This window comes from Accipiter gentilis, chromosome 25, assembly GCF_929443795.1.
Source record: "Accipiter gentilis chromosome 25, bAccGen1.1, whole genome shotgun sequence".
Taxonomy (NCBI): Eukaryota; Metazoa; Chordata; class Aves; order Accipitriformes; family Accipitridae; genus Astur; species Astur gentilis.
The window spans coordinates 3264321-3395578 of NC_064904.1; the positions used below are offsets into that span (position 1 = coordinate 3264321).

At 40.9% G+C, this 131258-nt stretch overlaps 1 protein-coding gene across 1 annotated transcript; it reads right to left on the reverse strand.

The window, feature by feature from the left end:
* Positions 1–55515: 55515 nt before the first annotated feature.
* Positions 55516–121411, reverse strand: KCNK10 (potassium two pore domain channel subfamily K member 10). The gene is made up of 7 exons (XM_049828507.1): positions 121352–121411; positions 95927–96255; positions 85667–85784; positions 82053–82213; positions 61429–61615; positions 58132–58274; positions 55516–56145 (listed from the first exon to the last, which is right to left on the reverse strand). Exons 1-7 carry the CDS (start codon positions 121401–121403, stop codon positions 55516–55518), a joined length of 1620 nt encoding a protein of 539 aa, XP_049684464.1. The 5' UTR covers positions 121404–121411.
* Between the last annotated feature and the right edge of the window lie 9847 nt (positions 121412–131258).

The window sequence follows — 131258 nt, forward strand, 5'->3', positions numbered from 1 at the left end:
TATTTTGGTAATCATTGGTGATTGCTCTGAGTGCCACACTGCAGGCTGTTCCTGCTGGCAAGAAATTAGCCCCGGTGCTCTGCCCCAGTGTAAATCAGTGTGTGCGACATGAACCACATCCAGATCCATCTGCTCCGATCCATCTTTTTCCATCTGCCATCATGCTCTATATTATCCACAGGACATTGCCTCAGAATTATGAATCATCCTCTCTAGGCTCTCCATATCCTACTGTAACATAAGGGCATAGCATATATTCCATAATAACCATTCTGCATATAGCTGCCCTTTGTTATATTAAGTAGTTAATAAGAAAAGAGCCAAGTAGCTGACATGACTAAATTACTGACCTTTCAGGTAAAAAAGGCTAAAGTCTAATTCTCCATTAGTAACACAAGAGAAGGCATACTTGTGAAATAATTCATTTCCTCTTGGTTTGACTGGAAATCGATATATGAGGTATAATCCAAATCTTTGTTAGTACCACTAACTATGGCAGTGAGCCACACTAAGGCTAACTAAATGGGATGTTCAACAGCTATGACATTTTAGCAATACAGCAGTGAATAGGGAGATTTTAATTTAGTATAATAATAAATAATGAAGTTAGTAGCGAAGCACAGATGAGCCCACAATAGCAGAGAAGCATCTCTCTGCTGCTTGTTTTGTATGATAAAATCTTAACTGCGTGTCAAGTTTTAAAAGATGTGAATTGCTTTCTGCTGTACAGTCTAAATTTCACAAAAATTATCCAGGAGCTAGAAAACCATATTGCATGTCATGAAGATTCAATATATTTGATGACCCAAAAAGAAAGCTGAGGAGTAATTTGAGCAGTTCCTTACGCATTCAGACATTGAAAAGGTTTGCGTGACAGGAGGCAGCTTTTCTGCCTGGCTAGCCAGAAAGGCATCACAGGACCAAGTGGCTTACGACATGCGGTTTGACAGTCACATATGAAAAAGGCCAAGTTTCCTTGTGGCAGAGGTGTTTAAACATCGGTAAGTTCCCTAGGCAGCAGCACGGTCACTTGGAGTCTCTAAAATGATGCAAGACAGTTTCAAAAAATCTATAATCCATTTTTTCCAGTAAATATTCTGTGTACAGGCTGCAAACTAGATAAGCAGGATAGGCTGTGCTGGCCCATGAGTCAGTGAATGCAAACAGAGATTTTCTAGGGTAGGTAGGAGCTAAAGCTGTCCCTTCTGCACAGCTAGCACAGGAGTGCACTTCATCTGCTCTGTGCAACATGAAGGGGAGAATGGGCTGTGCCTTGGAGAATTTTCATTCCTGCTGCTCCCTCAGTACCACACCTACAGCCACTACAGCTGAAATTCAGTAACTCAATACCAAGGACAGGAAAAAAAAAAAGAAAAAGAAAATGAGGCTCAGTATGTGCAATGAGTGATCTATAACTAGGACTATTTATAATAGGAGATAGCAGGAGAAACAAATTATTTTAGAGCCATGGGGATGGGGCGGGGTGTGTGTGTGTGTAGTATACTATAGGCTAACATCCAGGGGGGCTGAGGCATTTCAGAATCAAAGAGCACAAGGGGTCTCCAGGCCTCTCACTCATTCTCTGAGTTCTCATTCGTCCCGCAGTACTGGCAGCTGCTGGTTCCCCTTGGGCTATCAGGTTTTCTCTTAGACTGGTTGTTTCCACAGGATGTGAGGAGTGAGGCATGTGCTGGTATCCAGATAGGTACCCTGAATATAGCACATGGTTTCCAGTTCTGTTAAGGATGAACATTTCTTCAGTGACTTTGCTGATGTCTTCATTGCTGATGGGATTTTTCCCATCAACACCCCAAAACTTTCAAAGCAACCAGTTACTGTATATTTACTTGGGGGTGTATATAACAGTTTAGTGCTGAAAGTGGCAAAGCCGGTCTGCATTTTACATAAGCAAATGATTTTTGAGGACACTTGCCCCTCTAACTTCAGAGGACGTAGGAAATTGCCAAAGCCACAGCTTCCTTACCTTATATATATTGATTGCATCTCCATAAGAATTTACATTCTTAGGTCCTTGCTTCCATGCGAATACAAAGCCAACTTGCCCTGAATACTGAAAACCAGGACTAAAATATGCTTTTGTACTATGGCTGTGGTAAGACCTAAAGTCAATTAATTTATCATTCTTGATAAGTGACAGAATTAATTCTCGTAATTTAACAGATTTTATCTAAGCCTTTTATTTTGTTTTCTGCAATCTCTTATTTGCTTTCAATTCCACAGTGGCCAATTAAGGTTTATAAGCAAATCCAGAAATGAGACAAATTCAGCAGAATTAACTGATATAACAATCATAATGCATATTTTCATAATGCCACTTTCTAGTTATGAATATCCCTTGGACTGTGTAATTCCAGGCTATAAAAAAAAGTGCTTGCCCTGCATTTATGTAAGATTTGTACTAGTGGCTCTAGGCACTGTATCATCATTAATAACAATAATAATTAGATCCATGAATCATTAAAGGAATCACTTCTGCAGCAGTTCACGCGGTTCCTTCACCTGTAAAAATCTTTTCTTCTCTTACAATGCTGAAAGGAGGGGTCTGAATCTCCCCATGCTTTGCCATTGCTGGCAATTAGCAGTGCTTGCTGATTAAGCAAATCCAAGACAGTTTTTGGCTGAGCCATCAGAGAAAGTCTGCTCTGTGGTAGGAACGTAGCTAGTAAGGGGCCTTCTTTGCTTTGAGAGTGCTCTCGATGGCACACTGGCACAGAGAAAGACCTACCTTTTGTAAGGATACTTTGACATCGTATGGCAAAGGGACATACGCTGGCAAGACAACATCTCTCCTTGTATTCAAAGCATTTTCTCCTTGTAATTCATCTGTTAGGACACAGAAAGGAGTCGCTGATTACTATGACTGATATACTGAAGGACAAAAAACCCTATCTTTGCCACTATTTCCATTACATGCAGTTGCCATTCTTTAAACATATTGCACATGTGCAGGTGGCAGGAGATAATTGATCTTCATTGAGTTTCTAGGTAATAGCTTTCAAAGTTTCCCTGGAGACAGCACTATCATGATGGATTCATTCATTGAACAGCCATGAGTCACCTAATATGTTTCAATTAAAAAAAATTCCTCCCTCAACCTGCAGTTCTTCATTCCTCTTGAAAAATCCAGCGAAAGATCTTTTGATAGAAAAAATGTAGTTTCAGACACATACACTTGTATGCACACATCCATCCAACATTTCATTCAAGACCACCACTAGTTAAACTATGTTGGACATCAAAGAAGTGTAAGAGCCAGTTTCAGACATGCTGCAGTAAGATGTGAATCCAGATCCTGTTTATTCATGCTCTGAATTTGTCTTAAGTACTTCAAGATTTAGTACTAGTTATTTGTAGGATTAATTTGGAGATAACCCACTAACGGGAAAGTGTGTTAATAATTGTTATATCTTACTATGTTCGTAGAAGGAAAAAATATAGTTGATATTAACCTTAAAATGTACAAAGGGACAGAGTTGTTTTAAAGTTGTGATGTGGAGGCCAAAAAAGTATTAGCAGAGAAGTATGTAGTTCTAAGGGAGCTGAGGATAAAGACACCCCAGTAGCATGTGTGAAATTCAGCTGCAGTTTGAAGACAACTGTCATAGCAACAGACATTACAAGATACTGTTACGAGTTTAAAAAGGAACTTCAGTCTAACAAGAAATGATGTTACTATTTCCATACATCCACATTGACAGACATGAGCCACGTTCAGCTTTTTTTGCCCTATAGTCTCCAACATGAATGGATCAAAATGCTTTATGAAAAACAGTTAAACTATCACTTCCACAAAGTAGATCTTATGCACTATAGACAGACAGATTAAGATTTCAGAACTGGAAGGACTGAGAACCAGAGTCACTTGGGATACCTCATTCATTATCCATATTCAGACATTTGATCTGTGATAGACTTGGCCTGATGCTCTCAGACAGTGGCAAGGAATGGAGACCCCAGCTCCAGGCACAATGCTGCTGTAGCCTCCACAGTTGCAGAGCTGTCTCCCTATACCCTCGAAGAGGCAGTGAATTGGTGGCGTGGTTATGGGTCTGTTGCAATGTTTGTACAAAATCTGTAAACAAAATCAAAGCTGACTATTCCGAAAAGGGAATAATAGCCAGACTGAATTGGAAAACAGATTGTGATAATTAATTCACTTGGATGACACTTCTGTCTCTATGAGCATGACACAATGACTTTTCATTCAGGGACACAGATTTGACTGTGTCTTCCAATTCTTTATCTATTCCACCATAATTGAGCATGAATAATGTGCACTGAAAGCCAAGTGTCATCCAAACTAATGCCATTAAGAATGTGTAGCTGAAGTATTGCTGAACCTGCAGACTTATGCAATTCTTGTCACTAAGAAGCCCATCAGCATTGTATGACATGCAAATGAGTAAGAATTGTTCGGAATGAAAAATAGTAGACAAAAAAAACCCCACTACATATCAAAATATATATCTGGAAAGCTCCTCTATTTCTGGTGGGGGTTCTCAGCCAGATCATTATGCAAGTCACTTCACATACCTCTCTCCTTACTCCCTTCTTTTTCTGTTTAGGCAAATAATTCTCACCTGTAACTTCACAAAATATATATACTTAGCTTATGTTTTGATATTGATTAGATAATAATACCTACTAAAGGTGAACAAGACTAACTTAACAATGATAGACTTGGTCAAAATGAATCTTTACATTTTTATATCAACAGAAGAAAATAATAGACCTCAAAATGCTCCACAGAATGAATTTATCATTTCCATTTTGAAGGAGGAACTTAAGACACGCTAGACAGTTCATGTAAAGTCATATGGTCATATGGTCAATCATATATTTCAATAATTTTTTTCAAGCATGATATGCTTTTTAATTTCTAACTCTCAGCCCTGTACATAGCCCTATGGCTTACATTGCCTTTTAATCCACAATGATGCTTGTACACATTACACTACCTTTTGCATCCACTCATATCCACACACAAAAGTATATTTATACTTCATTTTTTTACTCTGCCATATGTACATACAGATAATGTTAGGATTGGCCAGAAAACTACAATTTCATCATGTGAAACATTTTGAACTTTCAAATATATAGACAGAAAATTATTCATAACCCTAAAAGCTCCTGACCATTTTTAACTAAATATTGAAATGTAGAGTTACAGTAATGTTACTATATAACCTAGGCAACAAAAACAACTATGAAAAATCCTTCCAAACCCTTTTAAACCTTTACTACTTACCCTCCTTATCAGTAGGTGTTGATTATTAATTTTAACTAAAGCAGTGAAAGGGAAAGTGCAGAGCCAAGGCAGCCTGCTATCAAGCCTCTTTACACTAATGGCTTGGAAGACACTGTTGGTATGCTCATACCCCTTCACTGAAGAATCAAATTATTTCAGCTTTCACACAGACAGCATTCAAGTAAATTACTGGAGGTGCCCTTTACCACTTGGTGCATTGCCAATTACCAAATGCCATTACTTTCAAATACAATGAAATGTTTTGGTACCACAAGGTTAAAGAGAAAACCTATTTGGAATGACTGAAAGGGCAGGAAATGTCACATACAGAAACAGAAAGACAGATTGAATAGTAACAGCAAAAGTCAGAGGTCCAACACCGCAGATGAGCTGGTTTCCCCAGTAAGAATGCTGGCTCTGAGTTAAATGGGATGTTCACCTGAGATTCAGGAGAATCTGCACAGTAAAGGATTTTTAATTATATGCTAAATGCTTTATGCAGGCTCCTGTGAAGGAGACAAAAGGTAAGTATTTACTCTTATGTGGCATTGTGTTTAAAACATGTCAGAGAAAAAAAACTTTTATTAGAAGGTGCTGTGCTGTGTCAGGTCAGCCTTTCCATATCTAAACCATGCCCTTTAAACTTATGGATATTGCTGGTTTAGGGATTTGGGTGTTTTTTGGTGAAACAACTACAGCATGTAGTCTATAGGTAAGAATTATCTTCAAGGAGAAGTTTGTCTTCTGTTACTTCGTGTTTCCTTATCACAAAAGGCATGTTGCAATCTAAACTGAAATCATTTCAGATTAAAAGCAGTCAAAAAGTCTGGAATCCAGTTTCCATGATAAAGAGTCCCAGCTTGAAGCACAGATTTAGTCTGGAGTACACAACAATTGAATCTACTACAAAATGGCCACAGGCTTCAAGAGAATTATTACACGTATAAAAAATACTGGTTGTTATGCAGGTATACACATTGCCTATCAAATCCAGGAAACTCCATCAGAAGTGGCTTTCCAAATATGTCTGTGACTGTGAGTAACCACTAGCAAAATAAAAGTAGCAAGCGTGTAGTCAGAAATCAACTGTGCAAATTATTAAAAATAAGTAAACCAGGATATCTTATTTCTCTCCACCCACAAAACTTGGCTCTATAGACCAGCTATAGATTTTATCTTTTGTTGTTGTTGTCATTTTAGCTGTACGAGTGCCTATTCCCCAGCACTCCCATCCATTTGTCATTTCATTTTCCTCCAGCTAGTGATTTATGCTTTCCCTTCTGGCTAATAGTGTCTGATTTCAATTACTTCACTTCCTTGGAAGTCCAGTTCCTACAATGAATTGAGAAATTGCTGTTTTCTTTATTGCCCTGGGCACTTTATTTTAACACAAGCATCCCCTGTATCATGGCATCTCAGAAAGGCTTGTGCCTGCTATCTAAAATTGCCTTAGCTCTGTATTTTGCCATTTTTCTGTTTGTTTTCTCCCTTTCAGACTCCTGAAAACACTTTAAAACCTCTAATTTCGAAAACAGCTTTCTGTGACACGTAAACCTTTCCATGTCAATCAAAAAGATACTGGGTAATGTAAGACCAGAAGACAACACATGAAGCACAGACTGGCCAGCTGCTGCCACTCTGAGCTGAAGAAAACTTCCCACCAAGTTCCAGCCACAACAAGAATTTTTCAATCAGTTTCTTTTTCAGGTTCACATTGTATTTCTAATTGTGTGTATGAAATGTACTCATTAGAAAACTTCATCAGCTTATGTACAGTATATATAAAGCCTAATTACCCTGCAGGTAGTGCTGAGCATTATTTATCCCTGTCAGCACTTGAAGGTGTATTTTATTAATATACAGTTAAATAGGAATCTCCCCTGGAATAAACTTTAATCCCTTGGCATATATCTGGAAAACCCATAGCCATGTTGAATCTGTATTCAGGCTAATTTAGTTGACTGAAGGAGTATGTTCAAGCAATGTCACTGTGCTACTTACCTACAACGCAAACAATTCACAAGGCTACTTTAATTCAGAACTGGTTCAGTTTGCAGAAATGGTGAAGGTAAGATGACTTTAAATGGTTGAAATCCTTCACTGTCCATCCCTCAGTTTCTCCCTGAATGACAGCTTTTCCACCAAGTGCCACAACTGGCTATAAGAGAATATTTCAGCATGGAGAAGCAGATAGGAATATGGAGACATGGTAACTGAGGGATCTGCAATGGGCATATTAAAAAAAAAAAAATGACATGAGACCAGTCCAACCTTTCTCTCCAGTTAAACATGTAATGAGGTTATATCTTATCAAGTAAATCCTGCTTACTAATACATCATTTAACACAGCAACCTAAGAACTTATTTTTTAAGCCTTGTACCCATGACAGTAGCTCTCACAGCTGAAGAGAGGGTCAAGGAAAGTATTCAGTGGCATGAGTGAGTAAATTAGTGGAAAAAGGTTAATACGTGAAAGGTCTAGGATGGGTCTCAGTTTCAAACATACTAGCAAGTCTGCCATATGTGCCGTCATCTGAGCTGACTGACAGCTCGCTCAGTGGCCAGTCTGTCAAGCTGTGAAGAAACTGAAACGAAAGTACTGCCTGTATAAAACCATCACATATATAGGTAAAAAGGGTTAAAACAAGAGACAAACATTTCAAAAGCCCAATTATTTGTGCTCCTAAATCCTTTATATGCTTTCGACAATTTCCCCTAAAAGACATTTCACATTTCTAGGAGCAGATTTATGTACGTTTATAGTTTGATAAAGCTTTTAAGGGTGTAGGAGCAGCTAATATTTTGAAAGTGGAACTGAAGAAAAAATAAAATTAAAAAGAAAATTATTAACATATCCCTGCCTTTCTAGAAGGAAGAAGAGAGAAAGCCAGTGCAATGCAAACTGTGCATTTCAGATTTTCTCCCCGTGTACTGTAACCAAAGCTACTTGTGCAGAAGGCTGGGCTTCGTCCCAGTCATACAGAAGTTGGTGCTTATTTTTGTTAATTATCTACTCACTAAGAATAGGCTCTACGTGATTAGGACTGAAGTCCAGAATCAAGCAGAAAGCGAAGGCTGTCAGTGAGATGCAGAGCTGTTATTAAGAGCTGCTGAGCTGCCCACCATACCTCTACCCCCCTGCTGTCATTTCCAGCCACTCCTCCTTCCCCAGTGATGTAAATCAGGAATACTCTCCTGAAATCAGGGAAACAGCAGGAGAGTTAAGGCTAGAGTAAGGGCATGGAGAATCAGACCTGTCTTTCAAAGAGCTGTTCTGGAGAGACAGCAACCCTGAACTGCAGCAGGTAAAGTGATGAAGTACAAAACCTTCAGCAACAGTAGAGGGAACAAAGGAAACCACAGACAAAGCACATTTCTCCCTCTGTAAAACTACCAATTTTTTAAACTTGCTCTTATATGAAAAAGATCTTCTGAAGTCTGATTTAAAAAAAAAAAAAAAAAAAGGTTAAAAAGATAGCAGCATTTTTTGCTTTTTACCAAAGCCAGTTATTTGCTCCAACTGGATTTTAGCTTGTTTCAAAGTTTCCTCTACAAAATGATTGAAAAGGATGAGGCAAGCTCCTGTAAGTGAACCAGAGCTTTGAACCAAAAATCAAAACGAGAAGATATAACAGTTTCCTTAGATATACAGCAATCATTAAAGGGAAAAGAGAGTTTGATTACAGGAAGACAGCCGATTCTGGTTTTACTCAGAGTTAATTTTTTCAAACAAGAACTTGTCTTGTTTCCTAGATCAAAAAAGAGACATCCTATAATACAACTTTTCTGTAGCTATTCAAAACCTGAAATCCACTGGAAGCAGTGAGAATTCAGGAAGAAAGCAGTTCAGTATAAATCTCTGAGTCTTCTTTCCATACTCCCTGTTGATATTGCTGGTCATTATATATAATAATTCTCTCTAAACTTTGCATAGTTTTTAAACAATTTGAGAGGGCTATCTCTGCCTGTATTTTTAATAGGGGAGAGAGATCATCGTGCATGAGGAAAAATCTCTTGAAGTAACCAGGAAAACAAATGCACCTAGCTAGCCATCAGTTAATCGATGGGAATATAATCAGTAATTGTTGCACAGAAATTCTAATAATTTCCCTTGTTTCTTTCCATCCTTTATAAGAAAGCAGCTGAACAATCTGACAAGCCCTGAGCGTATTAACTGATGTCCTTGGAAGCCCAAGGATCCAATGACTGTGGTGTAGAGAGCTGGGACCGTTAGGCCTTATTTTTGTACTATGTCACTACAGCAGTCCTATTGCCAGATCACTTCAGCTCCCTGTGCATTTATTTATACAATAATTATGGGAGCAAAATGGGAGTAAAATATGTCACAAGGGTGCACTGAAACTTAATTCATTGGTGTTTATAAAACCATTTGAGACATGCAGATGAAAGTTTATACATTAAGTGTATAAATAGTTATTATTTTCATAACCATTTGCAAGGACTGACTTCCCACTGCCTCTTCTATTACACTTGTATTTCAGCTGCTTTGCTAATGGTCCTCAGCAGATGCAGTCTCAGCCTGGTTGCCTGGTTCCCATGTGTGCCAGGAGAGACACTTAAATATTGGACATTTTTCCATGGCCACTAGGAGCAGTCCTTTTCTTGATGCATCATATTACTGCCATGGAGCTAGATGCTTAATGTTATTATTGTAGTCTTTCTGCCAACCCCTGATTGACAGCAACAAGGGTTGGATTCCAATTTAAAGGGATCACTAATAAAATGCCAGCTGGAGGATCTGCTTGGAAACCCAGGGAAAACAAAACTCAATTTTCTGCCTTTACTTTCTCTTAGGCAAGAAAATCAATTGGCTTAACAACATTATCTTTAAGGGAGGAAAAAAAAAAATAAAGGAGATAAAAAGAGCAATGCACGACACCTAATTCCTGAAGTACAACAACATCAGGCAACTCTTCCTGCCAAGGCAGGCATTTGCCCAGGCCAGTGCGTTCCCCCTGTAGCAGCACTGCAAGTCCAGACGGCTCTGTTCACAGCTCTTTTCTTTCTGCAGCTCTTATAGGTGTGGAGAGCTCAGGGTAAAGGCATTTTTGGGTGCCCAGGTTAGGACTGTATTCTGGTCTGCCCATCTCCCAGGACAAGTACAAGCTCAGGGCAGCTTTAACACTATGGCAGAGAGTCCACTCTCCATGTCCTACTATTTTCACAGCCTTTCTGCTAAAACAGCTGATAAAAACACCTGGATCTGTTCTCACTCAGTAAAATGTCATAATTTGCAGGGTGGGGGGAGATCTTGGTATATATTTGTCTGATGGTGAGTTTCATATCACCTCACGCCCCAGCATGTTAATACATTCAGTTAAAAAAACAGGAGACAGCAAATAATGGACAGAGATAGGTATCCATAATCCTTCCTCAGATTATTTTATCTACCTTACTTGATTTTGAACCTGTCCTGAGGTTGCTGGCTCTTTTCTCATTCTTCCACACTTTCTCATAAAGTGCCACAACAGCAAAAATAATATGACCAAGCTTATTCCATATGGTACGCCAAGAATTAGTTGGGCCCGATTTCTGGTCCATCATAGCTCAAGCTGCATTTGAGCCAGTGAACTGGAAGTCAAAGGCTTGTTTTCTAGGCATTACTAGTCTTCTGAGTCATCCACCTCCTGGTTTATCATGGAAAATAATTATTCATTGTCAGTATAATTGTTCTGATACATAATCAAGGAAAAGCAATCCTGGCAGATGGTCTGGGTCTGTCTAGGTACAGCTAAACACCACATAAGATTATGAAACTCCTTGTGCTGTAACCTTTAGTATTATGAAATGATTATTCAAACTGTATAATACTCCAATAAATTAGAAAATGACAGTCACCTAAGCATTTGCTGCCAAAAGAATATGCTGAAGGTATTGAAGAGCTCCAAACATTCTGAAATTACTGAGAAATACTATGCCTTTCTGGACCAGTATTCAGAATAAAAAGGCTAAGGGATCATTTCTTAACACAGAAAAAACTCATCAAGAAAAAGGTAGTGTTTGAACAAAGGCTACCTGGTGCTAGTAGGAGCCTTTTTGGAGTTTAGAATTGTGTTTTGTACACGTGCTAATAATTTTAGGGGTCTTATTTGCCTTTCTAGAAAGTAGCCAGAAGACATCTAGTCACACTTAACTACAATCATCCTTAATTTAGGTCTGAAGCAGAAAATTACCCACAAAAATTACTGAAGACCAGGATTCCGTCAAAAGAAAAATCTCATTCATGAGTTCTTGAAATTCCAGCCTATTTTTTTTCATTTCTCCACAAAGTGGCATTGTGCTTATTATGTCTGGGTTTGTTTTGTGGTTGATCTTTAGGCATAAAAAGCCTGATTTTCATGAGTGTCCACAACTCCAGCTGGGCTCCAACAGAGGTGCAGTATTCATCCTTCTGAGAAAACAAGCACTTATTTGAATGAACTGTGTGTCATTGCTACTGTAATTTTTGCATTCTAAATAACCCAACCTTTGTGGTTAAACCCTGATGCCCTGAAGGTTGCATCCATATGTTATTGGAAAGGTAATTTACCCCAGATTAGGAAAAAGAGGTCTCCTATTTCACCTGTGACCCTTCCATCACAACATGTTATGCTGGCTGTGTGGGGCTGGGGGCTGAGCAGGTGACTCGCAGCTGCTCCAGACCCCAGCCCATGCTGGCAGGCAGGGACATGCCTTATTTTGCGTAAGCAAAGAAGCCTCAGCATATTTAGTGTTTTAGGTTTCTCCCTGCCATTGTGCTGAAAATCTGTATCCTTAATTTTCTGTTTCTGTTAAACAATTATAAAACAGGCGGGTGAAAGAGACAGGAAACCAGATGCCCTTTTAACACACTCTAGTGGAAACTCGCAGGCTAGTGTTTCACATCTGAATTATAGAATGAAATTAAACAGTGAGAACAAAATAGCAGCCTTAAATACAGAAAAACACAAAGAAAGTTATGTTTATGCGACTGTTTCTTTTCTCCACAATGCTACCACTGGCATCTGACTGGGAGGTGACTACGTGGTCAAATATTTCAGTGGCAAACATGAGGGAAAAGCTATAAAGGATGGAAAAAAATTAACCGTAGTGCTCCCCAAAAATGCACATGCAACTCCTGCCTAGTGCAATAGAAGGTTTTACGGACTATGAGAGATGGGTGATGGGATCTCAGTCCACCTTCTAGGAGACCAAATATCCTCATGACACAGCCCATGACATCATTCAGAACTATTAGGACTGAGATGAAAGAACAAAATTTCATTACTGCAAGTATTTCTTCTGCTTCAAGAGTAAGGCCAGTGGAAGAAAGCAGGCGTCTGTGCTGTTTACAATGTTTACCTGTATCTGTGCTGCCTGTTCTACAGGTAGCCAGTAGCAGAACTAGTATTTGGTCTCAGGTCTGTTGACTTCTGTGTCACCTCCTAAGAAATCCATCTCAAAAGTTTTCCAGATATAAGTGTTCACACAGGTCTCCTTGCTCACTTCCCAAGGGCTGAATACTGGCAGCTCTCACTGAAACCAAGCCTTCACCTGTCAAGTTTCTATTTGGATGAATTTTAGCCTTAATCTAATTGCATGTCACTTCCCAGTTTTGCATTTCAAAGATGTTGTACTTTGCAAAATAGAGACCCTGAGGAACATTCAACTTTTAAAAGGCACATGCTTTCAGTTGTAAGAAATATAGAACAATTGAAAGAACTTGAGCTACATTGATTTAACGTACCTGGTTAGGCCAAACAATAAAATTCACTCTTCAGTTTCACCCGTGCCTGAGGACTGTTTTCATGAGAATTCAATAAACATGAAATTGATACTATTTTGCAGAAGCATTATGAAGTGGGGAGATGGAAATTTCATCCAAAAGCTACTTTCATGGTAAATGGTTCACCCAGCTCTCCTTTCAGAAAACCAATGCATTGCTAAAAAGGTGTGTAAGGGGACCCAGGAAAGTGGTGGATTTTATTCCTCTTAAAAATAGGGGGGGAAACCCTCTATAAAATGTTGATACCTTTGCATTCAAGCATTTTTGACAGAATCATTCTTATTGCTTCTTAGCCCAGTGGATTAAGTGACTTCCCATACCCCTTCTATTTATTTTCATCTTATGCAATTTGTGAATAATAATGCTGTGGTTACTAATAATGCCATGAAAACAATTACTAGTTCAGTAATCTATATAAGAATCTGCAAATCTGATTATCTAACAAATTAAATTAATTAGCAAAGTCATCTGATTTATAGGTTCTTCAAACTTTAACCTAAAACCCCATCTTTTCCTCTCTTACAGAAAGAGAACTATAAACATTTTTCCTCTTTTATTCTGAAGTGACATCTTCAAGTTACCTAGCTCATGTCATGTACCATTGAAGTCTTGATCTCAGGCCTGTTAAAGTTAATACACATCTTACTACTGATTTAAATGAGATTTACTTCGGACTATCAATCCACAATGATTGTTACTAGCTGATTTTTTACCAGTTCATTTAAAATCATAAACCATAAAGTAGTATGTTGCTAAAAATACCATTAAATGCAAAATAAACTTGATTTCCCTACTACTGTCACCAAAAAAGCCCCCTGTAAACTAGAAGTCATTACAAACAAATCATTCAGATACTCCATTTATCTCCATATATCGCATTCATTGCCCTTAAACAGAGACAGAGAGGAGAGACAAGGTGATGTCTATGGTGATCTTTAAGCTTTCTGCAAATTCCCTGCTTCCAACACCTATCATTGAGCTCTGTGTCCCAGACCTTGTGAAAAATCTCCTATTAAAGTCCATTGGATATTTTGCCATGGACATGAAATACCATCTGGAACTACACAGCTGTAGGTGAGGATGTTGTTGTTCATTAGTCTTTGACCTAGCCCAGAGGCACTGAAGTCGCTGGGAAATTTGCTATCAAATTCAAGCGGGCAGCTTCACGCCAATGGTTTCATAAAGCTCCTTGGAAAAGTAGGGCCTATAACAGCTTAACAAGAGCAATTTACATGCAACTAATTTGTAATCATATGGCAAACTATCTTCTAGTCTATCAGACACTTCCTCCCTTAACAGGATTTCCCCCTCGATTTAAATAGAGGCAAATTGAATATTTCATTAACTTTTTTTTTTTTAATGCCTGCTATTTTTAGGCAAAGAAAACTGCATTTTAGTCTATGGAGCCCAGACAATTGAGTCATCTGACAATTTCAGGAGAAAAAAATGCTGAACTAATGCTATGCTGCAGATTATTCAGCTGAGTGCTTATGTATTTGCAGGTGCCAGGACCACAGAATGTATAGTGCAACATTCAGATTTAAGGATTATTCTTCTCTTTAAAACATTGCTACTAGAGGGCCTATTGTTTGTTTACTACCAGGAATCTGCCTATGAGTAGCACCCGTTTCCATCTTCTTTTAAACCTGTCTTGCTGGCTCCTTGTGTTGACAGAAGACAAATATATTCAGAACTTGATTGAAGATAAGAAGAGGGCAGCAAAAACACTGAGCAGTGACAGGAATTTTCATACGAAAAATAATTACTTGCATGTATCTACCAAAAATATATTTCTGCTCTTGCTTACACGACTCAGTTCCCTGTCATCTGAGCTTTAAATTAAAAACTTTTCAGCTTTGCCTGATATATTTTACCATAAACAAACACTCAGTCACCATGACAACCATGTTACTTGTTGTAATGCTTTTAACTTCTGATGATGGGCAGGGAAAGCTCCATTTACCTTCTACAATTTATTTAATCCTTCTGCTATTCAGTTTTGCATCCAGTGAATCAAATCTTTGAGGCCATTTTCATTTTAGTTCAATTCCACTGCAACGACCCTGGTTCTACCAGAAATTGAATTCCATTCTTTGTTTTCAATGTGCAAAGACAAAGCAAAAATATTACAAAGTGAGAGACATACAGTAAGTACATTTAGCTAGTGGATACCTCTTTTGTTATTCTATATGAACAGCCTTGATGCTCCACCGTTAAGCAGTACTCTGGTGCCGTGGCTGTGATTCAGAGGCAGTTCACATGGTGAGCAGCATCCGGATGGGTCACTCTTTGATGGAGCTCCAAGAAACACCTACACACTGCGGGAAATGGTGAGTCAGATGTCAGCAGCCTTTCCTCTAAAACACCACAAAACAAATGCCTTAGTATGGTGCAGCAGTGATGGATTAAAAATTAAGTTAAAACTTGAGCTAGATCATTTCAGATGACATAGCTGTTATAGCCTTTGCAGCCTGAGGTTATAACCTGCCTTTACGGTAAGCTGCTTGTCGTGGTTAACCCCAGCCAGCAGCTCAGCCCCACACAACCGCTCGCTCAGTCCCTCCTGGTAGGATGGGGGAGAGAACTGGAAGAGTAAAAGTGAGAAAACTCGTGGGCTGAGGTAAAGGTAGTTTAATAGAGAAAGCAAAAGCTGTGCATGCAAGCAAAGCAGAACAAGGAATTCATTCACCGCTTCCCATGGGCAGGCAGGTGTTCAGCCATCTCCAGGAAAGCAGGGCTCCAGCACGCGTAACGCTTACTTCAGAAGACAAAACGCCATTACTCTGAACGTCCCCCCCTTCCTTCTTCTCCCCCCAGCTTTATATGCTCAGCATGACGTCATATGGTCTGGAATATCCCTTTAGTCAGCTGGGGTCAGCTGTCCCGGCCGTGTCCCCTGCCAGCACTGTTTTCCTCACAAATGCAAAACATAGCCCCATACTAGCTACTCTGAAGAAAATGAACTCTATCCCAGCCCAAACCAGCACACTGTTACACAGCTTTTGGCTCAGTAAGAGGTTACTTCTAGCCAGTGATGACTCTAAAGCCTTTTGGCTGATGGTGATCCCCGCTGCAGGTACTGTGCAGGCACAGTGTGCTGGGGGTCTTGGTGTGATGTGGTTAGGTACTATCCTGTGTGTCAGCACCACATAGCATAGGAGGGAAACAAGACTTCAGGATTTTAAACTTGAGGTTTATGAAGCCCTGGTGGTGGTGGACCCCACCATTCCCAAGGTATAAGGTGATACTGAGGTATGAGGGCCTTGGTTTTGACCAAAGATTGTTTCGCCTAATACCTTTTGCATTTTTTCACACAAACATGGGTGTATGCACGGATGTGCCTGTCCCCTGCATAAGCAGGAATAACAAGATCAACACCTAGAACAAGCTCCCACTCTAATGACTATCTTATTCCTTAGATTCCCCCTCGCAGTCTCAAACAGTTTTCTCCTTGCTCAGAGCCTGCCTGGTGTTGGGCCATGTGGCTGTTCATCCTAACTCCAAATCATCTAAAAATGGGTCCAGCATGAAACTCAGTCACAGAGTTTTGAGAGACCACATTTTGCTGCATCCCCTGCCATTACAGATCTGGAAGATCCATCCAGCCTGATTTCTGGCATGACCTTCACAGACTCCAAAAGTGAGGGTGGCAAGAAATACTATTCATCCATCTGAGAGAAATGGAGGACCTGATTTCAAGGGTCTTTGACACTGAGGGTCTAGGAGGTTCTGGGCCCCCTCCTTCACCTGTTTCTGGTCACATAGATAGCATGCACACTGCAGCTGTGTTTGCTGTAATGTTTTTCTTGTGATCACTGAGGCAAAACATTTCCCCGCTCTACTGTAGGTAGGATGAGAGACAGGAAGAGAAAAGATCACGTTTAAGTGTTTGCGTCAAATAATCCACCTCTGTTTTAATTTGATGGTTTACATATACCTACTATTAGCTAGAGACTTTTTGGTGATGAACACTCCTTTGGACAGGCTGCAGTCTTGACCTCTAGTAACATTTGTAATGTGTGAAAAGATCACTATTATTAGCCCAAGTATTCTCCAAGGAAATAATTTCATATATTGCTGCTTTTGCTTGCACTTTGTGGCAAGCTACACTATAAATCTCATGTTACATATGTAAGGACAGAACATGACTCCTGTAACTAACTTCACATAGTCAGCTGCTTATTTGTTGAATTACACATAAATTGCAGCATGAGAATTATCCAGTAAGGGAACTCAAAAATCTAATAATTAACAGGTCCAAGACTTTGCAATCTGTCAGTCAACAGTTCAGGAAAGTGAAACTCCTCAAATTATTATTCAGTGAAATACCTGTTCCCTCCATCACATACAGGAATTTTTTAGCATCACACAGCTTGTATGGAGCAGTAGCTGGTTTTAGCCTGGTCCCCTTGTACAGATTCTTCTCATGTACTAATTTACAAGGTATCTCTGTAAGCCGATCTCAAAATGGCTGCAGGGAAAATGTTTCTTCGATATCAATGTTTTTGCTCTAAGACTGTACAAAATTAATTTGGAGGTGACAGTGGGAGGGGTAGATTGGAGCTAAAACAGAAAAAGCAGCACAGAAAAAAATATGTAAGTGTTTAATCTTTGTAAATAGAAATTATCCAAAGTAATTATTATTCTACCGGTCTCTTCCATCAAGAAAAGAGGTTTAATAAAAAGACCTATAATCAAAAGAAAAGCTTTTACAGGATCAGCCAGTCACTGGCTGTGCTTTGTTTTCTGTGGTGAGAACAGGCATGAACAGTTTAACGTGCCTGTCACAGACTATTTGTGTTTAATGTACCCTTGAAACATACTGCAACGTTCATTCACAAAGTCAACACATTCATGTCGACTATCTTCTGGGTCTTTCATTACCTGAATCCTGTACATCTTGTCTAAACACAAATGTTGTGTGACATTTCCATTTAGAACTGAAGGTGAAACAGCTCTTTGCTTTGCCAGACTCACCTTGCATTTCTGCCTTAAAATAAACATAGCTTTCAGTTCACTGCATTCTGACTTCAGGCAAGTATACTTCATGATTTCAAGATACTACACTTTATGGAGTCAAGACATTGGTTTTGATTGTGCTCACCATGGAATGTCTGTCTATATCCAATTATGCAGTAGCAACCAGTAAAGGGATTTCCTGCATGCACACTGTTTTGTAGTGATCTTTAATTCTCTTAAAATGAATTGCCATCAGAATACTGCCCTGCCTCATGGACCATGCCATTAGGACTGTTCACCTCAACCGTTCTGTCCACAGTTCAGTCTCTGAACAGCAAGATAGCACCAAGTCTGCAAAGTGTCATACAAAAATGGAGAATGACAAAAGCATCTCACACTCTCATCAAGGAAAAAAAGAAATTATGGAAGCCAGAACTCAGGTTTGATGAAGTGAGCAAGGGAAAATACTGCTTTTTCAATATACCCATTTGTAGATCAAAAAGACTCTGTTTCCCTTGGATAGATTCTCGAGTTCTCCATTTGCCCAGCACACAGGAGATTCTCAAGTGTCTACCTTCAAGCTGGCAGAAGCAGGCATGTTCAGGCTGTTGCCACAGTGGTCTTCTGTAAAAGAAATTCTCACAATAAGCTTCCTATTAATCAAGATTTCGTTATCTCGGAAGTCATGCAGAATTATCATCATTCTAGACACCAGATGGCTTACTGATGACAGGGGATGCGAGTGGGCAGGATGGGGACAAAACACCTAGAATAAAACAGAATGAACTTTGCAAGCCAGACATATTTGGCAACTGTATATTTGTGCTTTTAATATTTGTTAGGAACACAGTTCAGCCTTCTACTAGATGTTGGCAGTTTGGTATATGGAATCTCATAACAGCTTTAGTCATGACCCAACTGCTTTAGTCATGCAACAAGTTTAGATTCATGACTTCTGTTGCTCATTTTGTTTTCCTTTGACAGCAATGTAAAGAATGTATATAGCCCCAAAGATATCCTTCTCCTCTCACTGCCTCTGTACTTTCCTTTGTCAGGAAAGCCCAAGAGCTGTTGTGATTCATCAGGTGTTGAGTACTTTTTGTGTATGTGTCCTTCAAATCATTGTCACATTTAAACTTGACAGGGAATTAGGTGGTACGACATTGGCTATCAGTTATAGGTCCTCTTATGTTACAGGAATCCTCACCTGCTAAAATCCCTATTGACCAGCATCATTACCACTAGTAGTTCTTTTCCCCTGTACAAGTTAAATAACTGTACATTGTCTGCCATATATTTTTGCACCTTAGGAAGTCATCAACATGATTCCAATTGTTTCTCTGAGAGTACAAGCAAGAAACCAGTTTGGATGGGCAATGGAAGCCAGACAAGCATTCCGCTAAATCAAAGATGCCACCACTGCATGATGTTGAAAAGTAGAAACAGGTTAACTATGATCATAGTTCCCCTATTGTGCAGAAGAATTACAATAATTCAAGTAGAGAATTTCAGGACAGAGCTTACTTTTATGTCAGTATTTTAGAGAAGGGAAGTGAAGGGAAGCCAAGGAAGGAAAAGGAAGGGAAGAAAAAAGAAAAATAAGAGAAAAGCTTTGGTCTTATGTTATTCATTGAAAGTAGGTGAATAAGTGTCTCACAGTATAAGGCTGGATATTGCAAAACTGTATTATTCAAAACAAAACCCAAGCTCTTCATGGGAACAGTTCATGGAGGGAGTATTTGATTTTATTAAAAAGGCATTAATGATAATGACTTCAGGCATCACACAGCCTTCAGACCAGAATAAAGTAGTAAAATAGGCACCTAGGAAACTAAGAGGTAGCTGGATTTAGTAATAATGTATCAATACAATACATAATTGACAGTGAAGTCTGCAGACAAGATAGACAGTCAGTTGATTTTGAGAAAAGATGACCTTCCAAACTCAAGCCAGTCAGCAAATGTCAACAAACTCTGGACTTCATGCCTCTCGCCCCTCAGCCCCACCACCATTTTCAGACTGAATCCAGCTGCGCAAAGTGTGCTTAGACCAGTAAAGTTGTTTTTTTGGAATCTGATCGCCCCTCTTACCAATTGTTTTGGATCCATTCTTTTTGTGGGAAACCTACAATTGAGGCAATTGTGACAGACATGCAAAATGCTGCATCTGCAGGGCAGGTACCTGGCACTGAGCATGACCTACAGCATCCAGAAGTTTTCTCTCTGTGTCACTGCATGCTAGAGTGGAAAAGAGGGTCCTTTCAGTGGATGCTGACAGACTGTCTCCAAAAACAATATGTTCTAGAGGAGAGACTGGACTCGGTCAAAGTTCAGGCAGCTGCTGATGGATGAAAGAAATGGGTTCCCAGGAAGATATCTGCCATACCTCCTAGAAGGAAAGGTGAGGTAGAAGTTGAGGAGTTGCTCAGCATGGGGCTTCCTGGTTCACACGGGCCCTGGAGATGGAACCCCCCATCCTGGTGAGAGGCTGTACCCATCTGCCAGCAGTGGCTGCAGTGCAGCAGGGAGACAACCTCGGAGTGGACATGGTTGACAGCCCATTTTATCAGGTCTGTTGGAGAGAGACAGACAGCAACCAGCTTCATTCAAAGCAGGCAAACGAGGCATGACCAAGTCCCAAGGAGGGCACACGATTAGAAATGCAAGGTCGAGTGGAACAAGTAGCACTAGAATGAATGATGGATACAAACAACACTTCTGCATGGCTTGCAAACTCAAGTCCAGACGCAGGCAGCATTTGCTAAGTGTAGTGTAGATTGAGCTTCCAACACCATCTAGACTTCAGAGAGTACCCAACCCAAGTTATTTTTATTCTACATCAATATCATTCTACATTGGCATTACAGTTTTTCAAAGCTGCAATTTTATGATTCATCTACATTGAATGTTATAATAGCAAATCTTTTAAATTAGTGCAGTTTGTTTGCACTAAAGAAGTGGGAACAGTCGTTTGAAGGAACCTACCAGCACAGTATGGGATTTTTCCTACATTCATGCCAATTCGAACAGATGTATCAGTCCTGTGCTACCCATTAACATTCTAATGTTAAGAGAGAAGATATCATTTGCTGACATACAGAGAATATATAATTAAACAGCTGGCGACTAAAAGAAACAGCTCACTGAAGAACACGTTGAAAATAAACTGCTAATAAATACATTTGGACACATACAGTAGTATATTAACTCATTTACGTGATCCAGGGGGAACTATGATTTGCCATAATGAGATACCTTTGGGATTTTTTGTTTGTTTTAAATTACCTGACACACTACTGCAATCAAATGGCATTAAGGAGGACTTCAGAATATGAATTCCTCACCAATTAAATGTTGTTTAAATCTTGAACTTAACCACACACTTATTAAAGTTCTGTCTGCAGTGCCCCAGCACTGCAAGCTGGCAAGAAAAAACTATATTCCCTCTCATATGGTTTCTGCTGGGAGACTTTGAATATGATTATTAGGGGTTGGGGGGAGGCATGGGAATCGATGCTATAATGAAATCCACCAATTTATTATGAGCAGAGAAATGAAGATCATTCATTAAATTTTTTACACTGAGGAATAACTTCGTGGAAACAGCTATTCCATTTGCAGTGTTTTCCATTAGAAAGTCAGCATTTACCCTCAGATGTTTCACTACACCTAAAGGAGCTGCTGTCAGATATTGTAAGGGCAGAGGAGCATATGATATAGGTAAGCATATTTTTATATTCTAGATAGCTGGAAAAAGTTGCTGTAGTAGTTAATTCTGCAAAATATTAAGAACGTATGCTTACATTTAAAATTTGTAAACATGCAAAAACCCCTACGGATCCTTAATTACTGTTGAAAGACTTTCACACATATAGTTGCTTTCCTTCTTTGAACACTACAGGTATTCTCCAGCAGTAAGCCAGGACCCTCCATACTGAAAGAGCAGAGGCACCCTGTCAATACAAACCAGCTTTGGTACTGATGAGGAAAGTCCTCAATGGACAATCAAAATTAAACATTATTTCCTGCTACAAATGCAGAATACTCATTAAAATCATGGCTAAGTATTGCTGTAATTCACAGGCAGCCAGAGCAGAACAGCACGATGTACCTGAAGTAGCCTCTGACACCGGAAACACTTATCATTTCTCAGTGATCTTTCACCCAAAAACGGTAAGAGCGAGACTGTGGGCATGTCCCATTTCCCATATTTACGTATCACGGAAACACCTGCAATTTAAATAAAAATTTTACTAATACATTTTTCCTGTGTTCGGTCTATGTTTAAGAATCTGCCCATGTCAGCTGCTATTTCTAAATCTTAGTGATGTTTTCTAACACAGTTCCATTCATAAGGATTAACTGCAAAGCATCTTACAAGCATGTTACAGACATGAACAGTAAGTTACCAGTTAGAGATAGGTATTTAGAAAGAATTACAAACAACAGTAAGCAATGATGTGTTGGATTTCATAAGCTATCTCAATATGAACTGTCACTGAAATCTCCTCGATCTTTTCTTTTTCCGCTAGCTATAGATATTTAGGAATATTCTCCTGTCTTTCCTTAATTTTCTTCTGGTTGTCACAGAATTAAATCCTTCGAACAAAAGCAGCATGACTTGTAAAACAATGATAATTATTCACAAGAAAATTGTCCCCTCACACAGTATGTATCCATTTTTTTATGTGTATATGGGGAGCTTTCGAGGTTTGAACATCACTGTAGAAAGACAGGAACCTAAGTATCTCTCAACTTGCTGTCAGTGTATCCAAATTCTCTGCAACTTGGCCCTTGCAGAAGTATTTGCACACATTCAAACCAACAACAAACCTATCAAATGAGGCTTGCCCAGTGCCCTCAAGGCAGAGCTCTGAAGGGTGAGGTAGTGAATAACCATGCTGTACACATCTGCCACGCCAATATTGTGGCCTGCTGAAATAGCCATCTTTTGATGGGGTTAGAACAAGCTGGAAAAGGTGAAACGTAGGAGAAAATGTCAGAAGCCTTCACTGAAAAGCTAAATGCAGAGAAGACTGCATGTAAAAATGGCACTAAGAAAAAAACGAGATTCATATATGTTCAGCATCAGAGGACATTTGCAATCACTGCTGTGCTCCAAAATACATGGCTTAGGTTCATCTCGCTTTGAAACGCAGCTTCTCTTTTGTTTCCTGCTGTTGCTGCAAATTCTATCGCTCACACAGCAGATTGTGTTGATCTGAAGAAAGCGTCTTGGAATAAGTGGTCATAGCAAAAGAAAGCTGTCACATGGAAGCAGTTATCAGAAAAAAGATTTTAAGATACATTTTCTTTTCTCCTTTCCTGTACAGTCTCAGCTAACGTTACAACCATGAAAAGAAAGCAGAGGGGTGACATAGCAGTATATGTTTTCAGAAAAAGCTGTTGGCTGCAAATCTGGAATCCTTTGTTCAGAGAAAGAGAAAATTTAGGAACAATCTAAGCATCACTGCAGTATTTATTAGCAAACCATCCATCTGAAAAATGGAGCTCTATTATAAAGTACTGCAGAGAAATGGGGTTACTGAGAGAACAACAGTGGCCAGACTGTCACTGTTCAGTGATGAATGGGGAATGCAGCTCAAGAAACTGTCAAAGAGCTAGCTATTGCCATAGATAACTACTTACTTCTTTTACCTGACAGATGAATTCTTTTTCAAAAAGAAATTAGGGCTAAAAGGAACCTTGAAATACATACCATGCATTTTTTTAAGTGGTTAGTTTTACCTAATTCTAGAATTATTTTTATCAACACATCAAACTGTTGGTTTAGGATTGCAGCTGAAACAGCCTGGTAAAATCTCTCTCCACAATCCACAAAAATCAATGGTTAATAGGGCTGAGAAACTTCATTTTTCATCTGCTGCTTCTGGCTAGGAGAAAAGAAAAACCAGGCAAGAAACATCATAACCTTCCCCTATATCAAACTTCTATTAAAGTCACTGTTACCTGCCAGCAGATATTCAAGACTATTACATTGACATTTATCTTTAATGTTTTCTACATTTCTGACCTTGTTCCAGTCCTTTTGTTGTTCATATTTTTTCAGTTGTAGTCAGATGCTCCTTCTCAGCTAGAGCTCTGTGTTGAAAACTGCTGATTACATATGTGAGCAACATCAGATGAGAATGTAGTTCTAAATAAATTTGTATCTGATGGTGTGCATACAAATTATAAGACCCATGCCCATTTTAGGATTGATGTATATGGGCATAAATAAGCAGACAACCCAGTGAGTACTGCACTTTGGAGAGTGGAAGATCCTTTATTTCCAGTCTTATGGAGAGTGAGAATTCTCAGTTTCTGCTTCCAATCCAGATGAAAAAGGCAGCTCACAGAAGGCTGTTTAAAATTTGGCCATCTGAATTGTTTGTCAGAAAACCTGAGCTTTGGGAAAATGTAGCATGTTTGTCCTGTATTTACCTTTTAACTTCATGGCATTTTAAAATATTTGCCATAAGACGGTAGCATTACTTATTGATCTTAAGGGGGACTTTTTAGCCTCTTTAGATGTTAACTTAGGTGCATCTGAAACAGTTTCTAAAGGATAAAAATTAGCAGGGCTTGTTAAACAGTCGCCGATCACTCAGACTTGTTTGAACAACCTTGACTTCTACACTTGTGCTCAATTTGGGACCTTGGTGACAAAAAGCCAGCAAGTAATGGTGGGTGGAGAAATAAGATAAGTAACCTGCTCCTTTACGCGGTGAAGTCATTGCACTAGACAGCCTATCCTTCCCTGCGACTAAATGCAAAAAATCTTAGGACAGGAAGAAACAGACCATGTTCTCAGAAATAAAGCAATTTGTGACCTAAGCAGGTCAATACTAGAGGGGATTTCACTACTCTCTGTCATAGTTTTTGGCTATCTCCTTCTCTGCTTCCTGTTCAAATAAAAAATATCTATAGTTGCTGTATTGCCCTTTTAAATTAACCTTGGGATTAATCTTTCTTCTCTGTTCTGCAATGATATCCCTCTGTTCCACAGGGGGGGATGCACAAGCCATTTTTTCTGGGTTGTGAACAGCATAGCATCATATGAGAAGTGGAGAAGAAAGGAGCTTATGTAAAGAGCAATGGGGTATGATCTCCACTCCTTTCTTTTTTGTGAAAAAAACCCAACCAACCAACCAAACAAAAACAACCCAAAACCAAAAAACAAACCTGTACAAGCAACAAAGTTTTTGAAGAAGGGAGAAAGAATCAGCATCCTACTTCTAGAAATTTTCCTTTCAAAGGTGAGAAAAATAGGCTTTATTGAAAAAAAAAAGACATGTATCCATAAAAACTACACAAATTTCAGAGGCAGTTTTCAGGAACTGTTATGTAACATCCACCACTGAAGACAGAGACTCCTTTACCATATCACCTCAAAGTATAAATCTAATATAGTGCTTTTGATACCGCTAAAAAGCCATCCATGACACAGAGGAGTATTAGCAAGGTCATTGCAGGAGTGTCTATACAATGCAGTTCCTGTTGGTTGAGTTAAACAAGCGTAACCTGTATTTGAGCTCTTACTTCATACCAATACTGGCTGCACCTGTTTGCCCTAAGGTTGTGAATTTATGAAAATGTCAGCCACAATAGCAAATTTGTGGCTTTGCGGGTATGCCAGGAACACGTGCTCATAACAGGATTTTTCAAATTAATCTTTAGAATGCAGTTCAGCTGGACTTGAGCTAAGGGTAGCATATTGCCACAGTCACTCATGTTGAATTGAGTTTCCCAAAGTAATTTTAATTTAAATTTTATATGACTACTGTTTAAGTACTATGGATCCACTTCCTGGGAATTAACTACCAGCTTAGATGAATGAATGAATCATTATCGCCACAAAATAATTAATTCCCCCACAAATATTCTTTTCCTGATCATTATTAAAAGCAGAATACATGCTCATCAAAGTAAATATAGAAATGAATCACCATTCAGGAAAGCCTTGGGGAGTGGGGTTTTTTGTTTGTTGACTGTGGTCTTTCAAGCATTTGTTTCATAAGAATTTGGTCAAAATTGTTAGTTGTGCAATGTAAAGGTGATCTACACAACCACTTGATGAAACTGGGGGGAAATTATACCAAGGCCTGACCTCGGACACTTCTACATACACGTTAATCCACAAAAATATCATATATTGGGTTTAATGTAATTTATCACATACTTAAGAAATATTAGTTCCGCCTATATCTATTCCTGCTGTCAGTCCAATCCCTATTTGGATCTGAGGAATAGGTTGGAAAAAGGATGGGCAGGAGTAGGCTGCTCATCAAGAAAATATATTTCTGCCCACTTCCCCAGGGGCTCCTAAGAACTGGTTTATACATTAGAATTTTTACCGAGAGCACAGGACTAGGAATCACACCCAGATAGATGCCCTCTTAGGCTACCATGTGCTACATAAAAATCTACTTGAAGAGCATCAAGGGGAAGTCTACAACATATTCCACCAAGCAGCTCAAGCCACTTCCCAACACCTTCAGCAAAATTAAGATCTGTGGTAAAGACCAAAAAAATCACAGCTATGATGTGCAACAGGAAATTATAAGGAGACATCAATGCGCTAGCTGATGCCACAGGTCTCTAATTAAATTGTTGCTATTAGAAAACTAGCTGTATCTTGAGGTCCTTAAGCACCAAAAGACACAAAGAACACATGGCTGTCCGGTCAGAAAGGTTAGTGCTCTGGGAGAAGTTCATACAAGGGAACTGAGTCTAGAAAATAACAATAACTTCTATCGCTTATTTTTTCGCTCAGTCAGATTCATCATCTATGGCACAACTTAAATGCATTTCCTTCTTTAAACTTTATTCTCCTTCCATCACCTCACCTTGTCTCTGAAATATACTTACAACAACTCATTCTAACCCTCTTTCTGGCTAGTTAGGCTAAGCAAACCAGGGTTTTCTTCAAATATCAGGTTCCCCAAATCATCCTAGTGGACTTAGCTGCATCTATTCTAAATTAAATCCCTTTTTTTGACAACAGTATGCAATATTCCAAATCAAAGCTTACTGAATGGTAAAAGCAGGCTCACATCAGCTAAAATTCCTTTTCAGAGATGAACCAACTGAATATTTCTTAATCATCATCCAGTCAAACAATCCACCCAGACTTCCTCCTATTCTTCAAATTAGCAAGTCCACATTTTAGAGCAAAAATTGTTCTTAGTGTAGTAAGTGCACGATCTGGCATTTTATGCAAGTAAGCTCCAGTTAGAACTCCATCTAATTCTGCTTATACAGGAACTTGGTCCTTCTTTTGAGGCCAAAACTTCCCTACTTTTTTTCTTCCTTCCATTGACCAGCGTGGTTCTAGACAAATCATATACTTACCAAAATTTATCATTCTTGGTCCACTTTTTTTTTCTTTAAGAAATAATTCTGTAAGTCTAAGAATCTCTTTTATAAGAACTTTGTCCACTTGGCTCTGGAAAGCCAAAGACTATTAGGATGTAGTCTTTCATTCTGGGGAGATAGACTCGAGTTCAAGGCTTCCCAGGGAAAAGTGATGGGTAATGGGTTTCAGAAAGTTCAGTATTCCCTCCAAAGAGGAAGCACTGAGGGTATCTTGCTCTGTGTTAATTCCCTTCAAGAAGCATAACAAGAAAGCCTAGCATGAGTCAATCCTTACTCTCCCTACCCCTTTGGCTAACCACTGTAGTGTAGGCTGGCAGTTTGCATGCATTATTATGAAGTAGTATTTGCTGCTCCGTAGCTGAGACTGAAGCTGGATAAATTTCATCTGCACTTCTACCCCATTAGTTCTCCAATCAGGAGAATAATGAGGTTGAACTTGCCACAGAAAGGCTCTCAGGTGAATGCAACAAACAACAGTGTAAATTAGAAGTGATACCACAGCAGTGAGCTTGGGAGGGTCCTTAGCTTCCTGCTTCTTGCTTTTTAAACCTATTCAGGTTAGAGAGTAGCATGGAAGGGGTGTTATTTTCTTCACCTCCACCTTCCAACTGAAGGACCCTTGATGGTGGGAGAAGAAATGAAAAGCAAGGGATGGGCAAATACTGCTAGACTTTGCAGATTAATAAAATGTAGAATGGCCTCTCATTCTACAAAATCTCCAGGGTAATGTTCAGACTTGGGAAATCCAAAAGACATTTGGTTGATCTCAGTAAATTTTTTAGTTTCATTACCAAATATTAGTTTGGTAATTTTTAGGTGACAGACAAAAAAAAAAAAAAATAAAAAAAATAAAAAAAAAAATCCTTGCACTGGAAGGGCTCAACATCAAAACATGGAGAAAAACAGCCAAAATGTCCTATCTGCCTTCCAGTAATTGAAGAAGACTTCAGGGCTATTATGAACAAACTGTTATGGGAAGACTTGTGTTGGTCTGTTTGATTTTCTTGCGTAATGACATAGATTTACAGTTCTCACAACCTATGAAATTTATGTTTCCCAGCATAGACCCAGCTTGGTGTAGATCAGGTACTTTCTTGCCTAAACAGACTATGCCTGTAATGTGAAGAGATGCCCTGAATAGTATTAGCAGAAAACAAAGCTCTAGGGTCGGCACTTATTCTCCCCCTGCTCTACACTTTTGGTGGAAAGTAGGAGTCCAGGTCACAGACTAGTGCTTTGTGAAGCACTTACCTAGCAGACTGCCGCTTTTAATACAAATAATAGGTAGGAAATGCTACAGGGTATGTAGCACCGACAGACCTTTTAAAGTCTCTTTTTTTAGGCTGCTTTATAAATTAAGTCTTAATAAGACTCTTAGTTTAAGCTCTATCATCTCCTTTTGACCTGAGAGGAAGGGAAATGTTCACAAGCAAAAGGAAGCACTAGAAGAGAACTTTTCATCTACCCGTTAGAGAGGATCCCAGAATGAGTTGTGACTAGCTTAGGTAACCACAGACAGAAAAATAAGCCAGAAGGTTAGAACTAGTTTGCTTATCAACACTGATAATTTAGTTACACCCTTAAACCTGTAATGATGAAACTCTCTGTTAGTGGTCAGGTAATAAAGATGGGCTGTGCCCAGGCACAACATTCTGGTGGCCCTGGATTCATGGTCAGTCATGCTGAGGCTCCTGCCCTCGTTACCTCTCAACTTAGCAAGCCCAATAGCTTGGGTGAAGTTCAGCACTAGTGGCCTGGATGCATATTAGCATTTCTCAATGTTGTAAAGCTTGTAAGGATTCCAGCTGAAGATGATTATCTTCATGTGTTAAGTGTGTACACGATACTACATTGAGCATTTCTTTAATGCAATATTGGCTTTAGAGTATTTCAATTCACCATTTTCAATGTCTAACATTTTCCATAGATTTCTCATAAAATCAGTTTTATGGGCTACTTTAGAGGAAAAGGGACATTGATTCCTTTTGGTTTGGAGCTCATATCTGGGATCAGCACAGTATTTCAACTTTGACAAACAGAAGATGTTTGGAAGTGGGTTAATAACTGCCTGGAGACTAGGAAAATGAAGTCAAGATGTTTAAAGAAGTTGTTTAGCAGTTATGAGACAAAAAAAACTCCTTGAATGTCACAGCTGCGAACATGAATCTGAAGCTATAGGCCCATAAATTCTTTTGGGCAGGTTATTTGAAGAAAATGTGTGATAAGTAGGTAACTTCAGATGTAAAAGGTTTTTTCTTAATTGGTTTAAACTAAAACCAAATACAAATAGCATTTCCTTGCCTGCAATGATCGTATTCAAGCAGAAATCATCTGCCCTTGATTGAATTTTTAAGAAAGGTTGTTTCAGCACACAAATTTCCTCCATAATGCTTCCCTCTGCCAATAAAGCAAGAGTTTATCACATTTCCACAATTCTCTTAGGATGAGTTTGGAGGGGTTTTTTTTCTTTCATAATACAGCTGTACCTACTTCTAATAACTTGCAAAACAGCTAAACTCTAGCTACACTGGAGTTACGTGAGTTTCTCCAAATTACATCACTGGCTCCCCTGGGGGAAGTCTCAAATCGGTCTATCCAAAATAATTACTCTTTACAGTGAGTTTATATATTTCATAAAAAATGAAATCTTAATTTCTGTTTATGCAAAAATCTCACTTGCATGAAAAAGGTGGAGATAAACAGTGTTCAGCAATCACAGGATTAACGGTTTTCCTTAACAGCATCTACATTCCTAACTGTATTTTGAATCATAGAAAATATTATGGGAGTTTTCCCTCCCAAATCCAAATATTCATCATGCTTTCAAAAGTCCATTTATTATATAATGGGAGTTTTTGCATTTCAGCCATCACACCTGTCTAGAGTCCAGTTGTAACGATATCTCAGTTTTCAAAACAGGCACTCATGACTTTCCTCCACCACCTCTACATCCAGGGAGGATGAACATACCAGTATTTATCATTTCAAAGAGACCCAGCCTTTTATCTTTGCTCACAGCATTAGAACTTGAATCCCTCCTAACTTCTAATCTCTTGTGCATGGGTCATTGCAGAACACAGTTATGAAATCACCATCCCCTCTGGAAAAAAACACTCAACCAAAACCACCCACACCCTACAGTATGAGTCCTTTGTGCTGTAATATCTTCTCAGATGTCATCTTTTCATTCAGACAAAGTATCACTGTCTCGCAGCCTTACCGGCTTTGTCCCTCCTCACTTATCTCACGTAGCAGCATGCTAACCCACCTACGGGCGCCCTTCCTTCCTTCCTGCCGCTGCTGCCAGCTCACAGGTCTACCTGACTTTCCCACACCCATATGCCCTTTGTACTCCACACCACCCATACACAGAAAACACTTGGGGAGGGACTCTACTAAAAAAGCCCCTGAATGTTTTGAGGAGGGAAAAAACCAGTGAAAAGAATGCAGGGGAACAAATTACCTTTAATTCACACAAGGGGAGCAAAGAAGCGATGAGGTGATCCTGCCCTTGACCTTTTTCCTTCCCGGGACCAGCAGGTAGCCCTGTGCACCTTTGCAGGGGAGGAGAGGAGGGCAGCTAGCGCCTTCAGAGCTGAATGCTGTGTAAGCAAACGGAGGTGTCCTCCTGCCTGCCCCAGAGGAAGCGCCGGCGCGGCGCGCTTGCAGCGAGCCGGCCGGTGCGCGGGCTGCGGACGAAGCGTGGAGACAGCCCTGTCCTCCCCAGCCCTGCGTAAGTGCAGCGAGCCTTGCTCCTGGAGGGCAGGCAGCCCTGCCCGTCCTCCTCCGACTGCACGTGTGAGCAGCATCGTGGGGCTGCAAAGGGCTGCTCGGGCTGTCCTGGTTTCAGCTGGGATAGAGTTCACTGTCTTCCTAGTAGCTGGTACAGTGCTGTGTTTTGAGCTCAGCGTGCGAAGAATGCTGATAACACACTGATGTTTTCAGTTGGTGCTCAGTAGTGTTTAGACTAAAGTCAAGGATTTTTCAGCTTCTCATGCCCAGCCAGCGAGAAAGCTGGAGGGGCACAAGAAGTTGGCACAGGACACAACCAAGGCACCTGACCCAAACTGGCCAACAGGGTATTCCATACCATGGGACGTCCCATCTAGTTTAGGAACTGGGAAGCGGGGGGGGGCAGGGAATCGCCGCTCGGGGACTGGCGGGGTGTCGGTCGGCGGGTGGTGAGCAATTGCCCTGCGCATCATTTGTACATTCCAATCCTTTTATTACTACTGTTGTCATTTTATTAGTGTTATCATTATCATTATTAGTTTCTTCTTTTCCGTTCTACTAAACCGTTCTTATCTCAACCCAGGAGTTTTACTTTTTTTTTCCCAATTTCCTCCCCCATCCAGTGGGATGGGGGGGAGTGAGTGAGCGGCTGCATGGTGCTTAGTTGCTGGCTGGGGTTAAACCACGACACGGGCCTACTGCAGCCATCCCTCGGTGAGCGAAGGCCTGGCCGCACCACCTGGTTTTGGAGAGCACGCTGAGTTGCTGCCTGGGATGAAATTTCACCACAGCTGGTGAGGAGCAGCCTGCCAAGCCAGCCTTGATGGGATGTGACATCTCAGGCAGCGGGTCCTGCTTGGGACACCTACCTTTAGGTGTCTACTGGAACACTAAGCACGTTATGGCCATTGGATACCCAGCAAGCACAAGCAACAGAGCAATTCATATCACCGAGACCTAAGTAGTCACCTACTGACTTCTCACCTCAGTACTCCCCATAGCATGGAGCATGAGCTGGGTGTCTAAACTCTTACCTGATGAAGGCTTCTAATCACAGATGTCCCAAACTCAGAATGAATCCTTCACCTCATTTCCACACCTTTCAGCCATCTTATGCTCTTCTAGCATCCCTCTCCTTGTAGTACCTTGCTATTCATAACAGCCCGAGGGAAGTCTGAGGCACGAAAAAGTAAAGCAAACAAAGTTGTGGCAAGGCAAGGAATTGCACCTGGATTTACCCAGTGCCACAGTTAATGCACGGCTCTGAGGACTGTCATTTGGCCACTGCAGGTTTTCCAGGCTGGAGTCTGTTCAGACCAGGCAGCTCCTTCAGAGCAAGTTTGGGCAAGAATTAACACAAACAATAAAACCAGAAATTTCAGGAATTTATGACAGTCCAGAGTGACGGAGGCTGACATTTAGTTACATTTTACAGTTTTGACATTATCTGGCCTCAGATGGGGTCACAAGCAGAGAGAGCTTCCCACAGGGAAGACGGTATCCACAGAGCAGCGTTTTTATTTGCTCTCCTTATCTGTTTCACTTCCCAAGGAACAAGTTATAACTAACCTTCATAAAATTTTGGCTGAGGAAAAAGAAATGTATGTACTAAACTTAATCCCATAGGTCATTATAAAAGAGAATAAAGGAATGTACCTTCATAACAAGCTAGTGCAAGACACATGGAAATTTAGGCCTCCCTGAGCATGTCTACACACACGGCTGCAGGTGCACGGCAGCAGGGATATGTATCCTGCTGCTCTCAACTTGTAGCACAGGTAACAACAGCAGGGATAATGCAGCCACATGCACTCCCACACAGCTTTGCAAGCCAAGCAGAGAGCAGATTTCCAGGGCTGGAGTTACTCTTCCTAGCACCAATCAGTTGGTGTATATACTTACTGGTCTGGATCTGTAACAGCCCCCTCACCCCCAATTTCTAGGTCTGCTCCTATTTACTTGTGCTAGCTATTATGAAGCTGCTACAGGGATGTCTAGCTGACCTGAAATTGCTTCGGCTGTATTTTTTTAGCACTAAAAGGTTCACCATCATTGTGTTACCTTCCAAAGTTCCAGCTCCTGCTATTTGTGGCATCAATGTCAAAATGTTTCTTTGTTAAATCTAGCAAGGAACTAACTTATTTTAAATTGTTTTCTATTATATTTTACACTACTGCCTTGAGCCATCTGGATGATAAGTAGTAATATAAATGATTGCTTCAATTATTAACACTTATGACCTTTGCTAAAATGCAGCAAGGAGGAGAAAAGTATAGTCAGGCTGCTTTGCTAATAGTAATAATCAGCCAGGAGGTCTCAGTGGGAAAGGGAAAACATGGAGCTATATTGTCTGGTAGTTTGAACAGGGAGGTGGAGGAAAAGCAGCAAGCAGGAGGAGAAGGATTTGGTGCGTGTTCCACTCCTACCTCTGTATCTCATGGTACTGTCATGTAAAATGTAACAGGGACTTTAGTGAGCCATAAAGGCAAGATAGACACTTGATCTGGCCCAGCACAACAGTATACTTACTTGGTATGGAGAGATAAAGCACATTTCTAAAATGCTGTATGATCCTCAAATAGACAACTAGATTCTCAGTAGTGTTCTGCAGTATTTATTTTCCTTGGATTGAACCTCTGAGGACTGCACACTGTTACTAACCACTTGGGTCTTGCCAAGCTTATTTCAACTGTTTGGATATATCACGATGCTCAGGCAAGGGACTGAATAGGTAAGTGATCTTCTGTCCCTGGGGTGATGGCCTTAGTTTGTGCAATGTGCAGTGCTCGGTCTTTTCTTCTTTTGATTGCAAACTCTGTGCTGAGTGGCAGGTGAGGGAGCTAGTGCAGAGGAGAGAACAGCAGGTTTCCCTCCCATACCCACCTACATTCACTCCACTTGGGGGGTGAATGCTGTAGCTCTGTCTTAATCTCAGTCAGAGAACAGCCTGAAAAACACCAGAGAGGGAAGATTAGCAAAATAAGAGCCCATTATGGGAGGCTGCTCAGGCAGAGAAGCTGCTCAGCTCCCTGGAGAACTTTATAATTTACCATCCGGTTGCTCTCCAGTTCTCAGTCAACTTCAGCCACATGGTTTCCCCAGGGGCCATCACAGTGTTTAATGATGATTTTCTCAAGTGGAGACAACACTGTGGTGTTATAACTCGGTGGATGAACTCCTGAGTGCTGGCGAGAGCAGGAGTGACTTGGGTAGGCTCCATGCACTCGCCCCGAGCAGTAGGGTGAAGGCACAGCTTTGTTTCCCTGTGCACGGAGCCCTGGAGCCCTGGAAACTCAAACACAGAGCAATGTGAGACCGCTGGGATTTTCAACCTAACTCCAAAGTCTTCTGGTACAGAAGATAGGTGCCAGACTAGCAGCGTACTGGGTGCAATACAGTAAAGAGGTTAATTAGCTTTTTTACTGAAGTGTGAAAAATCTCTCTTCTCCTGTTGAGATGCATTGGTTTTGTTGCTACCAGTGACATCAATGCTGTAAATAGCTGTGCTGGAAATGGTTAAGTCCAGGACACTTGAACCTCTTACCAGCCACAGCTAGAGCCATCTCACATGCTCAGTTCATTCCCCTGGCTCACCTGCTTCCCTAGCACACAGCTCTTCCTAACCCAGAGCATGGGGAGAACCACTTCATGGCCACTCTCCCCTTCATCTCCAAACCAAACGAGGAGCACCCTGACCATCCTGGAGCATATCAGATCGACCATCCAAGCTGACCCACGCCCAGTGGCTTTGGGGAGAGCAAATACAACAGCACACCCACAGCTGGCTGGATGCTCTGTGCTGCTGCAGTGGGTCTGAGACACTTGGCAGTATTTGGATCTGATCAGCTGAAAATTGTGGGTCAGATTTCCCAGATGAGTTTTTATTAATTCAGTCATCATAGTTTTTAGCAGGCAAAGCATGCAACTTGATTTGAAGTGCTAACCCTGCTCCCTGGTATTAGCTATCTTCTTTGGCGGCACAGCTTAAACTGCACCAGTCCCTTTGACTGTGGGGCAAATACTTGATATGTGCTCACCATTTGCAAGTCAGTTTGCTCTCTGAAGGATTCCACTAAATGCCTGAGAAAGACTTTCACTCCTCAAATAGAAAACCTTGTCAATATTGCCTTGTGATACTTAGGCTCTCCCTCTCCCAGGGGCTTGTGAATTAAAGGGGTGATGACTGCCAGCAGCACAACGGGGTTTACCCACAATGATGCCCACAAGCGTGCCCTGGCTGTACTCCCTCCCCTTTTAACCCCAGCAGGGTCTCTGTCCACACAAGTCTGGTGATCAGTGACCTTCCCTGGCAGCAGGTGGCAGCTCTCCCCAGCTGCACTTAATGCAGCACCAGGCACTGCAATTAGCTGTGATGTAATTAGGAGTGAGGAGCAGAACATACTTTGCAGAGATGGTTTGGGAGCCTGAGGCGAAAGGCTTTTGTCCATCAGCTGGTGGGCTAAGTAATTTAGAAATTCTTAAATAAGTGATGCTGAGCTCTAGCAAGGCTTCAGATGATCAGAGAAGGAATTTAATCTCTGTCTCATCAGAGAAAACAAACAATAAAGAGAGGTAATAAGAAGTTCCCCATGGCTTCTTTTAAAAGAAGGATATCATGAACAACATGAAATAACATCAAAAGCTTGTGTACAAAATTCCACACAATCTGACATGTGTTGACTAGAGACTTTCCTCCAATAACAGGATAGTGGAAAAGCTATATTAAAAGGACATAAGTACTCTAAAAGGTAAGACCCAAGGAACAATGGCTTTGCTGCTGTGCTTCTGACAAGTCCAGGCAATGGCTGCAGTTTTCCCCCACTGAAAAAAGAGGTGTTTTTCAGTGACTCAAAGAGCATCTGATATCCTCGCCCTCCTCATCGTGGGAGTCATGAGGGCATAACATGGAAAGGGCAGGTGGGGAGGAGCTGGCCCCCCCCCCCCCAAGAAGGGGCAGAGAAGGAACACCGAGCAGGCACCACATGGCATGGCGCTGCAGTCACCCAGGACCGCTCTCACCAAGGGTTGGCAATAAAGCCCAGAACCACACCAGCACATGCAAGGGCACATTCATGCCAAAATGATCATCTCATCTTGGTGAGTAGATTCTGCTTTCCTACCATCTGCTAGTTGTGTATTTACTGTACAGTGAAGACTGAATTGTATTAGAATAGGTAACCAAAAGACCAAGCCATATGGTTTCCAATAGTCCTTTGAATTATCTGCAGGCTCATCAGGAATCACTCAACCATCCAGCTGCATACTGAGACCTCAAGGAGCCAGTGACACTTCTGCAGAGACAATTTCATCTCTCTCTCCCTTTCCTGTGGGTCCCTTGAGCTTAGAAGGAAGCCAGCATTTATTTCTTCAGCACTGGGGAATCTCACACTTCGGAGCCACAGCTAATCACTGCTGTGAAGCAGAGAGTGTACCAGCCAGCCACGTACAGCACTAAGCAATGGAGGGCAGAGCAGGTTTGTCATCTCCTTGTTTACCTAAAACCACTTTATCACAAAGCATTTGGCATGTGCAATAGCATTGCCACAAGGACAACTGGTCCTAGGTGGTATGCTGGAGTCCACATTCAAATGGGAGAGCTCATCTCTCTCCTGGCTTCTTACTACCTTCAGACCTCACTTTCTGGATACTTTGGTCCCCATGACAGACAGTCAGCATCTGCCAGGCACAGTGACAGTACATCTCTCTGGATGAAACAGCACAAGCCCTTTTTGAAGTTAATCTTCAGTAAAAATTTATGAAGTCCCAAGACAGGGAGGAAGACGGGCAGCTGTGTGAATCTGGTTGAAAGAGGCAGACAAGAACACCTCTAAATGACATATTTGAATTTGGCTCCTTTCATTAACCAAAGGCCTTTGTTGCCTTTATACCTGCTTAGGAGACAACAGAAAGGAGGTATTGTTGTCAAGCCACCTTGCAGCAGGCAGGAATCCACATTAATCACTCCATACTGGCTGCTGACGCTGTCAGAAAAAAAAGGGCGCAGCCCACTTTGAACTAGCGTGACAGTTAGAAGCTACTTGTAAATTGATGCAGATAACCTCAGAAGACTATGGCTGGCTAACACAAATGTGGTGAGTGACTCACAAAATGAAAAAAGAAAAGAAAAACGTAATCAATAATTCAGAAGATTTCCTGAATGAGATTATATGATGCAGTGTGCTCCAAACCCTCAGCTATCACATATTCTCTTTCTGCTTACAGCTCACTGAAGCAAATTAAACATTTTTTGCTCCCCTTTGATGCATATATAAACAGATAATCCAACTGAAGTGGCATGGCATGATAACATGTATTGATGATACTGGACATGCGCAACCCTATTTCATTTATCTATTACCATTAGCAAGGGTCCTCAGAGATATATTGCCATATTGAAATGAAGTCTCCACCCTTATCCAAAACACAACAGTGTATATTTATACTGGTATGTAAATCCAGCAGTGTCATTTTGGATTTACACACCTAAGAGTACAGAAGCTAGTCTTTACACAGTACTCCAGGACCTCACTTCTTGAAAAGAAGAAAATTTGTTTCAAATATTTCATTCTATAGGCTATTCAGAGGCTATCAACTGTTTTGCTTTCCCCTCAGTCCTTATCCATTAACCCCACAGGAATATTTTTCTGAAACTTAATTTAAAAAACATATTTAAATTTCTTATATTGAAATATGTGTTTTCCTATCACTCTTCCTACTTCTAAACTCTTCAGTGAAAGGAGTACAGTGCTGTCAGCAGAAGGAATGAGAAAGACTTGTGAACACTGGGCCGTGGAAAGAGCTACCTCGATGGTAGGATTTTTCCCCAGTGACCGCAGGACCTGTCCTAGCCCATGCTATGTAAGAATGTGCCTTCTTCCCAATTTAAATTAATCTGACTCCTGACATAACCCTGCAGGTAAGCGAAGCTGCTGTGGTTCTCCTTTGGCCTTAATACCTGTCTTCATCTCTGCATGTTTCAGTTCATTGGCAGTAAAAGGTGTTGAGTCAAAAGACACTGCAGCTGGAGTCCTATCAAAAGAAGCAAAGAGAAAATGCACAGATACTAGTGGTCCCAACTTCATTGCCAAATCCCTGAAGATTTGGTGAATCATTAAGTCACACCGAGGACAAGGATGTGTCTGAAAAATCCTGCCTCTTCAGATGTTTAGATATCCTGCTTTGGGTCCTAGAGAGACCTCACTGCTCTAGGGGAAAAAGTAGAGATGAAGAGTCATCTGGAAGTAGATGTCTCTGCCAATTTTTTCCCCACAAAACACAAGGAGGATGCATGTATATTCAGGGCTTCACTGCTTACAGAACTAGCTATGAGATATACCTGGAAGAAATTTTATCACTCATCCCCCCCATTTTCAAGAAAAGTAATATCCTGGCCACTCAGTTTTCTAGAATGGGGCTCTTTCAACTGCTGTTTTTCTATAGTATAAATTAAATATTGTCTGGGTCAGCAAATGGGACTGTAACTCTTTGATCTAAGCGTAAGACCCACATGAGGCAGCAAGGAGATACAGGTCGCCACTCCTGACCAGTCCCCATCCCTGACAAGTGTCACACTGGGTCTGCCATGCTCAGTCATCAGCTAAACATGAAAATGCAGAACATAAAGAGGTCTTTGAAAATGCTGCTTCAATGTCTTTCCAATTTATGGCTGTAAATCAGAATATTTCCTGGTGGGACTGAAGGGTGAAGTTCCATTTCTCCCTTCCTCTTTGCTCACAGAGGTCCCCAAATCCCTACATTAAACTTAAGTGACTTGTATAAGAAGTAAATTCCAAAAAGATTTACTCCCCTGCTTCCTCTGCGTTGCACATAAATGATTGAAATGTCCTTTGATAATACTATGCCCAAGCCATTTCCTCAGTTTGAAATTGAACCTAACATTTACTGTATAGAAATTTAACTGGAATGTAAATCAGAAATGTAAATCCTTGGCAAAGCCTTCTGTTCCATGATTAATATTCTACTGGATTCAGAAATAAAGGTTTTCAAAACACAGTCTGTTGGAGCTGGGCAAAAATGCAATTCTTCTTTGATTTCAAATCCTTTAAGTTACAATACCTGCAATAGACCTTGAAAAGTCATGGGATGAGCCTTAATTTTTTCTCCTTGCAATTTTACAGGTGATGTGTGACATGTTCTACCCTCTTCATTTTAGAGAATAAGATTTTTGCACCTAGAAAGGACTAAATCGATGCATAAGTGACTCAATCTCAAAAGCAGCCGATAAACATTAGGCTGATAGTGTGGTTCTACTCTGACAAGTTGCTCTATAAAACTGATAATTGAACTTGACCACTCTGTGATGTGTATTCAAAGCCATAGCAAAGCAGTGCCAAAACTAAATGCCTTCTGCTTCTTATTCCTGTTAGCCCAGCACAATTAACGCAGCCAAGTGAGAGGGAACTGGACTCAGGTTTTTTCTGTATTTTACTTGAGCATCACTGAGACCAATGGAGTGGCTCAGCCATCACAGGAGTTTTGGCTGGAAGGGGTAACAGCTTCTTAAGGCTGAGAGCTTTAAAAAACAGACCTTCACTATGGCTATTGAAGTAAAGAAGTGACTCTGCAAGATGCTCCAGATCAAAGACTTCAAGACCCCAGTCTGCAACAGCCATGTAAAAAGCAATATTTTCCACAGGGTCACCAGAGGATGAAGTGGGGCATTTTTACGGTAATTTAAAAAAAAAAAAAAAGAAGAAAAAAACCCACAAAACATACAACAAAAGCAGAACTAATCACAGCCCACAAAAGAAGAGAAGCACCAAACAAAAAAACACAAATTGTCACTATATTTAGAAAGAATTATGTATTAATAGAAGGAAATAGGATGAAGTATAAGCAAGAGTGGCCAAGCAGTAGATTTCCAGTTTCAAAGCAAAATGTTGCTGTACTACTTAAAGTTTTTACTGCAGATTACAGAAGTGCAAACCAAATCCAGTTCTCACTGGGATCTGTGATTGGAATTGATTTGGAAGAGAAAGATACCTTCCACAGGACCTCAATGCAATTTTTTTCTTCCTTAGTAGAATGAAACAGCAGAAAAGCTATTAGGTTCAGTCTGTCTGAGCTTATCAAATAACTACAATAAAGGGAGAAAAAGAAAAGGAGGCTGCTGCTCAATGTAAAGCTGTTGCCGTAAGGGTGTTTGGTCATAAAGGACTTCTCTGGGAAGGATGAAGACGGCTAGGTCTAGCGGATAGGAGGGGCTTTCAGGAGAGCTTTGAATATCAAGCTTAGAGGGAGGTGTACCACCCAGGAAGCTCTAAACTGTGTATAAAAGGACAGCATGGGAGACAAACATGAGAGTCCCCACTTCCTGCAGGATTGTTCCATAAGCTTTTGCTCAGGGCAGGAGAGCAGCAGGAGGAGAGATACTGGAGCGCACTGAACAGCCCACTCCCCAGCTTTACAGTGACTAGCTGGATTGACATGGGAGGGCACTTCTCACAACCTGCTGTAATCCTGTCTTCGGCCAGAAGCTCATGTCTTTCCCACTTGCCAGGGCAACTGACCATGAGAAATCAAGGTCTTATATCAAAACCAATAGAACCCTCAACTTCTAAGTGTCATGTTCACCAGATGGCACAAGTTGAAAGGAGTATTTTAACTTTGCATTGGTAACATCTGATATTTGCAAAGACTTAGGAAAAAAAACAACAAAAGAAAAACAAAAAACAAAGAAAGGGTACTGAAAAAAACATTGCATTTGGCAGAACAAAAGAGAAAAAGTGTTGGGAAAAAGAGGCTGGACACTTGTGCAGTAGGGCTCTCTGGATAAGGGTCCTATTTCAGGACCTGTCTTGCTAACTACTTGCTTGCTTCGCAGTTACTTCATCGGTTCTACTAGTCTTTGCAGGACACAAAGAGGTAGTCATGAAAAGATGGAAGTGGTAACAGAAGTGGAGACAGAATGTTAGGAAATGTGAGGGCTCAGTGCATTGACCATGTGAAAGGGAGTTCAACAGGCAGTTCCAAAACTGAGCCATCATTTCCACCTTCGATCAAAGAGTAACTCAAAATCCATGAGCAACTTGTGAAACATTGCGGGGGGGGGGGGGGGGGGGGGGGGGGAAGGGGAGGGGAATCATGCTGCTTTCTAGTTGCAAAGCCAAAAATAAAGTTCTGCTTGAAAAGATTGAGAGCGAGAGATAGAGAGAGGAGTGCAAACTGTGCCATATCTGAAGCTGGTCTTCACGGCCACATGTCGATGCTCACTTTAAAGTCCTTTTAGAAATCTGAAACCCCATGAGTTCCTGAATACTTCAACTGGAAAGTTGACTTTTTTTTTTTTTAGTTTAGCTTTTGATTAACTAGCAAAAATGATAGGTTTGTGGAGCTTTAACATTCCATTAGTAATACATTACCTACTACAAATTTAAGATATTATACAAGGATTTAAATTGAACTGCACACACGAAGTATTTTCTGAGACATCCATGTTTTTATCTGTTTATGTGTCACTTTTCCTTCCAGCTTTAAAACAAAGCAGGAGTCAATACAGCCAGGGCACAAAAAGGCTGGATATTCATAATACATCACCAGAAGTTCACTCTCATTCCAGGGGAATATTTGCATCATGCTACTGTTTTCAAGTAAGAGAGCAAAGCATTTTTTTTGTAAACTCTCTATGCTGTATTTCCTTCTTATAGATGGGTTAGTATCTTCAGGCACTGAAATTGCTCTTGTCCCGTTGCTCTGACATGGCTCAAGATGCTCAGGCCTTTTTATCTAAGGTTCTTCTTGGAACTTGGAAAGAATTACAGGACAAATCCAGTAACTCTCTTTGGTGTCTAAAATGTCGGTGCTATAATATCTAACATTTTTGATGCCTAACCTAAAACTAGCTTCTGTGTAGAATGAAGGAAAGGGTAAGCCTCAAATCTCATTCCTCAAGCATTTTGCTCAGAATTTCATTAAAACACTTGTGTCCTTTCAGGATGTGATATGGAGACCTTTCTCCTTCCTTCCATATGAAAAGTGCACTGTTTTAAAGGACTGAAGAAAGCTTACTCTTAAAGCAGGAAAAGATTGTATTGGAAGTATTGCTCCTCACCCTTAAAGAAGAGAAGGAGCCACTATAAGGAGATGGTGGACTTGAGAAAATTAGAAATGGAAAAGAAAGGAACATGGCACAATCTCCTCCAAAGTTACAAGAAAGGTGCATCTTATTTGGGCCACACGATAGCTCTATGGATGAATCAGCACCATGCAGTGAAGAGGAGTGTTGTCTTCAAAATCGCTGATGCAGAAGCCACAAGAGGCCTCTTAGTTTAGGAAATTAAATCCCATGATAGAAAACTGGATTCTTTCTTTTATTTCTGCTTGGAAATGCTGAACAAGTCACATAACCAGAATTTTCTAAGGTGACCAGAATCTGTTTCATCCTTATTTTCTGGACACTTACCTCTGGGGCTGATTTGCTAAACAGCTGGATCCTTATGTCCCAAGGTCTGAAGTGCTACATAATACTAGGTTCCCAACTCCTCAGACTGAACCCATAGCATTAATGGAAAGACACTTTTTGGCTTCAGCCTCCCCTCTGTTAGAATGGAGGAATACCACTGCCTTACCTCCCTGTAGCACCACAAAAGAGCAGTTAATGCTTGTGAATCATTCCAGTTACACTAGTGATTAATGCTACCAAGAAGCCCATGAGGAAATACCAATCTACAGAGCATGGGTGGAACAGTTTGTAATGAATAAGTACAGGGTTTATAAAGAGAACAAGAAGGAAAAGGTAAAATACTTGATAACTGAGCACAACACAGAACACAGGGCATGAGTCAGAAAGCCCATGACAAATATGTGACAACATAGATCAAATATTGTCTCATAAAGCAGACATAAGAGGAATTAAGGTACATAGACAATCTTAATTCTGGCATCTTCTAGTTTTGGGATTCGTGAGAGCCTGACTACAAATTTAACAATGAATTTAAAAAAAAAAAAAAAAAAAAAAAAAAACCCACAAAAAAACCCCAAGAATAGTACATGGAATAGTATCAAAGTTTAATCTAGCAGTTTATTTATAGGGAAAGTTGTGCCTTTGAGAAAGTCATGCTATAATCAAGAGAAGAAGGCTGGCCTGCTACTAGACAACATAGTAGCAAGTCAGAGTTAAAACCCTGGCTCGAACATAGGTTTCTGTGTAACCTCAGATAGTTCATTTCCTATGCTATAAAGTAGGAATAATGATATTTCCTAGGGAATTGTGACAAGAATTAATTTTTACTTCCTGGCATGTGAGATCTGGCAAGAAAGTGTTCCACTGAAAAAAATATTTAAAAACCAAAATGTAAATAAATATGAATCATAATGTCACTAACAACACTATAATTTGTCCTACACTTCCCATTTTCACATCTTCTTAATGCTTCATGGAAATTCTGTGACTATTAAGAAACAATGTAGTACATTAAATATGAAGTTGAAACAAGTATGTCAAGGAAGAAAACATCCTCTGCCCAGAGCTGAAGTTAATAATCAGGTAGAATTTACTATGCTACTAAAATAATTTAAATTATTAAGATTTCATATGTGCCCTTACCTTAGTATTGGCTGCTCACATGAAGTTTGGATCGTTAAATATTAACTCCTATTGGGAAAAGGCTAGGTTTTGCAAATACTAGCTTGTCTTTTCTAGTGATTTTGTTAAATGCATACTGGTGAGAACAGGCTTCAGCACTGCTCAGAGATTGGGTGTACAACAGGAAAGCAGCCATCTCCTACTTGAACCATGTATGCCTCCTGCTGGCTAACCCGTTTGACTCTTCTCATTTGTGTTGACAAACCAAATTCAGTTGAATTGAATGATTTAGTTCATCTGGGAAAAAAAGGAGAAAAAAAAAGAAAAAAAAAGAAAAAGTGTTTTTTCACTTTGTAAGCCAATTTTTTTTTCATTTGAAGTACTAGATGGTTCCTTCAACTTACAGGGAAAAGTTAATTTTAAATAGAAATGTGACGTTCTGGTTCCACTTGAAAAGATATTTAATGCAGATTGAATTTGGCTGGAAATTTTTACTGCTTTTGTATTTCACTGAAAAGATAATGTTTCATTTTGGTTTGACCCCCAAATTACTTCTTTGTCTTCAAGAGTTTACCTTTGAACTGAAAGATCAGTAATTCTGAGCTCCAGTTTTACAAAGATTTCATCTCTTTTCCAGTCTGTTCTTAGCCCAGGGACTGAGGTTTTTCCATAGTATTTTGCTAGCCTTGTGCAATTTTGCACCTAATGCTTGATCAAACCCCTGTTTAAAGTCTGATCCAAATATAGCATCCCTTAATCAAATCCACTCCCATTTTCCTTTCCCAAAATTGGGGGGGTGAGGTGGGGTGGGGGTGGGGGGGAACAACCAACTTATTCTTTAGCAGAATTTGCCTCTCTGGAAAACTATTCCTAGTACCTGTCAAGATACAACAGAATTTTTGTTACAATGATAAAAACCAGTAAGACTTTGGTCATTAAAATACTCAGAAACAAAGTGGGTATTTCTGCTCTCTAAATGTACCAGAGGTGCCAAAGAAGATCCTCCAACACAGTAGAAGAAACCCCACATCTGTCTACTCTGCACTATTTCTCATTTAATGTTGGCACTGCAGTGTCCTAACATCTGCCTGTTTCATAGCTGATAACATGTTCAAATCTTTGCCTGACCAAGGGACACTAATGTATCTGAGTTTACTGCTTAACGGGTTGGCATTTCAACCAATGTTTTCTGACCTTCTGCACTCCAGATACATATTGATTGCAACACAAGCTATTAATGATCACATTAATGGATATGAAAACCTCCTCCAGAGTCTGCAGGTTCTCTCTCCAAGCCTGTTTTCCTTTCCAAAGCTCGCAGGGCTGTTAAACAAAGCTCTTTTTCTGGATCCATAAGCAACTGTAGATGTCCTTTTAATTTTTAGTACAAACTGATCGGTAAACTGACTAAATAACTAAGCAACGCTAGAGCACACAGAGAGGAAAAGACTTAAGTATTTCCTCTTATTGAGCTACATTTTTGCACATACAGCACTATGCTTCTTTGACACTTTTTTCAGCACCTGAGGGCATCCCCAGTGTACCCATTTTCCCGTAATCTGGATGCCTGATGGGAATTTACTATACATGTTAATTACAGATAAGTCTGTCTAGACCAATACATAGAGATCCACACAGCAGCTGAGATGGTGGTTGCTTAAAACAGCCTCAGGACCACGAATATGATGGTCACCGTCATATTTATAGAAAGTACCTCAGTGTTTGTGGCCTTCCCAGCTTCACCTCACACACAGAAAAACATACATCGGTAACTACCTCACAGAGAGCTTGGGTCAAACTGACCATAGGTGGGCCTTTTGCTAGAGGTGTTAAGGAGGAGCAGATGAGCAAGAATAGGAAACCCAGGGAAGGATGTGTGACTGATGATGGACAAGAGAAATTGCAAAACACAGCCTGAACCTGTTTTGCTGTTGCATTAAATTGGCTTGTTTGGGAACTGCCAAATAAGAGCTAATGAGATCAGATTGCATCATGCAGAATTTCAAGTGGGCATGGCTAATTTATTAGTGCTCAGCCTGAGTGAGGGAGGTCCAGTCTATGGAGAGGAAACCACCTATTTTAATAGATTAGAGCAGATTTACCAAGGCAGGAAACTTAAGCGATGAAACACAGAAATGAAAGTGTTCATTTAAAGCTCTTTTGAAGCTGTGAAAGATACAATAACTTCCTGCTAAAAAAAGAATTGGTATTTGCAGGGTGAGATAGTAAAAAATTTTGTTTTCCAGTTAATCTTAAGATAAGCCTAGGCTTCAGGGGGATTCCTCCTCTTTTCCTTCCCATGAAAAATCCAGTCATATACCTTCCCTCAAACAGCAAGGCTGTGCTGTTCATTAGAAATCATTCTCAGCAGGCAGCTGTGCAGAAGGGATTCAAGAGGAAAAGGTGACAATTGCAGCCTATAAGGTGTTTTTTGCTGGGTTTTGTTTGGGTTTGGTTTGTTGTTTTTTTTTAACCTGACAAACTATGTTTAGTTTATCAAATTGAGCTACATCAGAAAAAGAAATGGAAATAAAACAATATAATTGGCTTCACAGCACAGCATGCCTTCCCCTCAAGGTGGACCTGCTCTAGGAAAGAGTCTGAGCTGAAGAGTTGAGTAGGGCTGTTGTCATTGAGACCCCCGCAGCTGGAGGATTAAACACTTCAGTGTAAATCTGACAGCACAGCTTGCATCTTTCTGCACCTAAGGCTCACTGGAAATCTTGTTGTTACTCAGGTAGTGTTTATTTCCCTTGTAACAAAACACGCGGTCATTGTTTGTTTGTGCTTAATCCCTCAAAAGCCTGCTGCTGTATTCACACGGTGGAGGAGGAGTATCGCTTAGCCTGGCTCCAGGCTCTCAACGCACTTTACCAGATGTGACAATAATTGCCAGAGCTCTTGGTTTTCCTACTGCAACATCTTAAAGTCATGCCCAGGTCTCTAACATGACATCATAAAAATGACCTCATGAGGTTCCTGTCTGTCTTTAATGACTCTTTGCAAAACAGCCTCAGTTTACATGCTGTTCCATTTCTTTTTCAATCTTTCCTTTCCCAGCCTGTGCTCTGAAACATGCTGAGTACTTTCTTTCCCACAAACCCTCATAGGAAGAAGAGATTTGCAGGCTGAACTCTGTCCTTTGTGGAATTTTCTGTGTCTCTTTTTCTGTCCAGATATTCATGCAAGGGGAAGCAATAAACTGCAATTGTTAGATCTGTACGTAGTACACACAAGACTTTAATAGTCAGCTGACACTCTCTTTGCTGGATTAGCTCTGAAAGGTTAACAGAGCAAAATGCAGTGTGGCTGTCTATTTTCATCGATGCCACCTGCAAAAGCATGAAATGCACAGAAGTCCAGATATGTTCTGTGAGAAAGAAGGGAAGAGATTTTGGTCTGGGGTTTTTTTGTTGGTTGTTTGTTTGTTTGTTTTTCTTTTTTTCCCCAGGTATTACAATATTTATGTTTTTCCTGCTTTTCATTGAACATGGAACTCAATTGTCCACCTCAAGAAATATTCAGTTTTCTGCTAAAAAAGTAGGACTATTTTGCTTATTTTGCACGCTTCTTTTTTTAAATTGATTCTCATGGTTCTATATGAGAGAAGGACTGCAGCTTTGGACCCCCACCAATAACCTATTTGGCACACTGCAGTGCAGTTTAATAAAGCGGGTATTATAAACAAGTTCTTCATGTGCACGACCAAGACTCACAGTCCCAACATGCTCTGGAACATAATGCAACCTTATTTTAGTGCTTTATTCTTCCTAGTCATATGACAATACTTAGAAGGAAAGAGTGTCGCAGGTCCATTTAGCTAACTGCTTCAAGTCAAGCCTATGGTGTCCATCCATCCTGTTTAAATTTGGTTCAGTAATGACATTTTCCAAAAAGAGAGCTGGGGACTCTGCCCATTGGGAGAGTGGCAGAATGGCACCATTAAGAGAGCACCATCAAGAAAAATATCAGCACCTTGTGCCAGAAGGAAAGAAGGGATGACCCAGAGGCAGCCTCCTACAGTGTGGAAAGTGTCCAGTGTCCTCCATGGAAAAGATCTAAAGCTTTCCCGGAAAGCAGCTTGACACCTGCCAGCCCAAGCAATGTGCTGTGAAATCTGTGTGGGATCCTTCTTCCTGCGCTATTCAGTTTTAGTATGTGAGTTCTAAATTTATTATATTTTAATGCAACTTTAATCTTTTTGCCACCATGTAACAATTCGTTTAAAAAATAGTTGGTGTTATGCAAAACCGCAGACTGTACTGAAAAAAATCATGTTTCAGCAAGAATCTTAGTGCAACCCTTAGCATTCTGCATCCAGATTTTGGAGTGGAAAAAAAAGTATTTCACAACTTGTCACACATCCACCCTCTTGGGGTTTTTTCATTGTCTTTCGCAATCACATCTAGGAACAATTATTTGGGTCAGCTGGCTAGATAGATCAGTTTGCTGGAGGACTCTAAAAACAAAGTAGCCTTCAGTATATCCCAAGCAATAGGTCACAAAGAGCAAACAGGTGTAGCTAGATAAGGTCATGCCCTGGAAATGGCAATTAAGTAGACAAGCAGAATGAGAACGTGCATAAACTAGAAAATGCAAATAACCATTTTTGCAAGAAAAAACAAGAGTGATACAGAGGAGCTAAAGTAGGTCCTATCAAGAGACACATGCTCATAGGGGAAGACAGATAATTTGGAAACCGGGGGGGGGGGGGGGGGGGAGGGGAGAGGAGTGCACTTTGGGGAAATATGTCTTGACTTACACAATTAACACACAAGTAGCAAGAACCAGTGTGGACTATGTGGCATAAACAGCATATAAAGAGTAGCACAAAAACAAGGGAGCTTTTTTGCTCAGTCCAGGGAAGGCTTTTTTCTTTTCTTTTTTTTTGTTTTTTCCTCAGAGTCACGGGGAGGCTCAGCCATGAAAGGTCTCTATATAGATTATACAAAAGTATCAACCATGCTTGCAGGAATTTTTTGCCTCCCCCATTTGCTGACAAAGGAACCGTAGTACATGAGTTTTCACCCTCTGTGAGCGTACTATGACTGGCCTGTATTGCAGTTTCTCAGGTTGATGGATAAACAAGGCACCAGGGGAAACTGAGGCCTCACGTAGAAGACAGTCAACATGAAGATACCAAAAAAGCTGCAAAGAGACAAAAGAATTCACAGTACAAGACAACCCCAACCTTGTCTGTGCTTCCCAAGGTCAAGAAGTTTCCCTCCTCTCTGCATTAGTAAATTTTTCCAGACATCCTGGCAAATAAATTCTATGGACAGAGACTAGGAAAGAGAGACAGAGCCTCCTCAAAGCTTTGCTTTTTGCCTCCCTACTGACTGGTCACCAGGTGTAGAAACATGGTCAGTATGAGTAGAGGTATGGGTGGAATTTTATGCCTCTCTTTTGAAACCAGCCCAGCACCACCAATTCCCAAATTAGAAATCCAGAAAACACTGCAGTCTGGACTGTCAACCAAAAAGAAAAGGTAGGAGGCGCAAAAATGAACACAAAGATCTAGCAACAGTTAGATTCCCAGCAATACACTGTTTTCCACAGGGATACACAAAAGGGAAGATTAATTACAGCTACTCTGCCCTTGCTGGATGATAAGACAACAGAGAGAGAGAGAAAAAAAAACAGGAAAAGTGTTTTCATCATCCAGAAGGTCTTTGTTGCAATTTTTTTTTCCATGTTTGTAAAACATTACATCGTAAAATAAAGACAATAGCAGCAAAACTTATCTAGATGGTACAAGCACATTCTGCTCTGTACCATGGTAATGACATTTATGAAATTGTCCCTTTTCTGAAAATGCCTTTCTAAAGCACCATAAGATCTTACAGAGAGAGAGAGAGAGAAGGACAGAGACAAGAGAGTAGATAGAACATCCTCGCAAGTGGATTTACTGATTGCTTATATTATAATTCAAAGTTAATCAGTAAAAAATAGATCAGCAGCCCACTGAAATGTTTCCCCAAATTTTAAGAAAGTTTTTTCAAATGCCAGGCTCAAAATGACTAATCATGGTTTCTCAGCCCTGTCCACAAGGTCCAGATCAAATTCTATCAGCACCTGAAAAAATTCAGTCTAAACTGACATTGGAACACTGGCCTGAATAATTTCAAATTTTGGGGAAGCTGTGATCCAGATAGAAATCCTGCCTTTTTCTAATTATATCTACTACATGACTCCAGGATCTGAGAATCTGCTAAATGGTAGGCTGAAAGCTGGTATATTTGGCTTACATCTCACAATAGGCACCGTAAGCTTTCCTCTTTAAGCACCCAGCTCTCACAAGGAAAAAAGAGTGTGTGGGTGGAATATATTTGGGAGGCTAAAATATTCTCTCTCACATGCCAAATACCACCTGCCTGTGATTTGCTCTCAAGGAGTTCAGCCAAGGAAAGCAAATCCTGTTTGCCTCAAAAGGCCATCTGCTAGAGAAATGTCCGCTTTCCCCCGAAAGCAGCAGCACTGGTATTTCCCAGTGATAAGACTCAGCTCAGACACAACCTGTAACCAGAGATGAGGGAGCACAGAAGTGCACATCTAGCTCCACGGTGGGCCAGGCTTCACCACTAAATCTGTATGCAAGAACCGACTACATGTGCCATGTGAAGGGTGCACATGTGCACATATTTGCATGGGCTCCTTTTTCAACTGGTTCCTGAGAACTCACCAGTGTTGTGTTAAGACTCGCCTTTAGAGTGACCTGCTCAACCCAGCATGAGCTAGCTCGCTGAGCATGTGCTGGCTACATCAGGACACCCCCAAATTAGCTTTCGGAACTGGTTGCTCAGTGTTTGATTTCAACAGCATGAGTCAACAGAGTCCAACATCATTATGTACTTCAGTTGCACTGGCAGAAGGAAAAAAAATACGGTCCAGATCAGCAATGGTGTTAAGGAGGGTAACTGTTAGTGGTAGCAAAGGAGATGGGGACCTCAGGAGGAATTAGGCAACCTAAAGGAATTTTCAGATCTGCATATTTTTTTTTTATGATATATTTCAGGCAACTAGTTTCATACGTTAACCTACAAGCCTTTACTTGAATTTCACAGATTTGTGTAGATTTGCATTTGTGTTTTCATTGATATTTAATTGCCTAGGGAACTGTTTCTGAAGCCGGGCTTATTTGTATTTAGTATTGATATAATGCCATCCCAGTAAGTGTAAACGGCGCGGTAGAGATGAGTTAAAACAGCAGGTCTTTGCTCTGAACAGCTTGAAAATAACAAGCTAGCTCTACTTTACTGCACTGACTTGATGGGGGCAGATTTTGGCCTTAGATTAGACAAAACATAGTTCAGAACAAATAGGTGTACTGGAAGGACTGAAGCAGTTCCAGTCACCTTTTAAATCCATATCTGTTAAGTAGAAGACTTCTTGTTCTAGGTTAGTATGCAACATAACATAAAGCTTGGTCTTTACCTGTTATTTATTTATCGTGGATGATGGGAAAAGTGAGACTAGCAGACATCTTGCAACCTGACAACACAAATAAGCCCCTGAGAAAACCAAAACTGGCAAACAAACAGCCCATGTACAGCATAAACACAAATTCTTCAGGAAAATGCAGGGGTCTTAAGGGCAGGGTTTTTAACACCCTGAACACATAGATACACTTTCATTCATTGTGGGTTAGAGAATTTTGCAGAAAGTCTCTGGCATAGCCCATTAATGGCTTTGGAATAAACAGGCTTGTACTAGAGACATCATAAAGCCAGACAGCAGAAACTCTCATGATGTATAATTTCACAGCAACAACCAAAATTAGATTTCATGAATATAAATTGCTGGGGGTTTTATTTAGTATTATTTCTAATAACATTTATTAGAAATAATGTTCCCTATTAAAGAATAATGAAATTCACAGACTGCCACATGGATGAAGTTACAAACCTTTTCAAAACCACTCATGCAAAATCTGCACAAGTTCAGTGACGGTTAATGGTTCAGGAGAAATCCCAAAGGAGCATGCCAGAATTCTCCTGCACAAGACAGTAGAAAGTGGGACTGCAGAACTGAAAGCTGTACGAAACCAGAAGCTGAGTCGTCCTCTATGTGTGAGGGCTGTGGCTACAGAAGATCCATGTTTCCTTTGTTCTTTCAGGTCCCAATTCCCATGTCAAGTCATGTTGTGCTCAGGGCAGGATCTGAGAGTTAAAGTCACTAAGTCACCCTTTTGTTTGCCTTTTTATTTTCAGGCTTCTGTGAAAGTCTGTAATTTAGAGCAAGGAGTTTGGGGTATGGTTCAGACTACCTTTTGCTAAAACTTTCAATAATGGTGGAACAGCCTCACTAGAAATAACACCACAAGTTCTTTGTAAGTATTATTAAATGCCAAAGGATGAGAATGTTAGCCCTAAAAACACTTGATGTTTGAACTGAGAGTGTCTCCCAAGCTGTTGCATACAACTAAAACCAAGGGATGTCCTTTACAAGGGGAGAAGCAATTTAGGACATTAAAATGTCATTTTGGTTGTCAGACATTTCTGTCTGGTCCCCTAAGCAGTACACTGTTTGCACTTCCCATATTATAATAAAAATGATGCATATTGAAGTATTTAATAGGCAATCATATAGGAGAAAATATTTACTTCAGCAGCAGACTGGCAGCTTTCTCAGCAAGTTGCACAGACACAGCAATGTGTGGGCATGAAAGAGAGCATCTTGCTTTCATGTAAAAGGTCATCAAATGCTCTGTTCCGTATCTCACTGGGAGTTTATTCAGCATCACTCTTTGTCCCTGAAACTATCCTAACCCAAACCAGGAGCTCCTGAAGACACAGTTAATAAAATGTCAGCCAGGGACTCCTGCATGGCATGGAGAGAAACTAGAGTGAGACACACACCCCGTCAGTTAGAATCTGGTCAGGGGAGAGACGGAGAACTCAGAAAGTTTAAAGATGATGCATATGCCAAGATTGCATTGTCCTTCTATCCCATCAGAGCAACCAGTTCTGAATTTGGCCAGCAAACTTTGCCTCCTCAGTCACTTTGTCCATGTTGACTTGTTTTCCATGATTTGCCCACTGTCCAACTCCTTGCTCATACAGACAAGTCCTACAAGACAGACTTTTGCTTTCCCTGACGCTAATCAGCAGAAATGCTCAGGCTATGACTGAGCCTTATATTTCATATCCAGGACATGCATCTCCCATACCCTTACAGCTGCCTGTGCATCTGCACAGGACTTTTCCATTACAGGCGAGCATTTCTTACAAGAAGAACTCAGTTGAGGGAAAAATAAGACTGCATGCATGGTGTTGGTTTTGGCATTTGGTCACCAAGGAGAATTGTTAGCACAATCTGGATGTACTGCATGCTTTTGTGTACCTGATCCTTCATACAAGCAAAGTGCAGGAGACGGTGTAACCAGGCAGTACTTTAATGCCCAGGACCCAAATCACATATCTGAGCTCTTCTGAACTTTGTTTGGAATTCAAAAGTGAATCTAAATTGCAGCTTTATCTCCTAACTTCCCACTAGGCCACAGGAAAACCCCAGATCTGAACAACATAAAATCTCAGTACATCCAAGTATGCTTCATCTATCCTGGCACTCCAGAATGAGCACAATGTGATTCACTGTACGTCTCAGCGAGACTTCCAACAATTTGCTCACGTGTGGCGCGGAAGGCTGGACCTCATCCCAGGCCTGCCCAAAACCAGGCGCAACAGGAGGGCTAGAGGACTCCCATGCTCAAACAGACCTGCTCCCTGCCAGGGTCTGCCTGCAGCTTGGGGAGTACAGGATCTGAGGATGGCCACAAGCTGCTGGCTGCGTTATTGTGAAGCAGAGCACAGGGCTGCGTGGCACAAAAGCCTCCAGAGCCACAGCAGCTCTTGAGTCAGACGAAACCTTCCCCGGGGACTGAGCTTACTGCCCTGTCTCCAGTAAGCTAAAGCCAGAGCGCAGCCCTGCTCCTTAAGAGATTCATTGGTGAACTAAGCAGAATTCAATTTCTGTTGGGTCTTATTGAGTTAAAGCAATCCCAAATGACTTGAAATTTTTCAAACATTATTTTTTCATCCTTAATTTTCAGACAGGTAATGAAATTAGAAAGACGTGATATTTCAAGTGAAGTAAACCAACAGACAGAACATACTAAGAACTTCTTTCCTCCTCTGCACTAGTGGTATTTGGCTCACTCCTGCAAATTGTGCAGTCAATTAGATATGCAAATATGCATACTCAAAATTTGCATTTGCATTGCCATGCTTCTATTCATAGCCATGGCAATCATGTATTTCAGTGACCAGTTAGATTTTGAGTTGGCTCACTGTGCATAAAAATCTCAGAAACCATCACAGAAAACGAAGCATGCATTTTTGTGTGTGCAGACATGGGCATGCTGCAATGACAAACACAGTAGCCCACAGGCTGAGGCTACCAAAATTTAGTGTGTTTTGCAATTCCCATTAATTATTTTGCAGCCTTTTCTTTGAATATTTACTGTGAAGTCTAGGGACATTTGTATTTCTTATATCCATATGTCCAGACACAACAAAAGATTTTTTTAAAATGCCCACAGTTTGGTTACATTTCAATTTAGTCTAAAAATGCAGAGAGCTCATGTTTAGATTTTATCAAGAAGAAAGATAGCAAATGTCAAACAAAGACAGTACCTGAAAGGAAATAAAACAAATAATGCAAAAGACTTGTTTAAAAAGTTACAAAATATGACAGCATTAATGGCACTTAAAGCTATAAGCACTTAAAAGATTACCACCATATTTTTCTCAACTTCTTTTCATAAATTTCTTTTTTCTTTTTTTTTTCTGAGATTATGACTGCAGCTTATGTCTAAACCCAAACCCAGCAAAAGGGGTAGAGAGCCCTGAGATTCTGTGGTTGCCCTGGCCCTCCTCTAAATAGTGTATATGCTCTTATGACTATTTTTAAAAGTTCAGATTCAGCTACAGAGAACAGCAGTTTGCTGACATGCAAAAGCTATAGCTTTCCTTCTGTCGTCATAGTCTTACAGCAATAAACTGAAGGGTTTTTTCAGTGGTAGAAAGTGTGAATCAGAAATTCTTTTTAAAAAAAAGTTGGCCCACTGTTTTATACACCTAACCGAATATCATTAAATTAATGTTTCTCTTCTTTTAAACAACATAGCACGAGATGTTGCACTTTCTTCATATGCACTTTCTTGCTGTGAGCTTACATTGAATATTTCCTACATGAGAAAAAAAATCCATTTTTTCTTTCCTTTTTTTTTTTTTGACACTGGTTAAGATAAATACCCACAGAGTTGTTTGTTTGTTTGTTTGTTTTAATGAAAAGAGCAAGCCGAGCCTTAAATATGTCTATATTGATTTTCCAAACCAGCACCCAGCTGGCGGCTGTGTCCATGGACATTCTTTTGGAGTTTAGAAAGATAATGCATCTGATTCAAAAATGGAAAAAAAAAAAAAATCTAGCTTGGATCACGTGCCAAAACGTAAACTAAGCCTTACTGAAAGTTTCTAGTTCAATCCAAACATTTCTCCTCTTTTTAATCACCAGGGGAAGGCTTTATGGATGCATACTCCATTACAAAGATACACTCTTTTTCATCCCTTTCAAACGCTCTTCTTCCATAGCTGCCATTGCCATGGTTCAGTCTCTTCCTTTGCGTCTTTCCCTGGTAATCTTATACAGGCTGAAATTTCCATGTGCGTAGCTTTCTGTTGCCATTCTGCAGTGCTGTGTTCCTGAATTGTTTTGGCAGAGCAAGCTTGAGTCTTTATGGCACAGTGAAATATTCTTCGATGCTATATAATTCAGACTGAATAAGGAGTCTGTATAAGGCACGTGTCTCAATATATATATGTATATAAAAACACTAACTTTGTTAATTCAAGTCAGGCATCTTTTACATTAAATTTCTGTCTTCAAGTAACGCTTTGTTTTCATGTTCCCTTTCTTTGGTTTCATTGGGGATCACTCCATTCTCCAGGTCCGAGTGCTGCTGGATGCAGTCGGTCAGTACTGCAGTGCTAGAAGAGTTATCAGAATTACACATCTTCTCTGACTCCTCTTCCTTTTTTTCTTCATCCAAGGAGTAGTTTCGGAAGGTCTCATAAATTTTACGCACATCCTCAGGGATGGTCTTTTTGAGGTCTTTGTTTTTCCTTTTGGTCATCTTAGCAGATGATCCAAACTTGTTAATGATGTTGTCTTCGGATGCGCCCTGCCCGTGCTTGTTGAGCTGATCTGACCCTTTAAGACGCAGGTTGTTAGGCCTGTTGTTGATGCTTTCCTGAGATGAGGCCTTGAAGCGTCCTGTTTCCAAGGCAGTAAAGACAGAGCGCTTCTCTGGGGAGAGCATGTCTAAGGAATGGGCTCGCTGGTCCAGGCCCAGGCGCCTGCGCTCCATGCTCCGGATGGTGGCTGCACGCTGAAGTTTGTCATGGATCTCCACACTGAGCCGCCTCCTTGTCTCTCTGAACTCAGCTGTCACATTTGCTTTCCACTCAGCTGCGTGGGCCTTTATTTCTCCAACCTTTACAACAATAAGAAAGAGAAATGAATATAAAAAGAGCAAAAGCACAGAAGGGTAGCACAAGCGCTTTCTTGTCTAGCATAGAATCAGAGACCAGTCCCAGCTCCAGTGCATCCATCTAGACCCAAACTTCAGCAGCAAAGTGGCTATACTGGGCAATCTCTAAACACACCAACTAGTGACTAGCTAATGTCTTGTGTGTCATATAACTTGTCTGCCTGTTTCACATTTTGCCACCCCCCACATTTTATAGCTGTGTTACATGATAGCAGGTATTTATGCCAATCCCTCCTTGGTTAAGAACAAAATTCCTGACTTATAATGTCAGTGGTAAATGATGAGGACTGAGTAAAATTAATCACATATAGTTACACCAATATACTTCAGAACAGCACAACAACCAGTGTAGCAATACAATAATGTATTTTCCCATATTGCTTATGGATGGAGCTGTTCAGTCCCGCTGAAGATTCTGTTCAGTGCTACAAGGCCACAGAGCAATTAACAGAAATACCTATTAGATAATTCCAAGTGGACCTCTGACTGATCCAGTCATTCTCAGGGACAAATATAGCTGTTTTTAATGGAGGTTTCCACTGCATAACTGTCCAAACACCGCCCTCTCAAGGCAGCTGGAGGAGGTGTCGACACATACTGTGTGGGCACCATAAGCATGTCCTTAAATGTCTCACTGCTTTGCTTTGTTTTAGTCCTTGGCACCTGAGAGCAGAATAATGGCTAAGAATAAAGCACCTACACGGCTGCTGTGTTAAATAAATATTTCTTCCAAAATGAGAGAAAAAGAAGGTAAATGACCAAGCAATATCTCAGTCAACACAGGCCTTTTCCGAAGTTCAGCTAAAGGAGAACAGATTCAGGAGTATGATGTCTGCAAGAGCCCACCAAGGTCAATGGTTTGCTTGGGCTGCTGTAGCCAGAACTCAGTTTCTGCCTTCAGTGATCCACAAGGAAGTCATCTTTGGTTCCTCAGGCCAGATGAGCAGGTGTCCATTAGAACTGCATTACTTGTGGGAGCAGGCATCTCACACTCACCATAAGAGATCAGATTCCCACATGTAGGTGCCTGATGTTCAACCTGACTGCCAAACTCTCTGTGAAGCCCCTTTTTTCACGGATGTGTGCAGGGGACACATCTGAGGCAGCGCAGATATTTTCATAAATGATAAACAGAAATACCCCTCTGCCAAACTTTGTCTATGCCTGGTCTTTGGCTAACCCTGCCAGGTTAGCTTTGCCAGTAATGAAGAAGGAGATTGCCTTAAAAATTGAAATTATATTATTAACGTCCTCCACAGTAGGCTTCGGCTCTAGAGTCATGGCAATTGCCTTCTATTTTCCACTTTTATTTGAGTGACACATTAGCAATACTGTCTTTGAATCATGGAGGGCATGTTCTGAGTGAATTTAATCATGTTCTCCCTGACGCTGATTACTCAGTTTCTTCAATTTTTAATAATATGGTAGTCAGTAAAGGGCCTGAATCTGAACTCTTATTCAGAGCCATATTCCGTGACATAGGGAAAGGTGGGAAAACTCAATATAAACCCCTGGTTTAAAGGCAGGTTCTTGTCCCGTAAGGAAGAGAGCCAACTAATGTCTTCAAAACCTATGCATGTCTAATTTTTAAAGAGAAAACACTGAATTTTTTATCACAACTTTGTAGCTAGTTTCAGAGCGAAGGCTGGCCTTTTTTATTCCGTAATTGCAATCCTACTGATGTGTTCTGCGTATTTGGTAGTACTGATAGAGGTGTAACAGCCTAGGCTGCTTCAGTTGCTTTTTTTCCTTCCTTTGTGAAGGAGCTAGAGATCAGAGCTAACTGGATACCAAAGGCAGCCGGTGGAGTAAACCACAGGGAATACTGAGCATTTGTCATGCAGAGGAGTATCCTTCTTTAGACAAGCAGGAATCGGGCACTTAAAGCTCTCATAAAATGACAAACCACTGAGAAATTACTAGTCATACCTCTTCTTTTGTCTTCTTGGACAGGACTCTTAACCAGTCTCCAATCATACTCAGGACAGCAGCAAAATAGGCAAGGCCAACAAGGATCCAGAACCACACTAAGGGTTTATACCACTCCCGGTAATGGATGTCAGCATTTCCTCCTGAAATAAGCATATACTTATGCTTAGGAATCATGAGATGCCAAAATTATGACAAAATAGCTACAATTCTGAGAAATTCCTGAAAGTATTTCTTGACTCTTGCCAACACTACTGTAGTTCTAATAATAGATGAGAGGACTGTCAGATGGGAGGAACACAGTCTGTTCTTAATTTATAACTCTTTAAAATTATGTACTATTCTGCTGCTATGTGACCTACCACAGCACCTAGTAAACACTTTTCTTTATATTGCTCATACTTTGAAGCAAGTCTGAAATTCCTGCTTTGGTAGTACTTGCAACAGCATGAACACATTTCCAAGAAAAAGTTTGATACAGCTAGTCTTCCTTATTCTGAACTGCCTGCAGCCTGCTAGTTGCGAAACTTTACAGTTCAATGCCCTCAGGTTATAGTTTCCAGATTTTTTTGGTTTTACCTACAGGATTCAGAGACCTACATGCAGAAGAAAGAAAAGTAGCTTTGTCTTCCCCTCCAAATTAGGATATCTGACAGGAAGCCAACCCTGCATCAGCCCTGATAATGACATACTGTCTGCTTCGGTATCAGTTATAGAAATGCATTCTCTGGCCAGTGACTTGAGAGGAGGTATGGATCAAATGAAGCAACAAATGTCCTATATTGTTTTCATGCAAGTTTTAGGATGAGCTGGTAAAAAAAGTATGTGAGACATTTGGCAACTCTGCTGGACTATGAAGAGCCTAAAATATATGCAGTATCAGCCAGGCTGCTACCTACCACAAAACAGAATAAACTTTTCCAAAAGAAAGCAACCACAACCTCACTTTTGAGACTCCCAGTCCTATCACGGTGGTAAGTGCACTGCAATAATGAGACAGTGAGAGGCAGGCACAGCCCTGAGCTGAAGAGAGAGTGGCAGAGGTGGCACAGCCACATCCCTCAGTGCAGGTGAAGAAACACCACCTTTGGTGGTACCTGTGTAAATCTCTGCCTGAAGACCAAGTCTGCCAGGGGACTTGGGCAGAGGATTGCATATTTTCTGGACTCTAGTCTTGGTTAGACAAGAGCTAGACAGCAGTCTGTACCTCTGTATGACTGCAGAGAGCTTTGGGGATTTTCCCCCATTAAAATCACTGGACAACAGAGATCAGTGTTTGCCCCTGAGCTTTTTGCAATCTGAGACATTCCTACAACTCTTTAATTTTACCCAGACTCAGTAGGAGCGTATGTACAGTGATCCAACATCCCTGTGGAAGCTCAGACATTTGAGAATTGGCAGGGACCCAAATATTGGTTTTGATATTAATCTCTCCCCATACACAGCATGAATCACTCTCTTTTTTCCAGTGTTTAAGAGTGGGAAACAATGGGAGGTGGGGGCTGCTGTTGCTATGGTACAACGAGGCTCTTCTGATAATACGTGTCCCTGAGGAAGCTCGCTATGAAGCAGATTGTCTAGGTCTGTCTTACGGAGTAATCAGGCAACTGAGAAAGTATGAGACCACTTTTTTCAGCCTATCAGATATTCTGTTTTTTCAGGCTCCATCCACAATTGTATTGCCAACAGTAGTACAAAAACTCCCAAAAGCTGGGACACGTTCTAAGTGGAATAAATCAGCATAGCTCCATTGATGTGGTTTTACCCAATGCAATGTAGCATTTTCCCTTTGATGTCAAAGGGACAGAGAAATGGAGAGTTTAAAGTAAAAGAAAATAAAAGTGACAGAAAATCTGTCCCAAAACCAGCAATGAAACCCAAATCTCCTGGTGATCACCTGCCTTAAAATCTTATCATGAGATTACCTCTGAAGTTTTCTCATTCAGGGTCCTCCATTTGATTTTTGAAAAATCCTGGTTGTTAGTAGCCAGCCAGCTGTGGATTATATTCTCCTAATCATGTTGGATTTAGAACAATTTAATTTCATGTTCAGGGCTTTTTTACTATTATGTAATTACAGAAAACAATACCAAAGTGTGTTATGCTTAAGAAAAATATTGTGAAATATTTGTATTTCACACTGTGATACCACAAAGACAGAATATCAATGACCTTCTCTTCACTTTTAAGTGGTTAAAATGAACCAAGCTCATACAATCACTTCTGTATCTGAATGCTCATAAAATGCTTCTTTTTCATATCTGGGGCTCTCTTTGTTTGGTGCCTTTTTTTCCTCAGTAATTCATGTCTTCTATACCACTACAACATAAAAAAAGGAAGATCACAGCCTTGTCTACAAAAAAGACTTGTCTACAGCTCTTCAGCAAAGAAAATTGTATATATTCCTGCACTTGTATTTAATGTTTTCTAACTCATTCATATTTCACTGATTTATGGAAAGTAACAAAACAGTGGCTGTTTGTAACACAGGCATCTTAATGCCTTTAATTAGGACCGCTAATAGGAATGAGGTGTAAGGGTCATGCACTAATGGGAAAAAAAATTCAACTTATTTTAACCACCTTTTTGTTAGCAAGGCAGTAGAGTGAAAAAAAAATATCTCTCATCTCTCCAGCCAACAATCTTGACTCACTCTTTGGAAATTGGTAAGGATAGATATTTATAGTTCCTGCTAGTACTGTATTAATCTTGGAGAGTATCCCCCTAGCACTGAGATGCATACCCCATTAGTCCTTCTCTTCCTATATCAGTTTTCCTTAACAGGGCAACTGCAATGTCAAAATTTCTGCCAAGGTTAGAGAACAAAATGCAGCTTCTGAAATGCTGCAGCTCCTGTAGTAGAGGGCCACTACTGCATCCGACCAGAGATTTCTCCAGTCTTATGGCTAAGCCCTACTTTCTAAAAGCTTCATTCATTCATCATTTTGGCTACTTGCTTCAGCAATCAGCCTCAGATTGAGACCTAATGGTCTAATACAAATCTTGAATTCAATGGGAAAGTCATTTGACTTGTACATAATTCATTGCACAATAAAGAAAAATCAGGACTTCCCAGGCTTGCGTTATCTACACTGCTGAAAGCTTGCAGTCTCCAGATGGCAAGGCACCTGGATCTTAAATCAACCTGGTGTCCTATTGCACAGTAACCCCAACAGAAACACCTGGCATCATTTCACTGGAATATAACACATTGTGAAAAACGTCCTCTCTACACCAGAAAACAAATTCTAAGAGCCAAGGCTCTCATGAACAGCATCTAGGCTCAAAGCTGCTCACCTGCTACAAAGTCACCGAAGCCAACGGTAGTCAGAGTGACAACCACAAAGTAGATGGACTCCAAGGCTGTCCATCCCTCGATGTGTTTGAAGATAACTGCAGGAATGGTCACAAAGACAATGCAGCCTGCCAGGATGAAGAGGATGGTGGAGATCACCCGAATCTTTGTTTGACTCACTTGCTTTTTCTAGAAAGAAAAAAAAATATATTTGAGTGGATTTCTGGGACTGTATACCTTGTGAATGGCAGACTGATCATGCTGGTGTGACCTGGTATTTCTCTTTCTGCCTTTTGTGAGCTTATTAGGTAGAAAAGAACCCTCCCTCCCCATTAGTGAGAGCCCTCCCTGGGCAATAGTGCACCTCTACATTTGGCCCCAGAAAAACGGTGATTCCCATTTTCCATGCACTAGGCAGTCACTAACCTACCAGAAATAGCCTGGAAAAACAGTCCTGAGCTTCAGAAAGGCTCCAGTACCCTCCAGTTCAGGTTCGATGTGTAAGAAAAAGTGCACATTCACACCTCCATACATACATATGTACACCCACATTGCCTCACCAGCCCCAAGCATTCAACAAGCAAGACCAAGACTGAAATGAAAATAAACCCTGTTTTTCTTCTAAAGCCCTGAGATTTTTTGTAGAAATAATACGTGCTTCAGGTTTTCTAGACTTTCCTTGACTCAGGATTTCCATATTTCATTCACAAACATGAAGATTAAATCTCCTTTTCAAAAATAGATAGCTATATTATCGGTTTACTCCAGAAATAAAGGACTTATGTCAAATACCAAACAACCTGAGATAAAATTACCTATGCAAATCCACACTGGAAAGCTCTTGAACAAAGAGTATTTGTGTTACTGGCTGCTACAAACCGAATACTAATATGAGCAGTGTAATTGCAACATTTTACACTCCTAGATCATATAAACTCTCACTTTATTTAATGTAAACCCTAGATTTTGTTTCCAGTAATACTGATGCAAGCCTAGATTAACACAACTGATGGATTTATTTCAGATTTTCTGTGCTGTAAGTAAACTCAAAATTCAATAGAGTTTCAAAAGAAACCTAGAAATTACTAACAATCTTACTGTGGATTAATTACAGTGGCAGTGTAAATTCTGCATTTATCCTGGAAAACAAATGTGGAGGTCACTGTAAGTGACTTATTTCCAAATTAGTTTTCCAAATCAAGTATCTCCCTTAACCCAGAAGTGAGATCTCATTTCAGATTAGGACATTGACTAGGCAGGAAATAATGTCTCAAGTTATCTTTATAATATACAGGGGCAATATTGCCTGAACTAGTTAATATCTAACCAATTTGTGAGCAGTACTACTGCTTCCACTAAAGCAGTGGAATAAACACATAAGTGTTTATTTTAGAGGTGCAATGTCTGGCCATCATTAGGCACTCATGTGACCTGGGATACTCTGCATTTAGAATGCAGGTAGCAGAATAAATATACAATATTTCATAAATAGTTTTAGTTCTGAAACTGTTTGACATTATTATCTCTATGCTTAATTTTTTTCTTTTTGTGTGTGTGCATTGTTTTCTGTGTCTGGCTGAACAAAACCGGTTAAATAGGATTAGTAATACAATGCCATAAATAAGATTAATCAAATACAAGACATGGAAAAAACTGCCACTGAAGAACCAAGGCGAAAAACAACACAAGAATGTAAACCCTGACTTGACTTCTTATTTCCTTTTTTCCTGGGGAGCCATTTTGAGCAGTTTGCTAAAATACTAAAGGCTGATCTAGCTTCTTTAAGAGTTACGGACACACATTCACAATGGCAGGATTTCACTTACTTATGTGTAGTGAAGGGAAAGCAACTGATCACATGGATGCTACATGGTGTCTTAGACTGGCACGCTTGCTTTTGGTCATGGAGGACCAAGATTTAACCAAGTTCTTGTTTATTTACTGGTTTGGTCAACGTGACTTATTCACTTCCACTAAATGATTCAGTTTCCTGGCACGTAAAAATGAAATGGCAGACACCTCACTAGAGTGGAAGTTATGAGGCACATGCAGTGCTGTATAGTACTGGGAATCCTTGGACAAAGTACTTTGGGGTTGCCAAGCACTACTAGCAAAGCAAAGTTATGCACAGTAAACCTTCCTCCAGTCCCCACACAGCAAAATTAAAATGCATTTCAATATGTATCAGGATTGTCTTGTCTCATGGTAAAAACAGGAGTGGAAAGAATGGCCTACCAATCTGTACCAAATGGTCAGGACATCGACTTGTTCATGAGTGATAAATTCAGCCAAAGTTTGTTGGGTGTTTTTAAGTAAAAACACTAACAATGTTAATGAGAGGCTCTGCAGAAAGGCCTGACTCATGGTTATTGTGCATCTCAGTTACTCCCACAACAGTGGAGCAGCTGAGGCTCTATTTTTTCCCTATTCTTCCACTGGTACAAATGAAGTCAAAAAGCAATGGTGAATCAAGCACAGCATTTTTAGAGCTACTGAAAAGAGCACAAAAGCAATACTCAGAAGCAGAATTACTTAATGGACAGTGACACATGAAATTCAACGTACAGGTGCAAAGGGAGTCTTTTTGCAGTTAGATATGCATTCTGGGGATATTCACAGTAGAGTATAACTGCTATAGACCCAAAAAAATGCTAAGGCATAAACGTCATTATTCATGGAATATGTACATTGTAGTAATCATATGTTACAAAAAGGTTGGCTTGCATGTTTTCCTTGTGGAGGGAGCTGGCCTTGCTATTTTCCTACAAAGAACATTATTTTGTGCTGCCCAGGTTCTCAGGAATAAGGAATACAGCCTTTACATTCCAGTTTTGGCACAGTTGTATTAAGATGAGACTAGATTAGCCTAAACCACTGCAGTATTAGACTGTACCAAGTCATTATTAAAAAATAAATAAATATATATGTACTAATGGCTGAGAAATCTTGAAAGGTTCATACCTCAGGCCTTTGACTTTGACTGAGTCTGAAAAATTAGGCTGGTATTTTCGCAAGAACAGAAAAAAAAAATCCCCTAAGTTCTGCAAAGGAAGTTTTTTCCTCAGGACAGTATATTTCAGAGGAACAGCGATCTTATGCCTTTTTGATACTTCTGCTCTCTTTTTCCAGCCTAATGCCCTGGTCACCATGGTACAGAATTGGTTTCCCACTTGCTTGCTTTTCTTGCCACCTCTCCCTCCTCCTACCTGGCCTTGTTTTACCATGCAGGACTCTGTAGTAAGACTCCAAATAAACTCATCAAGTACTGCAGGTCATTGCAGTGTAATAGATCTGCCTGTCAAAGAAACTTAGGTATACCCAGTGTTCCCACAGTATATGAACTTTTAACAGCCTTGTGGAAAATGCTCTCCAGCTGTACGCTGGCTTTACTAACACACAAGAATTGCATTTAGGATTCTAACACTGAAAGAACTTTTTGTTTTAAATAGTATTTGCAACCTGAAGCCAAACACTGGCAAATAGCTGAGTAACTCCAGCCAGGCTAACAAATCCTCTGAACCCATTTTTTGGCATAAATGCAGAATTTTCTCTGTCAAAATGAAACAGTAAGAGACACATTTTTCCTGCAATAGTAGTTCATCTCATAGTGGTTTAAGTAAAATGAAAACACTTTTGAAAGAGCTGTTTTCTACTTTTTTTTCCCCAGTTTTGTTTTACCAACAAGTACTCTCCACATTGACGGAGCAGATAATTTGTGAGACATTCACCAAATATAAATAAATTAGTGCCTGCTAATGAGAAAGGCCTCAATTTAAATCCACCTTGAGATAATCTGGAAAAGATTAAAGTAGGAATCTAAGAAGAAAAGATGGAGAGTTTTCAATCATATAACAACCTAAGAGGGGTCATTTCCATTTACTAATGAAGTTGCTGATTTTACTCTTAAGGTGGTTAATCATAGAATAGAATCATAGAATCATTTAGGTTGGAAAAGACCTTCAAGATCATAAGAGTCCAACCATCATCCATGCCCACTAAACCATGTTCTGGAGTACCTTGTCTATGTGCTTTTTGAACACCTCCAGGGATGGTGACTCAACCACTTCCCTGGGCAGCCTATTCCAATGCCTGACAACCCTCCCAGTAAAGAAATTTTTCCTAATATCCAACCTAAATCTCCCTTGCCGCAACTTGAGGCCATTTCCTCTCGTCCTATCTCCAGCCACCTGACAGAAGAGACCGGCACCCACCTCGCTACAGCCTCCTTTCAGGTAGTTGTAGAGAGCGATAAGGTCTCCCCCCAGCCTCCTTTTCTGCAGACTAAACAGCCCCAGCTCAGTCAGCCGCTCCTCACAAGACTTGTGCTCCAGGCCCCTCACCAGCTTGGTCGCCCTTCTCTGGACACGCTCCAGCACCTCCATGTCTTTCCTGCAGTGAGGAGCCCAAAACTGAACACAGGACTCGAGGTGCGGCCTCACCAGTACAGGGGACGATCACCTCCCTGCTCCTGCTGGCCACGCTGTTTCTGATACAGGCCAGGATGCCGTTGGCCGCCTTGCCCACCTGGGCACATACTGGCTCACATTCAGCCGGCTGTCGACCAGCACCCCCAGGCCCTTTTCCACTGGGCAGTTTTCCAGCCACCCTTCCCCAGGCCTGTAGCGCTGCGTGGGGCTGTTGTGAGCCAAGTGCAGGACCCGGCACTTGGCCTTGTTGAACCTCACACCTTGTTGAACCTTGTTGAATTGGCCTCGGCCCATCGATCCAGCCTGTCCAGATCCCTCTGCAGAGCCTTCCTACCCTCAAGCAGTTAAGTGCTAAACAGGCAAAATCACTGCATATAACATCATCTTGTTCCTATTAATTCAAACAACCTAATGTCAATCTGCTCCAGTGACAAGAGGGGTGAGGACAGACATTCTTATGGAGACATCCTTACCAGTGGAATTTACTTCTTATGCATCTTTTCCATCAATGAGTGTGACCTTGCTCTTTCCTTGTTTTCTATTACATACACTGGGGTCTTATAGGTTTTGGTCTTATCCAATAATTTCAGGAGTTAAAAGAAATCACTTTTTCTTTCTCCTTTTATTTCTCTCTCTCTGGTCATTAATTCAGGCACAGTTTTTCTGACCTAAATGTTGACAACAACAGGACCAGACGAGGTTCTTAAGTTCGCAAGCTGAGGCCACAGGCATGATACATAATCCTTCCAAAATGGAGTAGATACTGGTTTTTTCCAAGTAGAAGACATTAAGCACAGGATAAAAAGATGCTATAGCCACTTTTCAGACTAGGCTAAGTGCTAAATATATGGAACATATATTATTTCCATGAATTTCAAATATGCATATTCCAAGCTTTTGTAGTGTCACCTCCCATTTCACAGAAACTCCACCAATATACAGTACTACTCAACCAAAAATAGCACTGGAACATTTGCTGCTTCACAGTGAGCTCAGATGGTTCTTCTGTCTTCCAAACTTTTTCTTTTCTGAATTCCTGACAAATATCCCCAAGACTCCAAGCAAGTTGTTTACCTTTTTGGCTAGATGACCAATGACATATTTTTAATGCTGGTATACTATGCCTTCATGGAACATGCTGTCCTCATCTCTCCACAAGGCTCTGCATTTTGGAGCACTCCTCCAAAGAAAACACATTTCTTTCTTTAACATTTCTTTTGTCCCTTTCACCTACTCTTAACTTTATGCCCTCTCCCGTACTGCCAGCTGTTCTTGGAACAGACTGTCTCTGCCCATGCACTAATTAAACAGCTTGTCTTCCAAATCACTTTCTCCAGATCAAAATATTTTAAAAAGAGGAAAGCCAGTTTTTGTACTCAAAGCATGAAACAGAATATCAGATACATCGGTTCTACTTTTTTCTCTGCCACAAACATTAGGTATGTCCTTAGTCAAAACAATTTTGCTAGGCTAGTGTAGACAGTGCAGGTAGACATAGGTTCACACCGCTTGCCTTTCAGATCAGTCAAATGCAAGCGAGCTCTGGTCCAGAGCCTGGCACATACCTCAGTAAAGTGTGATAGCCATCTCAACAGGCTGTTCAGAAAGACTGGCACAGCACTGGGCTTACAGAGCTCCTCAGCATGGTCGCATCAACATCACTGCTGCCTATACCTGTCAGTGTGGATTTCATTCTGCCTTGTCCTACCTCCTTCACATTCAAAATGAGACTGAAACAAAATGTATTTTAATTATCACTGGCTTGGAGATAACATCTAGAACAATATACGAATCTTTTGTTCTCTGAACACAGCCAGTACCAGCCAGCTCCAACAGACCCACTGCAGGACACCACTGAGCCCCTCAGCCATGACGGTGGCACCTCTGGGAAAGTGTATTTAAGAAAGGGCGGAAACGCTGGACAGGCAGAGGAGGAGGGAATAACAAGGTCAGGGGAGTGAGAGGTGCTCAATGGCAGAGCAGGACTGTGGCCCATGGAGGACCAGCGCTGGAGCAGAGGAAAAGAGTTGAGAAGGAAGGATAGGCAGAGGGTGGTATGGATGCACACATAACCAAATCCAACAGGTCTTAAACCTCAGATTTATTCTTCAGTAAAAAGTTAGTTAGAAGTCCAGTAACATTTTATAAACCACAGGCTCAATGATGTAAAGAGAATTAATACTACACGGCCGATGCAAGAATCCCCAAGATCTAAAGTGATGGCTCCAAAACGCACATATCACTCCCCTAAAAGCTGAGGGCTCTCTCCCTCCAGGAGTTACCTCGGACGGTGCCCCGACCCGAGGGGGAGTCCCCAACTGCAGACCCCCTGCTCCGAGGAGGGCTGATTCCAACGTGTCCTCCAGCGGGACCCCGTTCCCTGTTGAATCTGACCTGTGGCCGTTTAATTCTATTGCCTAGGAGGGTCACCTCGGTGTACCTGGCGCATCTCGATTGGCCAGTGTCCTGGGTTCAGCTGGGATAGAGTTAATTTTTACAGGAACCTGGGAGGTGGGGGCATAGCCGGGGCAGCTGACCTGAACTAGCCAAGGAGCTATTCCATACCATGGGACATCCTGCCCAGTATATAAATGGGGAGCGGGCTGGGGGGTGGTCTCTGTTTTCGGTGGGGGAAGTGGCGGAGCGTCGGGTCCCGGGTGGTGAGCAGTTGCACTGTGCATCACTCTTTTTGTATACTTTTTTTTTTCATTAGTGCCGTTGTTGTTGTTGTAATCTCTTTGTGTTTGTCCCAGTAAACTGCCTTTATCTCAACCCTCGAGGTTCCAGTTTCTTTTTCTTTTCTCTCCTCCGTCTCCTCCCCATCCCACCGGAGGCGGGCGGAGGAGTGAGCGAGCGGCTGCGTGGTCCTTTGGTACCGGCCGGGCTGAAACCACGACAGCCAGTTCAAATTTCAGCCTGCGGCCTCCAGGGTTTAGGGGTTTTTTTCTTTCCCCTTCTCCCTGCCTGGAGAAGTTTTGCTTCCTGCTGGCGGGACTGGGGGGTGGAGTGCACTGCCACAGAGGGAAACCACTGCGTGCTAATCCCAACCCCTGTGCCATTCACCACCACACTGGAGAGACGGAGTGTGACCTGTGGCAATAAAACAGGTGGAGGAGAGCTGTCTGGAGTGACCTGAGCCTGGGACTGAAGCTGAGCCTGGGAAAGGGGGAGGAAAAGCAACCTGAATGTTTGTCAATTTTTTTATTTCCAAATAGCCAACGCAGTACTTTAAAAATTATACTAATTGGCAATAAATTAAATTCCTCAAGTCAAGTCTGGTTTGCCCATGACAGCACTTGTAAGTGATTTTTCTGTCTTTATTTTGACCCACAAGCTTTCTCACTCTCATTCTTCATATTTTCTTCCCGTCCCACTGCAGGGAGGAGAGTGAGCAAGCAGCTGTGTGGGTGCTTGCTGCCAGCCAGGGCTTACTCACCGCATTAATGAAGAAGGCAACACCCCTTGAAAGCATAGCAGCAGAATTCTAAATAATGTATTTTAAAATATATACAACATTTCAGACACCTCCATGGGTTAAGAACTGTAGTTTGAACCATTCAACTAGAGATGGGCTTCCCCCACTCTAACTAGCTCTTTTGGTGCCTCAATGCTATTTTAATTCTCATGTTTTATAAAGAACACTGCTATTGCTGCACAAGAAGATGCAAAATCCATTCCCTATTTCTTAACTGTAGAAAGTACCATAGGGGAGACAGATAGAAAAAGCTGAACGCACTCCCATTTGTTACTAAGCTTGGGAGAGGCAGTCCTGAATACATGCAAGGCACAGGTCAGTGTAAAGAAGGATTGTTTTTACATTGCTGTTTTCCCACATAAAACCACATTTCTGCGTGGTGTTTTTCTAGACCCAGACAGAACACGCAGCAAGCTTCTCACAGAGCAGCAGCTTTCTCTCATGTTATTTTTGTAAACCTCTAGGCATGGATCTTGCTGCAGTAGTAATGTGAGTACTGATACTGTGTTATGAAAATACAGAAACACTGGCTCGGAAACTTTCTAGGCTTGATATACTCCTTTTCAGCCTTCTTCCTCTCTCTAGAAAGCATACATAAGGCTTTCTGATATGCACCAACTAATTTCTGTACATTGCTTATTACGCTACTGAAAAAACAAAAATAACAATAATGAGCCCAAACCTCTGTTCTGGCTGAGCTGTGTTCAGCCCAAGAAAAAAAAAATATGTTGAATAAGAGGGATCCATGTATATATATGCTTTTCTCAGACATTGAAGCAGACAAAGGACAACAGAGGCTCATGGCACAGACCAGACTTAAGCGATTTCAAAGGATGCTCACAGAGACCGAATTTGGAATGTATTGCTCCTTTCTGAGTTACACCTATATTCCCCTCTCCCAGGGAGTGCAAGAATGGGTTAATAATGGTTGTTCCACATCACTTCCCTGTACCTGAATGGATTTTACCTTGCCATTCCTGGTAACCCTGGTTTTGATCAGTGTTGAGTCAATGCTTTCATCTTATTCATCAGTGCAATTCAGGGGAAAAAGTAAAATGCTGTTATGATGGTGCAAAGAAAAGTGCTACATAGCAGCAAGGCTAGATTTATGAGTATATGCTCAGCATCTAATTAAGAAATTTGTTACCTTCATCCAGCCTGTACATAACCTTGAAGCAGCATCTCGAGTGGGAAAGTAGCACAGTCCTCATGGCTGGGATGAGGCACCACGTACAGGTACCCTCATGAAGTAATTTCTATCTATTGCCTTTCAAGATCCATCACCCCCCTCACACTCAGTCTTTGATGCTTCCCCAAATGTTGCCCACAGGAATTTTGGAGGATATTCTGAAGAACACTAACAAAAATGGTTCTATGTATTTGTTGGGGGAGAGAGGGGATCAACAATTACTGTATTATGAGTGACATCGTGTTGCAGTTGCCTTTCTGTCTCGCTTTTCCTTTACCCCCTATTTTGCAAACTTAAACAATCTTGAGTTTAGGACTGTCTTTAGGATATAAATCAGGTTTTCAGAGATGGCAACACCTACATCAAAACCCTGGTACATATTTGGTATTTCAGCACAGCGCTGTCAGGAACACAGAGAAGTTTCCACAGTAATATGACCAAAACTTGAGGCAATAACAGAAAGAGGATATTCACCATTAGTACTTAGGAAAGAGTTTAACTTTCAGGCTGATGGCTGAAAAGTTCACATGTGCTTTGACACTAATCAGCAGCTTCCACTGAAGTATCTTATTTTTTAAGCTTCAGACAGAGTATCTAAGAAACCTTAGCTGCTCAGTAAACTGTTAATCATGCTTTCAGTTCCTGTTTGTCTTGTGTTTCATGAGAGATAATTGCTTGAGACTCACAGGGTTTATTTCCAGTGCACTTCACGGCAATTAAAAGTTATGTGACTAATAGTAATTTTTGCAGGAAGCAGGCAGGTATAGTTTTACCCTTAAGAACAGTGATTCCTGAATATTTCAAACCATAAAGAAGGACCGTTTAACTCACTTCCTTTCCAAGAAAATTGGGATTTAGGATCTGCATGGAAATGCAACTCCTTGCCACTGCTTGCCCTAAGATCATTCTGAATACTAAACTGGTTTCAAACCAGATGAGAAGTGGCAAAGGCTGAGCTTTGATATAAAGAAAGAAATAGTGCTCATCTTTTTTCACCACAGAAAACAGAAAAGAAGCAGATAGAGGGAACAATAGGTGGCAAAACGACAGAGATCATATTGCAGAGATAATCCCTGATGTACATAAAAAATAGCCTGAGTACATTCAAATTAACAGTGGAAGAAAACCCCTTCCTGAAAACATACTTCATCATTACTCTATTGTTTTTATGTTCTTCTTTAAGGATCATAAATCATCATCCATAGATTGATCCATCATCCGTAGAAGGGTTTGGAAACCCTTCTGCTAAGTGTCAATTGCCAAATACTCTCTTACCTTGCACTTAAATCAGTTTTTTAGCCACTAATTGCCTACTACGCTTGTCTTTGGTTTATTCATTAATTCTGTGGAAACATTCAAACAGGTGCTAAAATATTAGGCACCCTACAAAAAAAAGCTAAGTAGATGAAGAAAAACCCTGAAGATAACGGGATCTTGGCTTCATATACTACAATAGCTGCAGTCTATCCACAATCAGAAAGCAATATAATGAGAATTGCTTCCTAAATGAAAAATCAACTATTACAATTTACTGCAATACAGATAGATACCTGAACAGTGATAAATAAAGACTTTATATTAATCATGGATTCCTGACTAGTTTTTGTACAATATTCTGCTTTTAAGAGCTGTAAAATATTATGGGCACTGCAGTTCAGTGACAAGAGTATGACTCCAGTAAGAAGAATTATTTAAGGTTTGAACCTCTAATAATTCTAAATAATGAACAAAACAATAATGAAAAGATATTAAAAGGCTTCATGTAAGTGAGCAAAACAGTACAAGACTTCCTCTGAAGTGCCCTGTAGTCAACAGCTACACTGTGCAGTGCCTAACACTCACAGAAAGAGGTGTTACAGTAATACCTGTGATAATTACTTGGGGGATGGACTTCAATGCATATTGGGTTTCAGTTTTGGTGCACTGGAGCAGACTTGAGATTTCCAGATAACACTATACCCTGGATTTAAGCTAGTTTTAAAAGCTGGTTTTAGAATAGTCTTTCCTCCTCTATTTATACTATAATTTTTTTATTGAAACTGATTTGATTCTAAAATTGGAGCAATTATTCTCTCTTCCTGGCGTTGACTGTTCTCCTTTCTTAGAGCTGCTGCCTTCTCTTTCTAGCAACCCCAGGAATGCCCTTTCAACTACCACCAGGCTCAACACCTCCTGGGGCTCTCTTTAGAGGTAGATTCAGTTCAAGACCTTCATGATCCTCTCTTTGAAGTTGCCTCAGGCTCATGCTATACTTCTCACAAGACCTTACAGGCCTAACAGACATTATTGATAAAACCAAAATGTTTAAAAGATCTTGCAGAGATGTCAAGATCTGGATTTAACTGTTCAAGTTAATATTAACCCTTAAATTATATGCCAATTTGGAAGGGCTTATTGACTTGCAGGATTAAAGAAAGATGTGCTCCACAGCCAGCCCATGCAAGCTTTGGACTCTAAACTCATACCTGGCAACAGACCAGTGGATAAGAACAAATCAGCAAAGGTTTGCTGCACTTAAGTTACTTTCCCTGAAGCAGATTAGCTGTAAGCATCACTAGCTGAATTAAATACCCACTTAGAGGAAATAAAAAGCCAAAAGCTGGTATCCCTAGATTTTGCCATGAATTTTTTAGTACTAATGTACTATCTGAGCACTCTGCAGAAAAAGATACTTTCCTTCATCTAAAATACAATGGAGGGGGAAAGTGATCCAAAGAGTAAAAGCAACATATTCAAGCCCATATCACAAGCCAGTGGTTGAACCTAAAACAGAATCCAGAGACAAATTTGGCTCTGGTGGATGAAGAGTCACTGCATGTAATGAAGTCACAGCCTGCACCATTAGTTGTTTAGTTCACCCATAGGATTATCATTTGCCTGTATCTTCTATTGAGCACTGGAGTGCGAGGACTACTAAAGCAGGTGACGATCAAAAGCAAAAATAAAACTTCCTGCTATATTTCCATCACCACAATTAAAGCACCAGTTATAAAAATGAAAGAAGATGTGGCCTGCAGCATCTCAAGGAGAAAGGTATTTCAGAGGCAGGCATTGTAAAGTTACCACTCCTGTCTTTCATCCTCCAGTTCAACTTCATAAGCATCTACGGTCACTCTTCTGCTAGCCATACTACAGTAAAACGTCCAGATGGCCCTGGGTCTGGGCTGCTTTACATCCAAGAAAAGCAATTAGAACAACTCTTGTTTAGAAGGGCATTGAAGGAGTCCAGGCAGGAAGGAGCAGAGAGAAGAATACATTTGTAGTGTACAGAGACGCTAACAGTCCTCTTTGTAACAGATAAGTTACCGATGAACTAGAGGAGAATGCACCCAGAGTTTTCCAAACTGGAGCACCTGTCTTGACAATGAAGTCCTGGATTTCAGGAGTGCTCATGTATTTTCACTTAAAAAGGTGTCAGACAATATTTTTTGAGAGAAGGACTGACACACGCTTCCTCACTACTCCCTCTTGTTTTCTGCAGAGAGAAACTCCTTTTCAAGAGGATAGAGTGAGGAGTGCACTTGTCAGAAGTGGTTCATAATCCACTCCAGTATGGTGGGAGATACACTGTTTGAATTTCCATATGCTTAAAAAGTCATAGTCCTGAGGCCTTATGTTCCTGAGGACAGCACATCAGCCTTAAGTTGCTACAGACAAATGATTCAGAAGAGTCTAACATCACAGCTCTGACTGGTTTTAGTCAGTTATTTTTGGTCTAAATAAAGTTTGATGAGGAAGACAAGCAGAAATAAACAGAGGTAGAGCACGGTGTGTCCATGTTCAGTATGCTAACTGCTGTATACTGCTCTTCCAAGGTTCTCTTTCTGCCATGCTCTGTGTAGTTTCTATGCAAATACTGCAAGTTATGGATTCTTACAGTACCTTCATTCCTTATTTTCACTTTTATCATCAGCTAATTTACAAAAAGCATGTCTCCAGATTTAAAACAGAGGAGCTGAAAATGAAATTAGAATACTCACCAGATTAGTAAGTCTCTGTGGATGTATTGCTGGCAAGCACTAGAAAATATCTAGATTTTTTATGTTGTATATCTAGATAGTTCACTAAGATAACTTAGTGATACCTAACTGCAAAATTCGGATCTGGGTCTAGGTTTTGTTCTAAATCACCTCTAAATTTCAGGATGCTTAGATTTCAGGTGCATAACTACTTGAAATAAATATCACCGAAGTATCTACATACACATACATAAACTAATCCTTTGTTGACCTGCAAGCACCCCTTTTTTAATGTTGCTCAGGGAACTGTGACTCTCAGATGGACCTTCAAGTTGTTACAGGCAAAAGAACAGATAGTGAGCTGAGATTGCTTACATTGATTTGTTCTGGGTTTGTAAATCAGTGCTCTAAACCACTTCTTTTTATCTGTACAAGCTCTCACCACACAGATTATTTTTTCCTGAGCAAGTTATTCTGCTGTGTGGGGAGCAAAACAGAAGCAGCTTCAAAGAACCGAATTCCCAACTAGTGAGAGAGGCACAGATTCACAGGAATCAAATGAAAAATGTTTCAAGTCAGCATACTCTGTGGTCTGCACAATTTTTCTCTCCGAGGCTACATCACCTTTGGTCTTTCCATAACAAGGTGATCTTGTATATGAGGAAAGCATTTGCATTTCTTCCTCAAGGTTTTCCTGCGGGTAACTTACCAAGTTCCTATGAAACATTACTTCTGCGAGTGAAGGGGAATTCTGTGAATTATGAGGGAAAATTTCCTCTGCCATGTAGTGAGTGGCTGTTTGCTCCTACTTTCCCATTCTCCTAGCAGTATCTTCACATCAGCTTCACTTAATCTCTATCATCCCTAGCCACTGCTTTCAACCTCTCAGCCTTACTTTGTCTTTAATTTCCATCTGGCTTCTTCCCTCTAGAACTTTCTGCCTCACAACCAGCCTGCCATCTGATACTATCACATCCTTTTCTCTGCCTATATGTTTTCCTGTCCATTTAAAAACGCTGTTAACAAATCAGCGTTTCCAGTCTTAGGACACTGATGCCCTGTTCCTGGCTGGTTTCTATGGTATCAAAGTGCTAATAACCAATAACAGAATGTAATTAGATCTACTGGTTTTACTGCAAAAATAAGAAATTCTTACTAGATTATGGAAATGTAGGATTCCTTTCTGGTGACTGACTTTTTATATTTCTCAGCCATTTTGTTTTGGTGGAAATGTCCCAGGAAATTGTTAGCCTAAGCTCTGAACGCTGAAATTTCAGCTCATAAATCTCATATCATTTTGGAATAATACTGTGTACATGCACCAGTAGGTTGAATTTCACACCCCATCCTGACAGCTCTGTCTGGAGACAGAATGCCAGCAGATGGCAGATTGATCATTGCACTGGACTGTTCCACTGTGGAAGTTCTTGAGTGAGTGTTTTAAAAAAATTGTAGCATTTTTTCCTTACAGAAAATGACAGTGAATAACAGCATATTAAAAAAGAAAAGATAGGATGTTGATATTGTCAGTGGGTGTAATAACACACTGATGCTGGCTAGTAACAAAATGCAATAAAACAAAATAAAAGAGATCGTGCTGATTTTTGGTATATTTTAATTAGCTGTCAGGAATTGGAGAGGAAGTGTTTCCATCAGTCTTCCATTAATTTAATCTGTTCAAAAACATCGATGTCACATAGGCTACAAATAGGCTCTTACTAGCGAACGTACCACTTTTAGGTTATAATACATTTATCTATTAACCATGTGCCAAAATTTGAATTTAGTAACAACAGTGCAAATCCAGAATGATTTCACTGGTTTGCCTAAGCAGTGATCTGGTTTTGAATTTCTGGCTTTGGGAATGGTCTCATCTGAAAGTTTGATTGAGCTGCCAAAAATGAGAAGAATTGATGCTGCTATGGGGCTGGAAGACAAAGCACAGGGTGGGGACTGCCTGGCAGGAAGCAGATGGGGTCCCTGGGTATGGCATTACCCTCGTGAAGAAGAGGTAAAGGTAGTTCTTCAAGGAAACCTCGAACAGCTTTTTGAACAGCAAACTTTGCTGAGAACTCACTCACCAGTCCTGCACTGGTGTCAGGTATAACGCTACAGGTTTGACGTAAGCAAAGAGAAAGAAGAGGATGAGAAAGAGCAAGGGGACAGATAATGGAACAAATGGAAAGACAGAGGGGAGACAAAGAAAAAAGACTGTATTTTTAAGTGTTCCTCCTCTGCACAGTTACTTTCCTGTACAACATTTCTTTCCCATGAGCTATTTTCCATTCATTTTTGGATAAGGAATTTGTAAAGACAATTTCTGTCACTTGTACAGTAACAAAAGATATCAGAGAAAACAAAAATCTCTAAAAAGAAGTTGACTCTCTAAGATAAAGAGTAGCTAGGGTAGATCTCATGTATTCAGAAAGACATACAACAAAGTTGAGGAAAAGTAGAGCTTTGGTAGTTGCTAAAAGAAAGTTTTCCACCAGCTCTTACTCCTGCCCCAGCTCCAGCCCCGTCATCCAACTAAGAACTACTTTTCCTCAGACTGTTTCAAGGTTAAGGTAATGTCTACTGCTGTCTTTCAGGGAAAAGAGAAGAAGAAAAAAGGTGTACATCATTTTCATAACACTTGCACGTCTCTTAAATCTAGTGCACACCATTTCCCACAAGATCAACGGGCAAACAGGTTCTATAAGCTGAAAACCTGAAAGACAGGGAGTAGATGTGTCTGTTCTGACAAGTCCCTGGTTCAGTGAAGTGTGAGTTGTCTACAGAGGCATTGCATGTCTGCACAAAGTAGTGCATTTTCTTGAGACATGAGCTTCAGGGGTGCAGCCTTGCCACCATCCATGTCTGGCTGCTTGCTCACATCCCTGTATTGCAATTCACGCTCTACCAGCTGTGTTGCCAGACCTGTCCTCAGCCTCGTGCTGTAAGCCAGAGGAGGGAAAGCAGTAACCAAGACCAGGAACTGCTCACAGTGGCTTCACCTCAAAAGCCAGAAAATCCTGGAGCACTCTCAGAAGCACGTTGTGCCCAGGCTGAATGCCTGTATCTGTACTGAACTGCAAGATGCGGGAAGATCTGTCAGGTTATGCTTGTCCCATCTATTTCCAGTGAGAATCTAAACACTCGTTACAAGATTTGAATAAAGACTATCTGAATTTAGCCTATATTTAACTCATGATAATGACAGCTGCTGCATTCTGTAACTGTGCACTCTGCCTATGGAGTGCTTTACTTTCTATCTTTAGATGCTTCCAGCCTCTGTGTGTACAGAGCAAGCCAAAAGAATGGGGTTTGTTCTGCTGTTTATTATAGAAACAGTCTCAGGTCGTTCATAAGATCCCTCAAATATGTAAGAGAGCAATAGTTCTTTTATGGTTTTGTGCCACCTTGGAGTGAATATTTAATTTCTGTAGTGTCTGGAAAGCTTTGCCAGCTGAAAATAATTACAACTTGACAAATTTTTAAGTAGATTTTGAGTTTGTATGTGATTTTCTCAGATGGGCCGGGAGGACAGATTCATCACTGAATCCAGATATTGAATGCTTGTAACCAGTGCTAGTGAATCTGATGGCACTCTACATATCCATTTTCTGGGGAATCACACTTGTATGCATGTGAGAACAGACTAGTAGCCAGGTTCCGCCTCAGATTATTGAAGATGAGACATATAGGAAAAATCAGTAGCTGAGTAGGTAGGGCTTGCGTGAGGGATGCTTTGGTTTATGTCTCTGACCTAGTTGATGTTTATTTACTTGTACCAAACACGATTTCTACAGCAGGACAGATGGCATAGACCTGCCAAAGCGTGGTGTTTGGGATACCTCCTTGTATCCCAGGCAGCATCACTCTGCCAGTGCTTTCTGTTCCTAAAATGGTACATGAAAAGTTTCTGTTTTAGAAGTGTTATTTTGCAATGAAACACTTCCAGCCCTACCTAGTCACAAATGAATAGTAGTTTTCCTCGTTATCTACACACCAAAACAGCAGCAACATTTTGGATTACAAGATGAGCAGTGGCATGTGTCCAGATCCTTCTGCTGAAATATTCGTTTGATACTGGAGGTATAGTGTGTATTTGATAAGAGCAGATCTCTTTCCCTCTTTATGGAGTTCAAATTGTTCTTAAAATTCCAACAGAGTGCATGGGCTGATCACTGCAATAACCAAATGTGGCATTCTTAGGCTCTAATTTGTGCTGCTAATTAATGTAGGTTTCGTGAGGCTCCACACAGGTCATGTCAGAGGCAGCGAAAGTGCACTAGCACAACTCCTGGGGGAGGAATCCTCCTTTCATCTTTCCAACTATGCCAGGGGATGCCAGGGGCAAGCTCTCCCATGCGTGGTGTGGGCTCACGCTCACAGTTACACTGTTGAGTGGAGCAAGAGACCTGTTAAGGAAATGCACTGGGTGAAAACACTGCTGTGCCAACAGAGAAACTTTCCTCTCCTTCTCGCCTGCCAGTGTATGCATATTGCCTCTTGCCTAGCTTCAGAAATGATCCTGACCACAATGCACGATCAAGTTGCCTTCAAGTCCCATCCACCTGCACAGATGATGACAAAGTTGCAAGGATTTCAGGAGCTCTGGGCTGCCCTGACATCAACCATGTAACATCCCTAAGGGTTAATAGGATAAGCAGAGGCAGAAGCAGTGTTGAGGCATATGCACATGAAAACTTGATACATTATGATGTCCAGGACATATGCAAACTTTCTTCCCATTCCCTTGCCCAAGGACACAAGCTGGACTGTCCGAAATTGCCCTTGAGGACCCACTAGAAGGCAAATAATACCAGTAGCTAGTAAATGCCATCTTAGAGGCTCAGCTATAAGGCCTGTGGGGGAAGACCTAGCACTGCTTTTCATTTCTGTTAATTGTTTTTCAAAATGCGATGATTAAAACTGCATGTGATATTCATGGTGCAAGTGCACCGTGGATTTGTGCAGTGGTAAAATGGTCTTTTGGTTTTCAACCCCTTTCCTGACACTCTTTTTTCCCTTTTTAACTGCTGCTAAGTTTCAGTATATTATTTTCCGAGAACCCTCCATGGTAATCCCAAGTCCCTTTTGGAAAAGTGGAATTTGGTACCATGCCTATATGAATATACTAGGATTTCTTTCCTCAAACTCAAGAAATATCCATTATTTTGTATTGCCAACACTGGATTCCATTTGTCATCTTATCACCCTTTTGCAGCTTCTGTTTTAGCCATCCTGAAACATCTAGAGATGTAATTTGCAGACTTTGTCACCTGCATACTTATCTTGTTGTCTGGACCATTCCAGGCCATCTCTGTTAAAACAGTAAGATCCCAGAAGGACTCCAGTAAAATCACACTGATAATGCTACCATCTGTCACTCATCTCCATTTACCCTTTAAGCATGTACTGATGTGTTATTTCCTTATAGCCTTTGATGAGAAAACTTGTCAAGCTTTCCAGAAATTCAATTCGTTACATCGCTAGATCATTGATACACACTCAGTGACCCCTCAGCTAACTCCAAAAGATTTGTGAGGCACACCAGCCAACATTTTATTACCTCTGTCAGTGTCTTTTTAGCCTACATTTGTTCCTTTTAGTTTCCTCATAACTATTCTCCTAATTTTTATGTCCTCCCTTTAAAGGTTATAGCATGTTGCTTTACACCCACAAACATGCTGAATTTGAGTTCATTATGGAGACAGTTACAAAGTAAAAAACAAGAGTTACACATTGAACTAATTTTGTTTATTCCTCAGGATTAAATCAAGAACTGTTAGTGCATTTGTGGATTCTCTGATTAGGTCCAAACATTTGTGCAGTCTAGCAATGTAAACACAATGTGATAATAATTTACATAATTACTAAAATTATTATTATTATATTCTCCATTAGCTAACAATATAAAGTATATATCGTGTATAATATATTAGTTATCATGTATCATATATCAAATATTATGTAAATAATCTTATAAAGTGAAACCACTGATATTAAGACAAGTTACTAAGATGCATGTCAACTGTAAACTATATCAGGAATACTTCAAATAGCTGAACCTCATTACTAGGAATATTGAAGAAAATTATGTATAACCCCATCCACCATGTCACAAAAGAACAGATATAATGGATTTATGGGAATCAAAATAAAAGGAATAAACATATATCTTGGCTAAACAAGGGGACCACAGATTTCTCAATTTTTCATTTCTCATGCTGACAATTTAATGGTTTTGACCTCATCACCCAGAAAGCCAATAGTACAGATGACAATTAATCAAAGATTTTCTGACTCTCAATTTATATCGTGACTACAAGACTGTAGTTTTCCTTGGGCAGAAGCAGACTGGAAGGTCCAGATATTCCTTCGAGGTGAAACAGGTACAATAAGAAGCTAGGTAAGAAACTAGTGATCTTAGCTACTTCTGGTTTGGTAGGCCCAAACTGAGCCACATTTCAATAATTTTATTTTCATTTCATGAAAATAAAGGCCATTTTCAAGTGGCATAAGATCTCCAGTCAGCCATGTAAATGCTTACTCACCCATAATCACTAGTCACCTTTCTCCATGTTTAGCCTGAGAGGTACTTCTTATGGCTGGTCTGGGACACTTCACAGTAATTTAATCAAAAGGGAAATTGCTCATACTCCGGTCTAATACTCAATTACTTCTTTTCAAAAACAGTTACTAGTAATTTGCTCTCATTTGTGGCAATGTTTTAGAAATAGATGCCTATTAAACTAACCAGCTTCGGCAGCTTCTCATCCACTCCATCCCTGGAAAGACTTACCTCCAGTTACGCCACCTCCAAGGGAACCAAGAGAGAATCCCTGAAGGGAACCATCGGCAAATTAGCAAAACAGCATTTGCCAGGTCTGCGGCACTGCTTGCAAAAGAATTGCTTACGGTGATACAGACTCAAAAATAGAGGGTACTGGCAACATGAAGGGAAATTACATATGAAAAAGTCTATACAGAAATCTAGTGTAGGACGTACCCATGGTAGGCAGGGCAGGTAAATACCATGAAGACAATTCCAGTCAGTGGCATTATGCCAGTTTTTGCAGCTGTAGATCTACTCCAATGCATCTGTCCTCTTGCAGTGAAAGCATACCACTCAGCCATCTCTCTTCCCAAATTCACATCCACTCCAGTAACCCTGCTTTCCAACTCTTTTAGGGTTTATTAGTAATACATCAGGACCTACTCTGCAGCCCTGTTCCTCGGGAAGTTATACTACCTTCTCGCTATTTTCAGTGAATGGACACACATGTCCAAAGCAACCTGAAGGCTGTTTTACAGGCAGTCCTTGTCAGGAGCCTAGCTTAGGAGATACATTGCCCAGAGATAGCCTCAAGAAGGAAATTCAGAGCCTGATCTATAATGCCTGCAACCACCATCTAGAGAAATCTATTTCTCTCCACTGACTACAGAGGCCCCTAATGTGATTAAGCATCATCTCAGCTAGACATGTAAATATTTCATGGCGCTCAACATGTAAAAAAGACTGCAAGTAATAGCAACAGAATTAAAAGCAATTCATACAACCCAAGCAAAAAATTGACAGTGAGCTTACTCTGAAAACTTTTTCCACCCTTGCGATACCCTTCCCAAAGATGGTTCCAAGTTGGTCTCCAATCCCAGCCAGCAAGAAGCCAAACAGTGGAATCCCAAAGATGGCATACAAGATGCAGAAAACCTTGCCTCCAACAGTGCTTGGAGCAATATTCCCATACCCTGAGGAGAAAAACATTTGTCAGACTCTCAGAATTTATACATGGCTTTTTAGAAAAATTAATGGACTGTTCCTGCAGGGATACCTTTCTTCCAGATGTAATTCCCATTTGCAGACTTTCCACAGCCTGATTTCATTTCCCAGATGAGCTACCCTCTGTGATTTAGTTCTTGTAGCCTCAGTTACCCATATTTTATATAGATACAGGTCCTATCTAGAGTTGTTTGATTATTTAATCTGGCTTGACTTATCATGGCACAAAAATCACTCTGTCCTGGCCTGCTGCCTGTGTGCTGCTGCTCCTCTTGGGCTGTGCCAATAACTTCCTGATGGGAGTGTGATTCACCTGACAAGGCTCATTTTCAGTGGTTAGCTCATAATTTCCACAGCCACTCATCACACTGACTAGTCACACTGCAGCCTCCAAAGTGTATCCACACTACCAGAATCCGCCCTTGAACTCTTCATTCAGTTCCCCTTTCAATTTGACAATAAAGAGCCTGACGTTTGTATTTCATGAGGTTTTTAAATAGGTTTTAACAAGGAAGTTTTTAAGCCTTCCCTCTGAAGATCCTACTCCATTTATGTTTTAAAATCATTATTGATCCTTTAATAAAGGCACGTACATGCCTGCCTTCCACCCTCTGTTCGGATAACCCAGGGCTGTTGAAAAGATGACAGATTCTGACCAAGACATAATTATCCAGTTGCATATCCTGATTGAAAACTCTCTTTTTGGCCCAAGCATGTTTGGGCACATTTGATTTCCATTTCCAGCCTTGTAACTCTAGGCAAGATACTGGGAACCTCTGACACTGGCAGAAAAGGACACAGGACACCTAAAGAGAGATGGACTATCTTTTAGGTGCCCAAGTCTATCATGATCAGTAGGTCTTCTGTTAACTATTTCAAAACACTGCAATCCTCTTTACCTTGGTTTTTCTATAGCCAACATGTAAATAGGAAGCTGATCAGGCAATCTAGAGAGAGACAAGTGGAAAGCATGAGTAATAGGCCCTTTGCACCCTGGAAGGTAGCAGGAATCTTGTTTGGAGCACTCCTCTGTGGTATTCTTAAAAGTCTAACATGCTGATGAGTGCACAGGACAGCTCTCCACCCATTCTATGCAGTAAACTACATTTAGTTACCACTGTTTTTTCAGGCACTTCTCTTCTCCACATCACCCATGCGAATTTAACTGTAGGAATCTATATAGAGCATTATGACTCTAGTAGCCATGGTATTGCTGTTAAAATGTTAACGTTAAAAAGAAAAAACAATTGTGGCAGAAATATTTGCACCTTTTAATTCAAGATCCGGTATCTTCACAGAAATATAGAGATGTGTATTTTGACTATATATAATTATTTGAAAATTAAAAATGATCACACAATCACAGATCACTGATGAGATAAAGTGGAAACGCAGAGCATCCAGAGAGATGGTGATCTAAGAGAGTGTCTGCTTCATCTACAGCAATTCCCCCTGGTCCTTGGGAATTAAGGCTGGGCTCCAAGGTCCTAATCCTGTCAGGTCTGTGACACTGGCACTGGATACATCTCTCTGTCATGGGATGGTGAAAGGACTATGCTGATGCACAACACTGCCTCCCCCCAACCCACAGTCCTTTTCATGGCTGTATCTGTGATCCAGGTTTGTCCTAGAAGTCCCAGAAAATCCAGGCTACACAGGCCAGTGGACTGAGGTTGACCAGGTAGTCTGTTGAGTGTCTGCCTAAGAGGAGCTGTAACATGGCTCTGGTGGATAAAATAGAATAATTTTCATGCCCAGAAAAAATACGTAGACTTTATGCAGCCTATAAAAATCGCATTCACAAAGAATTTAAAGCAAATATGGGCAAAAATCCAAGCTCTTTTCAATAAGTTATTTAAATAGCAGATGTCAATGAATATGCATACATAAACTATGCCTACATAGTGGCATTTACTTTAATGAGTAATTTAAAAGCTTGTCACTTGGGTCTATTGAGTAAACAAATATTAAGGGAGGGTTTTCTTACATTTGATTCAGAAATGTTTTCTTTCTCTCCACCCCCTGGTTTTATGCTACCATTAAAAATACATGGTAATGTAGCTTAGTATATAGAGGAACACAGAGAGGAGTACACTCCATACAATGGCTCTTTCACCCTCACTCTGACAACACAGAAAAGGCAGAGCCAAAGGCACAGACTCCACCGTTTGAGGTGATCACCACAGTGAGCCTTGTAACTGCCATAGGATTTTTTTGTTGTATTAGCTGCATAAAGAACTTGCAGAATTCAGTCAGATTCTCACACTTTAATGATTACATGATTGTCAGATTATTTGTCTATACAGTCACCAGTGTGTGTATCACAGCCATAATGCAGAAAAGCACTTTATCCCGTATTTAAATCAGAATACCCAAAGCCAATGCAAATAAAAAGCAGTAATTTGCCAGTGGTTTCCAAATAATGAGATCTCTTGACCTCTAACTATGACAGCACTGAAATCAAGCTTAAATTATCAAACCACTGTATAACTATCAGCAGTTTAACCTTATCATCAGTGTTACCAGTTTATCATTTTTTTCCCTTCAGGGCAGCTTCTGAAATCCAAACTGCCTGGAGAATCTTCAAGAGAGCAACTGGCTCACAGAGGAGAGGACAAAAACCTTAGCATATCTAAGGCCAGCATTCAGAGATCAAGGGACAAAGTACTTTGGATACAATGTATAGGAGACACAGATGACAAGGGCCTGAATAATGAACTTAATAAAATTAGCGGTTCAAGAAAAGTAAATGGAGCAGTTCAGTACACCCTTCATCTAATACAGAGAAATATGTCAATATTTCAAGGTCAGGAATTCTAGAATGGAAAAAAAAATCGTGGAGCTTTTTTTACACAATGTACAATTCATGGAATCCCTTGCAATTATTACTATGAAAGCGAGGAAGGATTTTTAAAAGGATGTGGTACTTATGTGAACACATTTCCAGTTACAAGGAGCAGAGTATAAGAAGAATTAATTATATCAAACTTCAGAGCATAAGCCAAAATTAATTGATGTACTTAGGAAGAAAGTTACCCTTATGGGTAAATTAATCTATAATATTAAAATCCAAATTCCCAACAACCATACGATAGTTATTTCATCAGGTACTGGTTCTTGATCTTTTTAGTGACAATTAAAACCACCTGCATCTACATGAAGAACAGGGTTATAAAGCCTTAGCTACATCAGTGCTACTTGTTTTCAGTTCAGCATTGCTATTCTACCCCAATTATGTACACAGCTTCTGATACTAACCTGGAGACTCAATGCCCTTGACACATACCAGAGGCATGCCTTGTGATAATTGAGAAAAATACAGTTCAGCCACTTTATTTCTTTGTCATCTGCCTTACTTAAATTTATTTCATTATCGAGGTCTCAGTGTGACCATGTATTTTAAAAGATAGACATAAACATACCTATAGTTGTGATGACTGTTCCAGCAAAGAAAAAGGCACTTCCAAGGTCCCAATGACTGCTGTTGTTAGAGGAATTTCCTATGGGACTGACTCCAGCATTATCAGCATCAATAGCATGCTGCAAAGAAAGAGACAAGAAATCAGCCTTATCCATGCCTTACCATATGCTATGCAAGTCAGTATAGGCTCCAAAGGGAAATTTCTAGGACCATTGTAACAGCTTAGATTTAAACTTTTTAATACCTGCTCAAAGTATAGTAGCACCCTCTGTACACAAGAGCTGAATATAAGACTGAACTAAAGGTGGAAGAAAGATACAATGCATAGACAAATGATAAAAGATACAGAGCAATTGAGAAGTAGAGGACCAACACCACAAAGAGATCCATAAATATCATTCTTGTAGCAAAAACTGCCAAAGGAAAAATTCCCCAATGGGAACAGCTGATGTTAGAAGCAGCAAGAAGGGTGATAAGTACAAATAATGTTCACGAAGTCAACTAAAGCTAGTCAGCCAGGGATTTTAATTCCCAGACAACTAATAATTGATTAAGTTATTTGTATTTTATGCTAACTAAATGTGGTGGGTTGACCCTGGCTGGATGCCAGGTGCCCACCAAATCTGCTCTATCACTCCCCCTTTTCAGCTGGACTGGGGGGACAAAATATAACAAAAGGCTCGTGGGTCAAGATAAGGACAGTTTAATAAAGTGAAAGCAAAGGTTGCATGTGAAAGCAAAGAAAAACAAATTATGTTATTCTCTACTTCCCATCAGCAGGCGATGTCTGGCCACTTCCTGGGAAGCAGGGCTTCAGTACACGTAGTGGTTGCTCCGGAAGACAAAAAATGCCCCCCCCTCCGTCTCCCTTCACTTAGCTTTTATATCTGAGCTGACGTCATATGGTATGGAATATCTGTTTGGTTAGTTTAGGTCAGCTGTCCTGGTTATGTCCCCTCCCAAGATCTTGCCCTGCCCCAGCCTGCCATTGGGGGCGGGGGGGCAAAAATGTTGGAGAGCCAGCCTTGATGCTGTGCCAGCACTGCTCAGCAGTAGCCAAAACACTGGTGTGTTATCAACACCTTTCTAGCTACTGATGCAGAGCACAGCGCTATGAGGGCTGCTATGGGGAGTATTAACTCCATCTCAGCCAGACGCGATGCACTAAAATAAAAATAGGATATATATATCCCACTTGAAATGAACAAATAGGATAGCTATGGCAACAGCATGAAACACGTTTGTGATCGGCTAGGACTTCCCAGTTGCCACATTGGACAGGGTCACATGTCTACAAGTATAGTGTGGTAGAGACTCCCAGCTAGTGCTTGAATGAACTAAATCCAGAACAGAAGCTGAGGTAGCTATACTGCTTCCAGGTCACTGTCCTAGGACTCACACAGCACTGAATCAAACCAGGCAGACATATCAGCCTGCTGCAAGTTTGCTTGGGAATTTGTAAAAGTGCACCATATTGTATCATGGGGACATACACATTTGCCTTTCATTGCAGCTTCACAGTCCAAAGGAAGACAGAGCTAAATACATCAGCCTCCAAAGCACAGAAATAAATCTCTCATCAGCATCTGGCACATTTAGCTGAATCGGTCTAAGTTCACTTTTGAGATGCCCTTTGGTACGTATTCTCTAGTTGCTTGTAGATCTCATGCAATCTATTGCCTGTCATAAAGAAATTCAGACCTCACTCTGGAACAGCAGCTAAAATGGCTGCCTTTCAAAGTAAACCTCTCCTTCCCAAATGTTCCCAGTTAAGATTAATTTCCATAGAACCAATGCAAAGGAAACAAGCTTTTCTTTTTCTGCCTCTTTCCATTTCCAGCTCTTTGCCTTTTTCTCATTCTGTTCCAACCTCACTTCATGTTGCTGTTATCATGCCACTGCCAGATCTGCCCCTTCTCTCTCACTCTGATATTTGCTCCTCCTCCTAAACATTGTCACCGGCCTTTAGCCTTGGTTATTTCAGCAAACTTATTGCCAGGCTCAACAAGAAAGGCAAAGTGCTGCCTCTTACATCCTCTCTTGCTTTGACCTTGGTCAACACAGAATTCCCACCTAACAATACAAGGTTGTTTTGACTTTTCTTATTCTATTTCTTTAACCACTTCTCTTTTCCCTCTGACTTATGATCTATGAATTGTCCCTGTGATCTTTTTATTTCACCTTTTTCTATACAGTCCCTGTGTAAAGCAAGGTTAACCATTCTATTTTACCATTGCCCCACTTCTCATGTGTTCCTATCTATGATTTTTCTCCTGATCTTCTCTATAACCTCCTATTCTCTTGTGCTTTTAGCACTGAGTTTTAAATACATCCATTTAACACCTCTACTATCCCTAGATTTCATGATACACTTTTCTCCTCATTCATCTCTTCCCTCTGTTGGCTCATTTATCACAGTTTTTCTTTTCTTCCTCTTCCATTTTGCACTTTTCTGCACTCATTTTTTGCCTCTATTTCCAACTGACTTCATTGTCACAAATGTTCCTCTACCACATTTTTTTCCTTGGGCTAGTTTCAGCTAATCTGCTCCCCAGTTCTCAAGTTATTCATCACATTGCCCCAGAAAAGGGAAAGGAGTGGGAGAAGAGGTGCATGGGCAAGAACAGAGGCCAAGTATATCTAAAGAGATCAGTACAGGACAGCCTTTTTTAACAGTAGAGCTGCTACATGGCAGGCTGAGCTGACTGTGACATTACAGCATGAGTAAGCTCCAGACTGGACTGGTTGTATTTCATGTAGGCAGAAAGCCAGGGTTCCTCAGCACCTGTCCATACCTCAAGAAACAGGGATATAGAGAAAGGAAGTGTTTAGGACCAAACCCTTTGAAAGGGCTTCTGTACCAGTTGCTGTGCAGGTGGTGTGAAAGCAGAGATCATTTGTTTGTTTACCCAGAAGACCATAAATCAGCATAACAGACAGGTTGCCTGTTTAAATAGGCCATGACACACTGTCAGCTACCCCGGCATGTTACTTCTGCCAAGGAATGCTGCTTGCCTTCCCCTTGAGTGTGTGAATGTCAGCGAGCTAATTACAACACTTTAATCACATTTGAGTTCACACAGTTTAGCAAGTCTATTAGGGCCAAGCACTAACCCCTGAACTGAAGGAGCCTCCTGTTGCCTTAGGTAGCTTTGAGCTTCTCAGGCTCCCTCCTTACCCAGAACAAATTCTTTTTTTCTTTAAAGCTTGACTGACATCATTCATTTATAAATATCCAACTATCCCAATGCTACCTCTTAATACGCAGTATTTTGCATACAGCGATGGAGGACAGCAAGGGAGCGGGAAGAGGAGAACAGCCCTGCAGTTAGCAGCATTTAAATATGCAATTTCAGGTCATGCGATGAGCAAAGGATGCCTTATACCACCACCACCAGTCCACCTATACAGAAGTATCCTGCTAGATGAAGACTGACACAAAACTCAAACAAGGACACTATCACTGGCAAGACTCTCCCAGTTCACACAGACCATGAAATTTTACAATAGTTTCCCATCTGTGAGACCAGATAGGCTTTGCAGCATGACCTGAAGAGCTGCATCCTCAAGTTATCTCGGAGTAGGGAAAGAAACAATTTCCAGAGTGCTAACCACTCTGTTGGCAAACCTTCCATATTTAAGACATTTTAAACTAGTAGTATCAGGTATTTTTATAGTTGAGGTATCATCAAAAGTAATAGGTCATGAAAGTACCCATAGCTGTTTCACACGTAATCCTCTCCTGATCCCTTCTTCCTTCTCAAGAGGAGTTACATGCACAGTGCACAAGATTTTTTCAATATTTTTTATGAATTCAAAAAGCATTCTTATTTAATGAATAACTATTAATCTATAGTAATTTATCTTCTGAAATGCCACCCATTCAGAGAAGGCAATAACTTGGAATACTTCAAAGGGCTGAAATTGTCTTTCTTGCTGTTCAAGTAACAGATGTGCCCTAAATCCAATAGGCAGATAGGAGTGAGGGAAGTGACAAAAATACCAAAGTAAATCCAAGTACTCAATATTTATTTTTTTTTAAACATATATTTCTGATCACAATTTTCAGTTTGATTCCCTGTCATTGTATAGATGTGCATTTTACTCTGAGTCTCTTCGGTATCAGCACACTACAGCTCCTCTGTAACTAGGAAGACATGGTCTGGTAAATCTGCATGGGACTGAAGGCAAACCCCACAGCAAAAGCCTAGCATATGTGGTGATACTGGGTGACTTAATCCTGTATTCCCAAAGTGAGTGCAATCCAGACTCCATCTCAATCTGGAACAGGCTTTGTCAATTCCACCTCTTGATATTCAGGCAGCAATATTTAAAGGCTAAGAGGCATGTGCCCCCCCTGGGCTGCCTAGCTGTTAACACACAGGACTCAAAGTCCAAAGAAAGGTACCGTGAACACTAACTCGTCTCACCAGGTGTCAAGAGTTCTCCCCCACGACATAAGACCGAAATAGTATCTCTTCTCTATGGATAAAATCAATTATATTGTTCTCATACCAAATAGAAACTACTCGCTGTCTTGGTCCCTGCGTGACACCGTACAAGTGTCGGGCTCCAGCTCCCCGCAGCTCTGCCCTGCTCAGCCACAGGCTCCGACGAGCTGGGGCCTGACCTATGGGCTGATGTCCCAGCCCAGCCTCAGCCTGTCCCCGTCCCCAGGGAGGTACCTGATAGTCTGGGCTGGGGGATGCCCCTGGCTGCCCTGGCCAGCCATGCTCCCTGGCTGGCAGTGGTGGGGTCCACAGCTGCTGGCTCCCTGTCCCCTGGGGTGCAGGTGGTCCTCACTGAGCCCCGATACTCACATATCTGATCCTCTTTGGCGCGTGAGTGAGTACACACCAGCCTTCACTAACGTATTAGGTTCCTTGGTCACTAATTAAGACAATTGCATCAAGAAAAAGTCTAGAGTTAGGCCCATAGGCAACAAGATAGCTGGGAGCTAGTGCAGCTGATGAGGAGGCAGGAACCAGACTGTTTCTGGTTCTCTGGGAAGAAGGGCTTTTATCTGGTTCACTTGTTCATGTTTCTTTAATTTCTCCAGTAAGATCCCAAGCATGAAGGAGACAAATCTTTTCCAAGGACAAGCATAATACCTTTCCTGAGTGATGAGCTACTCAAAGGATATACCCTATATGTAACCAAGGACAGGAATTTGATAAGAAAGAAAATTCTTGTCATCTTTTTTCTAGTTCCATTAATTCCTCTCCACAGATCATGCTAATCCAATAATGATTATCTCCCCCTACAATTCTTTTCCAAGCAGATTCCTATCAAACATACAAAAAGTTGTTTCAATTGCCTTTCATGCTCTGATCTTTCTCTATTACAATTATTAGGATGCTTCTCATTAGCAAGCGACTTTTAAAGACTAATTCCTTAATAACTTTTCTCTATACTCCTTACCTCTCTACTTATTCTCACCACCGCTCATACAGTGATTAAGGGATCCTCATCATAAATTCCCATTTATTCACTTTTCCACAACAGCATTTTTGAAGGACCAAGGCTAGCAATTTTTGTTCAGGTATAATCAAAAGTTATAAGCTTTGAAAGCCCATCCCTTAAATATTTCTGCCTATCCCATTAAGGTCTTTAGGTGACAATCAGCCAGAGAGTGACCTACCTACGATTATAGTGATTTGATTGTTGTGCATGCACTGTGTCTGAGGGCAGACCTACAGCATTCAACAAGGGACATGCACAGACATCTAAGTCCAAAGGGCTTCGCTCCCTGCAAACTTCTTAGCTAAGTTCTGGAAGCAATATAGATAGCTACAGGACAGCTGCAGACTTCTGCAGCATCCTAGGCTCAGTCTGTCTCTTATACAACTGGAGTCTCTCTGGACTGAAGTTACAAACTAGGCTGCCTGCACCAATTTAGACAGGACCCAAGAGATCTGGAGATCAGGGGCAGAAGGGAAGTTGGGACATATAGAAGACAACCTCCAGAGGCACAGGCAGAAAGTTCAATAATCAGGTATTTACCATTGTTTTTCTTCACAGTTCGAATAGTCTTTTCCTGTCCTCAGCAGCAAGCAAGTCTTCCCCATAGTTAACTCAAACCACCTATTTTTTCTGCTCCATCTAGAGCTTTCTTCTAGCACATGAAAGCCAACAAAATTCTCTCCATTTTACAAGGAAACACCCTGAAAAGACAAGCTGGTTTATGACACTAGTGAACCAGCTGAAAACTGAAACTTCTTTGCAGGATGTTCCCCTTTTTGCTAACCTTCAGGGCGAACGTAGATCAGAACACTAATCAAAAAATGCCTATCCAGAATATGAACTCTTACTAACATAATTAGCCAGTAAAGCCTGATTAGCTTATTTCCAGCTCTGCTTCCTTTTCAGCTTGCAGTCTAACTCTAATGAGTTGCTGTAGTCATTAGTGGACATTGATAAGATGACTTAGTTCCCAGGTGGGTGATTTTTTTCTTTATACTATAATCACTCAGACTACTAAATTAAACCCTCAAGGAAAAGGAATAAGAAAGCAGCCCACCAGTAACATAAGCAACTTCTAACAGTAGCAAGCCACTCTATCTTACGTCATTGTGCAGGGCTGATTATGAAAGCAGGGCTCGTTACAAAAGTTTTTACTCGTACAGAGTGCACAGGCGACACAGAAACAGAATGTGAATACCCTTATCAGGTGCAAAGGAATTACTTTGCCAGAACACATTGATGTTCTTCCTGCCTGCCTCCCCTAATGATAGATAACATCTGGTCTATCTGAGAGGCATAACCTCCCCATTATACACTCTAAGTCTACATTATTACAAAGGCAAGATGACTTCTTTTTGACCCCAGCTACTAATAAGCTTATGCCATGACATACAAGAACAACAACAACAAAAAAGTTTTGTAATATCTTAGCAAGCGTAACTACTAATGTTATTTTTCTTTTCATCTGTATGTCCAGTCACTTGAGTCCTGCTGCCTTCTGTTATTTGTTCAAATGGGTAGAATACAGCTAAATGTACTTGAAGCACCTGAAGTTTCATTGTCTTTTAGCATATTCTAGATTTAACTTCTCTCTAACTCTGAAAAGTCAAAAGTGTTGAGATAGAGCACACGATTCTGTCATTTTCTTATTCTGGTATTCACCATTGTGACAAGTTGTAGATCACATGAGGTATCAAATAATGAACTTGCTTCACTGCAAACGAATGTCTTCAGAAGCAGAAATGAGCTTCAAAAATGTACTGTTAAGAACTTCCACTTCAGGTGACTTTGGACAATACAGACTGCACTGTGAAATACTTCCTATTGGTAAGAAAAAACTACCTGTCCTTGTGTTAGTATTAGACAGACCTGAAACAAAACCCAAGAGGTAAATACAAATTTAAAATATGTTGAATCTTCATAGGGATTTGCACTGCTTTCATCACTATATTAATTCCAAAGTCTATGAATGAACTTCACAGTCTGGATGCAGCAATTCACATTTGTGCTACCAGTGCTAATATTTGCAATGGGTTATTGGAGATCAAGTCGGAAAGGATGTCTTATCCACTCTGAATTACAACAGCTTCTTCAGACAGTGCCGTATATCTTCCTTATAGGTTTTCCAAAGAAGAATCCTTTGAAAGATCAAAATTTAGGCAAAGGGATAATTTTTTTCTATCATTGGCCTTGTAAAGACCATGATGCTCCTTTCCTCTTCTCCTTAAAAGATTGTTCCAGAGCCACCCCCACAGTAACAGGATACAAGCCAGTTCTAAGGTCTCTCTTTTTGTATTTTTTCCATATTCTCCAAAGCACAGAGGTGAATCAACACAGTCATTCTGGAGAGTATGACCTGTGTTCATCTAAAGGCTTTCAGGTAGTCAAATAACATTAATTATAAATAGCTCCCTTAGCGGGAGCCTGGTGCTGACCGCGCACAGCACAGCAGCCAGAACCCATGGAGGTTGCCACATCAGTCTGAAATCACAGTTGTAAAGGCAGATGCAGCATTTGGTGCAATGCAGAAATGCACTGTGCCAGCCAGGGAGAAGTCACTTTTGAGATCATCAACATGAAGGCATGAAAGCACATTAACCCCCTGACATTATCTTCAAGCAGTGGTTCACTGTTCTTCTGTGCAAGTCAGTTACAATCACAGTTTACTGTATCAGCATACCCAACTACATCCCTGGAGCCAGTTTCACCTCCAGACATACAGAAGAATCCAAAAGAACTTGTTCTTTATTGACAAATCTGTTTCAATATTTCACATCACTTGGCCTTAAGACATTTACATGCTAAGCTGCTAAACCCATTTAATTTACCTTTGCAAAATGATTCCCAGTTACCCAGTGTAATGCCTGAGGACATACTGAAATCTCAGATGATAAGATTTGTTCAGAATATCTGCCTTCTAATGACACAGTATGGCTGTTTTTCATTTTAGTGTCACCACTTTTGAGGTGAAAGAAGGAAAAATGTTGCGTAAAATAAAGAATTAAAACTGGTACATAGCATAGGCTACAGAATAGGGGCTATCTAGAAATCTTTGTACTGCAGTTGCTATGCAGGAGTCTACCATCCTGTTGAGGTGCTTTGCTTGTTGCACCTATTATGTGTTCAGCTTTCTGCTAGAAAAGAAAGCATTTTGCCTATCTTTTAATGGTGGCATTCTCATCAAGGGAATACAAACTTCTTGCTGCTAGTATTTTCTAAAAATCCTTTAAACATCTAGCACACATTATACCTAAGCAGTTGAGGGAAATACAGATCTCTGCAACACTGCCATGAGAAACACATCTGAACCAATATCCCTGAACAGAATTCACACTAACAACCAAACATGTTCGCCTGCCTTTTGCAGACAGATGAAGGATGTGATCCAAGCCAGCCCTGACCCAAAAGATGTATAGTCGTATCAGCACAATACCGCTTCTTGCTGAAGCAGGTTTGGCTTCTTAGCTACACTACCAGGCTGCCCAAAGATACAAGTACACAGCCTCTGACTCAGAACTGACCCATCTTCTGTGAACACAGAGCACAAGCAGGGAGAGCCCACATCTATCTGCAAAGAAACAGAAAGAATTTGTTTTGCTTAGGAGAGGCAGAAGAGCATTGCTGTCTACACCTGTGGGCAAGGGAGAAGAATCAATTAAGCAATGGGACATTGTCTGTGGAAGACAAAGTACAAGGAAACTGATCAAGTTTAGGCTGAAAAGTGGCAGAATGCTTTTTCCATCATGGCAAATAAGATAGTGGAACAGCTTCTTAAAAGAAATATGCAGCTTATAAATCTGATTCACTTATAGAAAGGGTTTTATAACACGGTTGGGTGGATGGACACAAGAATCCATGGGATAGCTCTGTGTTCTTTCAAACACCCTGAAGTCACAACAGAACTCTGGTGCAACACCCAGAGGGAAACACAACATGCTCCTGGAAGGTTCAGACACAAATTCAGGTCTGAAATATGAGGCTGAAGTTCAACTTTGGAACATATTCCTTAGGTATCTCACATTTCTTATCTAATCTCCATTTTCTCCAGGCTAACTTATAGGTTTCTACATGGGATCCTAGAAGATACTCGACTGAAGTCTTGTAAGATCCATAATACTTTCCTTGCCTAGAGTTTTAATCAATGATATATAATTCTATCCTTGATAGATCTTTCTTGCATGTTACTCCATTTTCCATTACATTTATCGCTACACACTTGATATTTATTTCCTTGAAAATTGATTCTAAAGCTTTGCATACTAGACCGGACTAAAAATTCAGTAGTTCTTAAATGCCAATTTTTTTCTATTTTTAATTGTATACTTCATCATCATTCATTTACCTAAAATTCACAATAGTAAACCTGTAAATTAATATACCAGTAAGTTCAGAATTCTTGGCTGAATATTTATTTTAAAATTCCCACATATCATTTTCTGTTTGCTCTCTTAGTTGCTGTGTTTAATTTTGGAGGAAGAATTGAGAACTTAATATAATTTGAAAATTACAGAGATGATGGGCAAATGTCTTGCAAATCTGTCACATCTCACAAAAATTTCTTCCAGATATTAAATTCTGATTTTCTTTGGACACGTTTTTGATTTTTTAGTGAATACATTTAACCTCTATTTACAATGTTTTGGAGACACAGTTTCTGTTTCCCGGACTTTAAAATGACCACACTGCCCACGGCAAGGGCAAGGAAACAATTTTGTTCCCCACCGACACAGCTGATCAACGAACCACCAAGCTGTTTATCCTAACTTCCAGGAAGTACTGTCTTCTTCACGGGGCCTACCTGAATCAGCGTCTCCAGCTCTAGCTGGGTTACACAAACATGCTCCCGAAGAAAATCAGCCTTCTCTAGTGCGATTGTGTTCTTCTGCCTGCTTTCGAAGGGCTGCTCCAGGGCACGGAAGACAAGCCCTCCCGTCACCAGGTAAACTACCACCACAACAAAGATGGCCACCACTGTTTTCCACTTCATGACTGTCTGCAGGCCTTGAGAAGGGGCTTCCATGGTAGCAACGACAGTGGCTCGGGAGGAAATGGATAGTCGTGGAGCTGGGTAATGCCCGTTAGTTTTGGGCTCAGGTTCACAAGCTGGCACTGGTGAGGGAACAGCCACTGAAACACAAAGTAAAGAAGTCTTATTCAAAATCAAATCCATAAGGGTATGACCTTGACGTTCATATACAACTTCCCTAAACATCATCTTCAAGACTCTCACATAAACCATGTTATTCACATACATGCGATTCTTCTCATCCGGAAGGCTCCATGTGTCCATCCATACACAAGCCACCCCAACGGTTTGCTTCAACCATTACCTCTAGAATCAGACAGGCCAGCTGCATATGCAAAAATTTCAGAAGGATGCAGAAAACCATTTATCCAATAAGAATATGAAAATTTTGACTAGTGTTTGGTGAGGGACCCTGGCAGTGATTTATGTCCTTAAATCATAACACTAATAGTATCAATAGTGCTAAGAAATTGAACTGTCAATGATCAGTGATCACTACCTGGCCTGGTATTGACAGAAACAGAAAATGCTTTGTAAACTACAATGCTGTTTGGCTCACCAACACAAGCAGGCCCATATTATTCACATGGATTCACAAAACCATCACTTCTGAAAATGTTCTTGAAGCCTGGAAGCTTTACAAATTTTAGCATAAATCATTCTTCAGCCAAAGCATACTAGATATCTGAGGTGAAAGTGACTCACATGCCAAGCACAACGATGGACCTCCCAGCTTGGGACTGAGACACTATATAGCCCGTGTGACCTTAGCAGTACATCAGAGCTAATAAGCCCTGACTTCCAGCCAGACTTATTAGCCCAACCACTGTTTCAAGCTACCAAGGCATCTGAATCAAAGCTGGCTCGCCTCCAGATAATTCAGGTGTCTCAGCATCACACTTCCCCACTCTCTGTTGCCAGCGTTAGCAATGGCAGAATGAGGCCGGGTTCCTCAGCATCCACTGGTATAATGGTACCACATGCAGGCTTTAAAGATGCTGGATTCATTTTAAACCAAATCCCTGCTGTAATCTTACCACGGTGCAGCTGTCACTGGCCTGTAATTTCTCTGAAACCGGATTGATCTATTTCATATCAAACCTAAATCAGATTGCAGTTAAAATACAGTCACTTTAGCTGCATTCTCTGAACTTATTCCCAAAGTGTCTTTGCTGTTGTGCTCAGAAATTAAAGCAGAAGGATTTATAACATCTGATCAGAGTGGCACCATAAACTGATTCTATACAATTTGAACATACAATGTGATTACACCTTGGGTTTGAAGTGGGCTACAACTCTTTCCCAATAGAAACCATTTTATGATACTGAATAATATAAGAACTCAGCTGTTTACTAGAGTCATGTTTTCCTAGAAGCAATACTTCTCTGAAGCATTGCATTAAGGATAGAGCTTCCAGCTTACTTGCTAATTGATAAACTACAGAAATCTATAGTTGCTTTACACTTACAGTTAATATTTCTTTTCACATGTGACTTGGAGGTTCCAGATACTAATTAGATTAGAAAGGATCCAACATCAGAGGAAAAGCCTCTGTGGTTGATCCCCTTTGTGTGTTATCTCAGTTTTGCAACACCCTGTGGCACAGCTGGTCAGTTTGACCATCAAAAGGTCGTTATGGTCCCCAACACTTATCAGCCAGGATGTAATGACCTCAGACTTAAAAGGTAACTTCTCTTACCTCCAGATATATTTCACATAAGTTCTAAGAACTTGTGACAATAGGGAGAAGAGTGACAGTATTAGAAGTCACATTTTTTGTAAAAGAGATCAATTATTTCATTCTCTACATGTCCTAAAAGGAAAGGATTATTGTAATAGATACAGTGAGTTTCAGCAGGAAATATCAGAAGAGTATTCAGAAGAAACATAAAATAGAGGGGTTGTGTGTAGCTGTTTGTTATAATCTTCCTTCCTCTATAGGCAAATATCTTAAATCTGAGTCACAACGTCTCTTTACTGAACTAAATAAATTTGAGTATTCCCAGAAGTGGCTCAGCTGATGTAAACCAGTGTAACAGAACTTCCATGGATTCCATGGAATTCAATCAATTTACATTAGTTAGAGCCAATAACTACTGTGTATATTGTGAATCAACACAAAATCTGCAAGCCTGAGGGCTGATTTTGCACACTTGAGATTACTCAGCAAAATAGTCTCAGGATCTGAGGCTCACATGGTAAGAAGAGAGCAGAATTCATGTGACAGAAACAGCATGCTACAATTTTTTGAAACAGATATCCACCTTACCATGACTGGCATAGTCCAGCGTAGGCTGGTTGAGCCTGTCAGTGGTAAGAGATGCCTGACTTTGGTATCCCACAAATGATAAGTAAAGAGGAAGGAAGTCAGGAGCTGGTAAAACAGCTTTTGTGAGTTTTCTTTCCCTCTCTGCTAGTATAAATGTTGTTTCTTATTCAAATCGTATTTCTGGCAAAGTGTTAATAACAGCTTTACAGTAAAATCACGGCCTGTTTAATTCCATCTTGGAAAGAAAATGTGTTGCACTGATTTAAGAACAAGACGGGAAGTTCAGGGTAGGGAACATAAAATATTCTTATAAATATTGTGTCACTTAAACAGCTCAATGGATTACTGTGCTCAGCTTGCTTATCTCTAAAATAAAAGAACTCGTTCCCTAAGAACAATTGCATTAAAGTCTTTAATTTTCTGCTATTAGTAATAGCTACCTCAAGTTATGTCGAAATGTTGATCCTAAAGTATTTTATATTATATAAATTAATACACAAGAAGACTCTACTAAAGCAGCTAGTTGAGCAACTGATGTATAACAGAGATGGTCTTCTTACAAAGCTGATGCAGAAAACACAACTGCAGTCAATACCCCACAGATGTTTCAGGGTAGATTTTAAGCAGCAGTTAGATATTGGAAAACCAGTGTAGATACTCCATCTAGCAGCTATCTCACTCTTTACAACACGAGAGTGGAGTTAGTGACTTGAGCACACGGTACGGTATCATAAGTCCCGATTTCTAATTGGAACTCTGCTTCCATGATCCTCTGCTCTCAGAAGAGTCCTACCATTCACCTTTAAACCATGGTTTCACCAAGTAGAATAAGATAAAATAGTGCTTACTTTTCTAACAAACACAAGTGTCCTGTAAGAATCCATGTCTGTACAATTTTTGAACAAACATAAACATGTTTGTTCAACAAACATATAAACATAAAAGCTATATAAACTTCCAGAAGTTTAACAAGTAGAGGTTTTACGAAGATCAAAGGTTGGACTACAGTGGCAATATAACAATGTGCAGAGTTATACATACAGTTTAAGAAAATGAAGGACTACATAAATTCTTGGATTTGTAGAGATAGTTTAGACTATAGTTTAGGGCACAGAGGAAAAGAGAAGAGGATATGTTTACAATAAATGCAGGACAATCCCTGCTTTATTAATCCGTGTTTCTTCAAGACAAGCTGCTGTCACAACAGGCTTGTCCCAGAACAGAGTCTCATCCATGTGTGTTTGTTAAATCACATCAAAGAAGACTTAATCTGCCTCACTGAAAGCCATGATGAAGCTCCATTCATATGCATGCACTAAATTAGTAGACAGGTAACCTCAAAGGAACAGGTACCCTCAAAGGAACACACCAGTGTTTTGACACAGGCCTTACTCCAGTAAGAGGATGCCAGTGGGGAAACAAAGGTGGGTTCCTGTTTGTCTCAATAAGCTTCAAAATAAAGCATCTGAAGACGTTGATGTTACAAGTCAAATTAAAATGTTAAGATCTGTACAGGTGCTCACCTCCAAGAGTACCGCGCTACCTGCATTTGAGGTACTGATGAAGGGTGCAGAGAGGCCTCCCATTGATATGTGAGGAGCTTAAATACCTGAGATCTCTACTAACATTGATGAGAAAGAATCAAAACTCTTACTCACTGACCATCAGGAAGAGTGGGGCAAAACTTAACCCAGCTTAAGCAGTTGGCAGTTGGACTAGGTGACCGTTGTAGGTTCCTTCCAACTGAAATATTATACTCTAAAGCAAAACGCTGTAATGTAAAACATTGGAGCAATTGAAATGATACACTATAAGACATTGTTTAAGGTTAAAAATTGTCCTTTATTACTGCAGGTATGCTTTGCTTTAGGAGACTTATGTTTCTAAGATCAGGTTAGACTAATTTCTGCCAGAAATATTTAGGTATAGTTGGCCCTGCTTTACAGCATCAGGGTGAGCTAGATAACCTGTTATGAATCTGTGAAAATAGTTCTAATTTAAAGGGAAAATCTCCAGACAGAGAGGTTCAAAGTACAGCCACCTCAGAGGGACAGCTTCAAATAAGAGCCAAAATTCTGAGAGGATGTTCAACTGGCTTTTGATTATGAAAACATTGAGCATGGCTTTGCCACAATGACCTATAACCTGGCAACTATCTTACCCAATATGCCAAGAACATAGGAGATACTGAAGAAACCTGGTTTTAGAGGAGAGTTTCTCAACTGTTTAGACCAAATACAATTTTTTTTTAAATTAACATACCCTCCTCTGTGGTACTGCTGTCACATTTTTTATCTGTGAAAAATGTAAGTCAGGTTTAATGGAGTGTCTTATTTAGTACTTTATTTTCTTTCATGTTCCTGAGTTACATGAGCACACAGGAATGTACGTACATTTTAATGAGGGTATAGTAGAGTATTCTTGACACATCTGATGCAAGTGGTCCTTTCACAGGATTCAGCACAGAATTAGATTAAAGGCATATATACTTATGCATTCATAAACCCAGCAGCTGGCTTTAAGTTTAATACATGAGCTGATCAAAAATGAGACTGGACATTTCATCTCCCATTTTAGTGGGTCCATCCAAGGAAGACAACAAAGTACCTTCAGCTCAAGTAAAAAGGTTCTTCGATGTGCATCTGAAGGTAAGTACCAGTATGTTTCCCAAAAATCCTCATAATATGATGGGATGTTTTTTTAAAGAAAGGAAATTATGCTTTCTTCAAACATTTACATAGTCAGTCACTCAAAATTTCCCATGGAGTCTTCCTTATCTTTGTCTTAAAACTAGAAGTTTAGTTCAAATTATAAAGTAATCTTATCATGCAGTCCAGTTTCACTGAGAAAATTCATGAGCAAATCATTCTCCCTACAGCTTTCACAAGATCCTACATTGGGTTATCAGCACATGTACAACCTTCATGTAGCACTACTTAATAAGCCAGCTTTCCCTCCTGAAGTAATTTAGAAATATGATATTTTGTCAAGTGTATGAAGTCACAGAACAGAGACCTGGAGCACCAAGACTTGGAAATGTCTGTGAGGTGCTAGCCAAGTCCGCTACAGCTTCCCTGAACTGGCCACTAAAAGTAGGTGGATCTATATTCTCTAAAATGGATCGTAAAGGACTGGGGGATGAAGGGACTCCACTGGCCATAACTGTTTTAGCATCCTAGTGGGAGCCTCATTTATTTCTTTTTCACTGGGCAGGGTATTCTAGTTGTTAGGGTTCCCCCATACCCCTATTCTGAAATGGCCACACGCTGAAGATAACATCAAAAGGCTTCCTGATTGAACAGTGTGGAAAGGCAGGCAAACGAGCAGCCCACCAGTGGATAACATATGATCTTGCACTCCAAGGCTCTGGCTTATCTCCAGACAGAAGTTCCTGGGGGATATGGGTATCTAGCATTTGCTTCCAATTTCACAACCTTCCAACAGAATCCCCAAAGTGATTTCAGCTACTGGCTGCTTGGGTTAAGATAGCAGGGCTGTGCCTGGAAGTCAGAGCAAGGATGAGATATGTTAGAGGAAGAGCTGAGGCTATCAGTATATTAAGATATCAGCTATATGAGCTTCTCATTAATATGTCACAATCAGAAAATGCATGCAGGTTTATGGATGAAGGGAATTTGTATGTCCAACAGGAAGCGGGGGGGGGGGGGGGGGGGGGGGGAGTGGTGCTATATGCATGACAGAAATAATGAAATGTGGAAGTTTCTGTCCATGTATAACCAAAAAATCATTAAGCCATAAAAATTTTGCATTATGAGGATATGGCTAATCATTTTCACCACCTGCTTTGCTTGCTATTTCAGGCCCCTCCCCACCCCCATTCTTCATCTCTCTCTGTTGTGGTTTTTTAACAGGTTTTGTAAAGTAGAGAGCATCCATTTAACCAGCACAATGAATGCTGGATTTTTACACACTGGGCACTCAAAAAAAACTCATGCCAGTTTAGAAAGTCTGGCTTTTAGAGCAAAAATCCCAGTAGACAATGATTGTGTCTGCCTTTGCGTTTGTGCAGCATCTTTGCATGATGTGAGCTAATTAACAGGTGACATTTCAGCTGTGATCAAGAAATGGGAGACAAAATCCTGCCTGCAGGCTACGATTACATATGGGGCAGAACACTAGTATCCCTGTGGCTGTTGCTCTGGACTGAGGCATAATAATAAGCACTGCTGTCTGGGGACCACAGGATCCGAACAGCCATGGATCAAGAAAACTGCTCTCAGTGCTGACATGTTTTACACCGGTTTGGCCCTGGTCCCTCTGCATATCCCCAAAGTGTTCAACCACACGACTTGAGCAGTGAAAGTCATCGCAAGCCTGGCACACAGGGGAATTTCACCCTACTGTTTGTACAGCATTTTACTGCAAACTGCCATTGAAGTGAGAAGCATTACTGTTACATTTACTGTTCGTGAAAGCAAAGCTTGACATATTGTTTGTTTGGAAAATGCACAGAGTGCCTCTGAGCATATAGCTTTCCACTGCAGCAGTACCCCACTGGTTAAATCTAACATTGTTTTCCCTGAAGTGGATTCTCTAATGCAGTATTAACGCTGCTGAGTTCAGCAACATCTCAGCAGTCTGCTGCAAATGCAGTCATCAGTGGCAAGGCATTCGACTAAGTATGGAAAGAGAGACAGGTAAAGGCAGAAAGGGCAACATACATTAAATCAAAAAGATTGAATGTGCTGTTAGAAAGAAAGTAGCACTAATTGCTCCCAATTGCTCCTTTCCCAGAGTGGGCCGGGAGAAGGGAGGAGTATCTTAGGTTACAAAACTGTGTAAGTAATACAGTCACTGTTTGCTTCCTGTTGTAGGACAATGCTAGTGAAATAAAGTAAAAGTTCATATATCACGTTCTCTCTGTTGGTGGGGAGAGAAACGTCAGCAACATGAACCAGAGGGAATCATGCCTAACCATTGCTTTGCCATCCCTGGCAGCAGCTTTGCAGAAAATGTCATATCAAAAGACTTCTGCAAATTTTGTATAATTTGTCATACATTCCCAGCTAGTGCTTGAAATCATGAATCTCGGTACGTTTCCAAAAAAATCTACATAATTCTGCTTCATCAGTTATAATTGAAACATACTAATTAATAGCTCTTGGAACACCCCAACTGTTTAATTGATTTAGAATGCAGTTGTTATGAGAAAACAAAAAAACCCACTGTTTTATAATGTGGCTTTCATTCTTCTTCATTAGAAAACTATAGTTAGGCAAAAATAAAAAAACTTAAACAGCCTAAATTGGAACATGGTAGAAATTAAGAAATCAGTGTGGTCCGAGTTAAGGTCTCTCTTTCTGTAGAAAGAGCTTCCCAACTATGAGAGTCTTCACAGAGTGGTGATGCTGGTGCACTGCAGATCAGAAGAACTAAGGGGAGCCAAAGCCTCTTCTCTGTTCCTGGAGAGCTTCTTCAGTGGCAGACAAGAAACTTAGCTATGCAGTAAGTTGTCAGAATGAATCTTGCCTTCCACTGAAGGACAGTCACTCCTATCTGATAGCCATTTCTTCCAAAGGACAAATCCCATGGGAATCTTCTCAACTTCTACTGTCCATACTACCAGAGTATCGCTGCTTCCATTTAGTTGTGCAGCAAGTGCCTGACTGAAACCAAGTACCTGGCTATCTGGGCGCCATGACAGTACACTTGGTTTAGGTGGCAAGGTGTTGGTAGTGGGGCAGCTACAGTAGTGGTCTCTGTGGGAGAAGGCCAGGGGCTGTCCCATGCCGGACACAGCCAGTTCCTGCTGACTCCAATAGACCCACTGCAGGACACAGCTGAGCCCATCAGTGAAGCTGGCAGCACATCTGTGAAAGCATAGTTAAGAAAGGGAAAAATGCTGTGCAGGCAGTGATGAATGAGAAAAAAAAGTGTGAGAAACAATCCTGAAGACACCAAGGTCAGTGGAGGAGAAAGAGGTACTCCAGGAGCTGCAGGAGACATTCTCCTGCAGCCTGTGTGAGTTTTGGAAGAGACCACAGTGGAGCAGGTATTTCCCTGCAGCCCATGGAGAGGACCACACCAGAGCAGACACACTGCAGCACGTGGCGGACCCCAGACCAGAGCAGGATGATATTTCCTGAAGGGCTGCTGCCCATGGAGAGACTGTGCTGGAGCAGGTTTATCCTAAAGGACTGCAGCCCGTAGGAAGGACCCGTGCTGGAGCAAGGGAAAAGTGTGAGGAGGAGGAAGGTGCAGCCTAGAGGAACTGTTATGAACTCACCACAACCCCCCATTCCCCATCCCCCCTGCACCATGTGGGGTGGGGAGGAGGAAGAGGACTCAAGAATGAAGGAGTGAATTTGGGCCTAGGAAAAAAATAAAGGAGGGGAAAGGTAGTTTAACTCTTGTCTTCGTTTCTCACCATCCAAATCTATTTAATTGGCAATAAATTAAACAAACTTTCCCCAAGACGAGCCTGATTTGCCCGTAATGGTAATTACTAAGTGATCTCCATGTCTTTATCTCAACCCACAAACATTTCCATCTTATTTTCTCTCCCTCTCCTGCTGAGGAGGAGGAGTGAGAGAGCGGCTGGATGGGCATCTGGCAGCCAGCCAAGGTCAACACACTACAGTCAGTTTGCACAGGGGCAATAAAGATGAGGACACAACTCAGACTGTATTGTTCAGCATTGTTTTTCCTCTGAGTCTCACCAGTCAGAGCGTGCATATGGATTTTGGTGAAAAAGTCATCAGTCCATTACAAACATGCCCTAAGAATATCAATGTATAGATCAGAACTTAAACTACAGCGATGAACATAAGTCAGCTACAGAAAGAACAAGCAGCCTTCCAACAACAATGCCTTTTTGTCACTCTCTACTGGAGTTGGGTGTCCTGGTTTTGGCTGGGATAGAGTTAATTATCTTCCTAGTAGCTGGTACAGTGCTGTGTTTTGGATTTAGTATGAGAATAACTTGGTAGCACACTGATGTTTTAGTTGTTGCTAAGTAATGCTTATCCTAAGTCAAGGACTTTTCAGTTTCCCATGCTCGGCCAGCAAGGAGGCACACAAGAAGCTGGGAGGGAGCACGGCCAGGACAGCTGACCCAAACTAGCCAAAGGAATATTCCATACCATAGGACACCACGTTCAGTATACAAACTGGGGGGAGTTGGCCGGGAGGCCCAGGTCACTGCTCAGGGACTGGCTGGGCATCGGTCAGGAGGTGGTGAGCAATTGCATTGTGCATCACTTGTTTTTCTTGGGGTTTATTTCTCTCTTTTTGTTATTTTCCTTTTCCTTTTTTTTCTCAATTCTTAAACTGTTCTTATCTCAGCCCATGATTTTTTTCTGATTCTCCTCCCCATCCCATCGGGGTGGGGAGGAGTGAGCAAGCAGCTGCGTGGTGCTTTGTTGCCGGCTGGGGTTAAACCATGACATTGGGTCAATATGGAACAAAAACATTCATTTGTCTTGTTGAGTGGATTTGATTTTTTCACTTTTTATCATCTTTCATTCTCATTTTTCCTTCCCAGAAACATAAGCAATTTATTTCACTCATTTCCTATACACATTTAAGAAAATGGATGTTAGCAGCATACATTTTCACATAAAACTAAATGTCAAATTCATTAAATATTTCACGCTGGCAGGAAGTGCATACGCTCTTAACCAATGAAGGAAAAGTAGCAATACAATGTGATATCTGTGACTGACAATTGTAAAAAATATAAGAAAATTACAATCTGCTTGCAGACAAATGGCTAGAAATTGGGTGCTGGGTAAACCTGACTGGTTGGATTACTTATTATTCTAGTTGTGATTAGTTTAACAAGTGTGTAAAAGATTTAACAGTCTATGCAATTACCATTCCTCTGAGCTATGCCATGTCCCTTTCCTTTGTTTTCAATGGATTTTGTGAGGCTGTTGAAAGGCTCTGGTATTCTATAATTTCACTTTAGCAATTCTGAACCTAGTTTCCCTAAAGATATAGAAAAAAAAAGTACGTACAAGCTAATTTAATTTTAGTCAAGAAAGTACAGTGAGAAAGAGAGGAAGGTCTGAATACCATTTTTATACTTACTGTATTTCTAAAAGGCCCTGCCATTTGTAATCGTAAATTCTTTAAAGCACATAAGAATGGCAGTTCAAGCATCCATCTCACAAGCTGGCCTAGCTCAGACAGCAGCGTTCAACTCTTGCTGAATACAACTGTGTAGGTACAGCCTAAACGAAAAAGAAACTGCTTAACCAAGATCACACAGCAAACGATGAGGCTGGAGTAGAATTCCGCTCTCCTGCCCCAAGACTTGTATGTTTTAAGACCTATCCAAAAAAAGCCCTCCTATTTTGGACATCTGTACTTTATTTCTTTAACTTTATGTCCATTTTTGGCTTCTGCACAAGTTTTCATATGACTGCATATTGTTAGCAACCAATGAAGATGAAGATATGTTTTTCTTTCTTCAGGCTAATAGAAAAGGGAAGCAACTTCTGAATGGCACAGAAAAGGTCGCTCTATTCGACATCTTTCTCTGCTTCACTTATCACCAGAATATTGAATGGTGGCTAAAGACTGACACGTTTCATTGTAACTGAGTGTTAAGAGTACAGGAACATAGAAGGAGAAAATGACTTAGGAAACTACAGGAGGCGTTAAACACTGGATCTGTTTTTAAAAAATACTGGAAATACCAGTCTCTTCCTTCAATCAGTTTTGACTGATCTCTTGTCTTGGTTTCAACCACAGTAAATCGAACTCCAGCACATATTCAAATGTAATTTCTTCATGACACAAAATGATTATCAATGCAGTCATCTTTTCAAAATCCCGCTTCGATTTTCATTGCAACTTTCCAAAGAATTATCTTAATATAAATTAAAAAGCTGTTCGGACTAAGTGTAAAAATGTGAACTGTAGTCTCACAAATTAAAATAAGACACTGACTAACTGAAGACAGTGATGAATTCTTCCTTAGATCCCTTAAGAATAGGACAAGAAATAACTATTAATCTGTACCAAGGAAGTGGGGGATAATGTGTTAGGAAAAAGTCTAGCTACAAGGATAGCTAAGCATGCAAACAGCCATTGAGATATTGAAATCTCCTTCATCTGAAGTAGCTAAGAACAGGACATAAAATCATCTGCCAGAAATCATTTAGGTCAGTGTTTTCAATCTGTGCCCTGCACACCCCTATGGACCCAAGAAGAAAAGCTATCAGTGAAGGGTAGCAAAGAAAAACAGTCTAATGTTGTAGGCTTGTATTCATCATCCAGAATCTGTAAACAAACCGGTGAAATGCTAAGGGTATTAAAAAATATATATATATATTCAAAATCATTCATCTTGATATTCTAGTTCTGACTCACAGCAGGAAAATGCTCTTGAAATACTTTCCCTCCCCTTCCATGTAAAATAGTCAAACACATCTCAACATTCCGCTTTGCATCAGTTGTGCCAAGTCTATAATAATCTTTCATTATTATCTAAATATCTCAAAGCGTTTCTCAAATAATAGATAAACCCCTGTGACACTGAGGAAAAACAATACTGTATGTGTTCACAGTTTGTCTCATGTAAACACTGCCACAGAGATGTTAGCAAATTAATTAAATTGAAGAGTAATTTCAAAAGTTGATTGAAACAAGGTCTTTGCCATACGTGCATCAAGCAGGTACAAAGAGTTGTCGTCAATGTATTAGCAAATCTTCAAGTTCTTTTAGGGGACATGCTGTTTTCCACTATACATGACAAGATGCTGGTCTGTCTGTTACAAGATTAATAGACAGCCATAAATCAGACTGTTCTTTTGTTGGTTATAAAGGAAAAATATGATACCCATGTGTAAACTGCTCTTGCTGATTATTTACAAGAACTTCCAGATTCTGACCCAGCCTCTCTGCTGTCAGAACTGCGGTCAGAGCCTGCCCACGAACCTAAAATGGACTGCCCAAGAGTTAGTCTCTCGCAAGCACAGCCTTAGAGCTCCTGCCTACTGAGGCTACGCAAATGGCAGGGAAACAAGAGGAAGCCCAAGGCTGGCTTGCGCAGGTATCAGCCAGAACTCATCCCCTGACATTAAAAAAAATCTCTGCAAAAGTCACGGTCATGGGATGCTGGGATACTTTCCCCTCCCTCCTCCCTCTCCCAGGCACTGCACTTTTCTAAGGCATACGTGACAGCTCACTAGTCGAAAGAATGGATGTGCTAAGGCAGGACGTGAACTCCAGGAACAGCTGAAAGCGTCTTCATTTTTTTCTTTCTGGTTTGGCTTCAGGACAGCAGTCCTCGGGTACTTCCTAGCTAACACTTACTGGCATTAACATGAAGATGCACTGCTACTGACACCATTTGTAGCACTACTTACAGAGCTGCCAAGTCCAGACGAATACTTGAGGGAGATTTGTCTTGTGCTGGAGTGAGATTGTACACTGCTGGAGGGCAGTTCGAATTTTGTCTCCCTTGCTTTGCTTTCTCTCTCCCCTGACCTCTTTTCCACCCTGCCCTCCTCCAAATCCATCCATCTGCTCTTGTCCCTCACTTCTGTCCAACCGTGCTGGCAGTGTGGGAGGCAGCATACCCGTAACTCCCTGCTCGGTTCCTCTTCTCGGCACTCAGCACTCAGCTACGCTTCCCCATTGCCTCTGACACTTGAGCCCAGGGCAAGGAGCCAAGCACATGCTCACATGTGACGGGACTCATCAATGAACTTCAGGTATTGGAAAACGGAAAACAGAGTAGAAGGGCATTACAGTCAGGAGCAGGAAGAGTTGAGGGGAGATTAGAAGTGATTGACGGGGGCAAGTCCCAAACAAGGAGCCCTCCTGCTTCAAGACTGGTGAATGTGTTTGTTCCAACACACTCACTGGCAGCAGTGCTATCATCAGGTTTATGAAGCTATTTATAGAGAAACTGAATACAGAGAAACCCAAGAAAAATTCTCACCTTTTCCTTTCTGAAATAGGACTAAAACCAATAGATCACTGCTAAAACCTGTTTTCCTAGCATTAGATCAGTATTTGGTGCTCTTGCTAAAACTGGGAGGTCTTAGTTCATGCAGTTCTCTGCTCTGTCAAGAGCCAAGTAGGAAGCAAGTGCTTTTGGCTCAAGATCTTGGGTATAGAGATGACCGTGAAAAAGAGCTCCTGTCAGAAGAGATGAACATACCATTGTTTTTCCTTATTAGGTAATAAATAGAAAAAACTGCTTTCTTGTCAGTATGTCATAAGCCTCAAGTACAAGCACCAAGGAATAAATAGGTGCTCTCTGATTCTCTGCAGACTTCACCCTTCAATGAACAACAGACAGGTTGAAGCAGTGATGCAGCTGCTTATCCATAATCTTCTTTTTAAAGACTAATAAAAAAAAAAAATCCATTGCACCATGACATGCTGTTGGATGAAATAAGTTGATTACTTTTCCTCACCGGGACGTGTCCCAGGATTCCAGTAACATTTAGGAAGAGTCTGAATAACCCACCACAGGAGTTCAAGGTGTTCTGCTTCAAAGTGCCCATAGGATGACGTAGGGTCAGGGTTTTAGCTGGTGTCCTTCTGCTAGAGCAGCCGGACTGGGATCTTCTAAATATCCTATCATCTCAAGGATTCACAAAAGAAATTCAGCCAAGGGTCTCATGGCCAGACCAACCACTGAAGGAAACTTAAGTCTTGCAACTTAGCATAAGACCACAAAGGGAAGAACATTCTTATTGACAGAAAGGTAGTGGTAAGCCAACAAGTGGAGGAGACAAACAACAAAGTAAAGATTCATGCTGGCCTTCCTGGCAGGAAGCTATCTAATCTACATTTGAAATGTGATTGATGCTGGCTGTCTGCCAGGGGTACAGCCTAACAGTGGCGTGAAGGAATTTCTTGTTCACCTCAGTCATGCGAAGGGGACTTTAGCAGCACCACTGACTATAGTATAGATTGGAACCGTGAGACGCCAATACATTGCTCAGCTGGGGCAGTACAATATCTCTTGCAGGACTCTCTCAGGTTAATAGCCAAGGAACAGATCTTTTACATATAAGTAAGGCCAGCAAAACACACGCAATATAAACTCTAACCCCAGAATAAGAATACTGTCAGCACTAATTTCTCCCCTGCAAGATTTCTTGGGGCATCCTTACAGATGTATCTGCACATTACTGACCATACTTAAAGAGCTCATACTGATGCTCCCCTGGGAAAACAAGAGGTAAGAATTTCTGCATCAGTCTAGTGGTGTCTTCCCCGATCTGGCTAATGACTGGAATCTACAGAAAAATACTTTGAATTCAAGCAAATTTCATTAATGATCTACCACTTCAAGTGATAATTTCTCAAATTTTCTGGGCAACAGCAATAGAAGTGGATCTTTCATCATGTGGTAATGGTCAGAAATCTTGTAAGAAGCACATCAGTTCAGCTATTTTTTAGTTTGCTGGAGCAATACTATTTGCATATCCTGAGAATCCAGTCTATTTAGCGGTCTTAAGTTCCTATACACAGTAACAGTCTTAGTTAAAGTGAACGAAGGCCTTTCAATACTTTGAAAACCTATTCTGGAACAGGGCAAAGAATACATATAATGCAAGACAGCTATTACAAAACTACTCTGTGCAGAAAAGTTCTTCACAAGGAATAGAAAATTGCTGTTTGAAATGCACTTGTTCAGCATTGCCATTTTTATTTTCTCGGATTGAAAATTCTTTATAACATACACATTTTTCTTTTACACTTTTGGTGTGTAAGTTGCACCTGTAAAGCTGCCATAGTCAGAATGATTTACCTGTCCAGTCTGCATGTCAGACAATTCTTGGAAATTGACCATGAGTCAAATAGAGCTCAGGTAAGCAAAAGGAAGTAGGTTAAACAGACTTCAGACCCATTATGCTGCTCACAGCTGTATATAATAAACAGAACAGATGAACAGTGTCACTGGGAGGCTGGTCGGGCACACAGAGCTCCAGGTCACTGCCAGGCTGATTCTGGCTGCACAAAGCTGGCTTGGAGTTTGCTATACAGTATATAATTTAGGGTAGCTTAGATTATAAGGAGTCTAGTACAACAACTGAATTACATAAGAATTTTTTTATTTCATGCTCAGCTTCTAGTCAGATAATACTGTAGAAATACAGTTGTAATTTGAACTAGGATAAAACTTTATAGCTACACAAGGATGGCATCTGCTGATATGGTATGACTTCTAACATCTCTCAGTACTTCATAGTGTTGCCATACTGCATCACTGACATGTAGCTACATGCATTCACAGATCAGACTTAAGAAAGAGGCAGCTGTGGCCCTCTGATCAGTTTTGCCCACAATTAAGCTTCACCTAACCAAAAGTATGCCTACACAGTGTATAGCAGGTGGGCATGAACTCATTCTCCTGCACTCAGAGCTCCTGAAAACAAGTGAAATCACCGCTAATAATGCCAAGCTCAAAGAAGTATTTTATAACTTTCAGCAAAACTGCACTAACCATGATGGTGTAATTTCTTGTAACCCCAAAGCATGCACAAATTGAGAATGAATCTGCCAGGAACAAGTGGTGTATACCTGCCCTAAATCCTCCTAGTGAGAAGCTATCCAAAGCCATTTGAGCTGAAGTTCAAAATACGAGCAGTAACAACCCTCGTCTCATTTCTTTCCTTTGCTGTAACTTGGAATACATTCCATTAGAGTCAATACAGATGTGTCAAATGGGTCCGTGCAGCCTGGAGAGTGATTCTGCTGACACTAAACCAGACATATACTGAAAGTTCTCCAGGCTCTATGAACCATATTTGACTATATCTCCCCTAACCATAGCAGTTCCTTAGAAACTTAGAATACCCCTGCATTTCAGATACCCACCTGTATTTAGGTGTTTTATTCTCCAATTAAGTCACAGTCAAATGGCATAATTCATTTGCCCATCCATATTATATACTACCAAGTGAGAGGTACTAGGATATCCTAATTGGCCTTAAGCTGTTGCTCCAGAAGGGCATGGGTCTCCCGTAGGTCCATTATCATATATATCAGGCTGATGCAAATGTCTCAGCTGCCTTACAGTGCCTTAAATGGCAGCAGATGCTTATTTTTAGAAAACTGACTCAACAAATAATGTACGGCAACAACGAGAAAATCAGGTCACAAAGTTACATGTCAGTATATCATTGTAACCCAGTAATGAACTCTGCTTCCCATGAAGGCAATTTAGTATGGTAGCTGTAGCATCATGAAGAGGTAGCTCTGGTGTTGTTTCTGTAGCTGTCATGACTGCTGCTACACAAGGCCTCTCTGCAAAACCCTTTCTTGTGCAATCCAAACTTAGCAGTCTTAACATTTAAGTAATCAGTGACGGATCTGAGTTAACCTAGGGGAATGTCTTGGACATGTGTGAGCTGCTTCCTTCATTTCAGCTGGGAGTTTCTGCAGTACCATTTCTTTATAATTCTTTCATCACTGGGGTTTTTCACACATAGTAGCTAGTGATTGCCTTTTGTTCCTTCAAAATGAAAAGCTGATATTTGAGAGGATAAAAGCCCTGGACAAGCTGTCAGTATGTATTTGCTGTTTTCAAATCATGCCAGTACTATTATCTTACAGTATTGAGTAAGAAATAAATGACCGAAGCACCTTTTAACAGCGTATCACTGAATCTTAAGAATCTCAGTGGCGCAAGTTTAAGGTGCCAAAATCCAAGATCCTCATCCAGTAAAGTCAGTAACATGTTGTTTTTTCTTCCTGGGAAAGAAAAGATGAGTCAGTCCTGCTGAGATATGAACATATGGCTCCAACAAAACTAGGTACTCAAAGCCTGATGCTTAAAGCACTGTGATCATCCTGTAGAATACAGATACCAAAATAACTTGTATTGCTTTGTAAGAAGATGGTGTTAACTTCTGTTATCCCCTACTAGTTAAACAGTCTATTGTCTTCAGCAAACAACAGTCACACAGTCATGCATAATCTACGGATTATCAGAAAGACAGAGAACTGAAGCAATTTAAAGATCTATTGAATGCATCTCTTTGGGGGCAGAATTGAGGAACAAATGGAAGAAACAAAAGCATGTTTCTTCAATGCAGGACTAGCCAAATAAACAGCTCATCATCTATTAAAGATACTTACTTCATGAGATGAAGACATTTTGTAATATGTCCATAAGATTATTTATACTGTGCTTTAGTTTCGCTCACCGAGGAGGACCCTGACACATCCCTGAGGAACCAACAGAGAACATGAAGATCCTTCATATTTTTTTAAATACACCCTAGGTTACATGCGTACTGCTAAAAGGTAGAAAGAACATCATGTGCTTGAAAAAAGTGAATTCTACTTGGAGGCAGCCAGATTTGTCTTCATGTCCACCCTTTTTTTTTCCAGAGCATTTTCAGCCTTACCACAAGTACACTCTTTTTATTCCACATTTTCTGCACCACTGGCAGCAGATCTGACCTGCTCACACTTTGGGTCCATTCTTTTGTAGTCTACATTATCTGAAGCAGCTTTCCTTTGTCTCTCCTTGTTAGGACTTTATTTCTTTCCAGATGTCCTCTAAAATTTCAAATAGCAAACTCAAACAAAATGCTAGACCTAATTATGCCTGCACTTTTAAAAAAAGTTGCAACCACACCAGGACTTTGCAACTGTTCACTGTACAGGACTCCAGATCCTAAGTGCAACAAGTTTCAATCCCTTTCATATATTTTATATGTCATGCCCCTTGTCACAACTCCAGCTTTCAGCAGGATGTTCCGTTCCATTTTAAAAACAGAAAAATAAAATTAAGCCAGGCTTGTGTATCCTCTTCCACCTTTCTTGCCCCTCTATACAGGTTTAGATAACAGATTCTATTACCTTAGTGGCTTTGATTTCCACTTACAACAGAGAGGTATAAACGACAGTGAAATTTCCACCCTAACCTCGAAATCTTACCAGTGATCTTCTATGCTTGTATTTTGGGACTTCTGAATAACACATAATAATACATGCATTTGGGACACTTTGCCAATAACAAGATTTGTAATACCATAAGAATTGTATTAGCAGTTGAAGAAAAAGATGAAATCTTAATTCTTGGTCTCAGCATTCCCAGACCAAGGAAATATCCCCTAAATTCTGTGGTTCATTAACATGGTAAGAGATCCATAGTTCACTTTTAAAATATCATTTTGTTTAACTAATCTGAGTTAATGTTTGATTGTAACTGTGAAAAGCAGCCCAGAAAGTATGTTGGGAGAATAATAATGGTCCATGGCCTAGAAAGGACTGGTACTACCAACCTGAAGTACAAGGCTATATGATATGTGCTGTTCTCACTTGTTATTTTATCTCATTGGGGTAACCAGTGAGAACGGTATGGCACGTTATTTATGAAAGTCAGTGGGTTCATCTTAGAGCACATTTTCCATTATAGTTAAAATGTTTTTCATATACATGCTTTATAAACAAATGAAGGAAGTATAACCAATGTCTCAGGAACTAGAATATGAGCAGCCTCTGTCTGACAAAGGCCAGGTCCCAGGATGTTTTCAATTTCTTACAGAAAACAAAAACCAGAGTTATTCCTATAAAAAGGTATTAAAAAAGGTAGTATTTAGCCTTTTGCTGAATGTCACTTCTCCTACATAAAAATTCTATAGAAAACAGACAAATGTTCAGCATTTATATTCTCTGCTTTGGCTTTTGCTATTACACTGACATTATTACAAAATAAAGGTTAGGCATTCCCACCACACTGAATTCTGTAATACTCTATCTGTTGAATACTACTGTGTTTATTAGCCCTTTCTTATCTTGACCTCCTCATTGTTCCCTCCCCATTTCACTCCAGGTACTTACCCTATTTACAACACATCTAGGGACCCTGTTCTCCCAGCGATTCCAGGCACTCCTTTATTTTTAACTCAGTAAAGCCTTCAGAGACAACACAGTTCTGATACTTTTAAAATGAAGAATCTCCTGTTGCTCGCACTGAAATGAGTGGTAAAATTCCTAGCTCTGGATTAAATCAGGAGCATAAGAATTAAACCGTATCACCATATATATGCACTCTCCTGTCTGAAGCTGGTAAGTCCACACACTAGCTACATAAATCCACATAAGCGCCAAAAGCTGAACCCAAACCTACCCAATTACAAGTGATATCATATATCTTTCTCCCAAAAGCAAACTCCATCACTTCAGGTAGCATCAGTTTTCAAGAGTTGCCCAAGGGACTTTTCAGTCCAAAGGCCTGTTAATGGATTACTCCTGTACATATGTGGCAAAAATAGCATTATTATTCTTCACTGAAATAATAATTCTGTCTTAACCTCTCCCACTGATGACAATTCCACTGCTCTCCCTGTCTGAGATTTACAGTTTCATATTGCCTTTGATTCTTTTCATTCCCTTTTCTCACAGTACAGATGACATCTTAATGATACCCTACCCTTCATCTTTCTTATCTTGAATAGAGTTCAGTCTTTCCTCACTATTGCTAAGAAAGCTGCTGTCCAGACTTTCACTCTGCCACTTTCCTATTGCTAATTTCACTTTTCTGATTCCTTAGTTTTTCCTTTTTCAGGGCATCCTAACGATGACAATGATGAAACTAATAGGTCTCTGCTGTCTTTCTTCCTCTCCTGCTAATTCAGTCATATCTTCCTATCTCTTACCACATTAGGGTCCACAGTATTCATCTGCCTCCCCTGCAGGCTCCACATAGCCTTTAGTAAAGTTCTGATTTCTTCATTCTCTTTTATTTGTTTTCCAAACTCTTCAAATTTTCCACCTTACTGTATTTGGCATTGTTGCACCTACATCATGCACTGCCAGGAGTGTCCTTTTTATCCAATTTCTATTCTCCTTCAAATCTCTCTTTAAAATAAACTCCTTACAGTTGTTCTGCAACCCATGCTTATTAGGCACAGCAGAGTCCTGGTCCATCAGATGGGTCGGTAGCCAATATAATCACATTTGCTGGGATCAGAGCTACTTTTTTTACACATTATAGCTTTCCATAGCATTCTTACACTGAGCTACTAAGAACTGACTTACTAGTGCAGAAAGATATCATCTAACTCCCAGTTGCACTGCCCTTCTTACATATATCTTCTTGAAAATGGAGGACAGAAATGTACACCCTTATTCTACTTGTCTATGCCTTTATAATCAAGTTTGCCTTCTGTATTGGTGTCTTTGAATGAAAGGACAGAAAAAGTAGGAACTGCAGCAGTTTTTTACACTCAGCAGGCAGCGTCAGCTTAATTTATACTAAGTAGCTGATGCTGAAAATTTTTCCAACAGCCATCAAGGGATGATCCAAATCTGATACCTGCATGAAGACATTTGAGACTCAGCTCATTTGTCCCACATATAGGTGTCCAGTGCTGCTTGAGGTGTCTCAGGTGAAGTGAGAAATTCCATGGCAGGTGACACAGGACCTATGGAAGACTTGAGCCCCTCTGGAGTGGTAGGTGGGGAATATCAATGGTCTGTAGATACCTCTAATGGGAAACTCAACTGAGTCTTCAGTGTCTGTGAAGAAGCGCAGGTAATACTAGTTTCCTCTGGTTGTAAAGCACAAAGATAACCTTATTTCCTAATTGATGTGATCTGTGTATGATGACAGGCTGTTTTGCTCCCTCCTAATTGTTTTACCATTTGATTGCAATACATATGCTCTTCTTTCAATAGCAGATCTCAGATTGCTTTAAACAAGTTAATTATATTTCACAACACCATTGTGCATTAGGGAAGTATTAATATTCCCATTTTGCAGTCAAGGAAAAAGGGAGGAAAAGAAAGGGTAGGTGGCTTACTGAAGGTTAAACAGTAAATCAGTGACAAAATCTGAAGAGGAACTCCAGACTCTCAGCCACAGCTCGAATTCCCCACAGACCACTAACTCCCACACTAAATGTGATGATGATGATAATAAATGCATGATTTTAGGGTTCCAAACTGCAGAAAGCCATCCTACACAAACAATGCCTTCGTGAAAGGATGCAAGAACTTGTATCAAAACTTCAGAGCTCCAAAAGGTCAGTGTAGAGATAAACATCTACCTGGAAATTCAAGAGGCTTTGACAATCCATATTGCTGCAATGACAGCAAAAAACTGTACACACGAAGGATGGAACGAGACTGAACTCCATTTTCTACCTACTAAGAGCACCACCAAGATAGACATCTTTCCCTTGGAAAAGATATCTCACCATCACCCTGCAAGACAGTCATGCTTGGGGATAATTTTTGAGCATAGTGGAAACAGTCTCATCTACCCTTCTTTTCCACCAAGAAACAGCAATTTTAAGCAGATAATTCATAGGAAAAATACTGCAATTACTGTAACATCCAGATGTCTCAGGATGAGGGACCCACTGTGTTTTAGGTACTGTATAAAAATACATGTGCAAAGAGATTATAATAAGCACGGACAACAGGTGGGTGTAACAAACAGCAGGAGCAATGCAGGAAAGAGGAGAGATGAGAACAATTATAAGAATTTATGTCTTCATATGCCATTATAAACCTAATATTATATTCTGAAAAGTATAGATGGGAAGTTGTATGAAGTATGAAACTAAAAATCTAATCTTTCACTAATTTCAGTTATTATTGCTTTACCTGAATTGCACCAAACGGGAGAAGCAAAAATCAGTGATAGGCAGATCAAATGTTTTATGATTGTGTATATCTAGGTTGATTCCACCAGTAACAAAATGGCAGGCGTTTTTGTTGGGTTTTTTTTGAATGTAAGGCCAGGTAGTGTGAAATTCTGCACCCCTACTCAGTGTGTCCAACTCTCCCTAAAACATCCTTGAAGTGTCTGCTTGGGTTTTTTGCTCATTTTTTACCCCATTCACTCACTGTATATGAATAGTATAGGTTTTTAATCAATATATTTGATATTCTAGGACATACTTCACATTGGATTTTTAGGGACAAGTCCCAATGACTTTTGGGGTGGAGTTTGTTAATGGGGTTATATAGTTTGATTGCCTGGGATAGTACGGGACTTCACCAGAGAAATACGGACCTATATACTTCCAGGTTGATGAAATATTTGGTTTATCTAGAAAACACACTCAGCATTTACAGGGAATACACAGATATACTCTATACCCAAGACAAGTGAAGATACTACACAACAGGATAAAAGCATCCTTCAGTCTCCATGCCCTGTTCATTCCAGTTTAATGGCTGAGAAATCAGCCTCCCGTTAGCTGTCTGTCAGACACCATCCCTCATGTCAATTCTGTTCTTTTAAATCTGTTCTCTCCACAAAGTCTTTCTATAGTATATTGATCTTTGCTGATGTGAACTGAGAATACCAGTTTTATGCCAGATGAAAGCTACCAGCAGCCTCCAATCTATTTATCTATGTAAATATTTATAGTTCAGTCAGCATTATGGAGTTTGAGCATTAATTCATTTCAATGATTATCAGTCTGACCTGAGTTCAAACCAGCAACATCATTAGTCCCAAGCTAGCCATATCTTCACAACAAGGGCCCTAGCCTCTAGAAATGTGTATAGTTTCTAGAAAATATTGCCTGGAATAATCAGATCTAAACAATCTTTGAGATACCATAGCTCTCACTTACATTGTTGGACTGCTAGCTTGCTTGCCAGGAACATCAGTTGATGTATTTCAAGTACTCTTAGCACAAGTTAGCACAATTCCTACTAGACAAAACTGTGGAAACTGCACGTTCTCTGTCTGACAACCAGAAGAGAGAATGATCATACAATACGCACTGAAATGAGCCTGGTATTGGAGTGTGAACATTAACTGGACATGAGCTCTGCTTTTAATACTTAGGACTCTGTATCCTTGCACCACTAGCTTTCTACATGTTGATCTTTGTATCTGAGAAAAGCTACTTCAGCTCTTAACTCCACGGATATTGCACAGGATGCAAAACATAACATCATTTTTCACATGTACATGCAGGGAACAGACTACATACGTGACTGTAAATCAAATTCATTTTAGGGCTCTAAGTCATTTTGTGTAGATCTTTGCTAACATTTATATCTACATAAATATATTTTCATTTCAAAAAGAATGGAACTCTGATCTACTTTGTCTTCTACCCACATCACTAATTCTTCAGTGGGACTATGTAAGTACAGTGTCATTGCACTGTTCCTCTATTGGTTAAAGGATTGGGCCTTAGAAAACGTTTCCTAACCAATTTGCATTTTTTCCATTCCACCAAATTTTATCTATTTCCTGAGTCCCTTAGAGAATTAGAAATTAACAAGTTTTGCTTCCTTCCTGGCTATACATTAGCATCCTTGCTGCCTGGCTAATGAAGTCAATACTCTGAGGGGAAATAACTGGTAGGATTCTGCAGTCCTTAGCAGGGATTCAGCTTGGCAGAGAGGAAACCTGCTGGGTTCAAGGTCTTTTACCTGTTACGATACTCTCTGGTTTTGGACACATTAGTAAATTGTGACCAACCACCTGTTGGATCCATATGCTTTAAAGCCGATTGCCAAGCAAAGGAGCTGCATACAGAATGCCATCAGTACCTCCTGTGTGCCTTGCCAGGGGAAGGGAGGAAAGGGCTTTTTACATTAAAAGACATTTTGCAATACATAAAATGAATTAAAAGGAAGCAACAGCAAACGCACATTCAGAAAAGCACCTGGGAAGAGCAAGTTTTCACCACATGGAATTTTGACCCTGGGATAAGGAATATACTGTTATTAAAATAATCAAATCTCTGTTAGAGCTGCTATCCCTGTGTTCATTGTGAAGCTGAGGGCAGAGGAGACTGATGTGTCGATTTCAGCCTTCACCTAATTAAAGATGTAGTAAGGCTTAAACTAAAGCTTAATTGTGTATACTATTCAAACAGCACATCAGATCTGCTCAGCAGAAAGATGTCTGTTCTGCTGTATTCCTTCAACACAGGCAGAAACTGTTTATAATGTTTCATTTTGTAGACGTGAGGGCATGGAGGATGACAGACAAATTAACCACTAAAACCAAACCTGCGGAATAAAGATGAATAATCAAAGCCCATGCTATCACTTCATACTTCCTGCAAGCACTGCTGTACAGTGACTGGCTGCCAGCACTTCTGCTGCAAACCTGAGCATATGGCTTCAAGTTGCTCTGCTCCTGTACCGATGCACAGAAATATGACACACGAGTATACAAATTACCAGTAGGGTTTTTTTCAGTCCCTTCTTCTGTAGGTTGCATATGAACCTCCTCCCCATGCCAGGAAAGGAGAGCATTTCATTACAGCTTATTTTAAAACACCACTTGGATCGTTTTATTGAAATGCACTGCACTGGCGTAAAATCTCCTTCCACCATCACACAAACACACTCCCCAAGACAGACTCCAAACCTAACTATAGAGTTAATCAAACTATCCACTCGGGCTGATCAATTGTTATCAGGACAGAGTGAAGAGTGTAAAGGTCCCTTTGGGCTCCATTATTTAATGTGTCTTTTTATACCATCCACACTACAGGTTATATTGCAGCAGCGTTTTGCTCCAGTCGCTTGCCAACAAACATTTGCCATCGAGGAGCCCTGAGCAAGCAGTCACATCTGTGTCCACTCCTGTACCACCCATTTAACAGAGACAATGATCACTAGAAACAACAAAGGAGCCACAGATAAAACAAACAATGCTGTCAGCCAGAGATCACTGCCATCCCAGGCAAGTTTGCGATGAAAATACTCAAGAAAAAAGGAGGGGACGGAAGAGAGATATCAATATAGAACTACAAAACTTACACCTAGAAGAGGTTTTAACCACGCGGCCACCCAACCCCACATCTGAGGAGCATTTTCTAACACCCTGCTAGGATTGAGCAAGAAAGACCGAGCGGCGCACATGGGAAGCAGACAAGCATCCAACGTCTCCTCCCACTTGGAGTCAAATAGTCTCCTACGAGTCACTAGACACAAGGAATAATAACAATTGTTATTATGATAGTAACGATAGTAATAGAGAGTCACCAACCTTGAGGATCCCAGTTCACCTGTTTTCTTGGAGTCTCAATTGGAAATTTCATCGCTTCCTTTTTGCACAGGGAGGAAAAAGAATTAAATGAATTCCCAACCTTCCTGTCTCAATGCTGCAGTCAAACAAATTAATTTCAAATTATAGGGAGCCTGCGCTGTTTGACTGAGGGGAACTGGTGGTTGCCAAGGAAAGAAATACACAAATAAATCAAAGAAGGTGGGGAGGGGCGGGGAAGGAAAGGGAGGGGAGGGGAGGGGAGGGGAGTGGAGTGGTTTGTACCGGCGAGGTGCGGAGGGGTGCAGGCGCCCCAGCACAGAGAGGGGGAGAAGGCATAGAGCGAGGGCGGAGAGGGTCGGGGCGGGGGGGGGGGGGCGGCGAGAGAGCGGGCCGAGACGGGCAGCGGGTGCAGGGTGCTGCTGGCTCCCGGGGAGGCTCCCGCACCGGCTCGCCCACTCCACCTGCAGATGTCAGGGTGGCGGGGGCCCCGCCGCAGCCCGGCCCCGCTGTGCGCCCACCTCAGGGGCAGCCGGGCTGGCGAGCCCGCAGGCTTGCACGGCTCGGCGAGTCAGCCGGCCCCCCCCTGCACCCCCAGGGACCCCTCCCACCCGCGCACGCACCCTTTAGCCTCAGCCGCCCCCCGAAAATGAGCCCACCTCCCTTCAGCCCCGGGCACTAGAGGGGTAACAAAAGTCAGCCATGGGGGGGTGAGCCGCAGCGGCCTGGCTGGGCCGAGGCTGGGGACCACCCCGGCTGAATGCAGCAGCAGCCTGGCTCGCCGAGGAGAGCCGGAGCCGGAGGAGGAGGAGGAGGAGGAGGAGGAGGAGGAGGAGGAGGAGGAGGAGGGAGCCACCCTAGAGCTTTGGAGGGAATTCACGGAGCCCCTCTCTGCACTGGCTGAAAAGGGGGGTGGGGAGAGGAAGCGGGGGGAAGAGGCTGCGAGTCCCTTTGTAAGCGGCGGTGGCGGGGTGCCCTGGGGAGGGGGCAGGCTCCGGCTGGTACTTACTGGGTATCCTTCCCCGGAGGAGGATGCGGGCTGCTTTGGCGGAGTTTGCGGCCGGAGACGCGCTCGACTAAGCTACGAGCAGCAGCGGCGGCGGCGGCGGCGGCGGCAGCACATGGCAGGAGTACGGCCGCATCCAGAGCCTCTGCGGCGCCGGGGTGGGGGTGGGCAGGCGACCGGCCGAGCCCCCGCAGGCTCTGGGGAACCAGGACCGGGCACCCCGGCGAGGTGCCGGAGGACTCGTGCTCCCCTTTCTGTCCCCGCTGCTCTCCGCGCCGCGGACAGGGACGGACACCTCGCGTCGAGGCAAAGGCTGGCACGGCAGAGCTGGAAGACGTGGCCGGGCTGCGAGGAGGGGGCGGGAGGGCTGGGGGCAGGAGGCTGGCGGCCTCCCGGAGCCCCCCTAAGCTCTCGGGGGCCTTCGGGGAAAGGGAGGCCGCCTGGCTTTACCTTGTGCAATTACCAGACGCTCGCTGCTTTCCAAGTCTGCGTTCTCCCTCCTCTCCCTCCTGCTCCAGGCTTTCCCTCAGACCCAGAACAGGCCGGTAACACCAGAAAGGGCTCCAGTTCCAGTTACAATATAAATGCCCCAGCTCCCCCCTCCTTAGCCGGGAAAACAAAACCCCAGCCCCTCTGGGGGCCTGAAGGAAGACTGTGTGAGGTTAACCCTGTCCTGCCTCCTCTCTTCCACAGTGGAAATCAACTCCTTGTGCGAGGGGATCCTTCACTGGGGGTGGTTTAGGGGAGAGATCCACAAATTCACGTGGGTCAGGGGTCAGGGACCTGTATCGGAATCAGTCCTGAAGTCCACAGCCAGGACCTTCTGAGTTTTCAGGAAACGTGGCTCTGATCTAAACCTGGTGCCTGAGACAATTTGTCCCTTGCTTTTTGCCCTGTACTTTTTGCTCAAATGCCCTGTCTTGATTTCCTATCTGTTGCTCAGCTCTTAGCTAACCTTGTAGGATGAAAGGGAGAAATCTGCCCTGGTGAAAAAAAAAAAAAACAAACAAACAAAAAAAAAAACCAAACAAAAAAAAAAAAAAAAAAAAAAAAAACAAAAACCAAAACCCAGTCTGAAATGTGTGGCTCTCCTCAGGAAACTCTTACTGTGGAGGTTGGCACACCCTTTTCATATCCACATTCAGAAGATAAAGAAATACATCCATGCTTGTCCACACTCTTTGTTCAACCCTAAACAGGAAGGGGAAATCAATATTCACAAATCCACACCTTCATTTGGTGGTGGTGTGCAAGGTCCTGTAAAGCAGTACGTAGTTTGAAGAAACTAGATGGAAGTAATGCAGCAAGTTTTCTTGGGGGGAGGTGCTGGGTGTCTCTCCTTTCCCTAATCCAAGCACCCCTGTGGCTCTTGTTTTGTGCTGTACAGGAGGAGGCGGGAGAGGCTGCTCTAAGGGAGGACATGGTGAGAATGATAATGAGCCTGCTCAGTCAGACTTGAATTTGAGATGATTGCAATGATGACATCAGGAGCACAAGGTATTTCCATTGCAAGCAAACCATGATGCATTCTGAACAGGCTTCGGGATTCCTGTTGATGTTACTTCTGCAAATTGAATGGAAACAAAAGTGAGGGTAGGCTTTGCTAATTGTGCCGTGTGATTGCTTGAATCACGGTTGGGAAATCTTTTAATGATTCCAATAACCAAAAAGGCTTCGGAGAAGGCTTCTGAACACCCAACAAGGTCACTTATCAAATATGTATCAATAAAGAACTATTTATGTATTTATACACACATACATATAACATATATGCATGTATATAACTTTTCCTCAGCATTCAAAAGAGTTTCCAGTTTACTGGCATCTTCCTTGTACATTACCTGGAAAAACTAACATACAGACATATATTACTCAGTTGTGTCACCCTAACCCAAGCAATATTTTGTCTTTGTGCCATAACTATCAGCAGTTAACTGATGAGGTGGGTATTGTGCCACAGATATCTATCCACTGAGAACTCACCTAAGATCACCAAACTCAAACGGGCCACTGAAAGGCCAACAGCATTAAATTCCTGCTAACATATGCAGGAAGTCTACAGTCTAGAGGTGAAATCTTCAGGTAGTTCATTACCAGAAACACATCCTGATTGTTACTGTCTAAAGAAGAGGAATTCTCATTTGGCCATATGAATCTTTTATTATTAAACTGATCTTACAGAGACATCTCATATTTGTTTGACTTACAGTAACACTAAGTAGATAATAATGACACCATACTGTATTCCTGTTTCTTGTATCCTCTTAATGTTCCCATACTCCCAAAAAGTGTCTGTAAGCTCTACATAAACATTTGCTTTAGCTATAAGTTTTAAAAACCTTGTGGCAAATCAATTGTGATCTGTCAGGTACAAAAATGCATGGTATCATGTAATTGTTTTCCAATTTTTTACCATGTTATGATCACGGAAATCTTGCTCAATTATTTCAATGCCTCAAACCTGCAATTTTAGCTAGTGGGCCAATTTATTCCCAAAGTAACTCATTTAAAATGAATGGGGTTACTCCAGAGATGGATTTGGCACAATGAGCGCATCTTTCAGCACTGACAGCACAGCTGTTGCATAGAAACGTAACTATTATCTTATGCAAATAAAAGGCCTTTCACCCCTCAGTGATGTCGAATTCTCATGATAGGGAGAACTGGTGCCTTGAAGCGATAGTGTTTCAAGCTGTTACTCTGTCAACTTTTATAAGCGAAGTGGATTCAGTAACGTTTAATATTTAAATGAAAGACCACCAAGAAAAAAACACTAAATATAGCATGATCAATCTATTTTAGTACCTGCATAAGAATTTTCAGGACACACTTTATATCAGTAGTTTATCAGAATGATTCCTTCTCATTTAGGGCTCGTTGTTCAGACTTAATGTCCTCAGAGTTGGTGTTGAGAATCAGTGCCTTATAGGACTGGGTCTGTGACAGTCACAACACAATAGACAAGAGGCTTTCTATTACAAGCAATCTCACTGAAAGCAAAAAAAAAAAAAAAAAAAAAAAATGCTAAGCGCCCTTCTACTGTTCATTAGTGTCCTGGTTTCGGCTGGGATAGAGTTAATTTTCTTCATAGTAGCTGGTATAGTGTGTTTCAGGTTTAGTATGAGAATAATGTTGATAACACACTGATGGTTTTAGTTGTTGCTAAGTAGTGTTTACACTAAGTCAAAGACTTTTCAGCTTCTCGTGCCCAGCCAGCAAGAAGGCTGGAGGGGCACAAGAAGTTGGGAGGGGACACAGCTGGGACAGCTGACCCAAACTGACCAAAGGGATATTCCAGACCATATGACATCATGCCCAGCATATAAAACTGGGGGAAGAAGAAGGAAGGGGGGGTTATTTGGAGTGATGACATTTGTCTTCCCAAGTAACTGTTATGCGTGATGGAGCCCTGCTTTTTCTGGAGATGGATGAACACCTGTGTGCCGATAGGACGTGGTGACTGAATTCCTTGTTTTGCTTTGCTTGTGTGCACGCTTTTGCTTTACCTATTAAACTGTCTTTACCTCAAGCCATGAGTTTTCTCACTTTTACCCTTCCGATTCTCTCCCCCATCCCACCGGAGGGGAGTGAGCAAGCAGCTGTGTGGTGCTTAGTTGTGATCTGGGTTTAAACCACGGCAATTATTAATATGGCATGAGTGATTTAGAAGCTGTTCTGATGTAACTCAAAGAAAGCCATAGCAGAACAGATTAATAAATAGCTCTTATACCGACTTAAATCTAGTGAGTAGGAGTGGAAAAAATGCACTGATAGTGCATAGAAATTACCTGTAACTAGAATGTTCCATTTCTTGGATACACTGAAGAGATGAGACACGGTTAGGTGGAAGTCTAGACAGTCTTTGTGTCATCACCTTGTAATATGCTCATTGTGTATATAACTATTCTGTTTATGGTTAACTATATGGTTGTTTGAAATCCGGTATTTCTGATTGTGAAGATCATTATTCATTCAGTTTATTGCTACAGGAGTGCTGTTATTTACACCCAGACCAAGAAACCCAGAGAATGACCCAAGTGAAGTGCATCCCAAGTGAACAGGATGCACTTTAGTAGTATGAATTTGGACAGGATCCAGTGCAGAATGCTTTTATAACTTCTTTATTCTCTAGAAAACTTTCTGTCTAGGAGGACAATTAAAGCCTTCTCTCTAGGACAACCTGAAGACCTTTTTTGCAGATGATTTTCAGAAGCTTTAGTGTAGTTAAGGATCAAGAAGTTAAGTAAGAATCAGGACTACTATGCACTGTGCAAGGAAAAGCAACCTACTATTTTTATTGTCTTCTACTGCATGCAGTTTCTTACCACTTTTTAAGTCATAGTATGCAGTGCTGTGTCTTCATTCATTCAGAGATAAATCTGCAGTACAGAAAACTTGCTTACTGGCAGAGATGGTTTCAATGAAATCAGTGAGTCTATCTGAGGCAGCTACACCTCAGTAATAACCTTTGCCAGGATGGTATCTTCTCAGATCTGACATGTTTGAGTTACCACAGCCTGTCTGCAGGTTCCTCTGGCCAGTGACACTAAACAGAATACACTATGGATCTTGCCTCTCATATCCTAATACATCATTCATATTCTCAGACCCACTTTAGGCATCCACCCTCTAAATGCCAGAACAGGAGAGGAGGTACCTGTTTCACATTTTGTAATCATCTTCTTCATCCTCAGTTCTCTTCTGGTAAACATTCCTCGTTAGCCAGACTCCAGCATTCAGACACCTTACATCAATCCCTTTGTATGGCCAGCAAGGACTACAGTGGAGTAGTTACCTCACTTTTTTATTCTATCTGAAAAAGTACATGCACATTATTAATGTAAAAGTATATTGTAGCATTTTTTTTTTTCAGTAAAAGATCTGCCACGTAAAAAAGTATTAACTCAAGCTGCATAGCATTGAGTCTCTGTCTGAACCCACTTACATCTGTTTCACATTAGTTTAATTTGACTTCAGTACAATTACTCCTGAATCTTAGTCATGGGAGAATTACAATCTGGCTCTCAGTTTTTCCATTGTGTCCCTGAAGAATCCTTATAAGATCAAAGGCTGATACCTGACAAAAATAGCAAGCCTGATTAATAAAAACAAGCCACCACATTCATTTTATAGCAGTACTATTCTCTTCACGTCATTTCTTTAAGATTTCTTACTAGATAGGTACATGATGCTTTACCTTAGCAGGCTGATAACCTTCCTCTATATTAAACAGGAAATTTGTGGGTAAGCTTTCGGTGATACCTATGTTTCTTTGCCATTCCCCCCAGTAGCAGAGTCACGAAAGGAAGGGTACACGCAGAAGCCAGCCCAGCCTGCTGACGGCTTGCAGGACCCTGGACAGTTCCGAGCTGGCGGGCAGCCCTCTCCTACCCGGCTGTCCACTTCCCCACTGGTCTCACCGGCACCGGGGGGCTGCGCGGCCCCCTGGGGCTGATTGCATGGGAGAAACAGGCGATGAAAGAAAACACGGGTATGAGCCTCCCTGGAGCATGAGCCTCCTGGCCCCCTGTGAGAGTTTGGCCTGCCAAGGCAATGCAGTGGCAATGCAGTGGCAATGCAGACTTTGTGAAAGACTGTAGCAGCAGGCGCAGGGGAAGAGTAGCACGCAAACTATCCAGAGAGGGAAAATGAGGGGCAGCGGATGAAGGGCAGTCAATATCAGGAACATACTGATAGAACTACAGGCAACCATGCTAGCGACAAGGTAAAAGGGGAATGGGAAAACCCCAAAGCTTGTGATACGAATGAAGGATTGGAGAATAGATGGCCTTGACTTGGGAAGGGTAAGGATAAATGCGTGGGACACAGACTCTTTAGCTTGAAGGCAGAATGGGGGATAAATGAGTGGAAGTGTTTAATGCACCACAGAAATATATTAAATCACACCTGCACATACAGGAGTCATTCGAGGAGTGGTATAAAATTGCACTACTTGAGTAGATCAAGGAAAATAGAGCAAATAACACAGTTTTATGTATATGCTTGTTGCTCTAATGCTTTTTTGTTTAATGCCTCTAGGTGTAAGAAATACACTTACAAACCCTTGTACTGACAACACACAGGGACCTTGGACAAGACTTCAGATTATTTTCTGTATTGCTGCATAGCCTGACTATTTCCTTCTTAATCTGCAGGACTAGTAGAACTAATTCAGCTATGTAGAAGAATGCTTATCCTGTACTCTGACCTTAGTTCCTGCAGTCATGACAGCAGACTTATCAGCCAGTAGGGCAGGGTCAGGGGCCGTACACACCAAAGACATTAATGCTGGTCTCAGAAGCATTGTCTTACCACCCATTTTACTGAAAACTTTCATCATTTCTTAGAATCAAGTATGCCACTAACTGCAGCTGTTCCTTTCAGTGTTTTTCAGTGCAGTGTATCATATCAGCAGCCTATTAAATGTGGGGATTAATGCAGCTATAGAATAGCTAAAGTAGGAAGGAACAGTCTGCACAGACACCATTCACTGTGACCAGTCCTCCTATAGCTTTCACTTGTGCCAATTTCTTTTCTACTCTGAACAGCAGGGGAAGAAAGAAGCTACACTGAGCATTTAAAGGGCTGACTACAACTCTTGCATTAATCATCATCACTTTTACAGTACTTAGAAGAGCTTTACTACTTTCTAAATTAGGTAACATATTTCTCACATGGCTGGTGTAGTAAGAAGCTGTTCCCAAAATGTGAAAGCAATGGTATTTAGTATGGAGCTGTGGAATAAGGAATGAGATGAGGCTTCCTATTCAGTTTCACTCCCAGCACTCTTACACACCTTCCCTCAGCTTTGTAGCCCAGGTCATGTGTCTTTTCAGCCACACAGATGCAGAACTGTTGCAACCAGTAGTTTAGCCATTGTTTGAAAGGCTAACACTCTGAATTGCCTGGGTCTCTGTATCTGCACACCACTGGCACCTTCAGTGCTGGATCTGCCAGGGGAAAATGACTTTGAAATAGGATGATATTTCAAGCAAAATCAAATCAATAAATTATTATTCTGTTGTAGGAAGAGTGGGGGCTATGTTCTGAGTGTAAATTAGAAATCATTAATTATAGGAACAGTGTGCCAGGCACTATAATAACAATCAGGAAAACAGCTCATGACTGAGTGTCTTAATATACCAGCAAGGAGAAAGCTATTCCTGCATTTCTGAAGATGCGTAGCCTAACAGTAGGTGCATCCCAAATTGAGTTTCTACACAAATTGTACACGCACACACATACAGAGTCATGAAAAAGAAATAAAAATACAACCCCGAGTGGAATCTAGTGGATTCGGTAAAAAAGAAAGCAATGAAAAGACTAGATTCATCCTAGTATACAATGTCACCTTCTACAACAACTACCATGCTCCATTTCATTAGCTGTTTCACAGTATTTTATGGGAGAAGATGTAGTGGAATTACAACAGTTTAGATGTAACATGGCAAGAGACTGCAGTGTTATTCACACATGGCATACTCTCAGCAAAGTGAGAAGCTCACTGTGAATCAACCCATAGGCAGTGGCTTCTCACAGTCAGCAGATCTGCTGCAGCCTACAGACCAACAGGTGACATGCATTTCATTCTGCTACCTATGAAAAGAAATATGTCACTGTATATAATTATAGTAAGATTCTGGGCTATATGTATTCTGGGAATATAAAGGCAATAAAGAGTTACGTGAGTTGGGAATTGTACTGAGATAGGGTATCTTTATGCTGAAGAATGGAAAAATGTAACGTACATTAACTTCCTAAGTTAACAGTTGCAGGTTGTCTACAGGCAGCCTCCATTATACATTTACATTTTGAATGCACACATTCTTTAAACCTTTTATGAAGTAATTCAAGAATGCATCCCTACAGCTCTAAACCAGCTGCAGTTACTTCTGTATGTAGTACATACAAAAGCCTTGAGATCTGTTTAAAAGGAACAATATAAAACACTATATATCTTTTTACACCTTTACATTGTATTTGTCTATAAAGATCCCATTTAGTAGTTCTAATCTGCTTCCTTACTATACAAAATAATGTTGCAGGTAATGTCTAGTTCCCAGAGACTTAACATGGTGGTTGAACAGTCAGATCAAAATTACTTGTATTACAAAATGCATGTACAACTCAGATAAGCACTCTGGGTTTTTCTTCTTTTTTTCTCTTTTTATTGGCACAAAGAAATAGTTTCACAAGGCTGCCTAGTAAGGGAAAGACCTCCCCCTCATTTAGAACACTGCTTTGAAATACTAAAGAGTGTTGGGGATTGGTGACTGGTTTATTACAGCAGCTGTCAACCAAAGCTTTCAAAAGTGACAAGTGATTTCCATTCCCAGCTGAAGACACCTTGAAAAAAACAGTTTTCAGACAGCACTGAGTATTCACTCTGAGAAAAAGATGCCCCTTTAAAACATTTCCAGTTGACCATTCAAGAATTCAGGAATCAAACCAATTAGTCCTGATCCATAGTTATAGATGACTACAGCACAAGTTCCCAAAGGTACTTAGGGAAGCAACTCTGATTGAGTCAATGGCAGTTAGGCACCTAAATATCTTGTGGATCTCATTTTAAGCACGTACCACCAAATCCATCAGTACTGTAACCACATTAATTAACTTAAATTAATTAAAGACGAAAAGAATTTAGCACAGAACTATGTTGACAAGCATTTTGAGTAAAGGAAAGCAATGGAATAAATGAAGGCTCTGTGACCATCATAAGTAGCTGTCTGCACAGACAGTGGTAAAAAGGGACTCCATTGTAGAGTTCAGAGGTAGGGCAGAAGTGTACATTTATGGTGCAAGTTTTCTGAATGCCCAGTTGGAACTCAGAGCAGCTATGGTTATAAAAATATTGACAGAAATTTGACTCTACTAACATTAGATGCCGCTAAATATATAAAC

Excerpts from the sequence above, each read along its gene's own strand:
- KCNK10 (XM_049828507.1), bottom strand. The coding sequence starts at position 121,403 with ATGAAATTTCCAATTGAGACTCCAAGAAAACAGGTGAACTGGGATCCT. Across the intron at positions 96,256-121,351 it reads GGTGAACTGGGATCCTCAAG|TGGCTGTTCCCTCACCAGTG; the intron begins GTTGGTGACTCT and ends TTTGTGTTTCAG. Across the intron at positions 61,616-82,052 it reads GGGTGGAAAAAGTTTTCAGA|AAAAAGCAAGTGAGTCAAAC; the intron begins GTAAGCTCACTG and ends TTTTCTTTCTAG.